Source organism: Delphinapterus leucas, chromosome 4, assembly GCF_059928025.1.
Source record: "Delphinapterus leucas isolate spDelLeu-1000000601 "Yukka" chromosome 4, BTC_Dleu_Yukka2, whole genome shotgun sequence".
Taxonomy (NCBI): Eukaryota; Metazoa; Chordata; class Mammalia; order Artiodactyla; family Monodontidae; genus Delphinapterus; species Delphinapterus leucas.
The window spans coordinates 21,532,504-21,676,682 of record NC_143132.1 but is presented as its reverse complement, the minus strand read 5'-3'; the positions used below and the strand labels follow the sequence as shown (position 1 = coordinate 21,676,682).

Sequence of the window (144,179 nt, the reverse complement as noted above, 5' to 3'; positions counted from 1 at the left end):
TTTTGAGATAGTTCACATTCTCTGCCACTTCATGGTCACAAAATTAATTGCTTGGCAGTGTCCTCTGAGGACTCTTCTCTATAAAAATGTATAGATTTATAGTGATTCAATCTAAAGAATTTGAGTGTAAAGGTTTTTGACTTACTGCCTTCTGAATAGATTCATATCTGTAAATGGTAAAATCTAGTTATATAGATCATTAATTTGTCTATGCTTGAGAAGTAGTTAATACCAGTAAGCCTAAATCATTTCACTGAGGCCTTGATCTAGCACAGACTTTTCACTGAAAGTGTTTTCTGTGATGTATTTTCAATGATAAATAACTTCAGTTCACCTGAATATGCTCACAAAATAACTAATGCACTTCTTTTGGAACAAAATTCCAAAGTATGATTCCACCTTTTTCTGTTTAAACACACATCTGCAAATAACAGCTTGAACTGTGTAGCACATTACAATAAACAGTTGCCACAGACATCTCTGACATCAGCATGGTAACACAAAGTACTTCCAATTCTGGCCCTGCAGCACTGAAAAAATCAAACCTTACTCATTTGCCTATTTTATTTTATTTTATTTTTTACACTACAGTCGGAGACGAATGAGTGTAGAGATGGGGCAAGTCAGTCAGATTCAAACCTTTTCTTCTGGACTAGTACTAACAACACAATGTTCTGGAAACCAAACTCTTCTGAACTGTGTCATTTTACCAAATAAGGCATTCTTTAGCTTCAAAATGTATTAACTTAGAGAAAACAACGATTGCTTTAGTTATTCATTGATTCCTTCCTCCAACATATATATTTTTTGGGGTCACAAACGTTCTGTGTCCAACAAATTACAAACTCTCTGAGAAACTTGATTACCATGGAACCGCAAGGCATTGTATTACTGTGCAATGTCACGTGTCAAAATAACATCAAATCAAATCAAATTTTCTTGATATACTTTGTTGTTTTATCATTAATATGGCATACATTACTTATTTCATTTGTTATGTTATTTTGTTACTGTCATAAAATTTAATGGATCATTTTTTATCAACTTTTACAAGTTTGTGAGACTCCTTTACACTACCTACGTTAATTCAATTGTGCATTATATCATATGTGCTTCTGCTGCTATTCTGTCATAATATGGGGGAATACAACTGAATTATTATAAAATAATTTAAACATTAAAATAGGTGGAAAAGCAGAAATACCTATGTGCCTTAAAGAAACAAGCCAAATTTAATGAATTAGAGAACATTAACATTGAACTTAATTTTCTAAACTACAATTTAAAAATACTCCCTTAATATCTTACGTGTAAAAAGGCTATATTTGGGCTTCCCTTGTGGCGCAGTGGTTGAGAGTCTGCCTGCAGATGCAGGAGACGCGGGTTCATGCCCCGGTCTGGGAAGATCCCACATGCTGCAGGGCGGCATGGGCCCGTGAGCCATGGCCGCTGAGCCTGCGTGTCTGGAGCATGTGCTCCGCAGCGGGAGAGGCCACAACAGTGAGAGGCCCGAGAACCGCAAAAAAAAAAAAAAAAAAAAAAAAGGCTATATTTGTCAAAGTACATATACAATATGGAGACATGTGCTTTATTTTCATCACTGGGGTTGACTGGATAAGCTGACAATGATTTGGATGATAATGAGCAGGGAATTTTAGATGAAGTGCAATCAGTCAACAATTCATATAACATTTCAGACCTTCCCTTCTCAGAATATTAAGCCAAACAATATGGTGGAGTTACTGAACATGCTCATATACGAAGTAAATTACTCTAATGACATAATTATGTAACATGAGAAGAACCTGAAATGAAAGTAATCACTTTGTGGTTACTTCAAAGGCACTTGTATGAGAAAACAATACATTGAGAACTAAGGCAGAGAACCCAGTAACTTTATTACTTTAAAATTATCTGACATTATTTATAGCTCCAGTAAATTTCTTAAAGGATAATATATAAAAACACAGACTTGTATCAAATATTATATTGATGTCCTGAAGGGAAACATATCTGAAAAGCCAGTAAGTTTTTGATGTACTCTTAAGTCTAAAATCCTTTCATGGATATTACTTTGCCATTAGAAGAGATGATTTTTGAAGTTATAAATACATACATGAGAGCAAACCATTTTTTATTTTCAATCTGTATACACAAATATATCACTGTTGTTTTTGTTTTCTTAAATCATCATTTATCATTCCTGCTTAAAGCACTTAATTATCTCCTAGGTATGACTAAATTTCTATTCTCCTGAAAATAAGTTGGTCTTGCTTGAGAAGTAATATTAAGAATGTTAAAATATAATGAAGGTCAGAAGCTGATAGAATCTGAAATTTAATACTGTTTTATAATCAAGAATTTATAGTAAAGTGGCAGTACACTATTTTGCAAGTTCATAGAGACTGAAAAGTGTATTAAATAGAATTGACCCTTGAACAATGTGGGGTTAGGGGCACTGAGGACCCCACATTAATTCATGTTTAACTTTACAATTGGCTTACTGCATCCTCAGTTCCGCATCCCCAGATTCAATCAACCTTGGATCAGGTAGTACATATTTATTGAAAAAAATCCATGCGTAAGTGGAGCCACACAGTTCAAACCTGTGTTTTCAAGGGTCAACTGTTATATTAAATAATCTCTCATTTTGACAGATTAACTTGAAATAAGTAAGCCAGTTCTACATATATTAAGTCATTCCTTCTTTCCACAAGTAAGACCACATATATTGTTCCCGACACTGTGCTTAGAGCTGTAGACTCCAAGAGGAATTCAATGAAGTACCTATTCTCAAGGAGCTTATTGTCTAATGGCAGAGACAGTTTTACACACAAATTATTATTAAACAAGTCAGTACTTCAGAGGTAGATAAAATTTAGGAATCTTCTGCATGGTCTGCACCAGAAGACAATGCATATTGTAAAATACAACGAAACCGTGAAGTAGGGAGAAGTTAAGTTGGCTGTTTGTTAACTGGATTATTTCCTGCTTGCCAATCATATTCAGGTTGAAGAAATTCTGAATAATTCACAAATTATATTCAGTCAGTAGTTGGAAACATGAGTGTAACTTCCAGAGACATGTCTGAACTGAGATATGGTTTTGGGAGAAAAAATGTACATGAATGACAAACCCAGTTCACAACTTGTTAGTTTTGCGAATTTATGAAAGATGTTTACTTAGCTAAGACTCAATACCTTAAACTAAAAATAATGATAATAAAAGTAGGCTGCAAATACATTAAGAGTCCCCTCATTGACCAGAGGGGATTTTTCCGTCACCTTGTATCTGGGCTGACTTTGACCAAAACAGTGCACGTGAAATGAATTGATGCCATGTTAGTTCCAATCCCAGAGAACTGGCAGCAGCAACTTGCTCCTTAGAAGCCCTGAGTGACTGTGTATAAACAGTGACTACCCTGCTGAGTCACCAGCAGTAGGAAGTTCAAATGTCCAGTCAGAGAGGCTCTGTAAATACATGAAGAGGGTTGGGGGTCAAGATGGGTCTGGCCTTCCCTCTACCCAATGACAGATCAGTCATGTGAATAAAGCCATTGGGACTCTCCACATAAGACTGGCCACCAGCTGAATATTACCTAGTTTTGTCAGGTAGAACAAAAGAATTGCTCAGCACAAATGTCTAACTCACAAAATCATAAGATATAAAAAGTAAAATTTGTTCACTGTGTTTTAATTTAAAAAAAAAAAAGAGCATCTTGGCTTATTTTCAGGGATATATAAGCTAATATATTTGAAAGTTTGGCATCATGATGGAATCCTCCGCAAATTTACTTCTTAATGAATTCATTGGTCAGTACAGTTGTGAATTCAGTAGAGTAGAAAGAGCACAGAGTTCTGAATGAAATCCTAATCAGCGCCAATATTATTAGGTTGTCAGCAAAATAAGAGACAGAAAGAGAGAGAGACAGAGAGAGAATAGGGATCATCAGAGGAATGAGCAGATTTACAGAAGTCTGATGTCTCTAAAGTAAAGAAGGGGCACAATTAGGTAAGCAGGGATAGAGGTAATTCCTAATACTATTGAAGAGCTTTGGCTATGAATGAAAAATAAATGGGAGGGGAGGAGGTAGAGATATTACATATAGAGAGTGCAGTCCTCTCTTTTTAAGAGTGGATGAGAAAGAAAATTTAGGGTAAATGGGTATAAATATACGTTTTTAAAGATAATACCAAATCTGTCTCCCAACAAAGTGAGAATGAGGATCTGAAATGAAGATGTAGTTCTACAGTAATCAAGTCAGTGTGGTATTGGCAAAAGAATAGAAAAACAGATCAATTGAAAAGAACAAAAAGTCCAGAAATAGACCCACATAAATATAATCAACTGATCTTTGACAAAGGAGAAAAGTGATGTAAGCAGCAAAGATAGTCTTTAAAAACTTCTGTTGTATTTAACACACCATTGTAAAGCAATTATACGCCAATAAAGATGTTAAAAAAAAAAAACACAGTGGGATGTAAAAAAAACCAAACAAACAAAAAACTGCTGTTGAACAAATGGACACCCACATGTAAAAAAGTGAATCTAGGTAGAGACCTTACACTCTTCACAAAAGTTAACTCAACATGGATTACAAACTGAATGTGAAACACAAAACTATAAATCTCCTGGAAGATAACATAGGGAAAAATCTAGATGTTCTTGTGCTAAGTAATGACTTATTAAATATAACACCAAAGGCATAATTCATGAAAAAAGAATTGATAAGCCTAACTTCATTATAAACCTAAAAATTTCTGCTCTATGTAAGAAACTGTCAAGAGAGTGAAAGGATAAGCCACAGATAGGGAGAAAATATTTGCAAAAGATCCTTGTGATAAAGGAATGTTGTCTAAAATATACAAAGAACTCTTAAAATGCAACAATAAGCAAACAAACAGCACAATTAAAAATTGGCCAAAGATCTTAACAGATACCTCACCAAAGAAAATATACAGATGGCAAATAAGTATATCAAAAATCATATGCCATAAGGGAAATGCAAGTTAAAACAACAGATAACACTATACATCTATGAAAATGGCCAAATATGCAACACTGATGACACCAAGCGTTGACAAGAATGTGAAGCAATAGGAACTCTCATTTTTTGCTGGTAAAAATACAGACTAGTAGAGCCACTTTGGAAAATAATTTGTCTTTTTCTTACTAACAAAACATATCTTTAGATATGTTTCAGCAGTCATGGCCCTTGCTATTTACTCAATGAAGTTAAAAACTTATGTGGAGAGAAAAACCTATACTTCGTTGTTTATAGCAGCTTATTTTGATTGCCAAAACTTGGAAGCAACTAAGATATCTTTCAGTAGGTGAATGGATAAATAAACTGTGCTATATTCAGACAATAGAATATGTTTCAGTACTAAAAAATGAGCTATCAGGCCAAGAAAAGAGACATGGAGGAAACTTATAAACTTATTACTAAGTGAAAGAAATCAATCTGAAAAGGCTACCTGCTGTGTGATTCCAATATATGACATTCTGGAAAAGGCAAAACTATGGAAATGTTATAAAGATCAGTGGTTACCAGGTATTAGGGGGAGGGAGGGATGAATAGGTGGAGCACTGAGAATTTTTAGGAGAGTGAAATTACCATGTACGATACTACAGTGATGAATAGATGTTATTATACATATGTCCAAACAGAATACAGAACACCAAGAGTGAACTCTAATGTAAGCAAACTGTGGACCCTGGGTATAGTGATGTCAACGTAAGTTCATCAGTTGCAGCAAATGTACTGTTCTGGCGGGAGATGTTGATAATGGGGGAGGTTATGCACGTGTGGAGGCAGGATGTATATGAGAAATTTCTTTACCTTCCTTTTAATTTTGCTGTGAACTTAAAACTGCTATTTTATAAAAACTATTTTTTAAAAAAGTAGTAGTTCTACATATAGTGTATCTGACCCATCTTGAGTCCTGCCTCATATTAACTTGGCTCATTTTTAAGTTGTAATTGTTGCTGGAGCAAGCAGTGGCATGCCTGAGTAAAGTGACAATACCTATGGCCTCTGCACTGAGTATCTCCTGCCTTCCTCCCCAGGGTCTCTACAGTATGGGTGATGATAAAACTTCTCTGGCATTCTGTGTCATGAGTAAACTTGAGAAGGAAATTAAAACTCCTTGAGTTAAAATTTGAGCATTAGGGTAAAACAGGCAATGGATAAATACTACCCCCTTTTTTTTTTTTTAACTAGGAAGATATTTCTAAAGTCTATTTTACTTGGTTCCTCACTATGTCCTCAAAAAGCTACAATAATATGGGATAAAACTTTTCAGGATGTCACGATGTTAGAGAATGATGAAATTAGAATTCCACAGAGTACAGAGGAAAGATCTTCAAGAAAAATCTGATTGGGAGGTGTCCAGTAAAAATGTAAAGCAGTAGGCTAATGGAGAAGATTAACTGTGGGTGAAGGCCTGCCTTCAGTTTTCAGACAAGTTTGCAGTTGATAGCCTTAAAGACCATTAAAGAAGAAAACATTTTAATGCCAGCATTGGATAAAGATCTGAGGCAGAATGTGACCAGTCTCAGGCTGAGAGAGTTGGGGTAGAGTTAGTTAGTAGAGAATGCAGGATACTCTTGTGTTCAGAGTTGCAATAAAAGCCTTGTGTAATCTGACAGGTTTTAGGACATTTGTAGACAGGTAGATGAGCTCTGATCTAGCTGAGGTTAGCAAGAAGTGTTGTGGGGTGAGATCTTGGGGATTTTAGTAAGGGAGAAATCAGGTTATCAGTAGACAAAATAATGTTCATCTAAAGATACATTTTACCTAATGATATATTCTCTGGTGTAGCCTAACAAATAAAAAAAGACATTTACTTTTCATAACAGTCAATATTATATGATTGTAATGCATCATGTAGATAAAATATTTGTAACCATGTTATTTTATAGTGATACCATGCATTTCATCCACAACTTGCAACAATGCATCTTTGTAGAAATACACTTGAGGTTCCAAGTCAAGACGGTGTCTCTCGCAATTCAAATTTTAAAAGGGTCTTCTACTCCAAGCATCCTTAAAGTGGTGTGTTATAATCTTCTCATACAACTCAAGTTTTACTTTTAAACTTAATTAGTCCAAATATATATATCGATGGAACATGTTTAAGAACTCAAGCTATCTAGTAATGAAGGCTTATTTCTCACTACCAGGCCAAATATATATATATCAAACAACCAACAACCCAAAACTCATATAGCTGTTAATGAAACAAAGGTTAAATAACAAAGAAGAAGAAAATGATGAAAAGTGGCCTTGCCTGCATAAATAGCTAAAGAAAAGACTTGTGTTCTAGCCATCAGACTAGAGTCTAGTCAATTTAAGTGCATTTTTTTTCTTTCTTCTCTTGCTATTTGTCTTCAAAAGTAGACTTTTCTACTCTTTTTGAAAATATACTGTAATATATATTATCGAATTTTTTCTCGTGTATTGAATAGAAGTTGTTTTGGGATAATTCAACTATTTCTCTAATAACTTGTAAAATGACAAGAAATATATTTGTATGAGATCAAAATTCATTTAGAGAATAGATAACACCTGAAATTTGTGAATTCTGAGACTAATATAGTTTGAAATAATGCTGAATACTAGTAGAGGCTGTGTAATTTGGACTTGTAATTGTGTGGTTCAGGAGATACGGTGCACCTAGCAGCTTCCCCATAGCTGTCTAAGGGTTTCTCCCCTATTATTTGCAGACAAATACAAACCTATATAAGGCCTCTCTCACAGTTGCCCATATACTGCCAATGCTTCTCCAAAATTAGTAAGTAACTGAAACAATGTCAGTCAGCATCAGGCCAGTCACTAACTCTGTGGTGGCTTTCAATGAGGACACTGCTCTAATAGGAATAATAGTTAATGAGTAAGTAGGTCACTGAAATTCTCCCATGGGACTGGAATTATAGACACTGTCATTAGCTGTGATAAAGTTAATTTATATACTGGAATCCACAAAATAGAGGCCACCCTAGTAACCTTGTCTACATCACAAATCTAAACCTAAGTCTCTATGTCACAAATCTAAACCTAAGTCAGCCAACACATACAGGAAACACCTGTCAACGAATCTTTTTTTTTTTAGATTTTTTTTTGATGTGGACCATTTTTTAATATAGACTTTTTAAATTTATTTATTTATTTTTGGCTGCATTGGGTCTTTGTTGCTGCGCACAAGCTTTCTCTAGTTGCTGCGAGTGGGGGCTACTCCTCATGGTGCGCAGGTTTCTCACTGTGGTGCCTTCTCTTGTTGCAGAGCATGGGCTCCAGGCATGAAGGCTTCAGTAGTCATGACTCACAGGCTCATTAGTTGTGGCTCACGGGCTCCAGAGGGTAGGCTCACTAGTTGTGGTGCATGGGCTTAGTTGCTCCGCGGCACGTGGGATCTTCCCGGACTAGGGCTCGAACCCGTGTCCCCTGCATTGGCAGGCAGAATCTTAACCACTATGCCACCAGGAAGCCCTGTCAAGGAATCTTAACATAAACCAATCACTAACCTCCAACTCAGCTTTAGCTAGCTTATCTTACCCTAGAATATAGTACCTGCCAGCCTCATAAGGAAACACTGACCTCCTAGCCAATCATGCCCTGTTTCCCAGTTTCCTCTTCTAACACTCTAGAAAATTTGCTCTTGTTCCAAATCCCTCAGGAATACTGCTCCACTGCTTGTGAGGCACTGTACTCATCAATACATGGATTGTTTTCCCTTAAATGAAAGATATCAAACTTGTTACTAAATTGTATTATTCTTGTCACTTGACTTCTGGTAGATAGAATAGAGACAAAAAGCAGCTGAGCCTCACTAATAGTAGATCTCCTGTTTACAGAGCTGGTTCCTTATTTAATTAGACTTCTGGTTCCAAATTCATCTCTTTCTATCCTTTGAGTCACCATTTCTCTCTTTTCCCCATTCTATCTTTCCTATCCTTTGACATTAGTAAGGTTCTGGGATCAGTTTCTAATATGTGTGGGTCTTTCCCCATACCACCAAGTAGTTCTCAGACACCAGTTCAGTGTACTACAATTCAACTCAATTCTGACACTATCTACCAGGAGATTATGCCAGATCTCACAGGTTAAAGGCTCAGTCCTACAAGAGTATCTTCCCCCAACCACCTCTTTAGACTCCAATCCCAAGTCCAGGTTGTTAACTGTACTTCTGACTGCCTAGTTATAAATCAGAGGTTCCAAAGCTAGAATGGCACACAGAACTCATGGAAACATTTCACTTACTAGATCACCAGCTTATCATAAAATAATAACTCAGGAAAGACCATATGGAAGATATGCATAGGATGAGGCATGGGGAAAGAGAGTGGAGCTTCCATGGCCTCTCTAGGCTCGACACTCTTCCCAGTCTCCAAATATTCACCAACCCTATTCTTTATGGGATTTTATGGAGGCTCCATTACACAGGCATGACTGATTAAATAATTAGCCATTGGTGATGGAACTCAAGTTAGAGCTCCCTTCTTTCCCTGGAGGTTAGGGGGAGAGACTGAAAGTTCCAACTCTGTAATTACATCATTGGCTCCACTGGAAAGCAGCCTCCATCTTCAAATGCCTTATTAAAGTCACCTCATTATCATAGCAAAAGGCACATTATGACTCTCATCACTTAAGGAAATTCCAAGAGTTTTAGGAGCAGTGTGCCAGAAACTGGGATGAAAACCAAATATACATTTCTTATTATATATCACATCAGGTATATTTTTCTCTCATTTCCTATCATCTGCAAAAACAGAATCATATTTTCTGTTGCCAATTAAAGAGTGTTGCTTGCCATCCAGTTCTACAAGGATGAAGTCACTAGCCAGTGCAGTTGCTGACCTTCAGCACACCCTGAAAGGAGTTCAGGATGGAGATCAGGAATGAGGCACTCTGTGCTCTGGGGAAACTGGCAGAACAGGCCTCCAGTTAGATATTTTCAGGAGAAAATTTAGTGAACCCCAATTCTTGCATCTTCCCATACTTAGAAAAGTACTAAAACCATTAACTAAGATATCTGTTCCTCTTGATTAACAAAACCTTCTACCAAGATACATGCTTGGTTGTATATAACCCCTTCACCACAATCACATATATACTGGCCTCCCCACCTTACCTCTTCAGAACAATTTCTCAGAGCTATGTCAGAGGTCTCCCAGGCTATACAGTCCCAGTAAGGCACTGAATAAACTGGTCACATACAATTGGTCACATACAATTGAATTTATGTGACATCTTATGCACATGATCAGAATGGTCATGGTCAGATTCTGGTCATTTTACGATTTTCTGATCCAGAAAAACTTTGTAATGGATTCAAGGAAAGCCAGAAGGATTATTAAAGTATTAATCAAATCAAAAGATTTTTAAGATGATTAAAATTTTTTAGGGGGATAAAAGTGAATTCTTCAATTTGATTTGAATATACAGCAACATAATGACAAAGAGTATTACCAGTTCATCTTCATCTTCCTGAAATAAGGAAAGAAGTTAAACTGGCCAATAACAAATTTTATTGAAACGTACTGAAAGGAAATTCTATTGAAATTGGATAACACAGACGATTTGGCATTTTTTCTTCTGTAGATCAATTGAACAAAAATATCTTTACTTAAAAGAACATAATTAGATGGCCTCAAAAGATCTCCTTCTAGTCCTTTGTCACTTTGTAGTGTAAATGATAAAAACAATAATAAAAACTTTTGTATCATCTTTTTATTAATAATAATCTTAAAATTATTTTTTAAATGTTGGAAAGTTGTTTAGAGCTCCTTAACAATTTTAGGCCCCGAGGGCATCATTTAACTAAGGCTTCAGTGTACTAAATGGTCCACAAGTGGCCTCAACACTGTAAACTAGGTTCCAGAATTGCCTAAGGGGTCTCTAGTGAATATCTGAGCTGTTTAGAGGACATGGCTCATTAGTGTTTTGATTTAAAAGTTTCCATAATCCTAAGCATGTAAATTTTCACACATAAATCACCTATAGAATTTTTGTATATATGTGTTTACATCTCTTTATTAAGGAAGCCAAAGGGTATATAATTCTGGTTTCTAATAAAGAGATGAATAATAATTGCATTACAAAGCTTAAAATAGCATTAGTAATAAAAAAGTAGTTAGGTTTAGATTTAACAATTGTAATGTTATCATCTACTTCTCTGATCATTTTTTCTCTACTGCAAAATATATATTCAAAATATTTCACATGTAATAAAATTATTAATAGCAATCCTTAATAAGAGAGTGTATAATCTCATCACTGGTAAAATTAAAGAGTATAAATATGTATTACAGAATGTTTTGTTAAATGTTTTATAGATAGAAAAAAATAATTAATAAGCTTAGCAAAAGCGACTTGGCAAAGGACCTGGGAAAAATATGCTATTGGATATTTTCCCCAAATATATGAATTATTAGTAGAATAAGATTAATTGTTCAACATTAACAAATATTATAATTTATTAAACTCACAAGAAAAGAGTTAAATAATTTCTAATTTTTTAATAAATAACTTTTATATAGGTTTAAGAAAAAGACAGTCCTCTACTATATTATCCAAGAAAAAGAGTTCAACACCACTAAAGTGGCTATACAAGAAATGTTAAAGGGACTTCTCAAATCAGACAACACCACATCCAGAAATATGAAAGTTACAAAATAAAAAAATCTCATTGGTAAAGTCAAGCATGCGGTAAAGGGAGAGGGTCAACCACTTATGATGCTATTAGGAAACTTAAAAGACAAAGTAGTGAAATCAACCATATCCTCCATAAATAGTTATGGGATATACAAAACAAAAATATGTAAAATATGGCAAGAAAAACATTAAAAGTGGGAAGGGGGAATAAAAATGTAGGATGGTTAGAACTGGTTTGAATTTAAGAGATCATCAACTTAAGATAATCATATATACATTGTTGCATATGAACCTCATGGTAACCACAAACCTAAAGCCTATAACAGATATACATAACATACATAAAGAGGAATCCAAACATAACACTGAAGATAGCCATCAAATCACAAGGGAAGAGATCAAAAGAAGAAGAAAGGAACACCAACACAACCACCACCACCAAAACTACAAAAGCAACTGGAAAATAATAAACAAAATGGCAGTTAAGTATATGCCTATGAATAATTATTTTAAATGTAAATGGAAAAAATGCTGCAATCAAAAGACATAGAGTAGCTGAATAAATAAAAGAAAAGAAGACCCATGTATATGATGCCTACAAGAGACTCACTTCAGATCTAAAGACACACTAAGAATGAAGGTGAGCAGATGGAAAAAGATATTCCATTCAAATGGAAACAAAAAGAAAGCTGGAGTACTTACTTACATCAGACAAAATAGACTTTAAAACAAATACTGTAACAAGAGACAAAGGAAAACATTACATAAAATAAAGGGATCAATCCAACAAGATATATAACAATTGGAAATATATATGCAATCAACAAATGAGCACTTAAATACATAAAGCAAATATTAATAAACATAGAGGGATAAATTTACAGTAACACAATAATAGTAGGGGACTTTAAAACCACACTTACATCAATGAATAAATCATCCAGACAGAAAATCAATAAGGAAACATTGGCCTTAACACTTTAGATTACATGGACTTAATTGATATACACACTGGACCCTTGAACAACACAGGTTTGAAATGTGCAGATCCATTTTTATTTATTTATTTCAGTAAATATACTAGAAATTGTTTTGGAGGTTTGTGACAATTAAAAAAAAACTTAAATATTAATATTTCTAAGAAATTTTGAAAAATTTAAGAAAAAGTAGATATGTCATGGGTACATAAAATATATGTAGATTCTAATCTATCTACATCTAAACCTATCCTATATAAGCATAATGTTTAATATAAATTTAATGATGTGTTAGTTTACTAATGTTTTAAAACTGGGCTTTCAAAGATTACATTACCATGATCTCAAAGTCAGAAAAACTGCATATTAGCCTATTATCACAGGTAACTTTTTTAAAGTAATAATGCTTCCAACATTGTATTATGAATATTAATGTAAAACTGTATGCCATAAAAATGTAACTATTCATCCATTGTGTATAGGCTAAGATACCATGAAGAAATTGTATTGATTACACTGGGCTATAATAAAGCAATCACATTGTTGCTTCTTCCTGATCAATGCATGAATCATTATACCTGTAAATAAATGTGAATTTCTTTCTCACATTATCTTTTCATTTTTGATGTTTAGTGTTAGCAATGCATATAACATCTATAGTGTCATATCTTATAAGACAATGATGTAGGTAATGAAGACAATTTATAATATCTTGTAAACAGGAAATGTAAACTTATGGCATTCATGAATATAGTACAATACTGTAAATGTATTTTCTCTACTTATGGTATTCATAAATATAGTACAGTACTGTAAATGTATTTTCTCTTTCTTATGATTTTCTTAATAACACTTTCTTTTCTCTAGCTTACCTTATGATAAGAATATAGTATATGATACATATAACATACAAAATATATGTTAATTGACTGTTGTCAGTAAGGCTTCAAGTCAACAGTAAGTTATAAGTAGTTACATTTTGGGAAGCCAAAAGTTATACATGATTTTTAACTGCATGGTAGGTTGACACCCCTAACTCCCAAGTTGTTCAAGGATCAACTCTACAGAACAATCTACCCAAAAGCAGCAGAATACACATTATTTTCAAGTGCACCTGTAAATTCTCTACAATAAATCATATTCTAGGCCAAAAAAACAAGTCTCAATAAATTTAAAAAGATTGAAATCATATCAAACATCTTTTCTGACCACAAGAGTATGAGGCTAGAAATAAACTACATGGGAAAAATCTGAAAAAGACAAACAAAATATGCTACTAATTAACCAATGAATCTCTGAAAAAATCAAAGAGGAAATCAAAAATTCCTGGACACAAATGAAAATGGAAACACAATGATCCAGAATCTATTGGACAGAGCAAAAGCAGTTATAAGAGCAAAGTTTATAGTGATACAAGCCAACCTCAGGAACCAAAAAAAAACAAAACAAAACTCAAATAAATAATCTAAACTTACACCAAAAGGAACTAGATAAAGAACAAACAAAACCCAAAGTTAGTAGAGGGAAAACAATCATAAAGATCAGAGCAGAAATAAATGAAAGAGACTAAAAACAATTGAAAAGATCAATGAAAGTAAGAGCTACATCTTTGAAAAAATGAACAAAATTGATAAAACTTTAGCCACACTCATTAAGAAAGAAAGAGTGCCCAAAAAAATAAAATCAGAAATGAAAGAGATGTTACAACCAATGCCACAGAAATGCAAACAATTGTAAGAGATTAATACAAACAATTATATGCCAATAAAATAAACAACATAGAAGAAACTGGATTAATTTCCAGAAACTGGATTAATTCATTCCCAAGACTGAATCAGTAAAAATGAAAAATATGAACAGAACAATTACCAGTAATGAAATTGAATCAATAATATAAACTCCCAATAAACAAAAGTCCAGGATTAAATGGATTCACAGGTAAATACTACCAAACATTTAAAGACAAATTAACACACATCCTTCTCAAGCTATACCAAAAAATTGAATAGGAAGGAATGCTTCTGAATTCATTTTGTAAGGCCATCACAATGCTGATACCAAAATAAGACAAAAACATGACACACACACAAATTGCAGGTAAATATTTCTGATAAATATAGATGCAAAAATCCTCAACAAAATATTAGCAAACAGAATTCAACAATACATTAAAAGGCTCATACACCATGATCAATTAGGATCTATCCCAGAGATGCAAAGATGATTCAACATCCACAAATCAGCCAATGTGATATACTACATTAACAAATTGAAGAACAAAAATTATATGATTAGCTCAATAGATGCAGAAAAAGCTTTTGACGAAATTCAACATCAATTTATGATAAAAATTCTCAACAAAGTGGGTATAGAAGGAACATACCTCAATATAATAAAGGCCACATGTGACAAACCTACAGCCAACATCAGACTCAGTGGTGAAAACATAAAAGCAATTTTTCTAAGATCAGGAACAAGACAAGAGTGCCAACTCTCACCACTGCTATGCAACATAGTATTGGCAGTTTTAGCCACAGTTATCAGACACGAGAAACAAATAATAGCAATCCAAAATTTGAAAGAGGTAAAACTGTCACTTTTTGCCAATGACATAATACTATATAGAGAAAATCCTAAAGGTACTACCACAAAACCATTAGAACTAATAAATGAATTCTGTAAAGTTGCAGGATATAAAATTACTATACAGAAATCTGTTGTATTTTATTCATAAACAATGAAAAATCAGAAAGATAAATTAAAACAATCCCATTTACAATTGCATCAAAAGGAATAAAGTACCTAGAAATAAATCTAAACAAGGAAGGAAAAATCTTGTACCTAAAAAACTGTAACACACTATTGCAAGTTTCAACAAAACAAGCAAGCAGAAAGATACACCATGCTCATGGATTGGAAGAATTAATATTTTTGAAATGAGTCTACTCTCCAAGACAACCTACGATTTAATGTAATTGCTATCAAAACACCCTAGTATTTTTCACAGAACTAGAACAAATACTTCTAAAATTTGTATGGAAACACAAAAGACCTCAGATAGCCAAAACATTCTTGAGAAAGAAGAGCAAAGCTGGAGGTATTATGCTTCCTGACTTCAAACTATACTATAAAGCTATAGTGATCAAAACATTATGGTACTGGAACAAAAACAGATGCATACATCAATGGAACAGAATATCAAGTCCAGAAATAACCCTACACTTATATGATCAAATATCTATGACAAAGGAGGCAAAAAATATATTACATAATAGGGAAAAGACTGCCTCTTCAATAAATGGTGTTTAAAACTGGACAGCTACATGCAAAATAATCAAATTGGACTTTCTCACACCATATAGAAGAATAAAGTTGAGATGGATCAAAGTCCTAAATGTAAGATCTGAAAACAGAAAATTTCTAAAAGAAAACATAGGCAGTATGCTCTTTGACATAGGTCAAATGACATAGGTGATTTGGGGGAATATTTCTCCTCAGACAAGGCAAACAAATGCAAAAATAAACAAATGTGACTACATCAAACTAAAAAGCTTTTGTACAGGGAAGAAAACTTTCAACAAAACAAAAAGACAGCCTATTGAATGGGAGAAGATATTTGCAAATGATATGTCTAATAAGGGGTTAATATCCAAAATGTACAAAGAACTCATACAACTCAACATTGCACATACAAACAACCTGAGTAAAAAATGCAACAGGATATGAACAGACATTTTCCAAAGAAAACATACAGATGGCAAAGGGAACATGAAAAAATGCTCAATATCACTAATTATCAGGGAAATGCAAATCAAAATCACAATGAGATATCACCTCACACCTGTCAGAATTTTTTATTATCTAAAAGACAGATAACAAGTGTTGGTGAGAATGTGGAGAAAAAGGAATACTTGTGCACTGTTGGTAGGAATATAAATTGGTGCAACCACTATGGAAAACCATGTGGAATCCCCCCAAAATTTAAAAATACAACTGTTATATGATCCAGCTGCTCCACTTCTGTATATTTATCTAAAGAAAACAAAATTTGAAATGATATATGTACTTCAATGTTCATTGCAGTATTATTTCCAATAATCAAGATACTGAAGCAAACTAAGTGTCAATCCATAGAGGAATGGGTAAAGAAGATGTGGTATTTGTATACAATGGAATACTATTCAGCCATAAAAAGTGAAATCTTGCCATTTGTAACAACATAGATAGATCTAGAGTGTATTATGCTAAGTGAAATAAGTCAGATAGAGAAAGAAAAATACTGCATAATCTCACTTATATGTAGAATCTAAAAAACAAAACAGACAAACAAAACAGGATGAAAACAGACTCATAGATACAGAGACCAAATGGGTGGTTGCCCAAAGGGAGGGGTTGGGAGAGTATGCAAAATAGGGAATGGGAATTAAGAGGTACAAAGTAGTTACATAGGTAATAAATAAATCACAGAAGTACAATACACACATAAGGAATATAGTCAATAATACTATAACAACTTTGTATGGAGACGGATGTTATTAGATTTATCATGGTGATCATTTCATAGTGTATGCAAATTAGACTATTTAGTACACCTGAAACTAACATAATATTGTACATCAGCTACATTTCTATTAAAGAAATAAAAATAAAGTATTGTTTAAGGAAAAAGAATGCTCTCCCTTGATTTATCTTTCTCTCCTAGCTGAGAGTCAATGACATTGGGTAGAGTTTCTCTTGACCACACCAATACCACATTTCCACAGGAGAAAACAACAGCAATTAATGAAACTTTTAATAGAACAAATATCTTATTCCCTGAAAAAGACACGATCATATATTTTAACAGATGGGAAGAGTGCTACTAAATATACATGAAAAACAATTCTAGTGGATATATATTTAAAAAAAAAGAAGTGGTGAGTTGCATATATCTAAGGAGCCAGGTAAAACTGATTTTAACTAGCATTTTTTTTATACATGCTATATTTCAAGCACTGTTTTTTGCATGTCACATGTACAAATTTATTTAGCTCTCACAAGAAAATGATGAGGCAAGTACTCTTCTTGTATGTAAATGTGTTCAAGGTACAGAGTTAGTAGGTTCTAGAGCAAGATTCCAACCTACATACTTTTGTTCAAGAACAAATGATTTTCACTAAACTCTATTTATTCCAAACAGCAAAATCTCCAAAGAAATTTAGAAACTCTTTTATTTTTCCCTTGCCTCTTAATTAGGTTGTGTGAGATATAATGTTCATGGGTTATTTTGATTCTGATATCTTTTATGCTGAATGGCTTTAAAAAAATAGAAGTAGGAACTTAAAAGGGAAAACGATATCATGTGAGGCCAGAGATAATTCAGAAAACAGAATATTTCTCCTCCAACAATTCATAACTTTGGGGAAAATGTCTAATAGCATATTTCTCCCAGGACATTTGCTAAAATTACTTTTGCTAAGCTTTTTTTTTTTAAACTAATTTAATCCTTGCATCACAGTTCTCAGTGAATGTTACTATCTGTGTTTTTTGTTTTGTTTTTTTGTTTTTTTTTCAGTACGCGGGCTTCTCACTGTTGTGGCCTCTCCCATTGCGAAGCACAGGCTCCGGATGCGCAGGCCCAGCGGCCATGGCTCACGGGCCCGGCCGCTCCATGGCATGCGAGATCCTCCCGGACTGGGGCACGAACCCGCGTCCCCTGCATTGGCAGGCAGGCTCTCAACCACTGCACCACCAGGGAAGCCCTAAGCTTCTTAATTTTTTAAAGTGTCTTTCTGCCTATAAAGCATAAAAAATATTGTTCTGTAATTTGTATTTATACTCTTTAATTTTGTCAGTGATAAGACTGTACACTGCTGTATTAAGGACCACTATTCAGATAGGGAAAACAAATTTATACATGAAATTCTGCGGGTGATATTTGGTGAGACCATATTTCATGCATGAATATACAATTAATGTTCCATCACTGAAGTTGGAATATGCTACTTCTCTCTGAAATATGAATATGTTTTAAAATAAATAACACAGATTAAGAAGAACAATGTTGAGATGGCAATATCAGTAGGTTTTTATCCAAAGGATATAAATCATGTTTCACCTAAATGTATTTAACATATTCCAGTGCTCCCATTATGTTTGAATAATGGAGCAAAATCACATATATCCACTGATTCATCACTCTTTTGGAAGGTGACAAATTTGAAAGATTACTCTGATGTGTAATACATACAATTTTATGCAAATATGTAACTTAGTCTTATAGGATATACTGTCAGCTGAAGCAAAAATAGCTCAATATAAAACATAAGTGGTGATGCTACACTGGAGAGATAGTCAAAGATGAGTGATGAGTGAAATATTTCATACTTTAATTCATCATGCTTATGAATTTAGACATGCTTAAATTTGCTTTTCACACACATTTAACCAAAACTATTACCTTTCAGATCACAAGTCAATCAAATTAAGTCACATTCTAAGCAATCTAATATTAATTATATTAAGAAATTTCCCCCTCAAATACCTAGTTTACTTTTTCTATGACCATGTAAAGTGGTGAAAAACCTAGAAAATGCAAGTGAAAATACCTATATCTAAAATATAAAAAAAAAAAGGCTGACAAAATTATCAGTTTCAAATATATTGAATTTTTACAACTATATATGTCTCCTTCCTAACAAATTTGTAGCATTATTCATAATAAATATCTTTAGTGTAAGACAAGTTACAAAATTATCCCAATTTATTCTATTTTTCTGAATATAATTTCAAAAATTTTGAATGGATTTCTATTTATTGGAATATTAAATATATTTTTACATATTATTATATGCATATCCAATCCAGAAGATTTTCACATACAGATACATTTAGGAGAGAGAGAGTGGGAGGGAGAGAAATGCATGGATAAATTTAGATACCAAGATATATAGAAAAACAGAACATTCCATAGATTTATAGATTCAAGATTAAGAAAGAGCTTTTGAACTGAATCCTCAATGTAACAGTCTGATATTGGAGCAGGATAGGAATCATTTGAGGCTCTTACTGAAAGATAAATGTGAGTTGTATTGGATCAGAATTTATGGGGCTGATCTTAACACAAGGATGCAACTAATGTGATTGAACCACAGTGAAGTGGGGTCTGAAAAAGAGCTCAAAGATTTATAATTATCTACTTAACATTAGCCAGAGCATCTGTTTATGCATTGATCTTCCATAAGATTTAGGCTTAAAATAACTTTCTTGTGCTTTAAAAACCAAGTTCAATGGAATTTCAGGTTTTTTGAAGTATTACACCAGTGTTTGGGAAATGAAACAATGAATTAGAAGTTTCTTAATTTTGAAAAACTGTCTCTTAATACCAAACAGGTAGAGAATAGTTAGTGCTGTAGTAAAATTACATTCAAAGTTCTCTAGGGGAGAAGATGGTAGAGCTATGGACAGAATTCGGGGAGGATTTATCATTTGACCAATGCTTTGGTTATGTGTATTAATAAGTAACCATTAAAAATAATTAAACTTGGGCTTCCCTGGTGGAGCAGTGGTTGAGAGTCCGCCTGCCAATGCAGGGGACACGGGTTCGTGCCCCAATCCGGGAGGATCCCACATGCCGCAGAGCGGCTGGGCCCGTGAGCCATGGCCGCTGAGCCTGCGCGTCCTGAGCCTGTGCTCCACAGCGGGAGAGGCCACAACAGTAAGAGGCCCATGTGCCGCAAAATAAATAAATAAATAAAAATAAAAGAATAAAATAGGGCTTCACTGGTGGCGCAGTGGTTGAGAGTCCGCCTGCCAATGCAGGGGACACGGGTTCGTGTCCCGGTCCGGGAAGATCCCACATGCCGCGGAGCGGCTGGGCCCGTGAGCCATGGCCTCTGAGCCTGCGCGTACGGAGCCTGTGCTCCACAACGGGAGAGGCCACAACAGTGAGAGGCCCGCGTATCACACATACACAAAAAAAAAAAATAAAAGTAGAACTAACGTATGATCCAGCAATTCCACTTCTGGGTATTTATCCGAATAAAATGAAAACACTTCTTGAAAAGACATATGCACCTCTATGTTCATTGCAGCATTATTTACAATAGCCAAGATATAGAAGTAAACTAAGTGCCCATCTATAAATGAAAGAATAAAGAAGATGTGCTATATCAATACAATTGAATATTACTTAGCCATAAAAAGAATACAATTTGTGACAACATAGATGGACCAAGAGGGTATTATGTTAAGTTTAATAAGTCAAAGAAAGAAAAATACTGTATGATTTCACTTATACATGAAGTCCAAAAAAGCAAAAAATGAACAAACATAACAAAACATCAACAGAGTCATAGATACAGAGAATAAACAGGTGGTTGCCAGAGGAAATGAGGGTAGAGGGAGGAGAGGAATAGGTAAGGGAGATTAAGAGGTACAAATTTAGAGTTAGAAAATACATGAGTCACAGGTATGAAATGTACAGCGTGGGAAATATACTTAATATTTATGTAACATCTTTGTATGGTGGCAGATGGCAACTAGATATCATGGTGATGATTTTGAAATGTACAGAAATATTGAATCACTGTTGTGATAGTCCAGGAAGGGAGATACAGTGATATCAGTAACCACCATGATGTTAATGCATGATTTAGTCCTCATCTTACTTCACCTCTTTGACACAATTAATCACTCATTCCTCCATGGAACTTAAAACATTTTTACTTAGCCTCTGGGCCACCACATTTGCCTGGTTTTTTCCTAAACATCTAGTGTATTGGTTCTCAACTTAGGGCTATTTTCCTGCCACATCCTTTCCCGGCTAGGGACATTGGCAATGTCTGGAGAAACCTTTGGTTGTCACACCTGGGGAAAGGGTGTGTTACTAGCATTTAGTGGGTAAAGGCTAATGGTACTGGTAAATATTCTATAGTGTACAGGACCATATTTCCATAAGAAAGAATTATCTGGCCTGAAATGTCAGTAGTGCTGAGACTGAGAAATTCTGGTCTGCCTTCTGTAGCTGATTTCTACCCACTTCTGGGACATTGAAATTTTGCTATGCCCCTGGGCTCAGTCATCAATTCTCTTCTCTCTCCATATCATCCCACTTCCCAGGTAATCTCATTCAATGTCATAGCTTTAAATATAATATATAGGCAAAAGACTCCCAAATTTATATCTCAATCCTGGACTTCTACTGTGGAATCAATCTATCTAACTACACATTCAACCGATCTGATATATAGATATTTCTCAGTTCTTTGCAAATGAACATGTCACAAATGAACTCTTGATTTTTTTTTCAGAAACCCTTCCACCGTGTTCTTTCCTATTTTGATGAATAACAATTCCATCTTTTAATTTATTAAAGCCAAACTTACTGGAGGCACCCTTGATTCTTTTCCTCACTCTTTACCTTGGGTCCTTCAGTAAATCCTGTCTGCTTTACCTTTGAAATATATCAACAATTCAAACACTTCTCACCATGCCTGCTAGTCTCACACTGGTTCAGCCTCAATCATTTTGAACTTGTAATATTGCAGTGGTTTCCTCATCTGAGATCTTCAGTGAGATATTTTCAAACTCCTCCAACATCTCCCCGGCTTACTAGTGATAAAATCTACTCTCAAAAAAAAAAAAAACATAACAGATATTGACTTTTGTTTCAAGTCAATTGATTCCAAGACCTGAGATGCAGAATATGGTCTCTAGAGATTATCAGCCCTGACAGTGATCCCCACTAGTCCCCAACAGTTTTGAGAAGTTGCTGATAAAAGAGTGTGAGGAGAACCCTGCCCCCCAAAAATGTATAAATATCTAGGTCCATAACATCTTGCCATAAAAAAGAGAGAAAGAAGACATTGGCAGGAATTTTAGCACACTCTGTCATTTCTTTTCTCTACTTTCAAGAAAAAAATATAAATTGCCAAATAAACTCAGTATCTGTAATATTTCTAATGGAATATCCCTCAAAGTTTTCTCCATATCTCTGTCTCTCAAAAAGCATCCTCTAACAACCTGTACTCTCACCTGTTCACATAAATCACTTTTTATTTAGAACACAATCACATTCTCCCAAACGACAAGAGCAATAGTTAAACTATCATATTAATAAACTATTTTTAATATAAATTTATTTATTTATTTATTTTTGGCCGTGCGGGGTCTTTGTTGCCGCACACAGGCTTTCTCTAGTTGCGGCAAGTGGGGGCCACTCTTCGTTGAGGTGCATGGACCTCTCACTGTGGTAGCCTCTCCTGTTGCAGAGCACGGGCTCCAGGTGCATGACCCTCAGCAGTTGCGGCATGCAGGCTCAGTAGTTGTGGCTTGCAGGCTTTAGAGCGCAGGCTCAGTAGTTGTGGTCCACGGGCTTAGTTGCTCCATGGCATGTGGTATCACCCTGGACCAGGGCTCGAACCCACATCCCCTGCACTGCAGGTGGATTACTAACAACTGCACCACCAGGGCAGTCCCATGCACAGGCTCCAGACGTGCAGGCTCAGTGGCCATGGCTCACGGGCCTAGCCGCTCCATGGCATGTGGGATCTTCCCAGACGGGGGCACGAACCCGTGTCCCCTGCATGGGCAGGCAGACTCTCAACCACTGTGCCACCAAGGAAGCACCCCCCATTAGTAAACTTTTGACAAATTATTGAAAGATAAAAACATGCTTTCACCCTGCCACAAAAAAAGGCCACTTTCTTTATGAGGGTTGGGTTGAAAACTTTCAAGTGTGCTGAAGAGCTGAAATTGGTTAGCATTTCTTTGCATAATTTGAAGTTCAGCAAAAACTTATGTTAACAAGATGACATTTCATATGAGAAAAATATTACAATATGCAAATATTTTAAGACAAGGAACACTCATTTTTATTATTAGTGAATGTATTGTTAGAAAATATCTGATTTCTTTCATGTGATGACATTATACTGCAAGTATGTATTTTATAAGGCAATCATCTTAATCCCAGGTGAAATAAATTTATGATCAACTGCATGATTACATTATATTTGCGAACAGTGAGAAGTCATGAGTCACAATGCAAATGTAGCCTAAATAAGCACATCTAACAAGCTTTCCTTAGCAATATCCTTCTTTTATATGTTGTACATAAATATACACATTTACTATGTATCCAAGAATCTCAGTACACAAATCTGTATTCCACAAGATTAATGTGTAAAACTAATTGTGGTTTCCAATAGCTTTGTATGGGAACTAATTCACAATAAAATAAGTCAAGGTAAGCACACTGTATGTCTCTTTCCTAGCACAGTGGATTAATTACCTTTGCACTGCACCCTATTTATAACAGCATTAGGAGGAATGAAATATTTTGAGAGAAATAAAAAGTGTCCCAAAGAAGGCAGTCATGTCAGTATTTAATTTCTCTAGGGTGTAAAAGTAGAACTCAAATAAAAAATAATCCATCTCCTTAAATAGCTTTAATATATTGTGCCCTTGATTATTAAGCCTTGAAACTTGTTCACATTTACTTAAGGCCGACTGGGTGGAAGCATTTTCTTTTCAACATCATGGCTTTTTTTATTTTTTTAACTACTCTGCTCCACATTATTTTAAATAAGAGCTGGTATAATTAACACCATTGTGTTTTGGAGACCTCAAGTATTTTAGCATAAAACATTTCATCAGCACTAAAGGCAAGACCATGTCCTCACAAACTGACAGGTTAACTTCTTTCAGAAATAATCCAAAAAGAAATTTCTTTATGAAATTAAATTAAGAAATATGTTGGGGTACAATTTAAAACACTCTGAAAGATGACTTTTTTCAAATTAAAAATAAAAAATTATATATATATTTTAGTTAAACCAGGTGAAGATTTCATATTTTATTTCATATTTCATCTAGCAATTTATAATTTCTAGATTAATTTTAATTGAGTACCCTGCATTCCTTTGTCATAAGAGATACTATGCATTCGTTTGTACAAATATTGTTACCAGAATAGCATTCTTACAAACATTCTTGCATTATTTTGGGTCAACTATGGCATAGCCAATTAGTTCTTCTCTAATATACAGAATAATGACATGTTATTTAATACCAATTTAAAATATAATTAAAATATTCAAAGTAGCTCTAAACTTAGATATTATCACCATACTAAATAATTACTGAAATGTGTAATACTGTAGTTAAAACTTACTGTTATCTTAGTTTGTATTTTAATATTGCCTCTTTAATCATGAATGATACAATTTGTTCATGACTATTCATATCTTACGTATTTCTAATTTATATCATTCATTTACAGTGGCTCATACCGAAGGAAACAACATTGGTTTTTCAGATTTTTTAAAATATCAGCATGATTTTTGCTGAAAATATGAGTATCTAGTAAGAGTAACTTACGTAATGAAGGTATTATCATCTCTCTTATTTCGGCCAGCACATTTCCTACCACAAGCACGTGCTGCACCCCACTCAGTACTGGGAATGCATTTTCATTGTGATTGACAGTAGTCACATATAGACTTTACTACGAATGTACTCACTAGGTTTTCACAGTGTCAAGATGCACAATCAAACACAGAAATTTTAATTAGTATTCTGGAACTAAACAGATGTAAATTTCAACTGCTCAAAAACAACAGGGCAAACTCAACCCCTTCTCATCTTTCTGGTCTAATACCATCCTCACTCTGTATCCTCTGTGGGTAGCTGAAGCAGATCTAATTATCTCACCACTCACTCCACCATAGCTGAAAGCAGAAAAGAAGGGCATGATACAGCTTATTTGTCCTCATGTGCTTCACTCTTTAAATCAGAGAACAAAATCTTCCGCCAAAGCACAGCTACAAAGTTCCACTTTTGTCTCATTGACCAGAAGTATTCATAACCTTTTCTAGCCCAATGATTAACAAAAGGGAACACAATTGTAATGATATGCCTGGAGTAGGCACTTGGCTGCAGAAACAAAATCATAGTTCTGAAAACTAAATGAGAATGGAGAAAGGACTGCTTGGTGGGGTTCTAAAAGGATCTGTCACATGCATCTCCATTAGTGATCAAATGGTGCCAGCCCAAATGTTGTACTGATTTAATTTGAAAACTGTTGTGAAATGTTGGACTCATTACTGAGAAATATTATTTTAAAGAAAGCTAAAAAAAAACTAGCTTCACATTTAGTAGCACTTATTTTAGACACTTATTAAATTTAAGTTTCTGGAAGAAAGTAAATATAGCCACTATGTGCAAATCAAATGGTTATTTGGAAAATCTAAACGCAAAAATATATGGTGAACACCATAAGCACTGATGGAAAAGAAAACCACAGATATTTCTTTATGTCTTTAGTTGTACAAACTACACATTTTCTCTGAATAATGAAGATAAAAAGGGAAATTATTTGAAGCTTAGGGCGTCATAGCTTAGCACCGCAGAAGGAAATGGCATTAATAGAACAGGTCAAAAGATGTGGCTGATGAAAGCAAATAAACTTCTCTTATCCAGACTGTGCCACGGTGGGATATTGACCTAAACAAATAGACTGCTAGTTTTTTCTCCAAAAAAAAAAAAAAAATCCAAGTAAAACCCCGTGGGTTTATTCAAGATCAGCAAAGAATTGCAATTCAGGGTCTGCAATGATGGTGCAACACTAGCAAATCCCCCTGCAACAAGGAAAGAAGAATTATTTGAAAGAAAGGGAAAGGAAGTTGGGAGTGCTAGAGTGAACTATTGGAGGAACTGAGAGTTTGAAGTGCAGTGGCTTTTCATTGGTGGAATTGAGTCAGTCTCTCATTGGCTGAGCTCTTGCCAGGCAATAAGAGGAAGTCATTCTTCTTCAGGATCTGCAGTCCTCATAGGGTGTGGGACCTTCCCCTTCTGGTCTCCCAACATTATTTATTTATTTGAATTTTTGAATTTTATTTTATTTTTTTAATACAGCATGTTCTTATTACTTATCCATTTTATACATATTAGTGTATATATGTCAATCCCAATCTCCCAATTCATCACACCACCACCCGATTTTATTTTAATTGAAGTTTGTTTATTGATTTTTTTACCAGGACAGGGCTAACCATTTTCAATTATTGCACAGCATCCCGCAGAGGCAGCAAGAGGGCATTTATTAGCCTTGAAGTGGATCATGTGTCAGTGAGGAAAAGAAGATTTTAATGACATTCCCACCAACATTATCTATTGTACAAAGAGGTCATTCTCACAGAAAAATTAGGCTTCTCTTAGAAAAAAGAAAGGGAAGAGATGAAGCACACAAAATAATATCATGTTCATTAAGAGAAATGTAATATTGCCTGCCATGTCAGTAAGCAAATGATGTCATGGTCATCAGAGATTGCAGCCACTGCCGCCATGGTGAGCTGGTGAGACCTGAGGGAACTCAGGAAGTAAACAAAGAATACCTGCCATCCAGCAACCATCAGACTGCAGCCACTTTCTACGGTGAGTCCTGAGGAAACTCAGGATGTGAAAACACAGGATACTTGCCCCAGATAGCTGAGGTGCATATCAAAGGAATGATTTCAGTGAGCCCAGACTCTTACATCTTCCCATACATAGAAAAGTGCTAAATTCCTTAACTGGAGATATCTACTTTTGTTTTATTAACAGTAATCTTTTATTCCACCTACCTGCCCTTTGTTGCAAAACTCCTATATATCCTGGCACCTCCCTCACCTCCTCAGAGCAGTTCTCTCAGGGTTACTTAAGATTCTGCCCCCTGGGATTGAAGTCCTAAAAATTTCTGCTGAATAAAACATAACTCTCAAATTTAGGTTGTGAATATTTTTTTAGTCAACAATGATATTCCAGTTTTTGTTGTCCTGAACCAAGGTTTTTTTTGTGTGTGCGTGTGGTACACGGGTCTCTCACTGTTGTGGCCTCTCCCGTTGCGGAGCACAGGCTCCGGACGTGCAGTCTCAGTGGCCATGGCTCACGGGCCTAGCCGCTCCACGGCATGTGGGATCTTCCTGGACCGGGGCACGAACCCGTGTCCCCTGCATCGGCAGGCGGACTCTCAACCACTGTGCCACCAGGGAAGCCCTGAACCAAGGTTTTAATTGTAGTTTTAGGATTTAGATTTAAGTCATCATACAGGCATTTTTTTTCTTAGTATTTTATAGGGATAAGATTATTTTTAATTATGGATAGCAAAAAAAAAGCAGAGGATATATTCAAAGTAGAGATGTTTAATTATATTTACTTGGGAAGACACTGACACATTGCTCAAATTAAATACAGACTACGGTGAAAACTGTTATTTCTGGCCCTTGAGAATTTCATAGCACTATAATGCTAAACTCCTAAGGTAAAGAATAAGAATCTAAATTCTGTTGAAAAAAAGAAAAAGAGTCCAAAGCAAGGGATAATGCAGGCAAACATACCTCTACATAAGCAATTAAAGCACTGTGTGGATTTCCTAGTCATGCGTCATTCCTCTGTGTGCTTGTAATGCCTAGACACGTAGAAGTTCCATTTATGAAACATTATATTTTTGTGTGTTTGCATTTGTTTACAAAAACTGGTATTTGCATAAAAGTTTTTTCCTTAGCAAGACCCACTATAAACTTTTATTTCAAGTATCCCTCTAACATTTATCATTTTGAAATTGGTTAATTGTTGCTTTTTATTCTAGGATGGCTTCCACTAATCTGGCACAGGACTTTTAAGAATTCCAGTAGTAAATGAATTACACTTCTTCATATGGAAAAGTCTTTGTTAAGGACAAGTCTACATGGGCTGAAAGAGCAACTTAAATCTGGGTTGGAAACATTAAATATTGCCCATTCACACCTGGAACAGTGAACAACCAACTAATGTAAGTGGGAAAGGTTAATGGTATCTCTAGCTCAGAGCTGTAACTTCTGGAGCCAGATTTCCTGATTTAGAATCCTTCCTGGCATCACAACTTGCAAGATCACTTGTGTGATCTTAGTTTGACCACTTAATCTCATTAATCCACAGCTGTCTTAACTCCAAAAGGGGGATAAAAATAACACCTGTGTTATGAGTTATGAAGGTTGTTATTTAATTCATGTAATGTTACTCAACGCAATGCAAGTAAGACAGTTCTAGCACTGTAAATTCTTAATAAATATTAGCTACTTTTATTATCTCTTAAAGAGGGCTCATTCTAAATATACCCAATTCTAAGGATTTTCTTTCCTTATTAATTTATTAAGGAGTGCAACAATAAAAATGACAGTTATAAATTAGGTGCTCTGGAGCTATACTTCCTGGGATCTGCCACTAACCAGGTATGTGACCTCACATTGGTTACTCAGCCTCTCTAAGCCTCAGTCTTCTTTTATGTAAAACAGGGTAAATAATAGGGAGTGCTTAACTTGCAGAGTTGTGTGAGGTATACAGAATCAATATATTTAAAGCACTTGGTAAGCAGTTTAGAGTATACATATTATCATCGTGGTACTATATTTTTAATGAAAACATATATCTATTTTGTAATTTTAAATAATTCATTGTCATTGTCAGAAAGTACTGTGCGTGTGTGTGTGTGTGTATATATATATATATATATATATATATATATATGCTTTTCATGAATTTTGAATTATTTTTTCTCCTGAGAGAAAAATAGTCATCTGAAAATATTTGTTGTATTCTTTCAAGAAAAAGAAAACAACATAGGTCTTTGTACAACTTTGACCTAACCTTGATTTTGGACTGTGTTGTACAGGAGAGTGGCGAGATTAAAATGAGTCAATTAACTTAAAAAAGATGACAACTTCTGGGGAAAATATCTTATCTCTCGACACAAAGTTCTGTAGAAACAAATTATACAAAAGAAAAATACTTATTAAAAATTAAAAGCTTCCAGCATAAACTACGATAATATATAAAAGCATGTAAGTTCATAGCACAGAAATAAAAATGAAGAATAGGGTTAAAATAAAAGTTATTAAAATTCCTTTCTCCAGAGAGATGCAACAAAATAACAGGCAGAAGCAAGTAAGAAGGGAAATAGCTGAAACAACAAATAATAGGCAGCCCGCAATTTACATGAGAAAGCTAGATGGAAAAGAGCCACAGTAGAGAAAATAAAAGAAATATTATAAAGGTGTGTATTTTAAATACAGAACATATTTAAACAACATCTTGAGAAATAATTCAAAATGATATTTAATGCTGTAACAAATTTTGGAAAGGCAATCATAGTACATTGCATGCCAGCTTATTAATATTTAATAAATATATTAGTTTGAATTAAATGTTTTACTTAAAATTTGGCAATATTTTGGATCTTTGACAAATATTGTAATGTTGGTGAACATTACATATGAAGGCCATAAGGCAATTATGTATGATTGCTACAGAAAGTTACAATTAGAAATGGAATTTTCCAACATTAGCCGAAGCTGCATTTCAGTTCCTATTCCTTATGAGATTCTTGATAGATGTGGGGAAGAGAGGGAAAGCATTTAGTTTTGTTGTATGTGGAGGTACACCAGCTCCCTTCATTATAATGAAATGTCAATCCTAGAGCTATTCCCACCAGGGAAATGGCTTCATACTCATTTATAATAGCAGCAGGGAACTCAAGTGCAGCCATTGAGACACATGCCACTGTTTCAGTGAGAAACAGAATACAACAATAAGATGTGCCATCCTGACAAAACAACTGCTCCCTACTGAATTTTTAAAGAAGGTATAGATTTAATTTCCTTGGGGAAGGACATTATCTCCCTAAGAGGGACATTCTAACCTGCAACAATGCAGAAATTTATGGAAAGACAAAATTTAAAATTCAAGACATGCTGTTTCAATGGGTTAAACCAGAAAATACACAATAGGCAGCTTGTTTTAAGCTGCTTCTACTTAGAGCTTGAATGATCAAGGAAATTTCAGCTAACTTTTAAAATTTCATAGCACATTTTTTTTTCAGTGTTGAAGATCTAAGTTCACATTCAACTGAGCAAAAATTTTTGAATAAAAATCACCTTTGAATTTTCCTAATTCATTCTTTTTACGATAACTTTTAGCTTTGCAAATTGTATAGTGTTTTTTAATGTCATATGGATTTTCTCGTGGGTCTCTTTGCTGTATGAGTATATTTTATTTCTTATTTCCAATGGTACATTTTTTTCTCCTGACAAATACATCCTATGCAACGTAACAAAGTTAAATTTCAATAGACACCCCCAACATTTAAGACATACACAGTTAAAAGTGGTTGAGGATGTTTTAAATAACTATTGATTGAAACAGCAGAAAAACAAGTTCTGATTTGAACTGTACTTTTTGATATTCATTGTCTATCTACCTATCCATCAAAATTAAAGACAATAACTTATATAACTATGTTAATTAGCAAGCAAAGGCAAATTTTCAGGCACTGATAGTATGTTAAATGACAGTTTCAAACACTGAGAATAAAACACCCATTGAAGAGCCTGTGGAAATTTTCTTTAGACAAAGTTTAGACTTTAGAGAAAGTTCTACATTCTATACATTCCAAGAAAGAAGAGGAGAAACAGATAGAGAGGAACAAAGAATGACAAACAAGGGAGAGACAGAAAAACAATCTTATTTTTCAGGTTATTAGAGATTTCCCTTAAGAAATACAGTGTACTTGTAATTATACAGATTTCCTCTGACACATGGTATCACACAGTGAAATAAAAGAGGCAACCAACTGATAGATTAAAGAGATGTTTATGTAAGAAGCCTTCTATATATTTGATATACTAGATCTTAATAGAAGGTATTAGATTATAGCTATTGATACCAATGACAGGAAAATGAGGAGAGAGGGGTGCAAGGCCAGCTGGTAAGTGGATGTGCTGGGCTGTCCCATGCAGCTAGGGATTAAAGTGGACTATCAGCTGCAGGGGACCTGGCACCGCACCAAGAGCAGAGTAGGCCTGGCTGCAAGGGGAGGAGCCAAACTTCAAGGGCAACAGGAACTAAGAGAACTGGCTTCCCTGAGATGCCGCCCAACTGTGTACTGTGGTGAGGGCTGTGAAGATCTGCGTCCCTACAGCGGGGCTGGGACAGGATCTTCCTGCCTGGAGAAAAGATGGTCTGCAGGACTGGAATAGTACTCTCTTCTGGAGGGCCTCTGATTGTTTTGTCTCTGTGCAATACAGACTAGATTGATTATTTGGGGGACGACAACTGCCAGAGAGAGATGCCCTAGCTGCACTTGGAGTGGAGGGCATCTGAATCTTCACCCGCTCAGTTACATTTTATCACAGAAACCATGAAAGATAGCTAGGAATGGCCATGGAGGAAATTCAATCCGTAATAAAGAGATGTCAAATCCCACAAGAGCAAGACATTAAAGGAGATTTTGGCCTTATTTCAGTTAGGAGGTCAATGATGCATAGATGAAGGCACATACACTGACTATTAGAAATCATTCAAAATGAAATGAAACTAATGAAACTGTGTACCATTGAGGCATTAAGGATAAAAGGTTTAGCTATTCTTCAGCCATATATTAACAAGTTGGATTCACAAGGCAAATATACATTATTTAGGTGCTTATTGAATAAAAGTAATGATTCAGGTGTGGAAGCCTTTATTATTCAAAATATCAAAATCTAATTGATGTTTTATTAAAGAGAACATATAAAAACAATGGTTGTTATTATATATATAATATATAACATATAATAACATAGGACCACAGTTGATTTCCTTTCTAGATTTGGTTCTCTTTCTTCCAGAGGGTATGGAAACAGATCTACTGCAAAACTCAGAGAAAACTATGGCTTCATTAAATGTATTGAGGTATTTGATTACCAAAAATGATGAAAATGAAAACCAAACTGGATTATAGACAGAACTCAGGAAAATTTGAGAATATTTTCTTAAAGTCACTCCAAATAGAACTTAATATGTTAAAAGCACATTATGAAGCAGAAATTAAAAACAGCAAAGAAAATAGCTAAGAAGTCCAGAAGTGTAATGATCTTTTTCTATAACCTTAGGTGGAGAGAAGATCTCTGCTATGACTCCTGAAATACAGTTTAAGGTCTTATGTTCAACTCTTTCACACTTGATTGAATTGAAAGTGTTCTGGCTTGAGTAGAAGACCAGATTAATATGAAAAACAAAATTTATCTCTGAAGAAAATATTGGGACAAAGTAGTTTCCACAGCCCAAATAAAAACCAGTAGAACACTATAAATTCCATTATGACTTATTTAACACCTTTATATATTTCTCTGTTACGCAGTTACTGCTAGAAAAATAAATGTGTTTTTAAATGTATTTAAATAAAATAAATGTATTTTTTAAATGAGAAAAAAAAATACAGCTGAGTCTTGAATATTGAACTATGTTACACATACCAAAAACATTCACTCTAGAGAAATAGGCTTGTGATTGGAAACTGCCAACTATAATACATGGATTAGTCTTTCAATCAATAATTGTACATTATGTTCAAGTAAATAATTTTGGTTATTTGCATGGGAATAAATCAATAAGTTCACATAGCTATTCAAACTGATAATAAGTAGTTAATAATCATATATGAACCTATTTTTAAAATAACAATTCTCACTTTAACAGGTTCTTCTCAATCATGCCCATTACTTTTCAAGCAATAGGACATTAGCCAAATATACATAACTGTTAGTACTATGAAGGGTAGCAGGATGTCCCACCCTGAAATATACCTCTTTGGTTTAAGGATTATTTTGAACTGATTGTTTTGAGAAACATCAGACACAAGATGGAGATGTGTACAGAGTAACAGTTATCCTTTTGTAAAGGAAATTTACGTTTATAGAAGATGTGTCCATTTCTAAGGGTGTGGCCCTCTCTGTACCAGGAAGAGAAAGAAAATCCTAAATCACAAGAGAATCTGATTAACAGAGAAGGAACAGACTTAAATCTCCATTACAAATCCTACCCTTGTTTAGCTTACTTTTCCTGGTAACACACCCCCCTCAGTAACTGGCCTCCCCCACGCCCTTCCCTCTTGTGTCTTTAGCTGAAGATGGTATTTAAACTGGTGACTTAGGTCACGTGAAATAGTTACTCATTTTGGGATATGACCATCCTCTTGAGCCCCAGTTTTCCTACAACAATTTGTGTATGTTGTTTTCTCCATAAGTGCAAGCTGACTTAGGTTTAGATTTGTGAACATGGGCCAGGCCACTGGGGTGGCCTCCTTTTTGGGGTCCTTATATACAAATTACATATATATATATATGAACCTTACTATGTTATCTATATCTAAGTCTATATCTATCTATCTATATCTATCTATCTATCTATCTATCTATATATATATATCTTACCATATAATGGTTACTTAGGTTTTAAGAAAAAATGAATGTTAATATGGCAGATAATTCTTTAGAGGAAATAATAGGACTTATTCATATATTTATTTTTTTCTTTTAAAAAGCAAATATAGTTTATATCACACCAAACAAATAATTGTGCTCATAGTTTAACTATATCTACTTTGTGAGGGACCCCTCATGAACTGTATCAAAATGAAATTTAAACATCTAACCACTCTTTTTTTCTCATGTTGGATATATATCAAGTAAAATTTTAAGTATGATGTTTCCTTTCCCTCTATGAATTTTTACACTATGTGCATGTGTATGTTTAAATCTTCTTCATTCAAGGGGGCTCTGCTTTTAGTGTAAAGGTCTTGTGAAGTGCAATTATAATGTATGGTTATATTGATGTGTATTATTTATAATGTAAGTTTTGTATCACACAATTGTGTCAGATTTACTTGAATACTAAAGAGACATGCATTGAAAATAATCGAAATGATAATATTTCCATTTAAAATTATGCTTTTCCATTGACTCCTCCACTCTATGTATTTACAAATCTTATAAGAAATAATATAAACTATTTAAAAATATCCAATAGCATTTTAAAATATGAAAATCTGTCTACAGTTACCTAACATCCTTCTTTTGCTTAACAATACTACACTAAAATTTTATGATATAATTCTCTATAATTATGTGTAAAGTTAAAAGCACTGTGTGGGTTGTTCAAGAATATATTACAAGCATATAATAAAATGTTGACACTGAATACAACCTATGCATTGTGTATTTTGAATTTTTAGTGCAACAGCATTTGCATATGAGCAATGAAAATAATCAACTTAATTTGCCCTCCTAGAGAGCATGGAAGTGGCTTTGATTAGCCTATTGAAAATTTGTGTTGTTCCCCTTGAGTTTAGATTCAGGGGGTAGAATTGCCAACATGATGCAACTCAGTAGGGATGCAGGGTGTCAAGGCAATGCTAAAGTTGACTATATTAAAAACAAAGGGGAAGGTCATTGACTAGGAATAAACAAGTTGTTTATGCCACAGCTGTCTCTGTCTTCTTTAAATAATGTGTCCATACTACTATGTTACAATCATAAATGCAAGCATACATTTCACCCCTCATTGTTTATTTAGTTTTTTTGCAAATGAGCTTCCAAAGAATTAATATAAACAATGTCCAGTGCTCAAATAGGGCTGCATCTGTTCTCACCAGCCAGGATGGAAAATCTCATAATTCATGGAACATTGGGTAGAATACTTAAGAAGTTCTTATCTAGGTAGTAGAGAATAATGAGCTTTAGAATGAGGACTGCACTGAATTGGTCTAAAAACAGAAAAAAATAATAATACCAACAAAAATCAACCTATTCCAAGTAAATTAATTGAATCTACTACCCCCACAAAAGCTCAGAAGTTCTTAAGATATTAAAAAATAGCCATCACACATCAAGATAAAATTCACAATGTCTTGCACCTAGTCAAAGATTACAGGGTAGGCAAAGAATCATGAAAACATAAACCTTAATGAGAATATTCAATTAATGAAAATACAACCATAGATACATATGTTGTAATTTGCAAAGACAGTAAAATGGTTATTATAACTGTGAGGGACAGAGTAAAGGGACAAATTAGGTAATTAAATAGTTAATCCCATTAGGGTATTGTAAGTAAAGAAAAAAAGTATGGGAGACCCCTGTAAATTAATGATTACTCAAGAAAGCAGGTTTACTTAACCACAAAACCAAGCAGGCTTGCCTAGCGACAAAACCATGTGACAGAAACACGAGACATGCCCCAAGACAATAAAACAATGGTGACATGAGACACACATCCTGCCCAGTGAGCTCAGTAAGTTAATGATTCCCTAGGATATGATCTCTGCACACATAAAAAACAATAATTTATGGAAAGGGGCTCATTGTACAGAGACCTGAAATAATTTTTACAGTCCTGGCTTGACCATGTAGGGACAATAAAACTCCCCTGCCCAGCCTGGAGGAGGAGCTGATGATGAAAGCATGACGTCTATTCAAGAATGAAGAAGAAAGTGGTCTTTTCCCCTTCCCCACTTTTCCTTTGATTATAAAACTGTAGCTCACTAAGTTCTTGGGTGCAGTACTCTCTTGCCCACCTGCTTGTAAGCCTCACAAGCATCCTATTCTAATAAATCACATCTCATCTATCACTTTGCCTCTCACTGAATTCTTTCTGCACTGAGACACAAAGGACCAGGCTCCTTGGAGCCCCCGACGAAATGACACTATCAGTTTCATAACTATTGTCCATGGGTTCAAAAATGTGTATAAATATATATGCACACATACATTATGTTTTAATACACAAACATACACACAGATAAATAAAAACTAATTACATATATGTTAGTATACATGTTTATTGCATAAACATGAACTTCCTGTCTTTGTCCACTGAATGGGTCTGGAAACAGTGATGACACAGTAACAATGAAGACACCCAAATCTTATAACTTAGTTTTTAAATACCATTCTATAATAAAAGCAATCAGGGCTCTGATTTTAGAGATTGGACAGGAATACACAAGATCAGTCTTGATCATCTGATGGTTCTAGAAAGAAAGGAAGTGCTCTCAAAATAAAATGAAAGGGACACATCAAAGGGATATGGTGTAAAACTGAAAGAGTTCTCAGTGGACAAAGTTAGAACAGTTTGTGCAATGATATTAATAACAGTATTGGATTATAATTCAAAGAATATAAAAAAATATACATGAATCCATATTGCTATAAATAAATAACTGAATAAAAATTTGGAAAAAGAAACAAATCATTACAGAAGATATCTGTATTAGTTTGCTAGAGTTGTCCTTATAAAGTACCACATACTGGGTAGCTTAAACAATAGAACTTTATTTTCTTACAATTTTGGAGGCTAAAAGACTGAGATCAAGGTGTGTTTGTTGTTGCCCAAATCATATAATCCTAGTGTAATCATAAGAAAACAGTTCATAAACACAAATTTAGGGATATTCTATAAAATACATGATGAGTCTTCAATTCTCTTAAAGTCATGAAAAATAAGAAAAGAGTGAATCCACAACAGATGAAAGAGACTGAGGAAACATGTACACCAAATACAGTATGGTATCATGAATTAGATCCAGAAACATAAACTACATTAATGAAAAAACTGGTGAAATATGAATAGATTCAGTACTTTAGATAATGCTATTAGCTATCTCAGTGTAAACACATAGATCATAGTTAATGTTAGTTTAGGGAAAGTTGAGTAACAGGCATATGAGAACACTGTGGATTGTCTTTGCAACTTGCAATAAATCTAAAATTATTCAAACAAATTCGTTTAAACATATTGTAATGAGATGCCTCACATAAACAGCAGAAAGTCTTAAAATGAAAGAATGATATTACTAAAGGTTGGCAAGCACGTAGAGCAACTGGAACTCCCCTTCACTATGGGTAGTAGTACATGCTGGTACAACCAGGTATTAAAACAATTTCTGCTCAAGCTCACTCTATGCACACACTCTACATTAGCAATTTCAACATGAGATTAGAATCCAATCAAAATGCATAATTATTTACATTAAGACATAAAACTGTTCATAGCATTTAGAAATGGCAGCACAAATTGGACACAAAATTGTTCATGAGAAAATGGAAGTAAACATGAAAATACCATAAATATAAGAAAATGGAAGTTAACATCAGCTTATCTTAAAGGGACAGAAAGGAAGAGAGTAATGATTTGATGGTGATATTCATGAGTCTTTTGGGGTACAGGAAATTTTCTATTTTTTGACTTGAATATCTTTATGTGAGTGTGTACATTTTGTCAAATATGTGTATGATTTTTGCATATTCTGTATTGTGCATGAATATAAGACCTTTATTTCCAAAGAAATGTATGAATAGAACTAATAGTGTCTCATCTGCCTTCCTGATATGTTTTTTAAATTGAGGTATGATTGACGTATAACATTATTTTAGTTTCAGGTTTACAACTTAATGATTCCATATCTGTATACACTGTGAAATGATCACTGTAATAAGTCTAGTTCCTCCATCACCATATAAAATTACAAAATATGCAACATATCATTATTGACTATAGTCACCATGCTATACATTACATTCTTATAACTTATTATTTTATGACTAGAACTTTATACCACTGACCCTCTTCACTCATTTTGCTTACCCCCCAACCCCCTCTTCTCTGATAAATGCAATCTGTTCTCTGTATCTGTGAGTTCTGTTCTGTTTGTTTGCTTTGATTTTTTTAGATTCCACATATAGTGAGATCATACAGTATTTGTCTTTTTCTTTCTGACTTATCTCACTTAGCAAAATACCCTCCAGGTCCATCCACATTGTCACAAATGGCAAGATTTCCTTCCCTTTTATGGATGAGTAGTATTCCTGTGTGTGTGTGTGTGTGTGTAAATATTCCTTGTTCTCTTGGTTGGAAGTTTTTGCTTTTGGCACTTAGGAGAGATCATGCCTTTCTGTTCTGTCCTTCAAAGTTTCTAAGCAGTACTGAAAAGTATACTTTTTGCCTCTTTAATGTTTCTTTTGTGTGTGTGTGTGTGTGTGTGTATGTGTGTGACTTAACTTCTTTCCTATTCGATATGTTTATGTGAATATTTTAATGAAGCAAACTGATTATATTGCTTTATTTCTGTCAGCATAAGTTTGAACAGAATATTCATTTTCATAAACTAAGGTATAATTTTTAAAAGTGATTTAACTAAATGATGATAACTTTAAGACTTCTGGATGTCAACATAAAGAAACGTTAGCATGACATTGGTAGCCATGGTTTTCAGAGTTAGACCCTGTCATTTTATGCCACAGTATTTGTTAAATATTTTAATAATTTTAATACTAAAATCTAAATTTTAAACTTCATTATATCAATGCAAATGTAGTTCTGCAAAAAGAAAAAAGACTTTTTGGAAAGTGATCTGAAATTGGAGATTAGTTTATTCTCTCAAAAATGATTGTTTCCCTCAGTGGAATATTTTAGCTAATTCCCTTTTTATAGCAATTTCAGATCATTAAGATTTGTGGGAACCTAAAACTACTACAAGCAAAGGTTGCTATATGTTTAATATAGTGAAAATGCATCAAAGAAAAACATATTCTTCAACTTTTGTGGCAATGCATATGTGTATAAAAATGTTGATGGTTTATGTACATATACATACACACATATATACATTCATATGCCAGATATATATTAGATACATCTGATATATATCTGATATGATAATTATATATATGTATGTGTCTATATATATATATATAATTGTATTTCAAGGAGATGTGAATATATATGAACAATTCATACCTCCTTGACATACATTTATAAAGATAAGTAGATGGATTTCAATTTATGTGTTAAATCTTTTTTTATGTTTTAAATCTTAATCAGTTCAGTGATGAGAACTCTGGAAAAATGTTAATAGTCCTTAGTAAATATGAGCAAAATAAAATATTTAAGTAAAAGAAAATTTAATTATGTTTTTAAATATGACTCAATCAGTCATGACAGAGAATAAATAAACCTCCCCCAAACTTCTTTAATCAAATTTTCTTAGATCACAAATATCACACAACATTGAAGACAGAATACTGAAATTAAAAAGTATAAATACTAATTTAGGTGGGGTGAATTAATAAAGACAGCTATGCATAAATAAAATTTAAAACTTTAATAAAGAGCTAAAACTTTCATTTTTAATCAATTTTTTTATACTTAACATTTTTTAAGCAAAGAGGCTATATTAAGTTTGCAGTTTTTACGACTGAAGAAGGGGGAGTTCCTGAATACATAGTTTAAATTTTGGAACTAATCATAGGCAGAAAACATTATGACTAATACTGACTCACAGAAAGGAAAGTCTTTGAAAAGATTGTAAATGTAGTGGTTATCACATTCTACATAATTTTCTAGAATAAACTTTTTAATTGCCTTATTTATAGGCCTAGCCATCTGGAGTGATGGTAAGAGAAGAGGGGGTACCCCAAGTTTCAGGTCACCTAGTTTATGGGTGATTAAACAGAATACTAGGTGAATATACATTCATCTTTTCCTAGTACAGGGCTCCTGACTACTGGGGTTTCATTGCAAGCAGAAATTTATACAGGTTGATTTGAAAAGAAAAAATGTGAATAAAAAGTGATATGATTTATTACAGGTATTAATTTGAATGGTCAGTAAGAGAAGCAACAAGTCAACTCTAACTAGTAGCAGTCCAGTTACACAGGCTCAATGTTAGTATGTCAGTAATTTAGAATTCTTCAGCATAATGGGGCATTACGTGTTAATTTGATATACAGCCCAGACAAAATATTTGCTGTATTCAGAAAGTTATACTCCAAAGATGGTCAGCTAGCATTCAATTAAAAAGTCACTTTCTTGGAGGTGGCTACCGAAGTGCTTCATCTATCTTATATATGACCAGCTCCATTAACTTACTAATTTATTAAATAAGATATTTATAAAACAAAAATGGGTTTCCATTAGTAACAAATGGCTTTAGTGGTTAGCCTTAAAGAGTAATACCTTCAGGTTGGTCCCTAAATTGTCTGATCTCTAAACGATGTTAAACCAAACTTGGTGCCTACAATCAATATGGTGACAGTCACCTGCAGTAAAATGGCTTGAGGTATTTTGGTTTTATAATTTTTCTTTTTCCGGGATATCCTAAAGGACAGAGAAAGAGAGATTCTCCAAGTACATAGAAAAAATTGGAGCATGCATGTCTAAAACCATGGCAGATTTGGGGTTATTTTAGCCTAGTAGCAAGATGTAACAGAATAGCTAATCTTCAGTATTTTCTAAATATTGGTGACTGCCAAGATCTAGCAAAGAAATATACTTGTGGAGAAATAAAAATAGTGACTTACTTACATTCAGAAAAGTCAACTCAATCCTTCTATACATATTAACCATTATTTTACGTTTTATATATATATATATTTAACATATTTATTGGAGTATAATTGCTTTACGATGGTGTGTTAGTTTCTGCTGTATAGCAAAGTGAATCAGCTATACATATACATATATCCCCATATCTCCTTCCTCTTGCATCTCCCTCCCACCCTCCCTATGCCACCTCTCTAGGTGGTCACAAAGCACTGAGCTGATCTCCCTGTGCTATGCAGCTGCTTCCCACTAGCTATCTATTTTACATTTGGTAGTATGTATAAGTCCATGCCACTCTCTCACTTCATCCCAACTTACCCTTCCCCCTCCCCGTGTCCTCAAGTCCATTCTCTACATCTACATCTTTATTCTTGTCCTGCCCCTCAGTTCTTCATAACCATTATTATTATTTTTAGATTCCATATACATGTGTTAGCATACGGTATTTATTTTTCTCTTTCTGACTTACTTCACTGTGTGTGTGTATGTACTTTTGTAACATTTCTTAGAACATTTCCCTGCTTTTATTATTGTTTACTTCAATGGATATTAGACATCTTTTATTTCATTAAATTGACATTGCCATAAAGTGAGAATCATTATTTTGATCGAAATAATGAAACCATTCCACAGTGACTCTATTTCTTCTTCTGATGACATTCTTTTTACCCAAGATTAGATCTCTCTACAATGCCCTGTGGATGGCTATTGATTCTCCTGTGCTACAAACTAAACCCATGGAAAAATTTCTCTCCTCCTACACAATTGCTCTTCTTTAAAGCAACACTTCCTACTCAATGTTCTCTTACCTCTCACATGTCTTTCTAAATGCTCAGGTCTCTACAAAAAAAAAACAAAAAATAAAGTTCATTTGTCATTCCTCTCCATAATGCTACAAAAGGAAATGATCCCTATTATTTAATTCTTCATTAATAAACTACATTAAAAAAAATGACCAACTCTTTCTTCTACTGGATCACTGCAATTATTAAGTCGGTGCTTGGGTGTTGGACACACCCAAAGCAAAATAACTAACCTGTATTTTCCTCAAGATGCAGAGACTGTCTTGTTGCATTTTGAATGACCGTCTATCATGTTCCATTTAAATTGTCCTAAAATCTCTCATTAAAGATCACTATTTCAACTTCTCTAAAAATGTTGGAACAGGATCTTAATCATACATTCTTCAAACCTGTAATCAGAATACTGTTGCATCTTTCCTTACATCCTCTTTGGGCTCTGTAATTCACTGGAGTTCCTTTTGCTCAGATATTCATATCCATATCCACACATTTAAAATATGTGATATTTCACAGCACTGTCAACCTCTGTTCAACTGGTGCTCCCAAATCTGATGCAGTTGTTCTCCAGGCAAAACCAAGCTAAGTCATACCAAGTCAGTTGAAAAAGCATTACAAAGCCAAATACAATGATCAGAAAATGTGTTATTCAACCTTACATATATAACTATATAAGATATAAGTATATAAGTATAAGTTATATATATATATATGTATATTTAGTTTGAAGCATTTAAAAATTTACTGTTGAGATAGGCATGCTGACACCTCTAATTTAATTTTTATTTTTTTTTTCAATTTGTCGCTGTAGTTTTTGATCAAACTATTGTGATGGTATTTTGTTTTATGCATGCAAATACTTGATTGCTTTTTGTGGATGATGACATTTATTATTGTCCCCTTTTAAGGCATTGGGCATTAAAATCTTATGTTGCTTCTGTTTTGAATATGTTCATATTTTATTTTTAAAAGTTTTCTCTATTTCATTGTTTAATTTTGGGTCACTTTTTTTTGTTTTATCCCTTATAATAACTACAGAGCTTATTTTTAAATACTAATCTGAGATTTAGTTTCCTTTATTATCTAAATATTACTATTGATATTTATTGGAATAGCATATATCTGGTCTTTTTTACCAACCTCTAACTTTGTGTTTTTATAGTTAGGCTCATCTGTTAAATTTCTGTTTTTGTTTGTATCACCTCTTTGCCACTAAATAAGATTAAATGGGTAAATCAAGTTGGTCAGATCATGGTGTCTTACTCTCCTTAGCTAAAGTGATTTTTTGCTCCTAAGGTTAAGACATATGAATCAAGTCATTCCAATTGCAGTTCTTAAAGGGACAATTTCACACTTGTTTTCTTATTTAAAAATATGTGCAAATGAACAGAAGGACTAGTAGATTTATAGTTTCATCCTTATGGAAACAGCTAATCTTAGGAAATTGAAGTGTCCATTCAAAGAGAAGCTGAGATGAGTATGAAGAAACGGGAAACTTATTCAGACTCAATCACTATCTCTCCTTCTCCTCTTTCTTCTTTTTCTCCTTTCAGTAGATTTCAACCTTGGCTGCACATGGAAATCACCAGGATCCCACTGTCAGAGATTCTGATTAAAATATCTGCTATAGCTTGGATATGGGAATCTTTTACAGCTTCACAGGTAATTCCATGTACAACCAAGGTTGACAGACACTATTTATGTGCACACTGAGTAAACATACTTGCTCCCTTTCCCCCATGTCATAAAAAACAAACAACAATAACAACAACAAAAAAGATTATCAGGCTTTTTTTTTCTCTTTCCTTGTTTTACCTACTGTGTTGGCTGAAATCATCTGAAGTGTCAGTTTCAGAATTTTTGTTATTATGTTTTTACTTTCTTAGTTCTAATTTTTCAACAAATAAATATAACCAGAAACTGTTTCTTCCATTATGTATTTATTATATTTTTAAATTAATTTGATTCATTTGTGTCTTATCATTCTAAATTGTGAGTTTTTATTTCAGAAGATTTCCGTTGAATTATAGAGTGGTCATCTTCTGTTTTTGGCTGCCCAATATCTCTATTTTTCCTGGCTAGGAAGACAGCAGTAATTTTCTTCTGGGGACTATTCTTCTTACATCACATACCTTCTTCCTTATCTTTCAATCCTCCCTAACCTAAAGGATAGGCATATAAACTAGACTTTTTCAATGAAACTACAACTAAAATTTGTATTTCAAGCAGAGTGAAGCTTGAAAAAAAAATTAGAAGAATTTCTTAGATAAACCTTCAGAAATACTTGGAGCATTTAGGAAGATTTTAGTTTTGAAATTGCCTGAAATGCAAGAAAACCCATATTCGTGTTACAGATTAAAAAAAACTTGCAGTCTCTTATAATCAAGAAACATCTAATTATGTGTCTACACAATGACCTATATATAAAAGTTCCTATATAGCAGCTTAATTTGTAATACCCAGAAAATAGAAATGCCCCCAAATACCTATCAACTGGAAATAGATAAACAAATGGGTATGTAATAGGATATTACTCAGCAAGAGAAAGGAATGAACTATTAATACATGTAACAACATAGTTGAATTCCAAAAGCATTAAGTTAAGTAAGCTATACACAAAAGAGTACATATTGTATGGCCCTATTTAATTGAAATACTAGAAAAGGCAAAAATAAAGTCATAAAGATACAGATCAGAGTTGCTAGAGTCCAAGGGTTGGGGAAGAGGGTACTGACTGCAGCAAGAGGGATTGAGAAATCATTGAGGTGTGCAGTAGGAAAACATACAGGTTATAATACTTAAAAGATCATGGTAGGGCTTCCCTGGTGGCACAGTGGTTGAGTGTCTGCCTGCCGATGCAGGGGGCATGGGTTCATGTCCCGGTCCGGGAAGATCCCACATGCCACAGAGCGGCTGGGCCCGTAAGCCATGGCCGCTGAGCCTGCGCGTCCGGAGCCTGTGCTCCACAACGAGAGAGGCCACAACAGTGAGAGGCCCATGTACCGCAAACAAAACAAAAAGATCATGGTGAATAAATGCTTCTGAAGATACTGGAAAAGTTGAAAGAAAAGAGTATCAACTCAAATAATTAATATGCTTGCTTCAAGGCATTGAATATAATGAAGTATCTTTCTATGCCTGAGCTGAATTATTGTCTCACTGCTTTTTAATGAATGGTAAGATGGAGATGATGATGATGATAATCAGAAATTAACTATGTTTGTTGATAAACTTCATCAACTGAATTTAGAACCTAATAAATTCTTGTAAGTGAAAAGTATCCCCTTAAATGTGAAAGAGTAACATCTGAACCATTGATTTGGCCATATCTCAGAGGTTGTGAAATACACGGATGGATCACCTACTGTCCATGGCCAGATTAGGCCTACAGCCTGTTTTTGTGTGGTCAGTGAGCTAATAATTGTACATTTTTAAAAAGTCATAAAAAGAAATATTGAAGAATATGAGACAGGAACTATATGTAGCCCACAACATATAAAATAGTTACCACTTGACAATTTACAAAAACTTTGCCTATCCAAGTACTAACAGCAGCCCTGGAAACAATTTCTATTGAGTCTTCCTTGCCAAGGTGAGATAGATTCTCCTCATTCTAACACACTTAAGTACCAAGCCTGTAACCACAGTCTGAACTCAACATTACTCATGGGGTAGAAGGCAGACAGAGTCAAAATAACAAAATATGTATCCAGAAAGAATTGGTAGAATTTGTTGATTTATATCATCACAATTATTAGGAATTTTTTTTGACTTCTTGTCAAGGAAGAAAATGCTAACTGTGGATACAGATATTAAATACATAGCCACATAAATGTATTGGGGCTGGCCAAAAAGTTTGTTCGGGTCTGGCCATACGATCTTATGGACAAACCCGAACGAACTTTTTGGCCAACCCTACACACACACACACACACACACACACACACACACACACACACACACAGCACGCACGCGCACGCACACACGCACGCACGCACGCACACACATGCACACACATTAAACATAGTATATACCTGTGTTTGGTGTACTAGCTGGTGCAAGGAGTGAAAATACTAAAAAATCTGCAGTTTGCCAAGGTCCATAAACAGTCATTTAAGCCAGGAAAACATGTTGAAGTTATGGTAAATGAAATGGAGTCTCTGATCTTAAACAGGAGTGGGAGGGAGTTTGCGGAACCAAAGTGATAGCATTATTTAACTCACAGCTTCTGCAAGAAAAAGTCTTAAATTCCACAATGATCTATGTTGACTTGACTTCCCTTGTTAGGCTCTAGAAAGGTGTTAGTAAGGGAAATGGCTCTACATGCTATCATCGTCAGTTGAAGTAAAGAACTCAAGGATTTACTATTAATTCCATCAAATCACAAAAATCACAGCACCAGTATGTTGATGTAATAGTTATTACTATTAGGTAAATTAGTTGAGTCAATGTGTGTCAAAACATTGGATTCACTTATACTTCACTGCAACAACATCTTCAAAGGCATATGCTTTTCTTCTTTTATTTTTGAATTTTATTTTTTTATACAGCAGGTTCTTATTAGTTATTTATTTTATACACATTAGAGTATAGATGTCAATCCCAATCTCCCAATTCATCCCACCACCACCCCCACTCTCGCTTTCCCCCCTTGGTGTCCATACATTTGTTCTCTACATCTGTGTCTCTATCTGTCTTGAAAACTGGTTCATGTGTATCATTTTTTTGATTCCACATATATGCATTAATATATGATATGTGTTTTCTCCTGATTCACTTCACTCTGTATGACAGTCTCTAGGTCCATCCACATCTCTACAAATGACCCAATTTTGTTCCTTTTTATGGCTGAGTAATATTCCATTGTATATATGTATCACATCTTCTTTACCCATTCATCTGTTGAAGGGCATTTAGGTTGATTCCATACCCTGGCTATTGTAAATAGTACTGCAATGAACATTGGGGTGCCTGTGTCTTTCTGAATTTTGCTTTTCTCTGGGTATATGCTCAGTAGTGGGACTGTTGGGTCATACGGTAATTCTATTTTTAGTTTTTTAAGGAACCTCCATACTGTTCTCTATATTGGCTGTATCAATTTACATTCCCACCAACAGTGCAAGAGGGTTCCCTTTTCTCCATACCCTCTCCAGGATTTGTTGTTTGTAGATTTTCTGATGATGGCCATTTGGACCGGTGTGAGTTAATACCTTATTGTAGGTTTGATTTGCATTTCTCTAATAATTAGTGATGTTGAGCAGCTTTCCATGTGCCTCTTGGCCAACTGTATGTCTTCTTTGGAGAAATGTCTACTTAGATCGTCAGCCCATTTTTCGATTGGGTTGTTTGTTTTTTTAATACTGTGCTGCATGAGCTGTATATATTTTGGAGATTAATCCTTTGTCCATTGATTTGTTTGCAAATATATTCTCCCATTCTGAGGGTTGTTTTTTAATCTTGTTTATAGTCTCCTTTGCTGTGCAAAAGCTTGTAAGTTTCATTAGGTCCCATTGGCTTAGTTTTGTTTCTATTTCCATTACTCTATGAGGTAGGTCAAAAAAGATCTTGCTGGGCTTCCCTGATGGTGCAGTGGTTGAGAGTCCGCCTGCCGATGCAGGGGACATTTGTTCGTGCCCCGGTCCAGTAAGATCCCACATGCCATGGAGCAGCTGGGCCCATAAGCCATGGCCACTGAGACTGCACGTCCGGAGCCTGTGCTCTGCAATGGGAGAGGCCACAACAGTGAGAGGCCCATGTACCACAAAAAAAAAAAAAAAAAAAAGGTCTTGCTGTGATTTATGTCAAACGGTATTCTTCCTACGTTTTCCTTTAAGAGTTGTTTAGTGTCCAGTCTTACATTTAAGTCTTTCATCCATTTAGAGTTTATTTTTGTGTACGGTGTTAAGGAGTGTTCTAGTTTCATTTTTTACATGTAGCTATCCAGTTTTTCCAGCACCACTGATTGAAGAGACTGTCTTTTCTCCACTGAATATCCTTGCCTCCATTGTCATAGATTAGTTGACCATAGGTGTATGAGTTTATCTCTGGGCTTTCTGTTTTGTTCCATTGATCTATACTATATTTCTGTTTTTGTGCCTGTACCACATTGTCTTGATTACTGTAGCTTTGTAGTATAGTCTGAAGCCACAGAATCTGATTCCTCCAGCTCCATTTTTTTCCCTCAAGATCACTTTGGCTATTTGGGGTCTTTTCTGTCTCCATACAAATTTTAAGATTGCTTTATCTACTTCTGTAAAAAATTCCATTGGTAATTTGATCGGCATTGCATTGAAGCTGTAGACTGCATTGGGTAGAATAGTCATTTTCACAATATTGATTCTTCCAATCCAAGAACATGGTATATCTCTCCATCTGTTTGTGCCACATTTGATTTCTTTCATCAGTGTCTTAGAGTTGTCTGAGTACAGGTCTTTTACCTCCTTAGGTAGGTTTATTCCTAGGTATTTTATTCCATTTGTTGCAATGGTGAATGGGATTGTTTCCCTAATTTCTCTTCCTGATCTGTCATTATTAGTGTATAGGAATGTAAGAGCTTTCTGTGCATTCATTTTTTATACTGCAACTTTACTAAATTCATTGATTAGCTCTAGTAGTTTTCTGGTGGCATCTTTAGGATTCTCTATGTATAGTATCATGTCACCTGCAAACAGTGACAGTTTTACTTCTTCTTTTCAAATTTGTATTCCTTTTATTTCTTTCTCTTCTCTGATTGCTGTGGCTAGGACTTCCCAAACTATGTTGAATAAGAGTGGTGAGAGTGGACAACCTTGTCTTGTTCTTGATCTTAGAGGAAATGCTTTCAGTTTTTCACCATAGAAAATGATGTTTGCTGTGTGTTTTTCATATATGGCCTTTATTATGTTGAGGTAGACACCCTCTATGCCCACTTTCTGGAGAGTTTTTATCATAAAGTGGTGTTGAATTTTGTCAAAAGCTTTTTCTGCTTCTATTGAGATGATCATATGGTTTTTATCCTTCAATTTTTAATATGGTTCATCACATTGATTGATTCACATATATTGAAGAATCCTTGCGTTCCTGGGATAAACCCCGCTTGATCATGGTATATGATCCTTTTAATATGTTGTTTGATTCTGTTTGCTATTGTTTTGTTGAGGATTTTTGTATCTATGCTCATCAGTGATATTGGCCTGTAGTTTTCTTTCTTTGTGACATATTTGTCTGGTTTGGGTATCAGAGTGATGGTGGCCTCATAGAATGAGTTTGGGAGTGCTCCTCCCTCTGCTGTATTCTGGAAGAGTTTGAGAAGGATAGGTGTTAGCTCTTCTCTAATTGTTTGATAGAATTTGCCTGTGAAGCCACCTGGTCCTGGGCTTTGGCTTGTTGGAAGATTTTTAATCACAGTCTCAATTTCAGTGCTTGTGATTGGTCTGTTTATATTTTCTATTTCTTCCTGGTTCAGTCTCAGAAGGTTGTGCTTTTCTAAGAATTTGTCCATTTCTTCCAGGTTGTTCATCTTATTGGCATAGAGTTGCTTGTAGTAGTCTCATGATGCTTTGTATTTTTGTGGCGCCTGCTGTAATTTGTCAATTCTAATTTTATTGATTTGAGTTTTCTCCCTCTTTTTCTTGATGAGTCTGTCTAAAGGTTTATAAATTTTGTTTGTCTTCTCAGAGAACCAGCTTTTAATTTTATTGATCTTTAGTATTGATTTCTTTGTTTCTGGTTCATTTATTTCTGCTGTGATCTTTATGATTTCTTTCCTTCTACTGACTTTGGGTTTTGTTTGTTCTTCTTTCTGGTTCCTTTAGGTGAAGGTTACATTGTTTATTTGAGATTTTTCTTGTTTCTTGAGGTAGGATTGCAGTGCTGTAAACTTCCCTCTTAGAACTGCTTTTGCTGCATCCCATAGATTTTGGATCATCATGTTTTCATTGTCATTTGTTTCTAAGTAATTTTTAATTTCCTCTTTATTTCTTCAGTGATCTCTTGGTTATTTCCTAATGTATTCTTTAGCCCTCAGGTGTTTGTGTTTTTTATGTTTTTTTCCCTGTAATTGATTTCTAATTTCATAGTGTTGTGGTCAGAAAAGATGCTTGATATGATTTCAGTTTTCTTAAATTTATGAAGCTTGATTTGTGACCCAAGATGTGATATCCTGGAGAATGTTCCTTGTGCACTTGAGAAGAAGTGTAATCTGTTGTTTTTGGATGCAATGTCCTATAATTATCAATTAAATCTATCTGATCTATTGTGTCATTTAAAGCCTGAGTTTCCTTATTAATTTGCTGTCTGGATGATCTGTCCATTGGTGTATGTGAGGTGTTAACATCCCCCATTATTACTGTGTTACTATCGATTTCATCTCTTATAGCTCTTAGCATTTGCCTTATGTATTGTGGTGCTCCTATTTTGGGTGCATATATATGTATAATTGTTATATTTTCTTCTTGGATTGATCTCTTGATCATTACGTAGTGTCCTTCCTTGTCTCTTGTAACATTCTTTATTTGAAAGTCTATTTTATCTGATATGAGTATTGTTACTCCAGCTTTCTTTTGATTTCCTTTTGCATGGAATATCATTTTTCATCCCCTCACTTTCAGTCTGAATGTGTCCCTAGTTCTGAAGTGGGTCTCTTGTAGACAGCATACATATGGGTCTTGTTTTTGTATCCATTCACTGAGCCTGTGTCTTTTGGTTGGAGCACTTAATCCATTCACGTTTAAGGTGATTATCGATATGTATGTTCCTATGACCATTTTCTTAATTGTTCTGTGTTTGTTTTTGTAGGTCCTTTTCTTCTCTTCTGTTTCCCACTTAAAGAAGTTCCTTTATCTTTTGTTGTAGAGCTGGTTTGGTGGGTGGTGCTGAATTCTCTTAGCTTCTGCTTGTCTGTAAAGCTTTTGATTTCTCCATCAAATCTGAATGAGATCACTGCTGGGTAGAGTAATCTTGGTTGTAGATTCTTCCCTTTCATCACTTTAAATATATCCTACCACTCCCTTCTGGCTTGTAGAGTTTCTGCTGAGAAATCAGCTGTTAACCTTATGGTAGTTCACTTGTTTTTTTTGTTTGTTTGTTTTGTTTTTTTTGTGGTACATGGGCCTGCCACTGTTGTGGCCTCTCCCATTGTGGAGCACAGGCTCCGGATGCGCAGGCTCAGCAGCCATGACTCACGGGTACAGCCACTCCACGGCATGTGGGATCTTCTTGGACTGGGGCACAAACCCGTGTCCCCTGCATCGGCAGGTGGACTCTCAACCACTGCACCACCAAGGAAGCCCTCCCTTGTTGCTTTTAGTAAGTCTTGTCTTTAATTTTTGTCATTTTGATTGCTATGTTTCTTGGTGTGTTTCTCCTTGGGTTTATCCTGCCTGGGACTCTCTGTGTTTCCTGGACTTGGGTGGATCTTTCCTTTGCCATAACAGGGAAGTTTTTGACTATAATCTCTTCAAATATTTTCTCTAGTCCTTTCTCTCTCTCTTCTTCTGGGACCCCTATAATGTGAATGTTGGTGCATTTAATGTTGTCTCAGAGGTCTCTTAGGTGGTCTTTATTTCTTTTCATTCTTTTTTTCTTTATTTTGTTCCATGGCAGTGAATTCCACCATTCTGTCTTCCAGGTCACTTATCCGTTTTTCTGTCTCAGTTTTTCTGCTATTGATTCCTTCTAGTGTAGTTTTCATTTCAGTTATTGTATTTTTCATCTCTGTTTGTTTGTTCTTTAATTCTTCTAGGTCTTTGTAAACATTTCTTGCATCTTCTCAATCTTTGCCTCCATTCTTTTTCCGAGGTCTTGAATCATCTTCACTATCATTATTCTGAATCCTTTTTCTGGAAGGTTGCCTATCTCCACTTCATTTAGTTGTTTTTCTGGGGTTTTATCTTGTTCCTTCATCTGGTACACAGTCCTCTGCCTTTTCATGTTGTCTATCTATCTGTGAATGTGTTTTTTGTTCCACAGCCTGCAGGACTTAGTTCTTCTTGCTTGTGCTGTCTGCCCTCTCATGGATGAGGCTATCTAAGAGAATGTGCAAGCTTCCTGAAGGGAGGGAGTGGTGGTGGGTTGAGCTGGGTATTTCTATGGTGGGCAGAGCTCAGTAAAACTTTAATTCTCTTGTCTACTGATGGGTAGGGTTGAGTTCCCTCCCTGTTGGTTGTTTGGCCTGAGGCAACCCGGTGCTGGAGGCTACAGGCTCTTTGGTGGAGTTAATGGCAGACTCCAGAAGGGCTCATGCCAAGGAGTACTTCCCAGAACTTCTGCTGCCAGTGTCCTTGCCCCCTCAGTGAGCCACAGCCACCCCCTGCCTCTGCAGGAGACCCTTCAACACTAGCAGGTAGGTCTGATTCAGTCTCCCTGGGGTCACTGTTACCTATGCGCACACTACTTTGTGTGTGCCCTCCAAGATTGGAGTCTCTGTTTCCCCCAGTCCTGTGGAAGTCCTGCAATCAAATCCCACTAGCCTTCAAAGTCTGATTCTCTGGGAATTCCTCCTCCTGTTGCTGGACCCCCAGGTTGGGAAGCCTGACATGGGGCTCAGAACCTTTACTCCAGTGGGTGGACTTCTGTGGTATAATTTTCTCCAGTTTGTGAGTCACCCACCCAGCAATTATGGTATTTGATTTTATTGTGATTGTGCCCCTCCTACCATCTAATTGTGGATCCTCCCTTGTCTTTGTATGTGAGGTATCTTTTTTGGTGAGTTCCAGTGTCTTCCTGTGACTGATTGTTCAGCAGTTAGTTGTGATTCCAGTGCTCTCACAAGAGGGAGTCTGTATTTATTCTAATATATGTTTCTGAACACTAAGGTTCAGTATATTTGTCTTAATTTTTGACCCAAGGCTATGTGCTCATGAGATATTTTTATCCATTATTCAAACTTCCTAAATTATTTCAGAACATTTACTCAGTGGTAATTAAATATATAATGATGTTCACTTGACCTTTTATATTTGATTTCATTTGCATGTGGCTTTTAAAAAACATATTGTCCCTAACACGGAAGTGGAATAAAACAGCAGCTTCATTCCTAATATTTGAATGTCCTAGAGCAAGATTAAAAATGGAGGTCTACATATATGTCTATTATTTAAGCAGAGGTAAATAATTTAAACAAAGCTAATACTCTATTAAATAATAGAGTTTATATCCTCTACCCAAGTTGACCTTCAAAATTACATAAATGGTCAGATGTAAACTTAGAATTGTTGGCTCTTTTAGAGTTATAGGCCAGAACCAGGCCTCATGGATGGCTTTGAAGTGTTCAAGACTTCAGTGGAAGAAGTAACAGTAGATGTGGTAGAAATAGCAAGAGAACTAGAATGAGAAGTTAAGCCTTAAGATGTGATTTAATTGCTGCAATCTCATGATAAAACTTTAACAGACGAGGAGTTGCTTCTTATGGATGAGCAAAGAAAGTGGTTTATTGAGAAAGAACGTACACCTGGTGAAGATGCTTTGAAGATTGTTGAAATGACAATAAATTATTTAGAATATTACACACATTTTGTGATAAAACAGCAGCAGTGTTTGAGAGCATTGAATCCAATTTTGAAAGAAGTCTTACTGTGGATAAAATGCTGTCAAAGAATTGTATACTACAGGGAAATGCTATGCTAGTCTTTCTTTGTTCATGAGTTAATCAATATGGCAAACTTCACTGTTGTCTTATTTTAAGAAGTTGCCATAGCCATTACAACCTTCTACAAACACCACCCTGATCACTCAGCAGCCATCAACTTTTAGACAAGAACCCCACTAGCAAAAGGATTATGACTTCCTAAAGGCTGAGGTGATGGTTAGCATTTTTGTGGGGGAATAAAGTATTTTTTAATTAAGATATATCCATTGTTTTATTAGACATAATGATATTGCACACTTAGTAGACTACAATATAGTGTAAACATAACTTTTGTATGCACTGGGAAACCAAAACTTTTCTATGATTCACTTTATTGCAGTATTTGCTTTATTGTGGCGGTCTGGAAACAAACCCACAATATCTCTGAGGTGTGCCTGTAGTTTCTTAGTGTTGATAGCAAAATACCACATGTCAGGTGGCTGAAAGCAGCAGGAATTTATTATCTCATAATTCTAGAGGTTAAAAATCAGAAATCAAGGGGTTGACAGGACTATGCTCTCTCTGAAAGCTCTTGGGAAGAATACTACATGGTCTCTTTTTAGCTTTTGGCTTCTCCTAGTAATCCTTGGCATCCTGAGCCTTGTAGTTACATCACTCCCATCTCTGTCTCTACTGTTCTACAACCTTCTTCCCAGTGTGTCTCTTCTCCTCTTATGTGGACACCAGGTATTGACTTTAGGGCTCACCTTAATCTAGTATGACCCCACCTTAATATAACTAATTACATCTGTGAAGTCTCTATTTCCAAATAAGGTCACTTTGAGTTTCTGGGTAGATGTAAATTTTGAGGTGATACTATTCAACCCAATATATCTGTCTAAGATGCTTCATTTACTTTCTCACACATTTCCTCTAAGAATATGTCCTTAACAAATTCTTAGGGACCACTTCTAAGAAATCTGAAATCTATGCTTATACACTAGTATATAATATACAGTAGCAAAGTATTTGGCACATAACAAAATATGTATATTTAATGCTAAAAAGTACACTTTATCAGGAACATGGGTAACATGTATGTATGGGAAATTGATAAATAGGTGTGAATAGGAATTGGTAAGTATAAGAAGAAAGTACACATTACATTAGGAAGAGTTTTGGAAATTGCTCTCCTATTCTGTTTGGGGAATTATTTTGCAAAAATATAATAATTCCTGGAGGGAAATTTGGCTTCATTAACTATTTCAAGCTATTTATTAAGCACCTGTTGTCTTCTAAGTGGTCAAGACACATTAGTGGAACAAAACTGACAGAAATCTCTACCCTTAGGAAGCCTACATTTTGGTGGAAAAGTATACGAATTTATTATATATATATATATATAATAAACTATATATATTCTATTGGTTCTATAAATAACACTTTACAGCTGTTCAAAGACTTATATTTCAAATATGGCATTACACCAGAATTTGGTTGCCCTTATAATTGCTTCCAGGTATATATGTGGCCTGGAAGAGAAATTTTGAAGTATGTATTACTTGCAATAGAGGTGAAGATGGAAAGAGCAGAAAGCAAGTGTAAAGCTAATAAGTAGAGGGCTGAGATTTGATTAATTATAACCAAGTTACATTGTTCAATTCAAGTAGAACTCCTATAGGCTTAAGCAATTTCCAAGACAGTAAGGAACTCAAAAATAAAATAATATCATATTAAAAACCAGGACAAATTTTCAGTAGATCTATCTTAATTCTTGAAAATTATTTTGTTTATGATTTTGTTTACATTGTTTATAATTGTGTTCCATTATGCTCACTAAAACATTTTCTGTTATGTTTACAAACAATAACGCTAAGTGAAGTTGAGTAAAATGCTGAAATTTTGCCCAAGACAAAACAACCAAAGTCTCTCCAACTCATAAAAAAATGGAATTAAGGAAACAAATCTTAACTGATCATTTGTAAGAATAAAGCTGTAACTAGCAGAATATGTAGGACAAACAAAAGGACTCTCCACTCTGGTGACTATAGATATACAATTAGGTATAAAAAGACAAATCAAATCTTCTCTTACACTAGTTACTGCCATAATTGTAAACAGCAATTTTGAAATGTTGAGTTTAGGCTTTTCTCTACAAATCTTTCTGTAACATATATCCTATTCCTAAGTCTGCTCCTCAAATTCTTTATGTTTTTTATTCTACAACTCATTTTTCCAACAGTTCATTCCTTTAAAGAATATCAATAGTATTTCTAAATGAAGAAAGAAACTATTATCTGTTATTTTATGTTCAACTCCACCTCATCTGTGTCATGGCAATACAATAATGGGCAACGAGAAAGATAGTATCACTCTTGCAAGTTATTTTTAGCATTTTCAAATTATGACTAAGATAAATTATTCACAGACCCACAAAGACTCATGCTAAACAATTGTGGCAATCTTAGATAACACACCATCTTGTCATTGTGATACTCTGTCAAATAAATGCTTGAAGTTAAACCCTTGACCCTGAGAAGAAGATTTAGGGCAAGGATTATGGAGGAAGGGGCAGTGACTTCAAATGCACTTACTGCTGTGATGTTGGTTTTTATTTTATTTTTTTCTTTATCTTTTTTCCTACTTTATGTCAAAGAAGCAGTACAATGTTAAAACTGTTCTCAATTTCCAAATGGAAAATACTACTCCTTTATGGTAAGAAAACAAACAAAAATGCATTGGTTTTTTATGTTATTGATGTCAAAGATTTTTTTATAAACATCACTGGAATGTTTCAAAAACTTTTGGTCTTACAAAAAATTTGGAAGGTCTGTAACACAAAGAAAACTCAAACAGACCTTCATTTAAATAATATTTTAGTTTCACATTTTAAACAAGTTGCATTATCACAGAAGTCCTCAGGCTAGTAGCTGTTCCTTCATGTCAAAATGTGTATGACTAAAATCAGAAATGGAAAGCAATAAACTCTTTTCTATTTACCTTATTTTATCTGCTCAGTCCTATGCCATTTCAATTCTAGAAGACTGTAGAAGTGTGGAGACAGCACTTTCAGGTACATATATGACTACAAGTTTTATTCTAGTACATCAGCTATATTCCTTTACAAGACCAGATAAATCAGAGCCCGTGGATCTATGATAATCATACTATAACACAGAAACCCTCTGAATGCTTAGTCCCTTATTGCCTATCACCTTCTGAGCCTGTCCCTGAATCTTCCACTAGGAGAGAAGAAACATAGGTTGTAGCAAATTGTGAAGTATGTATAATCAACACATTACCTGACCGGAGCATGAAAAGTCATAGACTATCACTGCCTATTCAGCCAGGAGAGTTTTTTGAGATCTTAGGAAGAAGTGGAAAGAGGCTGTTTTTGCTAACCAAACATGAGGGTACACTGATCGTGTACTCATGGTTCTTAAGGAAAGCAGACAAGAAAAATAGAAAGCAAAAGCAAAAAAAAAAAAAAAAATTAAGAATGAATTAAAAATCTTTAATTCCAAATGACAGAAAAAGAAGTAAATTCTATACTATTAACTACTATCATTTTGGCTAAATGGTAGGCATTTAGGCTTGAGAAAGTAGTCAGCTTAATTGAGGGCAGGTAAAACAAATGGTCCTTGGTAATTCTGTAAAAATGTCATCAGACTGAACAAGTGGTCAATTTTCAGAGGTGACCAATGGCACACCTTTCACTGTGGATAAATGGTTATTGATGACAATAGTACGAAAAGCAAACATCAAACAGAAGGCTTGGCTTTGCTTTAAATTACTTTGACTTAAAATTAGGGTGGCATGATTCCATTTCTGCTTTTATTTAAATCCATGTTTGAATAGCTTAATAGCAATACAGAGTGCTTTTTAGAAACATAAAACAATATAATGTAGTTGATACATAATCTACTTTTATATTGATATAAATAGATCTAAATACTTGTTTGTGTGTGAACATTTACATAATATGGACATTAAAGGCAAATGCTCATCACCAAATTGTTGAAGGATTATATAAAAGTATATGAATTGCACTGTACAATATGAAACATAATAACTGACTTTTATTCATTTGTTACATTATCTTTCTTTTGGTAAGATATGGAATATTATGATTCCCTGGAGATAAATGCACATGAATAAATGCACATGAATAAATAAATAAATAAATATGAAGAAACTCTCAAGATCAAAGTTAAAAGTAGCACTGCATGTAGACATTTTGAGTATTTAAGAAAATAAAACATTATTACTTGATTATTTCAGGCACATGAAACTGAGTGGAATATGCAAATTAATATGTTGATTTTTTAAAGACTAGTAATGATTTTCATAATATATTTTCTTTTGAAAGCAAATAAATATTAAATTTAAAAATTTTAACATTAAGAGGAAATATTGTAATCTGTGTTGGTGGCACATGGGAGCATTTGCACAATCAGATTAAAGGATGATGGAGTGGTATAATTTTTGCAACACTGAAGCATGAATGCAGCCTAATTAACAGAATTGAAACTGTTACACTCGTATTGTATTGCATTTATCTTTTTTCACTTTAGTTTCTTATGCTGTTGTGGTCACTAAAGGGCTGTCTCTCCCTGGCATGCTGTAGTATTTCCTGTCCACCTGCTGCATCTTGACTGCTATGTCAGGATGTTGTGAATGCAATTCTCTTTTTTCTCAGAAGCATTCTAATTAAAGTTTATTGTCTAACTGAGATTCTGCTACAAAGAGCAATTGAAAATGCTCTAACCTTCTTGCTCTGAAGAATAGGTGAAAACAGTTATAAAAATGCATTTGTCAGTTGCCTTTGAGTTATGCATCTGACAATGTTACATACATGGGATTTTAATTTGCTTCATTTATTTTCTGGCTTAATTATTTGCTACCATTTTTCAATATCCATAGAAAATAAACTTATAAGAGGGAGAAATAAATGGAGATTAAGATCAATGTTCTTTCCTGCCTTGGTCGTGGCCGATGCTTTATCTCTTTAAATATATCAATTTTTTTTTCAAGATATCAGCTCAAGTTTGCTTATGTCTTTTACTCCCTTTTTAAAGGATAAAGCAACTGTTTTGTTGTGTGGAAATAATATTTTAAGATATTATAACAAAATTATTTGTTTGGGGTTATGAAGCAGCACCAGAGGTACTAAGTTGTAACTGTTGTTAAAAGTTTGACTAGGACAGGCCACATAATTCTAGACCTTCATTTTTTACATGAATTAGGAGATAGAATGAATACATGACTTTTAAAAACACATTAATTCTGACATTTCTGTGGTTCCATTCATGTTTTACTCCTTGGCCAGCTGCAATTGCACATGTAGGTTCCTATTGGAACCAAACATATTTCTTTATACCAGTAATTAATGATATGATAAAGATACTCTAACAAATACAAATAGGGTTTTTTCCCTATGCCACTAATTTTATACTAATAAATGTTCTTGAGCCCTAATAAGTGTAAACAATAGTGCTAGCACTTTAGATACTGTGTTTTAATGTGACAATAAAAAGAAAGTCCTTCTTACTCCACAGTATTTTCTTCAAATCCTAAAATGATGAGAAAAATTCAACCTTATATATTTATCTTTCCTGTCTGTATTTGTTCTGGGATAATTTGTTTTATATATGATAAAAATATAAATATTTTTGTGGAAGGTCACCTTCGAATAAGGGTGGACATAGTTTATTTGCATTATCCTCCATCTACTTGTAAAGCCAAATAAGTTTATTTCAACACCTCTCCAGCATGTATACTCTATACCAACATTCTCCTCTTGCCTCTTGGTCATCTCATTACTTCATATTCTTGCCACTTGCTCACCATAGAGGAAAGACATACAAATATTTGAAGTTATTTTGAACTGTGTCATTGAATCAAAAAGACATGGACTCTGGCACAACTAAACTGGTTTGAATCTCTAATCTAAGACACTATCTTGATCAATTTAATTATTAAACTTTTAATTTGCTTATCTAGCAAATGGGTAATACTGCCTGCTTCAAAATGTTGTTATGATAATAAAATATTATTTGAAGTAGATGCAGTAAAAGACACCTAAAATTCACTTGAATTTCATAAAATAATTTTGTATACTAGCAATAATATAGTGTGCTATCCTTCTGAATATATTTGTTTCTATTAACTATTGGTACACTGATCTAATGGAATAAAGCACCAGTGGTCACCATTTTCAGTCCAAAGTCACTCATAAATATTTCTTGATTCTTCCTCTTTTCTCAATACCTACTGCCACTGACTTTTATCAGGTTGTTACTATCCTGTACCACAACTATTTTAATAGACCCCTAAAAGGTATCTCTTCATTCTTTTCTGGTCTATGCTCTCTTTTAATTTTATAATACTCCATTAGATTTTGATTCTAGTCAGACCTTTCTCAATTTTTGCACTTTGTAATATAGCTGCTACTGACTGAAGGATAAAGAGTGAATCTCTTTGAAAACATCCTAATCCCATTTTCTGTCACTGTCATGATTCATGTTTCCTATGATTTATTTGTATTAAACTTCTTCTATTTTATCAAACTTAAGATTCATGAAATAAAAGTGCTAGAGGAGAAATATATGAACAGTAAATAAAAAATGATTAAAATAGAGATCTGAGTGGAATACAAAATCAAACTTTGATTTGTACCTTAACAACACGACTTTGAAGTTTAATATATATATATATATATATATATATATATATATATATATATATATATATGTTAGAGTTGGTTTCCAGTTCTGCTTATATGGAGCTTGGAAGTCACCATTTCATCCTAACAATAAGTAAAAGTCTGAACAGAATGAAAAACCAACCATTCTTCTTGGATCCACAAGATAAGGGAGCACAGAGGACAAATCACTGCCCCCTGGATTGAAGAGACAGGCAATACCGGGAGTCAAAACTTACCAGAGCAGAGACTCAGGACTGGAACTTCTGGGGGAACCAGTGCTGTGGCAGGAAAATCGGGACTGGAATTGACAAATCGCTGGAGGCTCAGGACAGACAGCTTTGAAAGTTAAAAATTACAGGGAGACTCAGTCATGGGGAGTGGAGGAGGCCCACATTATTGTGAAATTTACCACTACGAGCTCAACCAGGTTCCCATAGTAAACATAAGAGAGAAATCTCCTCCTGTTTCCAGCAGGAGAAAAGGAAAAGGAGACATTTTGAAATATCCCGGAGCAGCGTGTTCTTAATAAGACTTGCCCTCAGGGGAAACTAGTTAACCAGAGTCTAACCGGCTGGGGTTTAATCAGAGCAGGGGTTTCATTAGGGAAAGAGTAATACCCAACACCAGCATACTCTAGTAATCCTGTCCCACTTAAGGAAGAGGAAAAATACCTGAGAAACACCTGTGAAGTTCAGGATCCAAAGGCACAGGCTCGCTTAAATACCTAGACCTAATTGTAAGACTATACAATACCCCCTTCCTCCACTTCTCACTGCCAATTCACTAAAGGTCTATTTGCAGCAGCTCCTGTTACCCAATACATCATGTCCAGCTATCAAGAATAAATTATAAGGCATACATACCAAAGGCAAAAAGAACGCAATTTGAGAAGACAGAGCAAGCATCAGAACCAAACATAGCAGAGAAGTTAGAATTATCAGAAAGTTATCAAGGATGAAAAGGGCATTACATAATGATAAAGGGGTCAATTCTCCAAGAAGACATAATTCTTAATGTGTATCTACTTAACAATAGAGTGTCAAACTCCATGAGTCAAAAACTGATGGATCTGCAAGGAAAAACAGGTGAATTCACTATCATATTTGGAGGCTTCAATATCCCTCTCTCAGAAATGGACAGCTACAACAGGAAGAAAATTAGTAAGGATATAGGTGAACTCAACAACACTATCAGTCAAATAGATATAAGAATGTTACAAACCTATGTGTGCTATTAAGAGAGTAGAATAATGAAATGACTATTGAGAGAAACAGAAATAGAGAAAACTCTTCAAATCATCAAGAAGAAATTAAAATAAATATACATTTTGTAAAGTTATCAAAAAACTGGTCAATTTAGGGAAAATATAATCTCAACTTAGTAGTAAGCATATAATAATACCATACAAAAGAATGAAAATTGGATATAGCATTTATTGCATTTAATAAAAGTCTAAAAGGCAGAAGTTATAAAATCAGGTTAAAATGCAGAACAGGTTATATTTTTACAATGAATAAGTTTGAAACAAAGTGTCTAAGAAAGCCTGGAAAGTAAGGAATGACACAAATAATCAGAAACTATGAAACAGAGAGTAGAAACATTAAGAGCAGACTAAATTGGATAAAAGATTAAAGAAATTAAATGTAAAGAAGAAGTTCATATAATGTTAAAAGGTACAATTAATGGAAGAAGTATAATTTCAGTATGCAACAAAAACATCCCATTAAATAAATAAATTGAAAATTTGACAAAAAGTAATTATAGTTGGAAATATTAACCTATCTTCCCCAGAATGAGACATATATATATATATATCAAAATAAAAATACGCATTGTAAATCAACTACTTCAATAACATAATTTTTTTAATTTTAAAAAATAAAAATGAAGAAAACAATGAACAATTTAATATATAGTAATATTATAAACTTTACATTCCATAAGGAGAAAGCTTATATTTTGTCATTTGTCAACAGTACATTTACAAAATCTAACACAGACTTGATCATAAATAAAATCTTAATAATTTCCACAAATAGGAGAACTTACAAAACATACTGTCTCATTATAGCAATCAAATTAGAAATAAGTAATATCTATGTGGTCAAAAATTCAAAGATACTTGGAAGAATACAATTCTAAAAAAAAAAAACAAAAAAAACCCTTGATTTTATTATATTGGAAATTACTAACTATTAAAAAAAAGAAAATTTCATACCAGTATTTATAATGAACTACAAAAGTTGTATTTCCATGAAAATTAAATATTCATTATATCCATATCTTACAGCATTCCTAAGTTATTAAAAACAATAAGGAATTCTTAAAAAAGTACTTAAGGATTTGAAAGGATCTCAGTAAGGAGTGGACAATTATTATAATGTTAGAAATAAGGAGACAGAAAAGAAAAATTGTATTAAGTGACCATATATCCCAAAGCTAATGCTTTCAAAAGACTATGCAATAGATTTTCCTGTTCAAGGAAAATAAAAAGTGAAAACAGAAAAATTGTCCAAGGAACCAGAATTGCAGATACAGAAAATATAAATAGAATAATAAAATATTAATATTTTCAAGTTTTGGCAGAAATATTTAAATACTTTGAGAGAAATAATTATATATGACTAATTTAAAACTACCACAATTGAACCTGGAGAAACAATATACAAAATTTGAATTGATTAATTACCACAGAAGTGATTGGAAATATGTTTAGAGAGGTATCACTGAAAATGAATTACACAGCTGAGTTTTATCTTACTAGAACATATAATCAATAATCCTTACACTTCTAGGCACTGAAAAACATGGAAGTATTTTAATACAGTTTTATCATTCCATGAAAATTTAAAAAAATTAAATATAAAAACCAAATAAAAATAGTCCATAAAAGGAAAGTATAGATCAATTTTACATATATATAATTTTCATATAGTATACAGAAAAATATCAAAAGGATAACTCTTAATGAACAAGCTAATAAAATTAATATGGTATTAGGAAGAGAAATGGAAAGATAAAAAAGAATGGAAAATCTAGGACCAGATTAATTGCATATCAGAGCAAATATATACAGCTGGTAATTCCATTCAGCTGTAAAAGGATAGATTATATAATTAACTAGATATTTATCTGGAGAAATAAACAAATGGATAACATGGATATCTGCATTAAAATCCTTTTCAAAGGGTACAGTTATATATAAAATACAGAATAAAAATACTACAAATATCTAAGATATTTCATCTCACTATAGTGGTATAGGGGTTGGGGGAAAGTTCTTAAATAGAAATCTACAAAGTTAAAAATAAAAAGAATAAAGAAATAAAACTTCTTTGTAGGAAAAATACACCAAAATTAATAGATAAATGTTAATTCTGGGGAAAAAACATGTGTAACAATCTTTAGTTCTTCTAATATATACCTATTTTTAATTGAAAAGTAAAAGATAATCACTTCAAAACAAAAGTGGTCCAAGGAAATGAATAGAAAATGGCCAAAAGCTTGTGAAAAAAGTGTTCAAATATTTGCTTATCAGAAAAATGGATATTAAAGTGACTAAGAGATGTTTATGACTAACAGAAAGGCAAAACATTATGTTTCATTGCTGGCAGGGATATGGGGAACTTGTGCTTCCTTATATTACTGGTGCAGAAAAGGTGATGATTTCTTCCTCCAATAATGTTACAGTGTAAAGAACAAATGCTTTAGGGTCACTACTTGTGACTTTAGAAAATAACTTTACCTCTCTAAATCTCTCTTTTTGCATGTATATAGGGATGATATGAATAGATTGTTCACTCTATTTCTTTAAGGACTTAAAGACTTATTTCATTTATGCAAATTGTTGGCATAGAGCAGACCAAGCATGTTAAATCAATAAAAGCATAACTGCAACTAAAATTCTGTTTTAAATCAAAGCACTCTGGAAAGGGTTAAAGTCTTCCTTATGAGAATCAGACTCAAAAAGACTTAAACATGTTCCCCTGATAGTTTTATAGGGCTATAAAATCTATAATTGGCTGTATCTAGCCCACCAGTCTATAGCAGATTGGACAGGCAATGCAGTTAGAGGCAAGGAGATTAAGATTAAGGTGGTTACCAAGAGCAAAGGGTACAGATAGAGGAAAGTCAGTCCATTCATACTGCTATAATAAAATACTTCAGACTGGGTGGCTTGTGAACCACAGAAATTTCTCATAGTTCTGGATTCAAGGAAGCCCATTTCCTAGACAGCTGTCTTTTCATTGTAACCTCACATGGCAGAAATGGCAATGGAACTCTCTTGATCTTCTTTTATAAGAGCACTAATCCCATTTACGAGGGGCCCACCCTCATGACCTAATCACCTCCAAGGCCCAGACTCCTAATACCATCACCTTGGGGGTTAGGTTTCAACATATGAAATTTGGGGTGACACAAACAGGGAAGGAAAAGATTTCTAAGTTTGCCAGAAATCCACTTGGAAAAAGAGAACAAAACAAAACTACTTTATGGCCAAAGTATATTTAAATAATCACTAGTCAAATACATTTTAAAATTCATTCATATTTATTGAATTCCTACCTTATAGTATACATTTTTATCTCATACTCTGCATTTACTTTCTAAATTAATGTCATTTCAATTTCTAATAATGAAAATGCATATCATCAATAATTGAGAAGAAATCTAAAAAGAAAATATATTAAACCTGACTTTTACAACATCTCATTGTTTTTTGTCTATATTTATTGTCATTGGTTCACATGCATTTTTGGAATAAGGTACTCAATCTTTTTTCCATTGAACTTCAAGTGCCATCTAAACTTTTTACCATGAAAAAGGCATAATGCTTGAAGACACTGAACATTTTGATACCATGATCTCAAGAGCATTCAATATGACACTGTCATTAAGACATAAAGACATAATTAAAAACAACTACTAAATCTTTGGCAAAGAAAGAAAAGTATTCACTTCATCTTTCTAGCATGCTTCAGTAATTCTAGAGAAACAGGACAGATAAACTCATCATTACTACATACAAAGTTGAATTTTCATATATATATATATATATATATAAATGACTATATTTGATGATATATATAAAATCTACCTTCAATAACCGATATTGGAAAACTATAGTCACATGTTTTCACTCAAAGTATGGCATTTTAAATATAATGTTTTAAATGTGAAAGATATGTCATGTACTAGTAAAGACACACAGACTAAAAATCTAACAATATAGAGAAAATTAGAATATCTCTTGTGATATTATTTGTATCACTCTAGTACAGATTTTTACAAACTAGTAAGCTTTAATAAAATTTTGAGTCAACCCTATTTTACCATAAGTTTGCATATTTGCAATTCACATATCAAGTTTAAGTATAAAGTAGTTTAAATAACTGACTGAATGCTGTACATTAATTTAACTATTTATTTTCCAAAAAATAAAGCTTTGTTCATAAATACATTCACATCATATTTATTTTCTAAATTTATGTATTTCCATTTAGTAGCATCAAATTATTACTTTTAAAATAATGAATAAAAATAAGCATTATTCAGTTACATCTTTAAGGTAAATATATAATTTGACTGAATTTCTCCCTAATTTTTTCTATCCTTATTGGGCAAAATTTGCATTAGCAAATAGTGATATGAATAGAATTATTAACATTTATTGGTCTCTCAGTTCTGCCATTTTCTACTGGATTATGCTGCATAAGGATTTAAGTTAGCATTTTTCTCAGAATACTTCTGCTATAGTTCCTGAAAATATCTGTGTAGCTGCTCTCTTTTATAGCTCTCATTTATAGCATTAGGACATTGACTTTTGCCTAAGGAAACTTCTTATAATTATAAAATTTGGATTCATGAATTATTTAGTTTTAATTAAATCATTACATTTTTCTCAATGGTCAGCTACAGAATTAGAATCTGCAAAATATTGACTATAGCTCAGAAGTACTTCCAATAAGGTTTCCATGATGGCACACACTGTTGATTCTATGGAGGAAAATGAACTATTAATTATTGGCAGCCTAGGTGTTAATTTTCTTTTTTTTTTTTTAAAGAATTTTGAAGATGAAAGACATAAATTAATTCAAATCACCTGGACTAAATTTTGTGATTTTTGTATGGCTGCTAAGGAACCACAACTTTATAGCACTACAAATTATACCTGCATATATATTCTCCTTAAGTTCTCTCACACCTTTGGTTTCTCCAGATTGAAAAGTATGTAATGATTTAGTGAATATAACAATAATAATAATAATTGCTGCCAGTTAATTAGAACTTCTTCTGGAACTTTAACTCTGATAACTATTTTATAATTGTATTTTTACTATTAATACAACAATGCTATAAAGTAGATTTAGTGCTAATTGTACAGATGAGATGATGACTCTGCAAATCATTAATCTTGAGAAACCAGGTTTTGAATCCAGAATTTAATTTAATATAGTTTTTAGGAAAAGAGTGTGGTCTTTCAAAAAAAATAATTTCTATATAACATGTGGTAGGTTTTCTAGCACATAAAAAGGGCTAGGAATGCTCATTACAATTCCAGTTATTAATAATACCTTAAGAAAAGACAGAAAATAAATTGTTGAAATTGTTACTGTGTCCATAGGGGAGAGGAAATGACAAAGGTAGTGTTCATGAAAATGTACAAAATAGTACTATTGGAAAATTGTACCCTCCTGAGAGAAAGTGGGCAGGTCTATTCCTGTGAAATTAGGGCAACACTTAAAGGACATGTTGAGGAGAATGGCTCTTATTAAATATTAAAGTTTTGGAATATGTTTGAAGGAATAAGACCTGATCAGTTTGTCTTTTTAACAAAACCTCCTGAGGTGCTGTATGGGTTGGTCAGAGTTGGTGAAGCAGTGTTTCATAAAGCAGGCAGAAGAGAACAAAAATTTTCTGCATCGTAATCTTGCATTAGTCCTACACATCAAACAATATTAAAATATACAACAATATATAGAGAAACACATTTCTCTTCATGGCCTTAATTGATAACATATTAGTTATAACTGGTTTTAATGACAAAAGAGGGAACTGGTATTTGTCACCTTTTATATACTAAGACCTGCAACAGATCCATAAATGGTGGCCTTTCATTCTAATTTTGAGGGTGCTATTGCTATTCTAATTTTAAGATGAGAGAACTAAAAATCAGAGAGGGGTAGGAAATTTCACCAAGTCCAACATTGAAGGATCAAAAAAACAAACCCAGGTAGTACCAGAGTAATTCTCTTTCTAATATGATTCAAACACTGAAGAATAAAGAGTCCCAGTTAACACATAAAACTGATTTCTTGAATATATATTCATGGACATGACAAGAAATGCACTGAAATTGTTCTCAAATGGCACTCAAACAGGTACTCTACGTAAATGGCATGTATGAGTTGGTGTGCATGTACAAGAGGGTGGGTGCATGAGCAGTGGGACATCATATGCATATGAATATTATACTTTTTTCTAGCACATATGAATAGTTTTAATCCAATTCAGAAATGTTATATATGCTATAAGTACACCAGATTTGTATAATTCAAATATCATAATATGTCATTATGCAGTATTATAACATACTGCATAATATCATTAACACTACATTTATATGTGCAAAATACTCTACTTCATGAATGCATACAGAATTTTCTCAAACGTTTCTCACTGTTTCAAAGAATGTCTGTTATCACTAAAGTGCAAAAAACAAAACAAAAAAACAACAGTAATTCAGTACCCTCATGCTAAACACTCCAGGTACTTAAAAATTTAACAGCTTAGAATTAATGCCTCTAACATAACATGGTCAGCACATAAATATTTAATCCCATTTCTGTAAACTTTCAGAATTAGCATATATTGTGGTAAGAGTTCAATAGCACTGACACATACAGAAGTAAAACCCACTTAGTTCGTTTTAGCCAGTGCTTTGAGCCTCCAAAACTCTTACCAGAACTACTTTATGGGGGGATACCTACCTAGTCATCCTCTTCCTTTAAAATTTTCCTACTCAACTGCTAATGGATGCAACAAGACATTTTTGTTTGTTTATTTGTTTTTTTAAGTCAAGAAAGTGAGCAAAGAAAAATGAGAAGGGGCAGGAATAATTCCTAAAATGCTTACTCACTCCTTGAACAATCTATCAACTGCATGTACACTTGGACTCCATGCATGTGCTATAGAGATGGATAGGAAGTCGTAATAAGAAATGAGGTTGTCTTCCACTGAATGTTGCTTAGCTAAGTCAGTTCAAATGTCAGTAGACACTGTGCCATGACAATAACCTTACAGATGTCACTGTCTCTTCAGCTCGCTGCAGGCTTTTGGCACTTCAAAATCAGCAGACTCATTTTTCATCTTTGGTTGAGTTTGATTTCACATGAATCTTCAAGAAGTCATTTTAAAGTCCTTTAAATTCCCAGAGTAGAATTAAACATTAGAACTTGGATGATGCCCCAAATATCTTTTACACAGACAAGTGTCAAATATCTAAAACAACACAAGATGCTCATTTGAGCATGAGTAATTTAACAACAAAGGAGAAGTGGAACTAGGATATTATTTTGTGTTCTTTCCTCTGGCTCTTTTGAAACAGAGCATTAAATGCTTGTGCTGATGATATGGGTTTTTGTTGTAACACTTATCAGTCATCTATACTTTGCATTGGAAAAAAAGTCAAGCAAACACTATTAGGGAAAGCTATTTCTTTAAATCATGTAAGAGTAATTTATGCCCCTGAGAAGATAGTGTGTCAGCAAAATTGTTACATTTTTTATTAAAAGATGTGTGCAATTGAATAAAGTTTGTAGGTCAGTGAACTGGCTTCAGGATTTCAGGCAGGAAAGAAAACATATTTGAAACAGCTGAGCATAAAAACTGCAATAACGAAAAGAGGACAACCATAAGAAAAAAAATTAGAAGACTAAAATCAAATTGTTTCCTCAAAAATGAAACCTAATGTCAGATGATTATCACACACGCTATATTTCCAATAAAATATGAAATAGCAAATGAGGATTTACATTATAATTGCCACACAGCACTTATTAAGTTGTACCTGGTTCTAGTTCCTAGAAGATCAGAAAAAATATGGGTCTATAATTCTGATTTATTAGCCTGCTTTTAATGAGATGTTCTGAAGTTTATGCAACTATCAGTCCACAGGAAAAGCAGAAGTAATCAAATTCATGATTTTGTTTGTTTGTTAGTGAATACATTTTAAACTGTTCATAAAAACAATATAAAAATAATTTAGCAATAATAGTTGCAATTTATTGTGTGCTAGACACATTGTTCAATTGTCCCAGCGTAAATGCTGACATAAGAGAGAGAAACTTAACATCAACCAATGTATAGAGAAATTTTAGGTGAACAAATAGGCATTCACTCTGTAGATAAAATAAGTGTAATCAAAATGAGCATTCAAATCTAATATTTTTCTGAGTGTTTTTAATTTGATGAACCTAAATTTAACTCTAAATTTCTACTTTCCCATCCTGGAATTATGATTATGTCTCAAGGTTTTCCAGTGTGAAAACAAAACAAAACAAAAAAGCCCACTTGTACTCTGTCACCTAAACCCTCTGCTTATCTCTATTTGTATAAATGGCCTTCAAGTTTGAAGTTTAATGACTCTGCTCATTTCAATGCCACTCTCAGAATAGAGAAAGTGTGCTAACCCACGGTACTCACATATTAAGTCTTGACCCACCCTAAGGACCTTTTTTTGTGTTTTACTTATGACTATTTTCTTCGTGGAAAATAATGTTGCTTTCTAATTTGAAAGATTCTTCAGAATTCCCCTCAATGGCTCATGAAAAAATTTCTCCTCACTTATAACAATACTCTGCTATTTGCTTTCCCTTATTATGTGTTAGAATAAAATCTCTAAAGAGTTTAAGATGTTATAAGAGATATTAGTGCTTTTGACTTTAAAGAACATTTTCTATGGCAAACAATAAAAATAATAATGCAAAGAACAATACTAACCTCCTAAACTATCTTGGAGATATTGGAAGTATAGCCGCTTTAATTCAATGTCATCTGTCAAGAATTATTTTGCCATATATGTTGTATGAAAATCATAGGATTGAGTAAAAATCTTTATGAGAAAGGGATTGAGGGAAAAAATTGAGCTGATTTGCTTTCATGTCAGCAGGGCAAAATTGAAGACACTCCAGCCCTTAAATAAGACATTGTCATGATTCTAATAAATAAATATTTGCCAAGTGTCAGCACTGCCTGAAGTTACATATTTATTAGACAACTCTTAATTAGGCAGTTTTTTAATTTGTACCTTTATGTACTATTCTTACAAATACATTTCACTTACACAATTTATATGCTGGTATTCTTGTTATGTTAGGGCCTGTTATGTGTTTATTTCCACAGAGCTTCCAAAATCACTTACAAAATTTAACTCAGAATAAAATAGAAGGAATTATACATTAAAACATCCTCCCACCCAAACAACAAATTGGTCATAAGAAGCAAATAAATTGTCATTCTCAGTTACCTTAAATGAGCTTTCTGCCATTTTATAATCTTCCTAATAGAAAATCATGTACGCTTTCAAAAATTGTGGCAAATTATAGATGTAAGTGGGCCCTGGACATTGTTTTCCCTCTTATGAGCTGACAAAAATTTCATTAACAATGATATTGGCTATTTTAAGTAATTATTGCCTTTCCAATTCGGTTTACACCGAAATTCATGTTACTAGAATCCTCTTTTTCTCCATTACCATAGCAACAGACTACTGAACATGTAATATGATATACACATTTAATTTGTTCTTGGTCTACAGGTAGTTAACAAAGCAAGATGTACCTACTGAGATTAGCCCACTTTGTTGTTCAATTCATCTCACCAAATAAAATGACAGATTATGGTATTGCTGGGTGAGTAATAATAATTTCATTCCTTTACCTATTCTCATATCGTGTTTAATGAATTCTAATGTGTATTTTCATGTTAGAAGTATTTAAGGGACAAGAAGTTCACTATGAGGTGACTTTACTTGTAAACTTCATTTACTTGTTTGAATCATTTTACATTAAATAATTTTCTGTATTTTATTTGCTCTCAGATTATGTCATATACATTTATCTCATCAATTCAACTGATCATAAGTATGTTAAGCACATAATAATTCTTCCAATCATAGAAGGACCGTTAAAGAGAAAGAATATGAAACAAGGAGGCTTGGTTTCAATACTGACTCCAACACTTATTAGCTGGATGATTTTCGCAAGTCGCATAACCGCTCTGAGCTGCATCAAGTGTATCACATGTAAAAGAGGGACAATAACACGACTCACCTTAGTGGATTGTTGTGATAATTAAATAAGATTTTTAAAGAGGTTTAAAAAAAACTGCCTAATACAGAGATATCTGTATGTGTATTTATTACCAAAATCAGTAGCTATGAAAAATATTCTCCTAGAGTGCCTAGATTGGAATTTGGCTGTACTTTTTTAGATTTTGCAGGACACAAACATCTCTATCACATTTTTGTTTGTTTGTTTTTATACTCCGTTACAATTTTTAAAACATTCATAGCTCACAGGCATAAAAATGCAGGCCAGATCTGGCCCATGGGCTGTAGTTTGCCAACCCATGGCCTGGATGATAGGAATCCTTGTGAACTACAATATAAAGTAACAGATAGAAGGAAAATTCACATAGACCTAGAGGATAAAGTGCCCTGTTGTTTTCATGTGTTTTTGATTCTTTTTACTGATGAGGACTGAACAGAAAACATTTGCCATACCAGTTGCTGCATATTGAGTGCCAGATGTTGTGTTAGTTAGTGCTAGTAAAAACCCCATAACTGGAAGTAAACTAAGATCAAAGCTTAACTAAATGGTTATATTTGGGGTAGTCCATATCATTCAGCTTCATCTGCATAGTTTTGATTGAGGATATGATGGCGACCACCATCCTTCCATCCTCTCAGTCACCGAGGGTAGACCCAGTATATGAAATGGATTATGATTTCTTTTCCTGATGATACTTCCTCACATCAGGGAACAAATATGAGGGTTCTGTTTTTTACTTAATACATCTATCCTAATTAAGCATTTGAGAACAGAAAACGAACAACATTGGGGACTCAAATATTGGACCAACTGTAAGAGAGTCCTGGGCTAGGACTCCATTCATATCTTCAGCCATAAGACCACACTCTCACTGGGGGTCCATAATAGAATTCATGTTCCTTAGTATCAAGACCCTATACGAATAACCATCAAATGCCCTAGGTATTCAGTTTTCCCCCGTATACAGTTGCTAAGGTGAATGGTTGCCGATTTCTCTGGGAAAGAACTGGGGGATACTTATATAGTGGTGGTTTGTGGTATTTCTGGGTCTTTTTAAAGGGTATTCTGTCTTCCTTTCAATATATGGGCTATGGATCTTAAAATCTGATCAGACCTAGAAACAGGTAAGGACTTGTAATTTTCCATTGTCACAACTGACCTGTTTCTCACTAACTCCTTTTACTTTCCTGTTTGTAAAGTCATTGCCTAGCTTCCTACCCATTTTTCACGGTTAAGACATAATTTATTAACCAATGCCATAGATTTGTGTATTGAGTTTCATCATATTAAGGTCACATGGTTCCCACGGTTGTTTTGCTGTCCATGCTGATGTTTGTGCCCACCTCACCTCTAATGGTTAAGGGTCAACACTGCATTTCTGCTTTTCAAAAATCACTCATAACATCACTCAACCTTAATGAGCCTAGTTCTATGGAGATATCTCCCATCATAATCCCTGAGGTAGAGAGGAAATTCACCATGTAGCTGCCCAGTGATGGAGGTTCCATTTCTTACTGTCTTAATGAAGTGTCTGTTGTCTGGGATTTTCTGGTAAACATAACATGTCCAATTCTCTGAGCTTTCAAATCTTTCTGCAAAGGAGTTCTGTTATCTCTATCTCATAACATTAGGGCATCATTGAGTGCAACTTTCAAGGAACTATTCAAGAAGTGCATCCAAAAACTGGCTCTATATCAATGTATCATTGATAGACTATTAAATCCTGAATTATAGGAGTTTCCACAACCCCGTGTCAGTTAACTTTCCCTTATATAGCCTTATAATCTACTCCCTCTGGGTCAGCATACTTAAAATACATTCTCACATGTTTTTCATTGTTCTTATCAGGACATATTATCCTTGGTCTAACAACTCATTTAGGGAGTAAATTATATTCTCCTGACAGAGAGAGATTATATTCTCAGAACAGACTTCTCATCTGTTTATACTGAGACCTGACCATAGTTATTGGTCTAGATACAATGAAGACAAGCTGGGGAAGACCTTGAGTAGTACAACCATCATCTAGGGGTATCTACTTCAGTGAGGTCTGCACTGTATCCAGGTAGGTTTAGTAGATGCTGCAAAATAGTTTTTTGAAGTGATTGTAGCAATTTAAACCCCAACCAACAAGCTATGAAGGTATAAAAATTCCGTTTATTCCACAACATCACTAACACTTTAATATTTCAAGCATATTGTCAAACATTTCACCCATTATGTTTTGGGACTTGTTGGTTGTATCATGTGTTTGTTTAATTTGAATTTTTCTGATGACTAATGATGTTCTACAAAGTTTAAATACTAATTGGTCACTAAAGTACCTTCTTGTTAAGTAACCATTCAAGATTTGTGTCCATTTATGTGTCATTTTCTAATTGATTGGTAGGCATTCTTTACACAGGATGAGTCTGTTGCCTGATATGATACATACAAGGTCACACTTTTTATCTATCTATCTTCTGCAATATATCTTCTCCAATCATATTCTCTCAATGGTGTCTTTTAATGCATGTAAGTTATTAATTTTAATACAGCTAATTAATTATGCTGTTCCTTTTATGACTAATAAACTTTACTTCTTGTTTAAGAGATGTTTGCCTACTCTGAGGTCAAGAAGTTCTATATTTTTTACTAAAAGCTTTACTGTTTTACTTTAAACATTTAGATCTGCAATTTATCTGGAATTATGAGCTTGTGTGTCTGTGTGTCTGTGTGTGCACACAAATGTGTGCATGCTTGTGTGCAGTTGAAAAGGACAGCCTTTTTTCCATGGTACTGCTTTCGCCATTTTCACAAATCATGTAACCATATATGTTTACATTTTTTTGAACTCTTCATTGTGTTGAACCCTCCAGTTAGTTTATCCTTGTGCCAATATTACATGTTTTCCAGGAAGAACAGGGCCACACCCTCAGCTTTGGAAAGAATAAGAAAATAAAAGATTGCAGATATACTGAATGATTGACTACATGCTATTTGTATCAAGAGAAAGATTGTACCCACATTATTCTGTTAATTCTCTGTTCTTTGGAAAGAGAGTATGTTTGATGTTGGAGTAGTTAATACGTGAGAATACCACAGATAAAGCAAAACCAAACAAACAAAATTAGAGAGGAATCTGGAACAACAAAGAACTCTGAGACAAGAAAGTACCAATCTTTCAAGGGCATCTGAAAAGGAATTTTTTTTTTCTATGTCTAAACTTTTGGCACCTAAACTTCAGTACCTATACCAATTGAAGTTTGATACTCCCTCTATGAAAAGTACCTCAGTTATATACAACACAATGTAAGACTGTATCACTCTGGATTAGGCATTTTGCTATCAAACATGCATATGATATATTTGTGTGTTTGTGTGTGTGTGTGTGTGTTTGTGTAGAGAAAGAGAATGAGAAAGGGGAAGAGAGAAGAACAGAAAGGGAGAGAGGGAGAATGTATTCCAATTTTTAAAGAAACATTTAGCTTTTCATTAAATAAATATTTCACCTTCAAAAGGCAAATTATTTATTAGCTGTTTTGACTAAACAATATACAGAACCTACCATAGGTTCAAAACTTTTATGAAGATCTTACAAACATAAAAGTCTCTTAAGGTATGGTCCTTATTTTAAGAGACTAAAATAGTTTTGGGAATAAGACTAAGGCATATTTTAATATTAGGAAGCAAATCATTTTGGTGTAAAATAGAATGCTAAGCATAATCTTGCATAGTGTAAGTACAGCAGGACTTGGGGGAGAGAGAGGTCACAGGAGGTTAGAATAAATTAATTTTTCTGACAATTTGACATGTGTATTTGAATGTAAGTACTTTATCTGTTAATAGTTTGCCTGCCCTCTCTTTTTTTGTTTTCTTAAGAACTACATTTTGGAAAATGTACTGTATTTAATACAGACTTACTTTAATTTCCTTTTCTTTATAACGTGAGTGAGAGGGACAATAAAAAATGATCTTAAGTATTTGAAAATTTTAAATGGCCTAAAAATTTGGAAATCTCCCACTTTACTTTTTATATTCCTCCAAAACCACTCAAAGGCTTGTCTTTTATCTTTTATTTCAGGATTTTAATTCCTGGATGAATGAAGTAGGAAAATGAATACAATTGAAGTTTAATTATGTCTTTGTATGTGTAATGGTAATCATGGTTAGAAAAATTATTACCTCTTAGATCAGAGTTGGAAAGAAACTAAAGCATCTTTCTCCTTAATTCAAGTGTAGACTAACGACTAACTGGACCCCAAAGCATACTTATCAGATGTTGTATGGCTATATAAAGGCAAATAAAATTCCTGCCTGATTGATGATACAGAACAACCATTTTCATATAATTTGTAACTAAGAAGTTGCTAACTCACTCTTAATTGATCTATTTACAGAGTTAATGTAGAAAATTTGTGTTATTAGTATTTATTTTAAAATTATACTGATTGTTCATATTATACTCTTAAAATGTTATCCTTCTTTCTTAAAATATTAAATATTTTGCTATTTAAAACAATAAAAGGGAAAGAAGTCTAGTCTTTTGTCCTGTAGCCCTACATATCTTTTTAGTACACACTGACAATCCTGGTAGGCCAACAATCAAAATCTCCTACAGAAGAAGTGTGTTTTATTCATTACAACCACCCGTCACATATATCACTATGTTTCCTCCTTTTGCTGATGGCTTGAATCAAAATATATATCCTTTCAGAGAAGCAATAACCTATCTTTAAATATAATGTCTGCCCATGCAATTCTTTCTCCTTTCACGTTAATAAACTGAGTAAGAACAACATCTTGTTAAATACCATTGGCTGTAACCTCAAAGCCACGTCCTGTTACCCTTCGGTATGTAATAAAAGTTTTAAGATGAAATCTACTGTTTAAGTGATCATACCTCCAAAAACAGTCTTACATGAATACATATTCACCTGGAATTCTCAAAATTACAGAGGAGGTGAAAAACAAATGGTCATTTAACCTCATTATGTCTTTTTCTCTCTTTATACCATGAAGGATATTCGTGAAATTTACAAATAAGTTTAAGCTGGTTTTACCTCATTTAAACTATTTTCAGTCAGTGTTGCTTAGTGTTTCTTCAGAAACATCACATTCTAATACAGTTTTCATTGATCTGAATACACTTTAATGTTTTGAAATATAGAGTAAACATATTAGGAAACATTGTTCTGAGGCTCCATTTATTTCATTAATTCTAAAATCAGTGTTTCTTTAAGGAATTAGAGATACACAGAGAGTACTGAGAATGTACCGCAATGTTGAAACAAATTAAGAACTAGGCCAAATAATTTAGAAAAACACAGACACACAGACAAGAGTAGCTGCCTTTTCCTAAGATGGATACAGAGTCAGTTCCACTGGCTTTCAGTCTCTAGTCATAGATGACTATTGAGCAAAATTTTAAAATAGGAGCATTTCTACCTATTATCATTTGTATGGAAGTTAGAATATGCCTAGTTTTTTTTTTCATATATGATCCATAAAGGTAATTCATTGTGCTTTAGGTAACTAAAACTTCAGGTAATTAAACTATATGGTTTTTCTTTAGCAATGGCATTTATATACACCTTAATTAAGCATTTAGAAACAAAGATAAAGCAAAATTTCAGTTAAAAATGAATGTATTCTACATTATAAAATACTATTATCATATCTAAACTATGATTGCTTTTCCAGTTGGAAATGTGTAGTGATTCTAGTGCTCTCGGTCTCCAGGGGTAAGGAGAGAAGGTGGCTGTTTCAGAAATGACATTGGTGCAATTGAAGCATATTCTTTCCAATATGAGAACAATGATGACTTTAAAATTATGTCTCAACCTCAATAACTCATGTCAATAAGCACAAATGTGAAAATAAGTACCATAAACTCATATATCACACTATTTCTTCTTACTACTCCCATAACAGAGATACCTTCAGTATGAACCCTGTTTCATATGCTTTGGAGGAGGCTAGTTTTTCTCGGTCCACGTTTTGAACAAATGACTCCTTTATAGGAATTGTTAGTAAATCATAATCGTCGCAAGTTCCTCACTGAACCTACTGAAAAAGACAATTCCGTTTCCTCTGATAGTGCTAGATAAAAATATGATATGCATAAAATTCAGTGCTAGCCTTGTCCAGATATATCAAGACAGCACTGGACAGTAGGTGATTCCAAGGCAAAGAGAAGCAGATTTAACATGAGAGACCAATGATGGCAAAGAGGCTTAGTTACAATCTTGGATCTACCTACACTTGAAAGTAAGAAGACCCATGGATTATTTTTTCTCTCATTTGCAAACTTATTTAAGATTTATTTATGTAATTTGCATTTTAGTTTGAGTTAGGATTACATGGCTTGTAACCCAAAGAGAGCCATTTACTACAGATAGTGCTGTATGACAAAGGATAGTGCAAGTAACAAACCTTAAAGTACAGAATAAGCTGCGTTAAAGTGGGATCAAGGACATGGACTGCACACTGCCACCCTTCATTCCCAGAGCAGATATTTAGATTCTTGTTACATGCAATCAAAACAATTTTATAAATTGTGCAACTGCCATACCTTGGCATTCAGACTCACTCAACTAAGACTTTAAAGGATATGGTAGAAAACTGTCCAGGTATTTGTGTGTTACAGCTACTTTTTGTGGCTTTCCACACAATGAGAAGGATAACCTATAGCTGTACAAAGCAGCATTTGGTCAACCAAACAATTACAACAGAGAATGATAAGTGCCATGATAGATGCACACACCTGGTGGGAAATGTTCTTCTCACCATGCCATGGCTATCACTTGTACCAGCCACTTTACTCTTCAACATGGTAGGACAGACACTAATGTAATTATTGTATCAGAGCCTAGGAAATAAAGACTCAAAGAATCTCTACCTCTTTAAGTAAAAAAAAAAAAGAAACCATTAATTATTTCTTTACCTCACAGGGAGAATACAGTTAAATAACTATATAACAATAACCATGAATACTTAAGTTGAATTTCTTCAGTTAAAAAGTAAAATGGTATTGGACTAAGTTCAACCAGAATGAAGGAAGTGCCTTTTTTGGGACATATGTATAACTTAACACTTTTGTGAGAATTTTTCAGTGATGTCTTCTCATTGACTGCTGACAGAATGTAGCAGTATTAATGGACATAAGAGCTTAGGTCCTTTTGTGAGGAAGTGATGGATGGTCTTATTTCTTTCTGTTTCATTGTTCAGTATATCTCTTTGAGTAAATGCTGAAGACTATAATAAATTCTCATCACATTTCCAGAACCTCTCCTTTATACTGAAGGTTGTTTGCATATAAGCTTGCCAACACTTTCCAATAAAACTCTACTGTTAATGCCAATTAAAGTAAAATTTGCCAAACAGCTTGTCTAGAAGTCAGATTAATGTTAACTATGTCCAGAAATAGATGCTTACTTTGATGCTTAGTTTTTAAAAAGTTAAGAATTACTTTATTAGAAGGAATGCATTCACTGCTTTCATGCTTTGTTTTCTCTAAGAGCTTTCAACATCGCAAAAAACGTACTTTGTTTACTTTTAATGTTAAACGTTCTTTCAGTATCAACTGTGAAAAATGATAAAAGATATCTCATTCTGTTAAAAAACAGAAACAAAACTGTGTACCACTTTATCACTGCCTCAATATAGATAGATGATAGATAGCTGATAGATAGAAATAGATATAGATGATATAGATATAAATAAAAAAGGATAGATACAGAGATAGATATAAAGGATTGAACAAATTGCAAGCTTTCCAAATTGTTACTCCAGAAATGCTTTTCCTGTTATAATTTTGTCTGTCAGCAAACCTCAAATCATAAGTCCTTATTACAATAGTAAGTTCTGAGGTCACAGTAGGTTTTGAAACTTGACACTGCAAAACCATATTGTTCTGTGATATTGGACAAGTTGTAGAACTTCTGTAAACCTCATTTTCTTCATCAAAATAATAGAAATGTAATGGTTTAATGTGAGGAATAATTGAGATAAATTATTCAAAGCTATTGGAAGAACACTGATTACACAATTTATGTTTGTAGGTTATGTTATTACCATTGTGATTATTTTTGTTGTTATTATTGAATATCTATTAGCCTTTCAACCAAAAATCTATATATTCCAAAGATGTGGCTAGTGATTCTCAGTTACTGTAAAACTATTTGTTTACAAATTGATAGATTATTAAAGTCCTATATTGTTAATGGGTTGCACATTCATGTTGCTCTGTGAAATTAAGGTTTAATGTCCATTTGAAGCTTCAATAGTTCAGGATACACCTTTATATATAGGCAGTGTAGGATAATATTGAAGACCAGAGATTTGGAGTTTTATAGAATGTAATGGGAGTTCTGGCCCTGCTACTGCCTGGTCTTGAGACCTTTGACATGCATTTATCTTTTCTAAATCAAAACTTCCTCAGTATAATTCAAATGTGTCTTTGTGGCATACAACTCCTCACAGAATCTATTAATTTCTAAATACATTTATAATTTTTAAACAAACCTAAAAATTCCTACTAATGAAACAACTTGAAAAATTGGAAATTATAAATGCTTAAAAGTAAAGAACACTAATCCCTCACTAGAGATAACCCTAGCTAAAATTATAATTACTTTCTTTTCAGTCCTTCTGTGGATCCTGTGATTCAGACTCAGAGGCACAGGGCACTTAGGAAAGTTAATGTTTGTATCACACTCTTTTAGAAATGTTATAAATATTTCACGATAATTAGAACTAATTGTGACAACAGTTATTTTTAAGGAAGAGCAAATACAAAAATGCATGTTTGATTTTAATTATACAATTCCTATGTTTGTCTTTCATTTGCCATTAAATATCATATCTAATCTTCTGAGGACTTAAAATGTGTTTATATGAAGAAATTTCATATTGGAATATCATGATAATAAGAAAAATTCTCCAGGTCTAACAAAACATATATTAGGGTCTAGTACAGCCACAAAATAAAAGTTTGATTCTATAAAAACTTAGAAAATGTTGAGAATTATTACCACTTTTTTTCATAAGATCCCAATTTCAGCATAAATGCACTTTCATATTTATTTCATTGATTTTTATGTAATGGATCAGAAGATTTAGGTAAGATTATTATGCTATAGTGTTAGATGTTTCAGTTTGTTTCCGTGTCATGAGTAATAAGCTGTGATAAGCACCTGGGTTTTTTCCATACTTATTGTCGCAGAAGTTATTTTTACTCAAATGCTTAATAAATATGTTCTTTAAATTATGTCCTTGTCTTCCTCTTGCTCTCCCTGCCCAGCAGTCTCCAGGATGACTTTAGGGTCCAAGTGAGTCTGGAATGCTGAAAAAAATCTACTATTGTTACACACCCATAATCTGAAAGATGTAGCAGGTTAAGGTGAGTATAAATTCACTTATTCTCCATCTTTGGAATATTTTAATTTAAAATGTTCTGAGTTTTCTATATTTTGGAATTTTTACTTAAATTATTCTGTCTTATTTAATTTTAATAACTCAAGCCAGTAAAATAATTGTTGGTACTTATTTATAACAATTTTGTTGCAAATGGGACCACACTATTCATATTGGTAGATAGACTAAACAAATAGGTAGATAAACATAGATATATACATACTTTAAAGAATTTCTGCAAATCCCTCACAGGTTAATTTCCCAAAACACTTTGTTTTAAATACTCCAATTTTTAGTGGAAAAATTATAAAAATATAAATTTTGTATATATATATATGCTGAAATAAATTGTACAAATAGATAGATATAGATTTATATATCTGGTTTTGGTCAATATTTATGGGTGAAAAACTCATATTTAACATACACTTTTGTTAAAATGATGTATAAGAAAAATATCTAGTTATTTTATATATATATATATATATATATATATATATATAAAACCTCTTGAGCGTGAGGGACAGCTTGAATTCGTTTTGGCGGCATCTTTGAGCTCGTCGAGTAGACATTATGAGCAAAGCTCACCCTCCCGATTTGAATAAATTTATGGACAAGAAGTTATCATTAATATTAAATGGTGGCAGACATGTCCAAGGAATATTGAGGGGGTTTGATCCCTTTTTGAATCTTGTGATAGATGAATGTGTGGAGATGGCAACTAGTGAGCAACAGAACAATATTGGAATTGTGGTGATACAAGGAAATAGTATCATCATGTTAGAAGCCTTGGAAGGAGTATGAACAATGGCTGTCTTCACCAGAGAAATCAACTGCTTCCACGTGACCCCTCTCCACATTTTACTACGATGGGTCATGTACATTTTCTTACTGAACTTTTTTGTTACATAAACTTCTGTAATAGTCAAAAAAAAAAAGAAGAATTTCTGTAGATACCTTGGAAATCAAGGACACATATAGTTCAAAGAACCTTGATTAAAAATAGAGGAAATAGTTTGCCAACTGAAAGAGGTATCACGGAAGTTCAAAAAGTTCAACTTTGAGGAAGTTTACCAAATGAGTTGCAAGGTGTTACATAGAGACATGTATTATTTTGCCAAGGCTGGATTGTGTTGTATTCAGAGTGGAAATACAGTTTCTTAACATAAACAGGTAGAGCACAGGTGTTTAGGAAAAAAAATACTCTTAATGACATAATAAATGGTAATTATGTTTCAGCCATTAGGGGTTATTATTATTTTTTATTTTTCTTGTTGCAAGGGTTCCAGAAGTTGGAATCTAGATTAATTCAAGTAATTTTCTGTGCTCTGGAAAACTGTTCATGGAGCTGGCATTTAGCTTTTTCTCACCAATTAAATATTATATGTCTCAAATACAGTTGATTGTGTATATTTGAATTTCAGTTCATTGGTCAATTCTTGCTAGAGGTTTTGCATCTTTTAGTTATTCAGAAGAATAAATTTTCCACAAAGCAGTGCCATAATATATTATATAACTCTTTTACAACTTAACACATTATTTTATATAATTTTTAAAATATTTAAAACAACTCGAATTCATGGGAATTCTTGTAAATGTTGTTTAAAACTTACTATGTTAAGTGAATATACTTATGTTGACTCTGAGCAAGTGGATATTATTTTTATTATGATCTACAGAGTCCACATCTCTCTTTACAAAATTTCTTAGGATAGTCCCCTAGTTATTTATGAAAGGTACAGAAGTTTGTTTTTTAATGATTAAAAAACTTACTGAAAAGATGAAATATATTCATGTACATATTATATACAATAATAAAACTTCTTGTCCTTCAACAATATATACGATAAACCCAAATACCTACCATTGGATTTACTACAGTGGTATGCTGGTGCTGGTTATTATTAGCCCTCAAGAGTTTATTATTCAATTTCAGCAAAATTTTACAAGCAGGTTACTAGCTGGAAATAAATCATGGTGGGACTATAACACATACACACAGAAATATGCAAATCCTACAAATCAAGATTCTATTTTTCCCAGACTGCCAGTTTTTAAACATTTACCACCTCACCAATGGGTTGTATTCTCAACTTCTAGTACTTTCTACTTCAGAAACTGTTCAAGAAGAGTCTCTCTCTTTAGTCCTGTTTTTTTTTATTATTATTATCCTTTCAAATGTCCTATTCAAATATTCCTCTTTGTGAGTCCCATTTTTATCATTTTGTTAAAAATTTCATAGTTTGAACCATGTTATCATTTGCAGACTATTCTCAATTCCTGCTCATACATTTTCTCAAAGTTCCTTAGAAGTACACTTTTTAGTCATTTATTTGCAAAATTATGAGTAATTTCAAACTAGTCTAAAAAAAAATTTCAACACAACCGACATTGATTTATCTTAAAAATTGGTCCTCCATAAATTCCTGCCCTCTTTGTGCATGTACCACACCACCCACTGAGAGATGGAGTTGAATCCTCTATGTTACTGAAACAGTGCTTCTTTGATCAGTAAAATATAGCAGCAGTAACCTGGGGCCTATCCTTTTAGAGGATTGGTGGTTACAGTGTCCTATTCATATTGCCCTGGGCTGCCATGTCTGAGGTCTGTGCTGTGGACAGAGGACCCTGGTGGGGGAGCATAGAAGTGCAAGCAATTTTTTTAAAAAAGAAGTGATCTAGTTTTATTGAGCTTCCATATTATCTGTCCTGCACCCACCACCACTGGTTTATCCTAATAGTCTGCTAGAGGACGTGGCCCTGGGACAGGGTTGAATGAGTAAATGGTGGTTGGGACTGAAAAAATATTTGCTGCTAAGAAAGCTGTATTTTAAGCTAAACTGATGTCAGTTTCTAAAATCCACATATAATTAAATACATCAGATAAATGTTCTGTTCCTGTGGCAGAGATTATCTTCTGTTCTTCGATAGGTATTGCAAAACATCATTTCTCTCCTCACTGACCCTAAATAGCACCTCTTTTCATCGACTCTCCTCCTCCCCACCTTTACCTTTAGCCTAATTCATGAAGATAATATCACTCAGGTGCAACTTTTCTTGTTAATGATCATCCCCTTGCCTATGAAAATGTTGGTTGCATATATTCTCTTTTAAATAAGTCTAGCTCCCAGAATGATTGTTCAAGAAACTACTTCCTTTCTCCATTGTACTTTCCGTATTTCCCCTCCTCTGAATCAAGTATTTCTGTCCTTAACAAATGAGCAAACTTGTCACGAATCTAACTTACTCTCAGAATTTACATCTATTTAAAAAAAATTATTTATAGGCAATTATCTTTATTTAATTTTTTAGTACCTATTATAGATGGTTATGTTATCTCTACTTGATTCAAATAACTCAAAATATTGACAATTGCATGCAACCTCTTTAACTAAAGAGGTTGTGTTGTCTAAAAATTTCTTTATCAAAATGATAAAGGAACATGATATAAAATACAATACAGAAAACTGAGAATTAAAAGTAACAGAAAATGCCATCTTCTGTATGTAATTCCTTTACCCATTGATTGATCTGTTGAGCCCACTTTTCAACACTTCCAGTTTATTTTTTTTTAGTACTTACCTCTATTTTCTCTATAGCATGCTTCATGTTTTTTGCTTTCTTACTTATATCTACTGATTTTCTATGAAAGATGATGATTGCTTATATATTTACCCCCACTTACTCTCAGGGTTTCTTTCCAAAATTCTTTTAATATATTTCAAACATCTGTGGTAAATTATATTTCAATTGGAGACCTCTTATGACTATGTAAATATTATTCAATGATAAGTAGTATATTTTAGTAACATATATGTTTTCCTGCAGCCTTTTTTTTTCCCAAGTATTAATTAGCAATCTTCTTATTTTTAAAATTTGCAGGGCTTTTTTGTTCTAATCTAATTGTTTTGTAAAACCTCCAACATAACATCCAACAACTTAGTAAAACACTTCTCAAACTGATTTTGCAACAATCAAATCTACCAAATAATCTATTATATATGTATATATTTTTTTGTTCCTTTGAAACGTCTTTTCTGGAACCTTCCATCCTCTCATTCCAAACTGGACTTGTGACTTTGTAGGAAAATTGCATAGCTGTTGTCCTTTGAATTCTTCCTGTCATCATCCTATGAATTTCCCTCTACCATATCCTAAATTAAGTTCACTTTTTCCAGGATCCTGTGTATTTTTAATTGCTGTTGGACATTGTTCATTTATTCCCTTAGGAAGGATTTCTCAGTCACTTCTGCATGCACAGGGATGGGGGTACAAGCAGGTGGGCAGATACCACATCGGGAATGGTACCAAGCTACACATGCCCAATTCCTTGTCACAAATTAACTAATCAGATTGAGCACTTCATCTTTCAAAGAGAGGAATAAATGAGGGTTGGAAAGAAAATATGATCTTTATGTTAAGGGAGGGCCTTTCCCATGGAAGGAATCACCAGAAATAGTGAATATTCATTTCCCCTAATCTTCTTTATTTCTTGCCTTGAGTACATCATGTATTCAGTATTCATCTGACTGGGGATGTTATTACCAAAAATATGCTGTATTTTATACTCTTGGAAAATGAAAGAGTTAATAATTTTGTCAGTCATCACATACCTCTGCTATCTATATAGCCAAACATGTCAATAACACCTTTCTTCATTAAACATTTGGGAAATATACTATACATATAGCTTTCCTTCATAGTTCATCTTCTTCCTTCCTCCCTCCTCTCCCCTTCTCCCTCACCCTCCTCCATCTTTTTCTTCCTCTTTCTTCTTCTCCTTCTCCTCATCCTCCTTCTTCCTCTTCCTCTTCTCTCTCTATTTTTCACTTTATAATTTCCAACTCTAGTTATATAACCCATTACTAGACATTTGTTTAAAATCTCTGCATGGATGATTGCTACTTCAGCTCCAGCATTTATTCTGAATCTATAAATTCCTATTTCAAATTGCCTGCCAAAAATTAGTGTGAATATCCTGCTAGACTATAATTCAACCTGTTAAAAGTTAAACCTATCTCTAAATAAGTTTGTTCTTTCATTTTTTTTAATATCCTTAATTTTCCAACGAGACATCAACTTGGCTCATCATGTCACCATTTTCCAGGGCATTCAAGACAAAAAAACCTTGATATCATTGCCTAGCCATTTCTCCTCTTCAACCTTCTTATTTTCTCAGCTACAAGGATATATTATTGTATCTCTGATAAGTCACATTAATTCCAAGCTACTTACTGCCTCTATTACAAATGTTGCAAATTCTACATACGTCTTCAGCATTCCTCATTTGGGTAATTGCAATAATGTCCTGTTTTCCCAATATTCCTGAAAAATGGCCTTGCTATCTAATTCTTAATACTGCTGGAAAAACTAAATTAGCCCATTTGCATATTTGAACTCTCTATTGCCTATGGAGTATAGCTTATATTTCCAATACAAGTCATTCCACTGTTGGGCTAAATTGCTACTGCCTATACATGAAATATATTCCTCAATAGCTTACAAATATATGTTCTTTTTATTTTTAATATTTGCACTCAAAGTCATGTGAAAGTACTTGTTTATATAAGAAAAATGTTGATTTTCACTTATGTTATGGACTGAATGCTTATGCCTCCTCAAATGCATATATTGAAACATAATCCCCAGTAGTATTTTGAGGTGAGTATTTGGGAATGATGAAGTCATGAGAGTGCAGCACACGTGAATGGGATTAGTGCCTTTATAAGAGAGACCCCCAGAGAGCTCTTGCATCTTTTCTGCCATGTGAGGACTCAATGAACAAGGAAACAGGCTCTTACCAGACACTGAATCTGTGTGCCTTGTTCTTAAACTTCCCAGCCTCAATAACTCTGAGAAATAAATTTCCTTTGTTTATAATTCACCCAACCTATGATTTCTGTTATAACAACCTGAACAGACTAAGACAACATATCACACTTTCTTATATTTAGGCAAATCCTCAAGTTTTCTAAATCACATTGTAAAGTTTAAATCAGAATTTCTAAAATCAGTTTATAGTTCAATGTTTTAATGGATTTTACTCAATTAAAAACATCACATCTGATCTTTTTCAACTTAAAAAAATACTCTTTTCATGTTTAAAATGGACATGGGGCACCTTCATTCTGAGTTTGTGTGAGCTCAAATAAATTTTATTGTAGATCTAGGCTACAAACTTACAGGAATGTTGCAACAAGATTGCTATAACTCGTGAGGAACTCTGGGAGTTTTAATCCTGGTTCTGTTATAAACCTGCTGTATGACCTTGGCAAGTTAATCTATATCTGTGTATTTTTATGGAAAAGATCATTGTTGTACCTAAGCACTTTGATAAACATGTCACCACTGTATAGTGTAATATACAAGGAAAACCAGAGAGTTACAGAATGTATGACCTGAAAGAGAACATGAGGGAGTGTCCTGTTTATAGTTTGAATCTCAAACAGTACTGTCTATAAACAACTAGTCACATCACAGAAGATTCAAAGTCAACTGTAGTTGGAGTGCCAGGCAAGTGACATTTATTTTAAAATTAAAAATTTGATAAAAATTATTTCCTGCATATTTTGATCATTGATTATAAAATCAAGTAACAGTGGTCAATTATATATATGATATAGTTTGCCCATTTTTCCTTATATTTCTAAACACTATCTTACATTCATCTAGTACATTGTTTGTTACATGTTTGAAGATGGATTCATAGCTCTTCACTTTTTCTTTAAAAGCCTGATTTCATATCTTTTCTGTCTTTGTATTTTTTCTACAATATCTGAGATCTTGCTTCCACTTACACTAGAATCCCAACCACAAGCACATTGACTTATAAGTTCAGGAAAACTTATATTTTGCTCTCAGACATGGAGGTGTTGAAGAAATGAAATCTTAGGGCAATCTTATTTAACTTAGATTTGTAGAACCTTATTCAGCACACACTATTCTTAAAAGCGTGGCTTTAATTAACTAATGTGTTCTTTTATTAACTTCCACACGCATATGTTCTTTATAATTCTACGTTATATATCCTTATGTTAAATATTTTAAACATCCACTTGATTATAAGAAATATTATGGTATAGCAGAATTTGCTAATTTTGAGAAGAGTGTTAAGCCAACATGGGGAAAAATCTGTTCTAGGCAATAAATTCACTAGATATTTTAGGCATGTGAAATCAAAGATTGAACAATTTGGATTGAAAAAAGAATGACAGTATCTGTAATAATTCTGGCTTAAAAGCTGCCTTCACTTGTTTGTAAACTGTATATACATTTTGAGTAGGAGAATTTAGAGAAATATACTAAATCACCGAGCCTTAGCTATGAAGAAGGTGCATTAATGAAATTCTTGGTATAGTATTATTTTGGGTATTTCATATTACTACTTACTGATCCATTCACACACCTTTTTTAAAATCAACTTTATTGAGGTATAACACATATGTAATAAGATGCAGCTATTTTAAGTAATCAGTTCATTAAGTTTTGAAACATATACTTACTTGCATGAATATTACTAAAGTTTCAGATTATTTTCATTGATTTGAAAATTCCCTCTTGCTGCATTTACAGGCAATGTTTCACCCACCCCTTGCTCTAGGCAACCACTGATCTGTTTTCTGACAGTCTAGATTAATTTTGTCTCTGTTAGCATTTGTTTAGCTTGTTGAATCTGTGAGTTTATGATTTTCACCTAATAAGGAATTTTAGTTGACAACTGTGCCAGTAATCATTTGTTTCATCATCACTTTCATTTTACAGTTGAGGATATTAAGCCGCCAAATGAGTAGGTGGCTTGGCTTCGATTGTATGACTGGTTAGAATCAAAGTCAATCTCAAAAACTAATTCTTCTAACTCCTTGGCCAAGGGTTTCTCATCTTTATTACTCTGTAAACACCACAAATAACGAAAAACACAATACGATGAATATTTTAAAGTAGTGATTTATCCTTATATTGTGCTGAATATTTATAAAATAGAGCAAGTTATCTCTTCACATTTTTAAAAAAAATTTCTTCATATACTGAACTTACAATTCAATGGGGTTGAACTTTTAGATATTAATCATAAATATTTTAATTCTACCAACTTGGACTGTATTTGGAGCTAGTCATGGTTAACATGAAACTTTTCTTCAGTGTTGCTATGAGAACAGCCACTAATCTACTTTCATAAAAAATAAGTGACATATTTTAAACCAGACAGAGGATAACTGCCTTTTGTTTATGCTTTAAAATGTTAAAAATGTTAACATTTGGCTTATTTGTCAAATGTTACTCTTTTTAAGTAACTAAGTTACTAAGCTCTCTTAGTTACCAAAATAACAACCAAAGACAAGACAATTTTGTGTAAATTGAACTTAATTTTAAAAATGTATTTATCTCTTAACATCAGAATACACCCTGACAATAAAGTATTTTAAAATATATTTAAACTAAAAATAATAAATAGTAAAGGAAATTCGGAATGTGACAGTGTGCAATATATATATTAACTCATACTTACACTACTGTGTATCAAGTAAATAACAGTGAAATAGTAGAGAAAAAGTTTTTGAGTCTGTATGTTGCAACACTGTATTAAGAAGCATGATGCATTTTTCTCTTCACTGATTTATAATACTTTTATTTACATGGCTAAATATTCCCCACCTACTGTTCCCCCATCTGAGCAATAGAATTGAGCTTACAGTAAAAAAAATATTAACTTTATTTTAAGAGTATTTACTGAGACCCTAATCTGTCCCATGACATATGCTAGGCTTGAGCATGTACACAAGGGATAGGTCTTGTGAAGGAAACACACAGAATACTGGCAGAAATCAAATAATCAAATTACATTTCTTGATGGGAGGAGTAGAAAGCTGAGACCTAAAAGTTGAGTGAATTAGGCAGGTGAAGAATGGAGACAAGTATTGAATACATTCCAGGTAGTAGCTTTCCCCAAACCTACATCTTCAGAAGTCAAGGCCACCACTCTCTTCTCAGAAAAATGTGCATCCACGTGGAAATAACAATCACAAATAAATATACTTATCTGGGACTCACAGATGAGATTCATGGGAAAAAGACAGGAATTTGGGAATTAACTTCTAATTTGTATGGAGAACAACAGAAATGGTGGGACTGCTTGAAACATGAGATTTTAGCATTTGAACAAAGAATGCCCAGTCTTGATTCCTAAGGAACTTTACCAGTTAGAGGACAGATAGAGTAGGAGAGGCCAGTAAAGTCTTCTGAGAAGGGGTGGCAGAGTTGAGAGAAGAAGTAGCAGTGTGAAAGGGGGAAAAAAGAATAAAAATTTATTTTTAAAGGGTTATGAAATAATGTCATTCGCAGCAACATGGATCGAACTAGAGATTATCGTATTAAGTGAAGTCAGAGAAAGACAAATATCATTATCACTTATATGTTCAATCTAAGAAAGTGATACACATGAACTTAACAGAACAGAACTAGAGTCACAGACATAGAAAACAATCTAACAGTTACCAATGGGGAAAGCAGGGGTGGGGTGAGGGATAAATTAGGAATTCAGAATTAACAAATACACACTAGTAGATATAAATAGATAAACAACAAGGACCTACTGTATAGCACAGGGAAATATATTCAATATCTTATAATAAACCATAATGGAAAAGATTCTGAAAAAGAATACGTATGTATATAAAAAAAATAACTGAATCACTCTGCTGTACACCTGCAACTAACAAAGAATTGTAAACTAACTACAATTTTTAAAAAAAAAGGATTGATCATCTCTGTAGAATTCTGTGGGAGGTAAAGTGAGATAAGAAGAGAAAAACACATATGAGACTCAGGAACTTGGAATGCCAGAAAAAGTTAATAAGAACAGCTTTTTCAGGGGCTATGTATATATCAAAACATGATTGGAATTGACTGAGAGGTAGAAGCAAGGTGTTGAAGTAGAGAAGTCACAGGACACCATTCTCTGAGGAAGTTTACATGTTCTAGGGAATAAACTTACTGACAGGACCTGGAAATAGGGTCAGGACAACTTTAGTTTGCTTTATAAGGAGAGACAGTATCACTTATCCACAAACTGATAGAATGATCCCATAGAAAGGAGGGTTCGATGTGCAAGAGCAGGAGGGAATAATTAATGAAAGCCATTCCTGAAAAGGGAGAAAGAGCACAAGGGGAGCTTTTGATCTTCTGTTAAGAGGAGGAAAAAAGTAGTGAAGAATAGCAAATTTGTAGATTTGGGGGTGCGGTAAGTAGTGATTATTGTTTGATGAATGATATTTATGAAATGTGAGATAAGGTCATTAACTGAGGTTAAAGTAAAATTGACAATTTCTGTAGACTGCAAAAGTAATTTGTTTTTTTTTCTTCAACTAAGCTAAAGCCTGGGACTTTACATTTCAAACACTAATTGCAGCCCATTATTATTTTGGCCTTGAATATGGTATATGAAGAGGAAGGAACCGAAGAGAATGTTGGGGATAACTTTAGTGGTGTACTGTCTGTTATGAAGCCAAATCATGCTGGAACTATTGAATCCAATCTAGTACCTTCTTTCTGATTCTATCATTTTTCCACTTCCTTTGTCATTCTTTTTCAAAGAAAGTGTGTTTGGGTGCGCACATGCACACACACACAGTATAGGACCATGGCATATAATGAAGAGAGTTTCCATAATACTAGTGAGTTATGCAAAGTTGGACAGTCAGCTATTCCCCACCAACAGGGACAATAATAAAGATAATGTTATGTTAAATAATTTATACCCATGTAATCATTATTCTTAAAGTGATCTTTGGGTGCTACAATTTTTCACGTGCACATTTTTGTGCCTTTTCAATAGATACAGTCACTTTTTTAAAAGCAGGACAGCATGTTGTACTTTGTAATATCCCATTGGCACCCAGTGTTACTTTGTCAGCTGTTCACTATTGGCCTTTTTCATGGATAATTTTGGCCTAAAAATAATGAACAGGTGGTGCAGAGGTAAGAAGCCATGTGGGTGTTAATGTGGCATCACTTTCTGCAGAACAAGAGGAAGTGTTTCCAGAATCTCAGGCTGCCAGTCTACTCATTTGGCACCTGTAGTCTAAACTGGAACACCATTCTGAGAGCAGGCATGTTGCCATCGTAACAGATGGTTGTGAGTATTGATGGCCAAGTGATCATGTATGTACATCAGTTGTGGATGTTGAAAGCAAGCTGCTCATTTGAGAAGGTCAAACAGCAGTCTGTCCGGAGCTCCCACAAATAACATTAGAGTGATAGCTGTCTATTTCTCATATTCTATTATTTACCTTCTTATTTACACTCTCATACAATTACTTAGATTGTGTTCAGCCTGAGAAATCTCATATTGCAATCAATAGAACTCAGTGGCATAGCAGATGCACTGAATGTGGAATAAGTAAAATAATTAATTTTGATAGACAAAAAAAAAGTGGGGAGGCTTAAATGTCACATAAAATGAAGGGAAGTTGACAGTTAATTACATGAAATATATTCTTTTTAAATAAGATTTTTTTGTCTAGTAAATTTATTTTCAAACAGCCCTCAAGGTTCCACTAAATTGACTAGGCTTATTATTTATTAATTTTGTAAAATCAGCACATTATAGACCCTGTGAAAGGTTCATAGAGCATTGTTTCTAGTAGGTGTTCTTCCCTAAATAAGCTAAATTCAAATACTACCAATGTACAATGGCATAATTAGTCATCCAATTTCAAATGAATAATCAAAGATATCACAAGGCATACTAAAATATATATGTCTTCCAATAACTTACATTCAAGTTTGTTCAACCAACAATATTTTTATGAAAGAATAAATAAATTCAAACCAGTATGTGTGGCAGATTCTAAGAAGCCTCCTCCTCCAATTATTCCCAAATCCTGGTACCCAGGACCTTGTGGAATTCCCTCTCTTGAGTACTGGCAGGACCTGTGACCAATGGAAAATTACAAAGGTGATGTCATCATATTACTACCATTATTGTATTACATAATCTGTAACTTCTATCTTGCTAGTGGACTCGCTTCATTGCCTTTATGTTTTATATGCTTTGAGGAAGCAAATGGCCATAGTGGAGAGGCCCATGTGGTAAGGAATTGAAGGTCACCTCTGCCTAAAAAGCCAGCTAGGAGATGAGGGGGACCTCTGACTGATAAACTAGCCAAAAAAAATTAGTCTCCAGAATTTTGCAAGGAGCTGAGTCTTACCAACAACGATGTGAGACTGGAGCCTGATCTTGCTCCAGTCAAGCCTTAGATGCACTCCCAACTCTGATTGATACCTGGATTGCAGATTTCTCAGAAATCTTGAAGCATAGTACCAAACTAATTAATGACTGGATTTCTGACTCTAAGAAACTGAAATTAAAAATCTGTGTTGATTTAAACCACTTAGTTTGTGTTAATTCAGTAAGAAGAAATTCATAACTAGTATAATATGTTTATTCATAGATTAATGAAAAATTCAGGTAATAAAGGAATCTGTAGGACTACAATGGCAAGGAGAGTTTCATAGAGGAGATTTTCTTTAAAATGATAGAATAAGTGTTGTCTGCATTCCTAGAAGACAGAGGAAGTATGATCCATAAAGAGAATATCATGAATGCTAGGAAGAATGTTAAAAGATATGGAGATAAAAATTAAAATTTCTGCCCAGATGACTCCACACTTTTGCCAACCTTCTTTACCTTTGAATATCATCAATCTTGGAGTTATTGGTATGTAGTAGATTCTCAGTAAGTTTTCTAAATAATTACAAAATTATGGAAAATTGGAGGAATAGTGCATGTATGATAAAAATAATAATACTGACATGCTAGATGAGAGATCATTTGGTGAATAATTGATTAAATGACTGAATATTTTGTGATAAGAATTATCACAAGAATAACTGACATTTACTTTGTATTACCTATGGATGAGCAATAAGCAAGTTTTCTATATGCATTATTATATTTAAGACTGGTTACAAGCCTGTGAGTTAGCCACTATTTTTTGACAATATACATACCAGCATGGTAAGGCTTTTTTGGCAATATATATACCAGCATGGTAAGGCATAGAGATGTTAAACTGATTGTGCAGAATCTCTCACTCTTGAAAGAAGATGAGCTGGAGTTTAATTACAGGGTTTCTGATCTCAAAAAACAATGTTCTCTACCAATACAAAAAGCTAGGCAAATGATGAAAGAATGGAAAATTAGGAAAGAATAGAAAAGCTGGATAATATAGTTTTGAATTAACAATGGAGTAAAAATAAAAAGAATGAAAAAGCACACACACATTATAATTGTAGCTCTATCGCTACAGAATAATGTGATTAGAAAACACTTTCATCTCTAAAATAATAATTATTTACTAAATAACCTAAACCTTACATTGTAAAATTCCATAATTCTAGGAAAGCATGAGAGGCTCATTTTGAGATCTGAGAGTTAGAAATTTAAACATAGTGTAACTATTATATATATATTTATATATATATATATATAATGTGTATATATATATATATATATATACACAATTTCTACCTTTTTAAGATTTTGAATTAAAGTTTAATGAAGGTAACAATGTTTTATATTTCACCTTATTATTTCATTTGACAGAAGGGTTTTTTTTTTAGAATAATTTCTTAAAAGGTACAGTAAGAATGAAGGATTTTATGTTCTAAAAAAGCAGGGGAAAATTACAGTAAATGGTCCCTAAAGGGAGATGGGAAAGGTAAATCATAGTGCAAGGGGAAGTATTGTGTTTTAATCACAGGGAAACCTGTTTTCTTGTGAAAGAGAAGGGAAGAGAGATGAAATTATGAATTCAAGTGTCAGAAATTACTATAGTAGTTTTTTTAGTAGTTTTTTAGTAGTTTTTATAGTAGTAGTTACTATATTATGGCTTTGATTTGCTCTTTTCCATATGGATTAAGTATATTAGTTTATAAGAAGAAAAGGAAAGAGAAAAAACATAGTCTGAAATGACTTGAAGTAATCACGGGCAGTGGACAAAGAACCAAGTTCCTTGAGGATCATCAAAGAAAAATCAGAGATTAAGAACTAGTTGCTACTAGTGACTATGAATATATGGAATAGTGACACCTATTTGATTTTATCCATCAGCATTTAGTTGTATAAGGGCAGGTTTAGAGAAATTACATGGAGAGATTTTAAACATGAAGAGATATTGCTTAGAAAGTTACAAAAATGATAAAAGGAAAAAGAAGTCAAAAACTAAAGAGAAATGTTCCTTGGATCTCAGTTGTATATAAAAAATATATAGCCTGTGATGATAAAAATCTATGGTTAGAGATTAGGATATTTAACACAATAACTTCAAGGATGTTTTAGTTCCCAAAGATCTAGTATGTGATCATGGGATGGGTGACAAAAATGTAATACAGAAAGTTATTTATAGGAGATAATAATTTTTTATCAATGAGATGAAGCCATTCTAATAGATTAGACAGATCAGATAGGAAGATATTAGATTAATGAAGATAGTATCCATAAAAGAGTATGATTACACAATGAAGAACTGTAAAGAGAAGTATACCAAGGTGGTACAATCAACAAAGAATAGTGAATTTTGCAAGGATGGAGGAGAAATAGTTTGGGAATAAGGAACAGTGATCTTGAATCCCAGCATGAAGTCTATGGAACATGAAAAAATAAAGAGCTTCTTTTTACATGAACTGAAAAGAAAACAGCATGCTCAGTTAAAAATAGAGTTAAAAAAAAATAGAGTTAGAAGGAACTTCGAGACAAGAAAAGTTAAGAGTACAGCTTAAGATATCGACATTGGAACTGAAGATTTAGTACTGATAGCAGCATTAAAGGAGTGAGGGAATGGAGAGGAAACCGCATCATGAAAAAGGAAATTTAGAGGGTTACTAGAGATATAAGAATAAAGTACAAGACTGATGCTCCAAGAAGCCTATATGTTGAGCATAGACCAAAACCAATAGGGATAAGTGGTTAGTCTTGATGTTTTCTTGCAGAACAGAGAAAACCTTTAGGTCTAATTAAATACACCAGAAGCCTGGAAGGGACAGTCTAGTAGTTATGGTATGAAGCTGGGCATTACTTTTCCTGAGTTAGTACAGCCGAGGCTGTCACAAGACTCGAATATCTTGCAGGTATAAGAAGACAGTGGCTCCATCTGGCCATTACTCAGCTCATCCTTGCTGGGGCAACTTTCTGCTGGGTTGGATATATTGGTTCACCTTGTTTGCAATTTTTCAAGGTTCTGCCTTATTGACAATAGATTGGCAGTGATTACAAAATTTTCATTCCATAAAATAATCACCATAGTAGTTATCTCAGTGAGTCAGAGAGAATGGTAACAATGTATAGGAAAATGCTAAGGCTGAGGGAAGATTTGTGTACCATATGCTTCCACTGCAGGAGTAGTGCTGCAAATTCAGTTTTAACAGCCAAACTAAAAATGGACACATAATCAGTTAAATGATTCATGGCATGCCGAAGGGAAACAGAAATGTTAAATAAAAAAAAAAAATACACAAACTTCATTTTTTTATTATTAGTAGTATTTTTTATTGAAGAATAATTGATTTACAATACTTTGTTAGTTTCAGGTGTACAGCAGAGCGATTTGCATATATATATATATATATACACTCTTTTCCATTATAGTTTATTACAAGATATTGAATGTAGTTCCCTGTGCTATACAGTAGGTCCTTGTTGTAGGGCATCCTATTTTTATGTCCATTTTACAGATGAGCAAAATGAGTCTCAGAGAGATTGGGTAACTTCTCCAGAATTCCAGAGCTAAGGCCTAATCTGTCTCTGATCCTAATACAGTTCTATTATATACCTATGTTATTAACGTCTACATTTTACCATTTTCCTTGAGATAGTAGTCACAATAATCATGGGGTTTATATCTATAAAGCTGTGCAAAGAGGACCTGAATTTGAACAGGAGAAAAAAAACCTCATTTTAAATGAAAATTATATTTTCTGATATTAAGAACTGAGAAAAATTTCTTTCCTTAAAATATAAGCTCTCTTTTAAAAAAGCTGATAGAAAAAGTAAAAAAATATATTATTTAATGTATCCCCACAAATGTCAGGAAAAATGTTTTGAAGTTTTAAAAAATAATTTATAATATTCCTCTCTTTTCTTCTCATGCATCAATTTATTCATCAGTAAAAATGGAATTACAAATAATACATACTTCATGAGATAATTAAATGAGGCATTTTAAACTGGCTTAGCATTGAGCAATATACATGCTTTGGTAATCAGCGAGGCACAGGGAAGGGTTAAGTCTTTTCAGAAAAAAAAATAAGATCCAAACAAAAGACCTAGTACAGTTATTAGGGCAGAATGGAAGTATACCTAAGTGTAAGATCTTACCTTCTTCAGGAACAGATCTCGGGGCATCTATTCCAATAAAATAATTAATAAGTAGTCATGGTCCCAAAATTCTATGCCATGGAGACTGCATGTAAGATTTTAGTTTGGAAAATATTCAAATAATGACGTGGTGTGATTTTTAAAAAGTCCGCTAAATCGCGCAGTGTCTCATTTAAGAAATACGGTTATGTTGAAACCTCAAAATGAAGCTTGTAAATTGGACCCTTTTATAACTATTGGATTGTTGGTAGATGTATCATGAAATGCTTGAAAACCATTGGTGAAGAGAGTGGTTTTGTTTTTAGAGTAATTAGTGATAATCTTGGTTTCAGACAATGATTAGAGAAAAAGAACAAGAGTCTGTTGAAGTCACTCTGTCATAGTGCAGGAAATAATCATTTTAATATAAGGGTGTTTGAATTTGGCATTTTCAGAATTAGAATTACTTTGAAATAATTTTTTTACAATTTAGAATGCAGAGATATAAAATTTAAAACTTCATTCTTGGGTATTGTTAGTGAAAATTTTGTCTGATTTTTTAAAAGACAGCATTTTATATGATGATTTGGAGAATGGAGGTTCTGATCAAAGAGACAGGCTATATAACCATTACAACCATTCAACAGTGAGATAAGAGGCTTGAACAGGTGTGATGGAACTGGCATAGAGAAAAATGGGTGAGGCTGATATATATATATATATATATATATATATATATGCCACAGAAACACAGAACAGACATTTGTAACCTACTGAAATCAGAAATTCTGGTTTAGGAGAACTACACAGTGCCAGGTTATAGCTCTAAATTTTAATGCACATATATATCTTTACTGGTATTAGCAATGGCATTCACTGCATGCAATTGAGTGTGTATACAGGATATAAGCTTTAAACCACCGTTTAACTGAATTTACAACACTGTTGCACTGAAGTTGAAATGTCCTAAGATATCTTTGAAGTAAAAAGTCGTATGTATCAATATTCTTATTTTTGAAAAAAAAAAAACAAAAAAACGTTTCCTTGAACAGGAAATGGACGTATATGTGGCAGTGAGACTCTCCTCTCCTGAGATGCTCACACACTATCTGTCTCTGGCAGCTTTCCATTTGGAACAGTGTTTTTCCACTCTCTTTAGATTCACAAGATGCTTTTGCTTGTTCCTGTGAGATTCCTGCCCACACTTAATTGAGAATGGATTTTGAACAACTACTCCTCTTGGAGCTACTTATTTCTTGAGAGATACTACATCAGCAATCTGGGCAATATTTACTAGGTGAATGGGTAATATTTTCATGGATTTACAAGCTTAGCCCCCTAAATACCATGATAATTAAGACAACAGATGCACAGTGCATCCCCTAGTCGATGATACTATTACAAATATGGAAAGAAACTCAACACAAATACAAGAGCTGATTAGTCATTTAGTACTAATGATGTCATACATATTTGTTGAGCAATAACACATACAGCAAAGCTTTCAGAAATACAGAATTATATTAATATTGTGGTAACTACCTTGTTAGGTTTAAACATTAAATGACTTTTACCAAATGTAGACCTCATTGCTTTGCTTTATTGCTTCAGTTCTATTTTTTTTAATATATAACACTTCAAGAATTAATGTTAATATTTGACTTAAAGTGTATTCTTGTACTATGTTGTGCTCAAATGATCTAATTAAGAGTATCCTGGTGGTGTGAGTTTGCATTAAGTGACAAAAAGCACTCAGCATTCACTAAATAGCATTTTGTCCACTGAAGAATGGTTTCCATTTTTCTATCTTGATTTTTCTTATTTTTTATCCTTATGACTAGTTGCTTAAATAACATTCCATGATGAACACACAATATTTTTTTCTCATAGGTTTCTCTATTTCTGTTTTTTTTATCAGAATAAATCTATCCATCTCTAATTATTATGAAAGATCAGGAGTCCTACTTCAGTGAAGCAAGATAGAGTATAGCAGGATAAAGGTAAGGAAACTAGCAACATTCATAATACTTGACAAAACAGACATTCACCAGGATAAAGTCATAGAGATTTGTCTTTGCAATGGATAATCAAGTCCACATGATGTGCAGGAAAAATACTCAGCATCACATGATTCAGAATGCTATTTGATCAGCACTTTTCAATAATAGAGCTAAATTTCAAACTATAATAATATTTCAGATATTAATGACATAACAATTAGGTAAATTTATGGAGTACTTATGGCTAGAAACATTTTGTTTACATTATGTTCTACAATTATGTCCATTTTTAATATTAATAAAATGAGTCACAGAATATTAAGTGACTTGCTCATCCTCAGACATCAAATGTTTTCATTTCTAAATAAATGTGTTTTATAAACCTTATGAATGCCAAAAAAATGATAAATGATGATATAAAATGGTATAACCTCTTGTGCAGCCTTTAATTCAAACTCTAAGAAAAAAATAGAACTCTTATACATATTAATTCTTAAGATATTTCTCTCAAAACTGTTCTCAGATGATCTTTTAGAATAGTAGGATTTTACAGTGGAAAGATTAGGTGATTTAGTAAACAACCTTTATTTTAGAGATGGAAAAATTTATGATAGAAAATAAAATCTACATACTTAGTTATTAGCATATCTAAGATTCAAATGCCTGTCATAATCTGTACTAATTTTTACATATTTATTTGTGTGATTAGTTATATGCACAAATGTTTAATTTATCCAGGGAGATTTCCAATGGTTGCAAATAAGAACCCTGACTGACAGGCTTAAAAAAAGAAAAAGAAAAAGAAAGCTTTTGACCCCCACATTTACCTGAAGCTTTTATCTCATTTGTAATAAAACAACTCAAAAATGTAATCTATATTTCCACTCAATTTTATTGATTTATAGTCTCTAATTTAACCAAATTTAGACTCCTCTCTTCAAATGTCAGACATATTTTCCCCTTAGATACCTACAAGGCAATTCAAAGCAGAGTTTGTGACACCACCCAATCCAATTCACCCTACTTCTCTTTCTCCATTTTTTTTCTTAGTAATTGGTGCCACTAATTACTCAGGTGATCAGGTAAACCTCACAGATATATCATTTTTGTTCCTGTTTCCCTTTAATGAACAACCAACAACCAATTCATTATTAAGTCTGTAGGCAATTCTTCCAAACCTATTTAAGAATATTAACCACTTTTTTGCCAGCTACATTGCTATCAGCTACTCCAAGCAATCATCTCCTCTGACCTCTATTGTATTATTACAACAGTCTGGTGACTGATCTTCCTGATTGCATCCTTTGTTTTCTATTGGACATGGTGATATTGTTACAGCTAATTTGGAGTCATCAATTTATAAAGAATATTTAAAGCCATGGGATGAGACCAAGAGCTCAAAAGAAATAATGGTAATGTAAGTGAAGAGGAACAAGTATTAACTCTAAGTCACGCCAACATTCAGAGGACAAGAAGAGGATGAGAGACAGAAAAAAGTTAAGAAATAACCAGTGACACTTCAGGAAAACCAGGATATTATAACATCCAAGAAGCCTTGACAAAGTTTTTCTAAAATCAGACAGTGTTCATTTTTGTCAAGTGGTATTGCAAATTCCAAGAAGATAGCTGATACAACTGGATTTGAGAAAAAAAAAAATCAAGTTTGTTGGTAACTTGACAAAAGTTGCATCAGTGAAATACTAAGGACAAGAGTGTATTAGATATTTGTGCTGAGGAATTGTTGACAACAAATAGAAACAATCTCTTTGAGAAGTTTTTTGTTGTTGTTGTAGTTTGTTTGTTTGCTTTTTTCTCTTTGAAGGGATCACAGAATTGTGGTGGCAGCTGAAGAGAGAGTAGGTTCCTGGGGGGATTTTTGTTTGACTGTCTTTTAAGAAAGGTGCTAATCCAGTATATTTGTATGCTAATCAAAATTATCAAGTAGGGAGAAAGGAATCCGTGATTTAGGAGAGAGAAAGCATGTTTTTTTATCAGTTGAGATAAGCTATTAGTTCTTTCTTTTTAAAAAATATCTTTTAAAATTAATGTATTCATTTTTTTTGGCTGCGTTGAGTCTTGGTTGCTGTGCGTGGGCTTTCTCTAGTTGAGGTGAGCGGAGGCTACTTTTCATTGCGGTGCACAGGCTTCACACTGCGGAGCACGGGCTCTAGGCAGGTGGGCTTCAGTAGAGCTGTGGCACGTGGGCTCAGTAGTTGTGATTTGCGGGCTCTAAAGCGTAGGCTTAGTAGTTGTGGTGCACAGGATTATTTGCTATGCAGCATGTGGGATCTTCTGGACCAGGGCTCGAACCTGTGTCCCCTGCTTTGGCAGGTGGATTCTTAACCACTGCACCACCAGGGAAGCCCGCTGTTTGTTCTTTATTAGAGACATAAGCTATTGTTATAAGTGGGATTTGTCATCTTTTATAGCAGGAGTAAATATTTGGGCAGAGATCATGTGTTTTTTGAGAAACAGAAGAAGAAATAGTGTCATCAGGTGAAACAAGGTTTCAATTAGAGTAAGAAAGGGAACACAAGGTGGAGAGAAGAGATGGAGTAGATACATAGATTTTTCTGAAGACAGGCTATAAATTCTTATGGATACAATGAAGTATGTCTGGCAGTGCACCAGGAGGAGGCATTCAGGAAGGAACTGGGAGAATCCTAATAGCTAGCTAACTGTGTGTGTGCCCAACAGACACTTAGCACAAGAAAAGCAAAGAAATTAAAATTCTGAGTAGAACATTAGGTAGCTTTCTTCACAATGTTTCTGTCTCTGGATTGAAATTTTAAGAGCAAAAAATGAAACAATAAAAATTGGAAACCATAAAGAAAAGGTGAACAGAGGTAGACTTCTAAAAATTTAAATTTACTAAGTATACTAAAAAAAGAAAAAACTCAAAAAGAAAAAAATTATGCTTGTAATAATTTGCCAAACATTGAAATATATTTCCATATTTCCAATTTTAAATGCATATAATATAAAAATATATTTATATTTAATATATTTTAATATGTATGACACAGTACAAAAATTCTTACAAATGAATAAAATATTAAAAGAAAATTCAATAGAAAAGTGAAAAGAAGTCATGAGGTTATAATGTAGATAACCAGCATCAACCCTGGGGGAGTGGAGCTTGCTAAAACCAGATGTATACAGAATTTACTTCAGCTCTAGTGAATCTACATCTTTAGAATTAGGTAAGCTATCTACATGTTTAACTATCCCCAGATAATTTTATAGATGACATACTTGAACAACTACTGGGGTAAAAAAAGTTAAGTACTATTTATAAGAATTGCTGTGGGAATAGCTTAAAGTTGCTAAAGAATGAAGTATTAATTGAACTTTTTTTTGGAAGCCATCTTTATTTTATTTATTTATTTTTAACATATTTATTGGGGTATAACTGCTTTACAATCGTGTGTTAGTTTCAGCTTTATAACAAAATGATTCAGTTATACATATACATATGTCCCCATATCTCTTCCCTCTTGCATCTCCCTCCCTCCCACACTCTAGGTGGTCACAGAGCACTGAGCTGATCTCCCTGTGCTATGTGGCTGCTTCCCACTAGCTATCTATTTACGTTAGGTAGTGTATATATGTCCATGCCACTCTCTCACTTTGTCCCAGCTTACACTACCCCTTCCCCATATCCTCAAGTCCATTCTCTAGTAGGTCTGCATCTTTATTCCCATCTTGCCCCTAGGTTCTTCTGACCATTTTCTTCTTCTTTCTTTCTTTTTTTTTTCGATTCCAGATATATGTGTTAGAATACAGTATTTCTTTTTCTCTTTCTGACTTGCTTCACTCTGTATGACAGACTCTAAGTCAATCCACCTCACTACAAAAAACTCAGGTTCATTCTTTTTATGGCTGAGTAATATTCCATTGTATACACGAGCCACATCTTCTTGATCCATTCATCTGTTGATGGACACTTAGGTTGCTTCCATGTCCTGGCTATTGTAAAGAGAGCTGCAATGAACATTCTGGTACATGACTCTTTTTGAATTATGGTTTTCTCAGGGTATATGGCCAGTAGTGGAACTGCTGGGTCGTATGGTAGTTCTATTTTTAGTTTTTTTAAGGAACCTCCATACTGTTCTCCATAGTGGCTGTATCAATTTACATTTCCAACAACAGTGCAAGAGAGTTCCCTTTCCTCTACACCCTATCCAGCATTTATTGTTTGTAGATTTTTTGATGATGGCCATTCTGATTTGTGTGACATGATAGCTCATTGTAGATTTGACTTGCATTTCTATAATGATTAATGATGTTGAGCATTCTTTCATGTGTTTGTTGGCAACCTGTATATTGTCTTTGGAGAAATGTCTATTTAGGTATTCTGCCCATTTTTGGATTGGATTGTTTGTTTTTTGGATATTGAGCTGCATGTGTTGCTTATATGTTTTGGAGATTAATCCTTTGTCAATTGCTTCATTTGTACATATATTCTCCAATTCTGAGGGTTGTCTTTTCGTCTTGTTTATGGTCTCCTTTCCTCTGCAAAAGCTTTGAAGTTTCATTTGGTCCCATTTTTTTATTTTTGTTTTTATTGCCATTTCTCTAGGAGGTGGGTCAAAAAGGATCTTGTGAGTGTTCTGCCTATGTTTTCCTCTAAGAGTCTGATAGTTTCTAGCCTTACATTTAGGTCTTTAACCCATTTTGAGTTTATTTTTGCGAATGGTGTTAGTGAGTATTCTAATTTAATTCTTTTACATGTAGTTGTCCAATTTTCCCAACAGCACTTACTGAAGAGGCTGTCTTTTCTCCACTGTATATTCTTGCCTCCTTTATCAAAGATAAGGTGACCATATGTGTGTGGGTTTATCTCTAGGCTTTTTATCCTGTTCCATTGAACTATATTTCTGTTTTTGTGTCAGTACCACACTGTCTTGATTACTGTAGTTTTGTAGTAGAGTCTGAAGTCAGGGAGCCTGAATCTTCCAGCTCCATTTATATTTCTCAAGATTGATTTCTCTATTCCGGGTCTTTTGTGTTTCCATACAAATTTTGAATTTTTTTGTTCTAGTTCTGGAAAAATGCCAGTGGTAGTTTGATAGGGATTGTATTGAATTTGTAGATTGCTTTGGGGAGTAGAGTCATTTTCACAATGTTGATTCTTCCAATCCAAGTACATGGTATATCTCTCCATCTGTTTGTATCATTTTTAATTACTTTCATCAGTGTCTTATAATTTTCTGCATACAGGTCTTTTGTCTCCTTAGGTAGGTTTATTCCTAGATATTTTATTATTTTTGTTTTAATGGTAAATGGGAGTGTTTTCTTAATTTCATTTTCAGATTTTTTATCCTTAGTGTAGAGGAATGCAAGAGATTTTTGTGCATTAATTTTGTATCCTGCTACTTTACCAAATTCATTGATTAGCTCTAGTAGTTTTCTGGTAGCATCTTTAGGATTCTCTATGTATAGTATTATGTCATCTGCAAAGAGTGACAGTTTTACATCTTCATTTCCAATTTGGATTCCTTTTATTTCTTTTTCTTCTCTGATTGCTATGGTTAAAACTTCCATAACTGTCTTGAATAAGAGTGGTGAGAGTGGGTAACCTTGTTTTGCTCCTGATCTTAGTGAAAATGCTTTAAGTTTTTCACCATTGAGGATGATGTTGGATGTGGGTTTGTCATATATGGCCTTTAATATGTTGAGGAAAGTTCCTTCTATGCCTACTTTCTGCAGGGTTTTTATCATAAATGGGTGTTGAAATTTTTTGAAAGCTTTCTCTGTACCTTTTGGAATGACCATAGGTATTTTCTCCTTCAATTTAATATGGTGTATCACATTGATTGATTTGTGTATATTGAAGAATCCTTGCATTCCTGGGATAAATAACACTTGATCATGGTGTATGATCATTTTAATGTGCTGTTGGATTCTGTTTGCTAGTATTTTGTTGAGGATTTTTGCATCTATGTTCATCAGTGTTATTGGCCTGTAGTTTTCTTTCTTTGTGACATCTTTGTCTGGGTTTGGTATCAAGGTGATTGTGGTCTCACAGAATGAGTTTTGGTGTGTTCCTCCCTATGCTATACTTTGCAAGAGTTTGAGAAGGATAGGTGTTAGCTCTTCTCTAAATGTTTGTCAGAATTCACCTGTGAAATCATCTGGTCCAGGGCTTTTGTTTCTTGGAAGATTTTAAATCACAGTTTCAATTTCAGTGCTTGTGATTGGTCTTTCATATTTTCTATTTCTTCCTGGTTTAGTCTTGAAACGTTGTGCATTTCTAAGAATTTGTCCATTTCTTCCAGGTTGTCCATTTTATTGTCATATATTTGCTTGTAGTAATCTCTCATGATCCTTTGTATTTCTGCAGTGTCAGTTGTTACTTCTCCTTTTTCATTTCTAATTCTATTGATTTGAGTCTTCTCCCTTTTTTCCTTGTTAAGTCTGGCTAATGGTTTATCAATTTTCTTTATCTTCTCAAAGAACCAGCTTTTAATTTTATTGATCTTTGCTTTCGTTTCCTTCATTTGTTTTTCATTTATTTCTTATCTTATCTTTATGATTTCTTTCCTTCTGCTAACTTTGGGGTTTCTTTGTTCTTCTTTCTCTAATTGCTTTAGGTGTAAGGTTTGGTTGTTTATTTGAGATGTTTCTTGTTTCTTGAGGTAGGATTGTGTTGCTATAAACTTCCCTCTTAGAACTGCTTTTGCTGCATCCCATAGGTTTTGGACCTTTTTGTTTTCATTGTCATTTTTTTCTAAGTATTTTTTGATTTCCTTTTTGATTTCTTCAGTGATCTCTTGGTTATTAAGTAATGTGTTCTTTAGGCTCCATGTGTTTGCATTTCTTACAGATTTTCTCCTGTAATTGATATCTAGTCTCATAGCATTGTGGTAGGAAAAGGTACTTGATATGGTTTCAATTTTTCTTAAATTTACCAAGACTTGATTTGTGACCCAAGATATGATGTATCCTGGAAAATGTTCCACAAGCATTTGAGAAGAATGTGTATTATGTTGTTTTTGGATGGAATGTCCTATAAATATCAGTTAAATCCATCTTGTTTAATGTGTCATTTAAAGCTTGTGTTTCCTTATTTATTTTCATTTTGGATGATCTGTCCAGTGGTGAAAGTTGGGTGTTAAAGTCCCCTACTATGATTGTGTTACTGTCAGTTTCCCCTTTTATGGCTGTTAATGTTTACCTTATGTATTGAGGTGCTCCTATGTTGGGTGCATACATATTTACAATTGTTATATCTTCTTCTTGGATCAATCCATTGATCATTATGTATTGTCCTTCTTTGTCTCTTGTAATAGTCTTTGTTTTAAAGTCTATTTTGTCTGATATGAGAGTTGCTACTCCAGCTTTCTTTGGGTTTCCATTTGCAAAGAATATCTTTTTCCATCCCCTCACTTTCAGTCTGTATGTGTCCCTAGGTCTGAAGTGGGTCTCTTGTAGACAGCATATATATGGGTCATGTTTTTGTATCCATTCAGCCAGTCTATGCCTTTTGGTTGGAGCATTTAATCCATTTACATTTAAGGTAATTATCAATATGTATGTTCCTATTCCCACTTTCAATTGTTTTGGATTTATTATTGAAGGTCTTTTCCTTCTCTTGTGTTTCCTGCCTAGAGAAGTTTCTTTAGCTTTTGTTGTAAAGTTGGTTTGGTGGTGCTGAATTCTCTTACTTTTTGCTTGTCTGTAAAACTTACTTTCTCTGTCAAATCTGAATGAGATCCTTGCTGGGTTTAATTTTTGATAGTTTGATTAATATGTGTCTTGGCATGTTTCTCCTTGGATTTAACCTGTATGGGACTCTCTTTGCTTCTGGGACTTGATTAACTATTTCCTTTCCCATATTAAGGAAGTTTCAACTCTAATCTCTTCAAATATTTTCTCAGTCCCTTTCTTTTTCTGTTCTTCTTCTGGGACCCCTATAATTTGAATATTGGTGCATTTAGTGTTGTCCCAATGGTCTCTGAGACTGTCCTCAGTTCTTTGCATTATTCTTTTCTTTATTCTGCTCTACAGTAGTTATTTCCACTATTTTATCTTCCAGATCATTTATCTTTTCTTCTGCCTCACTTATTCCACTATTGATCCTTTCTAGAAAATTTTTAATTTCATTTATTGTGTTGTTCATCACTGTTTGTCTGCTCTTTAGTTCTTCTAGGTCCTTGTTAAATGTTTCTTGTATCTTCTTCATTCTATTTTGAAGATTTTGGATCATCTTTACTATCATTATTCTGAATTCATTTTCAGGTAGACTGCCTATTTCCTCTTCATTTGTTAAGCCTGGTGATTTTTTGCCTTGCTCTTTCATCTGCTGTGTGTTTCTCTGTCTTCTCATTTTGCTTAACTTACTGTGTTTGTGGTCTCCTTTTCGCAGGCTGCAGGTTCGTAGTTTCCATTGTTTTTGGTGTCTGTCCCCAGTGGCTAAGGTTGGTTCAGTGGGTTGTGTAGCCTTCGTAGCCTTCGTGCTGGAGGTACTAGTGCCTGTGTCCTGGTGGATGAGGCTGGATAGTATCTTTCTGATGGGCAGGTCCATGTCTGGTGGTATATTTTGGGGTGTCTGTGGCCTTATTATGACTTTAGTCAGCCTCTGTGCTAATGAATGGGGTTGTGTTCCTGTCGTATTAGTTGTTTGGCATAGGGTGTCCTGCACTGTAGCTTGCTGGTCCTTGAGTGGAGGTGGTTCTTGGTGTTGAGATGGAGAGCTCTGAGAGATTTTCACCATTTGATATTATGTGGAGCTAGAAGGTCTCTTGTGGACCAGTGTCATGAACTTGTCTCTCCCACCTCAGTGGCACAGCCCTGATGCCTGGCTGGAGCACCAAGAGCCTGTTCTCCACACGGCTCAGAATAAAAGGGAGAAAAGAAAGAAAGAAAGAAAGAAAGAAAGAAAGAAAGAAAGAAAGAAAGAAAGAAAGAAAGAAAGAAAGAAAGAAAGAAAGAAAGAAAGAAAGAAAGAAGTTAAAATAAAATAAAATAAAATAAAAAAGTAAAATAAATTAAAGTTATTAAAATAAAAATTATTATTATGAAAAAAAATTTTTAAGTAAAAAAAAAGAAAAGGGACAGACAGAACCCTAGGACAAATGGTAAAATCAAAGCTATACAGACAAAATCACACACAGAAGCATACACATACACACTCACAAAAAGAAATAGGGATATATATATATATATATATATATATCATTGCTCCCAAAGTCCAACTCAATTTGGGATGATTTCTTGTCTATTCAGGTATTGCACAGATGCAGGGTACATCAAGTTTATTGTGGAGATTTAATCCACTGCTCCTGAGGCTTCTGGGAGAGATTTCCCTTTCTCTTCTTTGTTTGAACAGCTCCCAGGGTTCAGCTTTGGATTTGGCCCCGCCTCTGCGTGTAGGTTGCCTGAGGGCGTCTGTTCTTGGCTCAGACAGGACGGTGTTGAAGGAGCCACTGATTCGGGGGCTCTGGCTCACTCAGGCCAGGGGGAGGGGGGGTACGGATGCAGGGTGAGGCTGTGGTGGCAGAGTCCGTCATGACGTTGCACCAGCCTGAGGCACGCCATGCATTCTCCCGAGGAAGTTGTCCCTGGATCACGGGACCCTGACAGTGGTGGGCAGCACAGGCTCCTGGGAGGGGAGGTGTGGATAGTGACCTGTGCTCGCACACAGGCTTCTTGATGGCGGCAGCAGCAGCCTTAGCATCTTATGTCCAGCTCTGGTGTCCATGCTGATAGCCGTGGTTCGTGCCCGTCTCTGGAACTCCTTTAAGTGGCACACTTAATACCCTCTCCTCGCTCACCGGGAAACAAAGAGGCAAGAAAAAAATCTCTTGTCTCTTCGGCAGCTCCGGAATTTTTCCCGGATTCCCTCCCGGCTAGCTGTGGCACACTAAACCCTTCAGGCTGTGTTCACACAGCCAACCCCAGTCCATTCCCTGCTCTCCGACTGAAGCCCGAGGCTCAGCTCCCAGCCCGACCCACCCCGGCCTTTGAGCAGACAAGCCTCTCTGGCTGGTGAGTGCCAGTCAGCACCGATCCTCTGTGTAGGAATGTCACCGCTTTGCCGTCTGCACCCGTTTCTGCACTCTCCTCCGTGGCTCCAAAGCTTCCCCTCCGCCTCACCCGCAGTCTCCACCCACGAAGGGGCTTCCTAGTGTGTGGAAACCTTTCCTCCTTCACAGCTCCCTCCCACTGGTGAAGGTCCCGTCCCTATTCTTTTGTCTCTGTTTTTCTTTTTTCTTTTACCCTACCCAGGTACGTGGAGAGTTTCTTGCCTTTTGGGAGGTCTGAGGTCTTGTGCCAGTGTTTAGTAAGTGTTCTGTAGGAGTTGTTCCACGTGTAGATGTATTTCTGATGTATTTGTGGGGAGGAAGGTAATCTCTGCGTCTTACTCTTCCGCCATCTTGAAGCTCCCTTGAGCTTTTTTTTTTTTTCCCTTGAGCTTATTTTAAACTAACTTATTTTATCATTACCAGAAGCATTGTAGTTATCATCTTAATATTAATGATTTGACTTTAGTTATATAGTTAGAATATCCTAGAGGATAACTGTCCAGTTGGTAAGTGGGATTATGAGTCATCATAGTCATCAGTTTATCTTTTATTCATTAAAATACAGTGCTTCAGCCTAATTATAGAAAACAGAAAGCCAACCTCTCAGCAGGATCTAAGATGGTTTCCAAAAATCTGCCTATAACATTTTGAATATAATTTATGTAAGAGCAAACATAAATTTTATATTTATCTTATTTCAAACTAGCATACATTCACTTCTTTAGTTTATGCTAGGTGAGTTAACCGATTTTCTATTTTCTTTTGTAAGTATAAAAATATTTCAAAAGTATTTTCTAAAAAATAAAATGATTCCTAAGGTCATTTAATGATATTTCAGAATATATGTTTATATTACCATATTCAAGTTCACCTTTGGTAAAGTGAGACCATTTTAATAGGTAATATTAACCCATCTATCCTCTCAATCCCACAAGGTAGGTAATGCTACTATCAGCAATTTAGAGGGAGAGAGTGACTTGCTGAAATCACACTTATTGTTATCAGACCAGCTGGGATTTGAATCAAGGTAGTTTGATGTCAGGGTCCCTGTGCCTAAACACCACACTCTGAATGCTTTGAAAAATTAAAGACAACACTTTCAGCAAATCTATGTCATTGAGTGTGTCAAGAATGAAACTTTACATGTACTCAAAGTGAAAATATGGTAGGAATAAGAATCACTGTATTTTTTTTTTAAGTTAGGGAATCTATATGTAAAGCACAAAACTATAATACTCATAGGAGATAATGAGCTAAGTAGTGATAAGCTAACTTGAATTATGGTCATAACTTTTTAAATACACCACCAAAGGCATAATTCATGAAAGAAATAATTGATAAGCTGAGCTTCATTAAAATTAAACACATGTACTCTGAGAAAACGTCAAGAAAATGTTAAGAGAATGAGAGGACAAGCCACAGACAGGGAGAAAATATCTGCAAAAGACACATCTGATAAAGGACTGTTATCCAAAATATACAAAGAATACTTAAAACTCAACAATAAGAAATCAAACAATCCAACTGAAAAATGGGCCAAAGAGCTTTACAGACTCCTCACCAAAGAAGAAATACAGATGGAAAATAAGCATATGAAAAAATATTCCACATCTAGGTCATTGGAAAACGCAAAGTAATATAATAATGAAATACAACTGTATACCTGTTAGAATGACAAAAGTCCAGAACACTGATAACACAAAATACTGACAAAAATATGAAGCAAAAGGAGCTCTCATTCATTGCTAGTGGAAGTGCAAAGTGGTATGGCTAATTTAGAGGCATTTAGAAGTTTCTTGTAAAACTAACATGCTTTTGCCAGATGATCCAGCAATAGTGCTCCTGGTATCTACCCAAAAGAGTTGAAAACATATGTCAGCTGAAGAACCCATACACGGATTTATGGATGATGTATTCATAATTTCCAAAACCTGGAAACAACTAAGGTTCCCTTCAGTAGGTGAATGGTACATCTAGACAATGAAATATTATTCAGCACCTAAAAGAAATGTGCTATGAAATTATGAGCTATCAAGTTTTTTATCAAGCCAAATGAGATGGAGTAAACTTAAATGCATATAACTAAGTGAAAGAAGCCAATCTGAAAAGGGTACATTCTGTGTAATTTCGACTATATAATATTTGGGGACGGGAAAACTATGGCGACAGTAAAAAGATAAATAGTTGTCAGGTGTTGAGACAGGGGATAGCAGAAATGAATAAGCAGAGCACAGAAGATTTTTAGGCAGTGAAACTACTCTGTATGATAATGTAATGGTGGATCCATGTGATTACATGTTTGTCCAAACCCATAGAATGTACAACACCAACAGTAAGCTGTAATGTAAATTATGGACTTCGGGTGATTATGATGTGTCAGTGTAGGCTCATCGACTGTAACACATGTACCACTTTGGCAGAGGATGTTGATAATGGGGGAGGTTATGCATTTGTGGGGGCAAAGGACATATGGGAAATCTCTCTACCTGCAGCTTAATTTTGCTGTGTCTTAAACGTGCTCCAAAAGAAAAAAAGTCTTAAAAAAAAAGGTGAGACATCATACATAAAAATAGTCCATACATTCTAAAACTCAATAAATAATTAAATATTATGAGTCACTTATTTTACTGTAATTTTGAAAGCATTAGCAGTATTTTAATGAAATACCAGAAATTATAATTTGTTTAAACAGGGATGATTTAGAGTAACATCATTGAGATTTTCAAAGCACTTTTATATGTTTCTCTACAGTTAGGATAATGGAAGGATAATCAAATGTACATAACTAATTATAATGTATGAATTATAATCTGTTTCAAATTCAAACTTATATATTATTTTTAGAATCTATGGCTATTGGGAGATATGACCAGACTTAAGCAAATGAATGAAGTTAAAGTGTTTTTTTTTTTTTTGGTTTCTTTGTTTGTTTTTTTGGCTGCACTGCACGGCATGTGGGATCTTAGTTCCCTGGCCAGGGATCCAACCCGTGCCCCCTGCAGTGGAAGCACAGAGCCTTAACCACTGGGCTGCCAGGGAGGTCCCTAAAGTGTTTTGAATTTAACATAATTACTGGATATTTCTAGTAATCCTGATACAGGTTTTTAATACAAAAATTATTGCAGAGTAGTCATAAATAAATGAAAACCCATTACCATAATCCTATATAAAAAAAAGAAAGACCAAACTAATTTCATTTCTGCATAAGTTGACCTATACATATTGTACATAGTGAAATTTTGTTAACAATACTTTAATGTGAGAGGGGCAGAATTAATCATTTTAGCTTAGGTTGATACAAAAGCTTAACAGTTAATTTAAAAATACAATATCAAAAATATGTGCAGTATGATTCAAATTGTTACAAATATAGATTTACATATCTTTCACAAAATATAACCACATGAGTATATGTATATGCAAATATGTACCTGTAACTATATATCTGTATTTATAAACACAATCTTTATCAATGTCTATAGTAATAATTATAACTATATATTTGCAACTATGTGTATTTATATAACCATATGAATATATATAAGCCTATAATTAACATATACTTTAGTATATATATACTAATATATAGTGTATAAAATAATACATATATTATAGGTACAGATATATTTATATCTTAAGTAAATTAACCAACATTTTAATGTGTTTATCTTTGTAGAATGAAATTTCAGGTAAATGTTATTGCCTTCCTTATACATGCCTGATTTTCCTAAATTTTCTACAATAATTATGTACTACTTTTATTACTCAAAATGTTCTTTGTGGTTTTGCTAAGCACGATTTTCAAAGATCAACACATGTGAAGATGACGACTTTGACCACGTGATGGTGGAGAGGAAACATTTTTGATATATATGAGTTATCATTAAGATTCATTCAGCAAGTATTATCTTTTAATTTTAGAAAGGAGGAGAGAGAGACAGAGAGGCATATGGGGACAAGAGACATAGTGCTAGAAACAAAATGTAAATCATGGATCTCAACACTAGGAGAAAATTGTTAATCTATCCTATTTACATGCCTAATTCTAGCATCATAAAACTTAAAACTACTTTCATTAATTGAATTTTAAACTTCTGTGAAATCAACAGGGATTTTTTACCCTGCAACTATAAGGGTAAATACAAATTGAAAAAAAAAATTATCCCCATTAAAATAAAGGAAGATATTTGCCCCATTCCCTTTTCCTTGAGCATTTACATTAGAAAACCTGTAATTGTAAATTATTTCCAGGCTTCTTGAAAATGCATGTAAATCATTCCCAAAGCTGAATAACGCTATTGCCCATTTATAGCTCAGGAATGTCTTTCTCAAGAAAATGGGAACCATCTCTTTGAAATGTAAGGAAGATAGAGCTCCCATCTCCTTGTTTCTGTGGGAGGTTAGGAGCCTAACTTCTGCAGGTGTCTTGCTCAGACTTGAGAAATACTTTTTTTTCTTTTAAATAAAGCCAATTGGCTAGCACAGGTGGTCACTCTAAATATGAAGTGAGCTTAGAATAAGCTCTGTGTCACAAACAGTGTCACCACCTCCTCCACTTGAGAGTTAGTCACTGTTTTTCTCGACAGCATGTCTGTAGTGGGTTGTATCTGGTTGGCTATGAAAAGGGTGATATTTTTCTCTGCCTTTGCAATTTCTTAGTGGATTGCCTGCAAAGCTAATCACCTTCTAGTTCAGTGCTTATTCAGTAATAAAACCGTTTCATTTTTCTTGTACATTTGTGGAAAGGAATTCTCCTTTGGGAGGAGATTTTGTTTTTAATTATATTTCCCACAACACTTCCTATTGTTAATGAATTTCAGTTATTTGTCTTATGATATAATAATGGTGAGGTTTTTTTTTTTAATTTCTTGAATTTACTCTTTATGGAAACCTCCATAGTGTCAAATATTTCCAAAAAATGCATTGTAAACCTTGAACTGTCAGAATTTGTATATGTATCATCTTAACTAAGTCTGCTTTCATTTTTAATTACATCGGCTCATGGAAATAAGACAGTATCATGGAAGAAAAAATAAAGTATCTTAACAACAAAAGTGTAATAGTTCACAGGGCCTAAAATACAATATAATTTTTCCTTTTTCTTATTAGCTAGACAATAGCGATTTGTTACAGTATTTTTTCTCTGAATTTACTTTTATTTTTTGTATCACTATTAATAATCAGTGTATGCAGTTAACCAAGGCAGCAGATGTGATGTCCTCCTAAGAGACAGTGAAATCACTTGAGACATGACTTTCCATTGCCATTATTTGTCATTTTTCATTATGTTTGAGACAATATTATGGTGTTTAAAATTAATATTCACAGATAAAGGAACCATAGTGACAATAACAGAGTTCTTTAAAACAGATTTAAAAAGATTGAAGTCACAGAACTCTGTATATTAATTATTTGATTAGAATGTACATTCCCATCAAAACCTACTCAGGCAGCAGGGTCAAGAGTTGTGGAGTCTCTAATGTGGAAACGTGCCTAGACCCTGATTTGAGTAGCAGCAAGAATGGTAACCAGTGTGTCTGGAGCAGGTCTGCAAGGAGGGTAGCAGGTGATGTGTTTGGGATGAGATTAAGAGACCACGTGATACTGGGAATGTGGTTTGCTATTGCAATAACTTGTTTCTTTGGAGGAAAAATAAACTACTGGAACATTCTGATCAGAGGATTGGTAACAGCTGATTTCAAACATGCTTTCTGGCTATTGAAGATAGACTGAAGAGGACCATGGATAAAAGTAGGAAGACCAATTAGACAGATATGTTAGTAATTCCAGGTGATGTGGGCCAGGTTGGTGGACTCAGTGGAGGTAGGAAGGATTCTGAATGTATTCAAAGGGATTAATGAAATGATAATTGTCTCTAACAGAGTTCTCGTGAGTATCAAATGAAATAATATGATTAGAGCATTTAGCACAGTGTTTGACAAATAACAAGATATTGGAGAATATTGGTGAATGGTGGTAAATAATAACAGACAAGGGTGAATTTATGGTGAAACTAAGGAAGCATATGCTTCAGAACTCCTCACTTATGAAGGTCACTTCTAAGGCACTCTTATGTTTACAAATTTTATGATTTTTCTTAAAGAGTCCCCCAAAATGGTATAAGATTCAGGCCACAAAATTTCCTTTGCCTCAGGAAAAGTTATGATGATAATAATAATAGAGGGAGAAAAAGAAAAGGAGAAGGAGGAAAAGAATAATAGTTACAAAACTAAGGACTGGGAAGATGAGCTGGAAAACTGTGCACCAGAGCAAAGTTTTTAAAAGGCTCAAGTGAGATATTTTAATTATAAATGTAAACATACATATTTGCAGCTTCTCAAGCTTATAAAGCATAGCTGAGTAATGTTTAAATTTTATCAATCATCTTATGAAGATGAGAGGTCTCTGATGAATTTTGCTGAAAATCAGTAACTAACCTTTTTCAAATTTAATGATATATAACGATTTTTAAAGCCTATTAGTTTTCAAGAATTAATGGGAGTGCTTATGGTGGAATCAGCATGATCGCCTAGTGTAAATACTGGGTTGAACATCTGGAATCTCTTCAAAATGTTAAAATTTCTCAGGACTGCTTGGTTGGTGGATATGCCTATTATCAAATACTTTTTCATTATGTGAAATAGTATTTCATCCACAGATGGTCACCATTACTCGCAAAGATTAGCATTAATATGTGAAGAAGGTATTCTGATTAATTTTTAAGTGTATTGAGAATGTTTATGTATAATATTATATTCCAATTGATAAATAAAATTGAATTCATGAGTACAAAGGAAATTATATAACATTTTATAAAATGCTCTTATTTTGTTTGCTTTTCATAAAAACTGAAGGGGTAGCTATACTCTTCAATCTCTTTTATAAATAAGGCACTTGAGTTCATTAAATGACTTTCCCAAGCTCTTGAGAAAGAACATGGACAAGCCAGGAAAAGACAATTGCAAAAATTATAATCTTGTATCCTTTCTAACAGTTGTCTTTAAACTCATTTTATCTCCTTTTTCTTTCTGTCTTTAAGATGCTTCTTTTTAAGTGTATTTAGTCATTTTGCTCTGTTTTAAATGACACAGCCATCTGTACTTTTCCTGAGGGGTTATTTTATACCAGAGTATGACAGCTCCTCTCAAAAAATGTTTAATCAAATCGTGACAGTCATTAATAACTATTTAGCACCTGTGTCTGTCTGGGAATCTAGTGACTTCATAGAATGTATATAAATTCCTTCAAGTTTTTGCATCATTTAACATTCTAATGAGAAAAGGGCTCATTAAGTCACTTCTAAAGGTAGACTTTGTGGAGTCCCCCTTTACTCTTTTGGATATAGAAAACATAGGGTTAAACCTACAGGAATTTAACATTTCTTCTTTCTAGTATTTTCTGCATTTTGGTTTCTTTGTGTCTGCTGAATTAGGGATCAGGGATATAAACATTATCACTGGGAGTTAAATAACTTCTGAAAAATCAATATTACAGATAATCAAAATTATTTACATTTTTGAGGTTGAGAAAATAGTTCTGCCTGAAGTTGTAGGTTGCTGTCTTCTCTCGATTGTATTTGTAGTGAAACACATAAGTGTTTGTGTATTGACAATTGAAAAATTTGAATTTTTGGAAAAAAATAATGTTTTGTGCATACATAAACATAAATATTTCATATAATTCTATTACAATTTATCACAGTGTAATAGCTATATATAGTAAATCAAATAATTATTCAAGTATTTAAATAAAATAAAAATGGATAATAATGGTAACCAGCACTTGTAGCATTTATTGGTGCAAGTAGTACTTTAAGTGTTTAATATATGTTAACTCATTTAAACTTCTCAACAATCTGTGGAAGTAAGCAGTATTACCATCTCAATCTGCAGATGAGAATTTAGGTGTAGAGAATTTAACTGCCTGGCCAAAAGTTCCATCACAGCCAAGTGGCAGAGGCAGGATTCACCCCAGGCTATTTGGTTCCAGAGTCAACACATTATCCAGCTGTGTCCTATTGTTCGCTAAAGTGCCTTTCACAGCAGATCTCAGATGAAAGGAAAGTGACAGGTGAAAGTAGAAGATATATCAGTAAGTAAAAAAAAAAAAAAATGTTGATTGTTGGATGGAATCAACTGTATCATCACTTAGATGAGAATAAAATAAATATTTGAATGTCAACAAGATTGAAGTTATCGTAGTTGTTAAAACACCATTGTATAACATTATGGGGTAGAATCCAATAACATAATACTGGGTGATATAAACTCAAAAACATATCCTCCCTTACTGTCTTAGTAAAGCTGTGTCCATTTTGAATAATAAGAAAAGAAAAATAGCTTTGTATGAATAACTTTTTTTTTTTCCCTGAATGGTTCTACTCCTTGAAGTGTGTTCTACATAAGCCTAGACTAGAAAGATTGATAAGAATATTCATGGATATATATACCTATCAAATATTTTCTATATGTCACAGTTTTCTTTGCAGTTTTCTAAACATGGTCAATATTTCCTTATCCTTTTGAAATGTCTTGATCTTTGTCTCAACAGGCACACAGATTCTGTTATACTTGTTTCTGTCTATTCAGAATAATCCGAGACCAGACTGAAATTCCATTTCCACTCTCTCTTTTTTTAGGGAACTATTATGTGGCCTCAAAACCAATATCTGTGAAATAAAGTTATTTGATAGTAGCACAATACTATTAAGAAGAGCAATATTGTGTGGGATAGAATATGAAATTAGTGTATATGAGGGGCAGACACATTTTTAAGATTGACAAACGTACAGCAATAGATTCTATAAGGAGCCTGCATATAAGCTAGCACCAGTATAGACAGGTGCTCTGTTCTCTCTTCACACTACCACCTCTCATACTTGGCACTCACTCTATTAGGCCTGGTACTTCTCCTGGTATTTGCATTTTAGACTTACCAAGATAATTTTGCGTTTTTCCCCAAACTTCACTATGTCATTTTCAATTGATTTTTTTTTTTTTTTGGCCGCAATGTGTGGCTTGTGGGACCAGGAATTGAAGCCAAGCACTTGGCAGTGAAAGCAAGGAGTCCTAACCACTGAACTGACAGGGAATTCCCCTCAATTGATATTTTAATTACATAATTTAGCCAAATACCACATCATCAAACGAAATATGAACATGAATGTTATTTTCCCTATGGAAACTAAGTTTAATAGACAAGAAAGACTAAAAGAATGCAGGTAGATTAAAATCTTAAAGTTTTAAAATGAGGCATAGGCAATAAAAATGTAGATAAGCAAATAAGTTGTAAACTTTTGAAGGAATCTTGCCTTCAGATAACTGGGACACTGACACAGTTTTCAGGCTACTTTTAAAAAATGGAAGATTATGGATCTATATAAAATGTGTTACTGGTGAGGAGTGTTTGAACCCCAATCAGTTGAATTCATATTTAAAAAAGGATTCCTTTAGACAAATAAATGTCTCTGTACTAGAAAAGACGTTAACTTTTAAAAATAAAGCAGAAATGAACACGCCATTGTAAAGCATTATACTCCAATAAACATGGTAAAAAGATACATAAATAAATAAAAATAACTGTAGCACTCAGTAGATATACATAAAAAATAACATTTTATGTTCAAGTCTGAACATCAGGATTAATTAGCAAAATAGCATACATTCAAATTTTAAATTAAAATAAGTAAAATCAAATGCTTGAGGTAAGTTTATATTGTTGTGTATGATTCCTTTCTTTAACTTCCCTAATTATTTTAGCTAAGAAATCTTCTGTTCTTCGATATTAATTTTGTATACCAGACATTCTCTGAGTGACTTGAGTTTGATTAAGAGGCAGGGCATTTTTCACTGACTAAAGGGTAAAAGTGATTTTTTTTAAAAAATGTGTTTATGTGTATACTGAGATAACTGACCCCTGAAGGGAGAGTTCTAAATGTGTACATGTTTAAAAGATTGACCACCCCATCAACAAAATGATACTTGGATTCACTTCTCATTCCTGTTCAGGATGAAGAATTTGCATACAGAAATAAACATCATACTATACACAAATTAAGAAAATCCCTAAATAGAAAATATGACAAGGAATGCAAAATCACTCCACATTCTCTAGTGTGACACAGCTATCTTTTGAAATTTATTTTAAAGCCTTGAACTATTTTAATAAGTTCTCAAGTTTAGGAAATTTTCTATGAATTTGTATCAGATTGGTAATTTTACTAGATCTCTGAGTTTTTGCTGACTGTAAATTTAATGTATTTTACAGCTTCCTTGATCCATCAATTGTACATAGTTTAGCAGGTTTATAGTGAACAATAGCACAGAATTTTTTAAACTCAGTTTCTATCAAAGAGAAAACGATAGAATTTGAGAACAAATGCATGTACAATTTTTAGCCTTTATAATTCTTCCAAGTTTGTAATACTGCTTCCTGTAACAAGTTGAAGTAAAAAACCCAGCTTCCCATCCATGATTGGAATTAGAATTCGGCATGATTTAACTATGGTGATGCTTTTATACAATTTGACAAATCTATCTCCTGTATCATATAGCTTGAAAAAATGTACTAGGAAAGAACACTGGGAACTTTGCTTGGTTCTTTCAAAGATAATGTAAATAATCTTTAAAAAGTTAAGGTTACCCAGATTCAGATGACTTGAAATTGGGTCAAACCTTATTCAGGCAACTATCACTCTGAGTTATAAGTACAATCAAATATTCATTGTCACTAACCATGTTTTTTTAAAGTACACCTGTTACTATGTTGAGCTTTCAAAATTTGCCACACAAAGTTTAATGAAAGGAAATATTCAATTAAATTATACAATATTACCATAAACTTTTTCTGAAGATAATGAAAAAAAATACTATGACATGGTCTACAGGTGTCAATTTGCTACACCATTTAATAAATTCGATATGATTTTATAACAATATGATCAGAGATATCCACTCTCATGCACGACTTAATGTAGAATATAGAAGAGGCAAAAGCAAAGTAATTATTTTAGTAATTGCTTTTTTCCTTTCTTAACTGTAGTTGTATCTTATGGAGAAAATAGGAGCAAAATTTTACTATATATTATTTTTAAACATCATTATTGGAGTATAATTGCTTTATAAAGGCGTGTTAGTTTCTGCTTTACAACAAAGTGAATCAGCTACACAATACTTATATCCCCATATTTCCTCCCTCTTGAATCTCCCTCCCACCCTCCCTATTCCTCTCTTCTAGGTGGTACAAATCACCGAGCTGATCTCCCTGTGCTATGTGGCTGCTTCCCACTAGCTATCTATTTTACATTTAGTAGTATATATAAGTCCATGCCACTCTCTCACTTTGTCCCAGCTTACCCTTCCCCCTCCCCGTGTCCTCAAGTCTATTCTCTACGTATGTGTTTAAATTTCTGTCCCACTCCTAGGTTCTTCATAACCATATATATATTTTTTCTTTAGATTCCATATATATGTGGAATAGAATATGGTGTTTGCTTTTCTCTTTCTGACTTACTTAACTCTGTATGACAGACTCTAGGTCCATCTACCTCACTAGAAATAAATCAGTTTCGTTTCTTTTTATGGCTGAGTAACATTCCATTGTATATATGTTCCACATCTTTATCCATTCATCTGTTGATGGACACTTAGGTGGCTTCCATGTCCTGGCTATTGTAAATAGAGCTACAGTGAATATTGTGGTACATGACTCTTTTTGAATTATGGTTTTCTCAGGGTATATGCTCAGTAGTGGGATTGCTGGATCATATGGTAGTTCTATTTTTAGTTTTTTAAAGAACATCCATACTGTTCTCCATAGTGGCTGTATCAATTTACATTCCCACCACAGTGCAAGAGAGTTCCTTTTCTCCACACCCTACAGCATTTATTGTCTGTAGATTTTTTGATGATGGCCATACTGACGGGTGTGAGGTGATACCTCATTGTAGTTTTGATTTGCATTTCTCTAATGAATAGTGATGTTGAGCATTCTTTCATGTGTTTGTTGGCTATCTATATATTCTTTGGAGAAATGTCTGTTTAGATCTTCTGCCCGTTTTTGGATTGGGTTGTTTGCTTTTTGGATACTAACCTGCATGAGCTGCTTGCAAATTTTGGAGATTAATCTTTGTCAGTTACTTCATTTGCAAATATTTTCTCCCATTCTGAGGGTTGTCTTTTTGTCTTTTTTATGGTTTCCTTTTGTGCGCAAAAGTTTTTAAGTTTCATTAGGTCCCATTTGTTTATTTTTGTTTTTATTTCTATTTCTCTAGGGGGTGTCAAAAAGGATCTTGCTGTGATTTATATCATAGAGTGTTCTGCCTATGTTTTCCTCTAAGACTTTTATAGTATCTGGACTTACATTTAGGTCTTTAACCCATTTTGAGTTAATTTTGTGTATGGTGTTAAGGAATGTTCTAATTTCATTCTTTTACATGTAGCTGTCTAGTTTTCACAGCACCACTTGTTGAAGAGACTTTCTTTCCTCCATTGTATATTCTTGCCTCCTTTATCAAAGATAAGGTAACCATATGTGCATGGGTTTAATTCTGGGCTTTCTATCCTGTTCCATTGATCTATATTTCTTTGTTTTGTGCCAGTACCACACTGTCTTGGTTACTGTAGCTTTGTAGTATAGACTAAATTCAGGGAGCCTGATTCCTCCAGCTCCGTTTTTCTTTCTCAAGATTGCTTTGGCTATTCGGGGTCTTTTGTGTTTCCATACAAATTGTGAAAATTTTTCTTCTAGTAATGTGAAAAATGCCATTGGTAGTTTGATAGGGATTGCATTGAATCTGTAGATTGCTTTGGGTAATATAGTCATTTTCACAACGTTGATTCTTCCAATCCAAGGAAATGGTATAACTCTCCATCTGTTTGTATCATCTTTAATTTCCTTCATCAGTGTCTTATAATTTTCTGCATACAGGTCTTTTGTCTCCTTAGGTAGGTTTATTCCTAGGTATTTTATTATTTTTGTTGCAATGGTAAATGGGACTGTCTCCTTAATTTCTCTTTCAGATTTTCTTATTTAGTGTATAGGAATGTAAGAGATTTCTGCATTAATTTTTGCATTAATTTTGTATCCTGCTACTTTACCAAATTCATTGATTAGCTCTAGTAGTTTTCTGGTAGCATCTTAGGGATTCTCTATGTATAGTATCATGTGATCTGCAAACCGTGACAGCTTTCCATCTTAGAACTGCATCCCATAAGTTTTGGATCATCGTGTTTTCATTATCATTTGTCTCTAGGTATTTTTTGTTTTCCCCTTTGATTTCTTCAGTGATCTCTTGGGTATTTAGTAGTGTATTGTTTAGCCTCCATGTGTTTGTAGTTTTTACAGATTCTTTCCTGTAATTGATAGCTAGTCTCATAACATTGTAGTCTGAAAAGATACTTGATACAATTTCAATTTTCTTAATTTACCAAGGCTTGATTTGTGACCCAAGACATGATCTATCCTAGAGAATGTTCCATGAGCAGTTGAGAAAAAGTGTATTCTGTTGTTTTTGGATGGAATGTCCTATAAATATCAATTAAGTCCGTCTTGTTTAATGTATCATTTAAAGCTTGTGTTTTCTTATTCATTTTCACTTTGGATGATCTGTCCATTGGTGAAAGTGAGGTGTTAAAGTTCCATACTCTTATTGTGTTACTGTCGATTTTCCCTTTTATGGCTGTTAGCATTTCCCTTATGTATTGTGGTGCTCCTATGTTGGGTGCATATACACTTATAATTGTTATATCTTCTTCTTGTATTGAGCCCTTGATCATTATGTAGTGTCCTTCTTTGTCTCTTGTAATATTCTTTATTTTAAAGTCTATTTTGTCTGATATGAGAATTGCTACTCCAGATTTCTTTTGGTTTCCATTTGCATGGAATATCTTTTTCCATCCCCTCACTTTCAGTCTGTATGTGTCCTTAGGTCTGAAGTGGGTCTCTTGTAGACAACATATATACGGGTCTTGTTTTTGTATCCATTCAGCCAGTCTAAGTGTTTTGGTTGGAGCATTTAATGCAATTACATTTAAGGTAATTATCGACATGTATGTTCCTATTACCATTTTCTTAATTGTTTTAGGTTTGTTATTGTAGGTCTTTTCCTTCTCTTATGTTTCCTGCCTAGAAAAGTTAGTTTAGCATTCATTTTAAGGCTGGTTTGGTGGTGCCAATTTCTCTTAGCTTTTGTTTGTCTGTAAAGGTTTTAATTTCTCTGTTGAATCTGCATGAGATCCTTGCTGGGTAGAGTAATCTTGGTTGTAGGTTTTTCCCTTTCAGCACTTTAAATGTCCTGCCACTCTCTTCTGGCTTGCAGAGTTTCTGCTGAAAGATCAGCTGTTATCCTTATGGGGATTCACTTGTATGTTATTTTTTGTTTTACCCTTGCTGATTTTAATAATTTTTCTTTGTATTTAATTTTTGATTGTTTGATTAATATGTGTCTTGGTGTGTTTCTCTGTAGATTTCTCCTGTATGGGACTCTCTGCAGTCCCTGGACTTGATTAACTATTTCCTTTCCCATATTAGGGAAGTTTTCAACTATAATCTCTTCAAATATTTTCTCAGAACCTTTATTTTCCTCTTCTTCTTCTGGGACCCCTATAGTTCGATTGTTGGTGTGTTTAATGTTGTTCCAGAAGTCCCTGAGACTGTCCTCAATTCTTTTCATTCTTTTTTTTTTTTTTATTCTGATTTGCAGCCGTTATTTCCACTATCTTCCAGGTCTCTTATACTTTCTTCTGCCTCAGTTATTGTGCTATTGTGCTATTGATTACTTCTAGAGAATTTTAAATTTCATTTGTGGTGTTGTTCATCATTGTTTGTCTGCTCTTTATTTCTTATAAGTCCTTGTTAAATGTTTCTTGTATTTTCTCCATTGTATTTCCAAGATTTTAGGTCATCTTTACTATTGTCACTCTGAATTCCTTTTCAGGTAGTCTGCCTATTTCTTCTTCTTTTGTTTGGTCTGGTGGAGTTTTGCCTTGCTCCTTCATTTTCTGTGTGTTTCTCTGTCTTCTCATTTTGCTTAACTCACTGTATTTGGGGTCTCCTTTTTGCAGGCTACAGGTTTGTAATTTCCATTGTTTTTGGTCTTTGCCCCCAGTAGCTAAGGTTGGTTCAATGGTTTGTGTCGGTTTCCTGGTGGAGGGGACTAGTGCCTATGTTCTGGTGGATGAGGCTGGATCTTGTCTTTCTGGTGGGCATGACCATGTCCGTTGGTGTGTTTTGGGGTTTGTGTGACCTTATTATGATTTTAGGCAGCGTCTCTTCTACTGGGTCGGGTTGTGTTCCTGTCTTGCTAGTTGTTTGGCATAGGGTGCCCAGCACTGTAGCTTGCTGGTCATTGAATAGAGCTGGGACTTAGCCTTGAGACGGAAATCTCTGGGAGAGCTTTTGCCATTTGATATTACTTGGAGCTGGGAGGTCTCTGGTGGACCCATGTCCTGACCTCAGCTCTCCCATCTCAGAGGCAGTGGCCTGATACCCAGCTGGAGCACCAAGACACTGTCAGCCACACAGCTCAGAAGAAAAGGGGGAAAAAAAGAAAGAAAAATAAATAAAATAAAATAATTAAAAATAAAAAATGATTATTAAAAAAAAAAGAATGAAAGAAGAGAGCAACCAAAGCAAAAAACAAATCCAACAATGATAACAAGCGCTAAAAACTGTATTAAAAAAATACAAAAAATGGACAGACAGAACCCAGGACAAATGGTAAAAGCAAAGCTATATAGACAAAATCACATGAAGAAGCATACACATACACACGCACAAAAAGAGAAAAAGTAAAAAAAAAAAATATATATATATATATATATATATATATATATATTATATATATATATATCTTTGCTCCCAAATCCACTGCCTCAATTTTGGGGTGATTCTTTGTCTGTTCAGGTATTCCACAGATGCAGGATACATCTAGCTGACTGTAGAAATTTAATCCTCTGCTCCCGAGGCAGGTGGGAGAAATTTCCCTTTCTCTTGTGTATTTTCACAGCTTCTGGGGTTTAGCTTTATATTTAGCCCAGCCTCTGCTTGTAGGTTGCCTGAGGACGTCTGTTCCCGCCCAGACAGGAGGGGGTTAAAGGAGCAGCTGATTCGGGGACTCTGGCTCACTCAGGCTGAGGGGAGGGAGGGGTATGGAGTGCGGGGTGAGCCTGCGGTGGCAGAGGCTGGCGTGACGTTGCACCAGCCTGAGGTGCGCCATGCGTTCTCCTGGGGAAGTTGTCCCTGGATCCAGTGGCAGGCTGCACAGGCTCCCGGGAGGGGAAGTGTGGATAGTGGCCTGTGCTCACACACAGGTTTCTTGGTGGCTGCAGCAGCAACCTTAGCATCTCATGCCCGTCTCTGGGGTCTGCGCTGTTATCCATGGCTTGTGCCCATCTCTGGAGCTCGTTTAGGCAGTGCTCTGAATCCCCTCTTCTCATGCACCCCGAAACAATGATCTCTTGCCTCTTCGGCAGGTCCAGACTTTTTCCTGGACTCCCTCCCGGCTATCTGTGGTGCAAGAGCCCCCTTCAGGCTGTGTTCACGCAGCCAACCCCAGTCTTCTCCCTGGGGTCTGACCTCCGAAGCCCGAGCCTCAGTTCCCAGCCCCTGCCCTCCCCGGCGGGTGATCAGAGAAGCCTCCCGGGCTGGTGAGTGCTGGTCGGCACCGATCCTCTGTGCAGGAATCTCTCCGCTTTGCCCTCTGCACCCCTGTTGCTGCACTCTCCTCCGTGACTCCGAAGCTCCCCCTCCACCACCCGCAGTCTCCGCCCGCGAAGGGGCTTCCTAGTGTGTGGAAACACTTCCTCCTTCACAGCTCCCTCCCAGAGGTGAAGGTCCCGTCCCTATTCTTTTGTCTCTGTTTTTTCTTTTTTCTTTTGCCCTACCCAGGTACGTGGGGAGTTTCTTGCCTTTTGAGAGGTCTGAGGTCTTCTGCCAGCGTTCTGTAGGTGTTTTGTAAGAGTTGTTCCACATGTGGATGTATTTCTGATGTATTTGTGGGGAGGAAGGCAATCTCCATGACTCACTCCTCCGACATCTTGAAGGTCTCTTATTATTGTACATATGTTTATGTTAAGGTTTATGCTATGAATGGAAGTGCGTAATAAATTGTTATTGTGATTGATTGTTCTAATTAAATTTCTTATTTAGAGGAATTAAAAATAAAAGTAGAGCTATATGTAATTAATCCATTAAATATTCACTTTATCTTATTTAAAAAAAATCATAGGGACTTCCCTTGTTGTCCAGTGGGTCAGACTCTGTGCTCCCAATGCATGGGGCACAGGTTTGATCCCTGGTCGGGGCCTAGATCCTGCATGCATGCTGCAACTAAGAGTTCACATGCTGCATCTAAGAGTCTGCATGCCACAACTAAGAGCCCTGCATGAAACAACTAAAGATCATGCATGCTGCAACTAAGACCCAGTGCAGCCAAAGTAAATAAATAAATAAAAAGTAAACTTAAAACAGCAAGAACAACACAGCTTATGAGACCTTAATGTGTAAAACTACTTCACCTTATTTATGTGCATACTATTTTTGTTTGGATCTTGTCTAGGCAGCTTTCTGAATCAAGGAGAAAACATATATATACATCTAAGTAAATAAGCATAGACTGTTTTGGACTTCTGTTGTTTATACTCTCTGGCATTCTTGCATATTTACTGTGACGTTTTGGAAAACTGTCCATAATTTGGTAGGAGAGACCTTACCTCTATATAGACTTAGTAACTGGCTTACCTCAGTTTAATCATAAACCCTGTGGTTCAGGAAGAGTCAAATTTTGAACCACTGAAAATCGTGTTCAGGGCTTCAGCTTAGCTGCTCAGACAGAGCAGCACTGTCTCCCTCAATGTGTCAACGATGTAAGCAAGTTGGTCTTTCTGTGTGATCCCAAGAACACCTGATGCTGCTGGAGGGTATCTCATGGGGACCCAGAGGATTGGGTCTGTGAGAAATAAAAAAGAAGGCTGGAGACATAAGCTGGGCCTTTGGTGATATTGGTAAAGAGACTAAGGCAAACTTTATCTTTTGCTTTAACTATTGGGTTAGCAAAATGTACCAAACATTTTTTGTTGTTTAAAGCAGTTTGAGTTTTCTTTTTTTTTTTTTTTGGTCACTTGGAACACAGATTTCTATCACAGACAGATAAGCATGGAATTACATTGTTGGTCTCTCACTTTTCACTCTAGAGCTACTTTCTCATGTTGAGTGGAAAGTGATATGACTTATAGGCAGAGAGCCCTTCATCTTAAAGTGTTCTCTTTATGAAGTCTTACATTCATATGCCATGCCCAAAACAAAACAAACAAAACCAAAAAGATTCAGATGCTCCTCTTCTGTACAGCTACTTTCTCTTTTTCTAATGGAATACAAATTTTGAATTGATAGGGTTTTCCTCTTCACTTTAACTGATAGGAATCTCAGAATCAAATTTACGACATAACCTCTGTCAGCTACAAGAAAGATGGTGATGTTCCCTTCAGTGAACTCACTTTACTTTGTGTTCAATGTGTAAATAATACCTTTATGTCTCCTGATTCTTACTTAGCCTTATTTTTAATTGTATTTAATTGTATGCATTTGTGTTAGGAAACAACTATTCTTGGTACTGAATTAGAACAACAATAGGTAAGTAAAATAAGAAAATATCACCACAAAAATAACGCAAATACCTGTCAATCTCTTAGGATTCTGTGGATTGTAAATGACAAAAATCAGATTCAATTATTTTCAGAAATAAGGAAAATGTACTGTTTTCCTCAGGAATTCCAAGGTTAAGGTAACTTCCAGGTTGGTTTAGTCATCAATTTAACAATATTTTCAAGGATGTAGGTTCTTTAAGTATCTTTTTTTCTTCTTCTTCTTCTTTTTTTGCCTGCCCCACAGAGGATCTTTAGTTCCCCAACCAGGGACTGAACCCATGCCCCTACAGTGGAAGCACAGAGTCTTAACTACTAGACTACAAGGGAAGTCCCCTTTAAATATCTTAATTGTGCCGTTCTTAGATTTGATTTCACTCTAATATAGACAACAAGATGGCAGCAGCAATTTTGGTTAGCTCAACCTATTATGACAAATCCCGACAAAGGAAAAGAACAGTCCTTTCTGCTAGTTATCTCACTGGAAAAATAAAACATCTTTCCAAAAGCCACCTCATCTTTCACAGAGAGTTTTAACATTCACAATTCTGAAACAGCCCCATTCGAGGGAAATTAAATTATTACAATTTCCCTAGAATTCAACTAAGGTTCTGTACAACTTGAAGCATTAGTCACAGTGTTCATCACTATGTGTCTCTCATTTTCAAATTCATTTTCAAATTCATTTTCATGTTATTGTTTTATATACCTAAACTCTATTCTAGATATTAAAGATTTGATGTTCTAAAAATAAGAGTTGCCCTTAAAGTAGAGACACATTTAAAATATTACAGTTATTTTACACTTTAGAGTGAATCTCCAATGTTTTCACAGTTGTTAATTCAAATAATATTTTGAAAACTTACAATATATCAAGCACTGTTTTCTCTTTTTGTTAGTAGGAAATTATAAGTGATAAGCTGTGTCTTCAAGGAGATATATTTTCTTAATTAATTATTCAATTCAACAGATACTTTTGCACACCCCACTTATGCCAGGAACTGTGTTAAAAATTGGACAATGAACATTTAACAAAATAAATATGGCCTTTGAGAAGTATATATTAATTCAAATTTCCTTCCCCCCCAAATCCTAAACTCCTTTCCATGTTTTATAAGATTATGGCAAGTGGTAAATTTTGTTAAAAAGCTAACTTTGATGATAGTGTGGGAGTTGACTGGATAGGAATGAAGGTGGAGTCAGGAAAAGAGTTTAGAAAGTAAACCAGTCAAAGAAAAATAAGTACTACGTTATTCCACACATATGAGGTATCAAAAACAGTCAGATTAATAGAATCAAAGAGTGGAATTGTGGCTTCCAGGGGATGGGGAGAGGGAGGAATGGGGGCTACTAATTAATTGATATAAAGTTTCAATTAAGCAAGATGAATAACCTCTGGATATCTACACTACAACTTTGTAACTAAAGTCAACAATTCTGTATCATATCCTTAAACTTTATTAAGAATGTAGATCTCATGCTAAGTGTTCTTATCAAAAAAATAAAAAAGTCAGCAAAGTTAAGAAAAAACTCCAATATAGATGCCAGGTTAATATATTGCACATTCTATCAAATTGATTTATAATTCACAACCTATTATTTCTATGGTGAAAAAAGGCACCCAGCACATGGGTATGTAAATACACATGCATGTGCATACTCACAAACTCATATGCACCCTGTCACACATTTTCACGAGCATGCACATGCACAATCACCCACAAAGAGTCTTGTGCACACATACACACATAGTTGCACATGCATTCATAAACACTATGCACTAACAACCACATGCATACTCATACACGCTCACACATGTAAAGCACATACATACACATTTACACACATTCAAACATACGTTCACAAATACAGATATACATATCTCTCAAGTGCTATGCATAAATTAACCACTTTTACTGAATCTGCACAACAGCACTGTAAGTTAGGTATTAACTAATTGTACATTGTACATATGAAGATATTGAAGCTCATGGAAGTAAAAGAACTTCTTCAAAGTTATGTAGTTAGTACCTGGGAAGGTATGTCTGATTGCAAAATGTGTACCGATGTCTGTAGAATTAGAAACAAACCAACTTACTGTGTTGGTGTCCTCTAAAAGATGTCACTAATTATACTATAATTTTAGTTAATAAAACTCAAAGCACATTTCTTTGAAACATTTCCCACTTAATTTTTAAATTTTGCATTCATTTGTGGAAAATTTAATCCACATGTTTCTGATTCACTTACACCAAATCCTTCAAATATTTTCTCTTAAAGATATTTGATGTTAATAAAAGGTTTTTGAATTTTTTAGGGAGATTTTCCATTATTTATACATATGAAAAACAGACAAAACCATTGTCCCAAACTCAGGGAGATTTAGAGTTATGTTTGAGATGGTTTTTCTGTTCTTTTATTTTGAAGATCATTTGCTATTCATACTCAGTTATTTGAAGAAATAATCACTTGATTTTTGTAAAAACAATAACTAATTATGATAGACTCTAAGAACTATGATGCTGATCTAAAATAGTAACAATAAATATGTATCAAATATTTGCCAGAGAGAAGTTTTGATCAGAAGAGAACATTAAGTCCCCAGTGTATGAGAGGAAGGAGATGGAATTCAGTATTTATTCGGGTATGAGAGGAAGGTACTTTTATAATAGTTGCATGTGTGAAGGATTTTTGGTTTCCAGGAAGCTGTCCCATGAGGATTCACTTCCTCCAGTTTGTGTATCTGGTCCCATATGGCTGAATACCCTGGTCCCTAATACTCATTCCCCTTTGAGTTTTCCCTGTACTTTGAGTCACCTGTAATGGTGTTGATCTTGTTGCTTTTACATAAGAATAAAATCTTAAAGTGTAACAAGTCTGATGTGGAGAAGGTGTGATCTTGAAGCAAGAATGTTAATGTACCTGGTGACACCAAGTTCAAGAGTTTTTCCTCCACCTTTTCTTCAGAAGGACATATATATTTTACTAAAATGCTATTTCCAAGACACTTGTTGAGGAGGGGTGCACTCCTTCCTGGGATACCCTTCTACCCTTCAACACTTAAAAATCCTGTTTTCTTAGGCTTGTAAAAGACAGGAACAAGGCACCTGGTTCCTGGAATCTAAGTAGCAGTGACATGTAGACAATCTAATCAGGATAGTAGGGTTCAGGAAAGGGATGGAGTAAAGTAAGATCTTATGAGTATTCACATCATCTATATAATTTGATTGCTATCCTTAAGTTACAGTGTAATTAAATGTTTTAATACAGTACACTGGATTTTCAAAACAATAAATTAAAAAAAATGAAAGTAACTGATAAGTCTAGGAAGAGGTACAGTAGCAATTGTTTTTATTCTTAGAAAAATATCTGGATTTCTGTAGTCTCAAAATTCTGCTCTCCAGGGGAATTGTTAATTTTACTATTGCATGTCTACTACATATAGGTCACCATACTACATATGTCTACTACATATAGGCCACCATATCTTGCACAAAGTTATAGCAATTTTGGTAAATAAACAAAATCCTATGTTTAACCAGTGAGTCATTGAGTCCAACATCCTGGTCACATGTGACAGTCCACATAATCTTCTCATGCAGCAACCTCATTTCACTAAAACAAACAAAACTGTAGAAAGTACAGTTCTACATATACTGAAAAAATCAGGCTCTTCATGACACACACAATTTATTTTCAGCAAGAAAGCATTTGACAATTTTGTACCTATAAAAAGTCCAGTGGAAGAAATTAAATTTTGACCCTGAGGTACTTACTTTTAAATGGAAGAGTAGATTTACATTCTTAACCATTAGTCATAGAGGAGTGGGTGGAACTTGAAAAAAAATTTTCCAAAACAAACCTGAAGATTGAAGTCTTCCCTCCTCTGCACTATGATGTTAAAGTAAAGATGGCTTTGCATGTATATAGTTTGTCTTAGACATGACCTCCAGTAAACTATTTTGGCAAGGCCATCATCATAAACAGTGACAGCAGGAAATGTGATTCTTCATCTTCTCTCCAGATTATTTTGCTGCAACAATCTAGTATCACCTGTAGGCATATTTCATCATCGGCTGAAGAATAAATTAGAAATATGTCTCTCTCTTGCCCACATCAGAGCTTCTTTAAAATAATGAGAGAGAGACAGAGACAGAGAACATGAGAGAGGGAGAGGAAGGAAGAGGGAAAGGGAGAAGGAGAAGGTGAAAAGAGAAGTAAAGAATTTGAGAGGAAAAACTAAAAAGTGAACAAAAAGGCAGAGAACTGGGGTATCTAGAAATAAATTCATATATAAAAATAATTAATAATTTTCAATGGATAGATCATGTTTCTAAATATTAAACTATATTAAATAATATCAAATGATAAAATGTTGAGCAGTAAAATGTTAAATGAAGTGGGTCAAAAATATCTGCAAGCTGAAGAAAAAACAAAAGAAACAAATATGATGGAAAATAACTTGTCATATAAAACAATTAATTAGGGGACTGATAAAATTCTTAGTTTTATTAGTTCTGGAATTCACGGTCAATTTGCCAGAAAGTTCTGATGTCTACAAGGAAGAGATCTGATTCCTAATAGAAATATCCCTAATCATCCTCATTCTATTGCTAATTTAAATAAGGGAAATGTTTCATTATCTCTAATCATTCTCTCTCCTGCCTTTTTCTCATTCTTTACCTAGTTCTTGATTTTGTTATAGCTCTTTCTCTTTAAATCTGCTTTGATTAAATTATTCCCTTTTCCAATAAATAGAAGAACCAACATCAGATTCGGTCAATGAGAAAGCCTAGAACTGATGGCATACTGAGGTTGTGGTGACCAATCATGTCAAAGACACAGACTAGACAAGACTGGTCTAGTGTATGCTGATGTGATGGATTATTAAGAGATTGGGAGATTAGGGTGCTATATTCCAAAACAAAAGTTAGGGAAGTTATAATTTAGTTACAGTATTGTACTGTAAACATTGAATGATGTGATTAAATATATCAGTAAATAGGAATTGTTAAAGTATTGACACTAAAATGAGAGAATGATATCCATCAAGCACACACAAATACACTTCAGCATATTCAACTACATGCCATAAATATTTGCAAGTGAATAAATATTGAAATTCTATTGACAGAGACCCAATTCTTGACATTGTGCTTAAGAATTTAGGTTTGCCCATTAGGATCTAAAATAGTACTATACACCTTGTTTAGTAAATGTGATGAGTAGAATGAGGGAAGAGAGATGAGAACAAGATCATATGTATTTTTGATTAGTTGTTTTGAAAGAATGAGTTAACTCCAAGATATTTAGAATAACATATTACCATTGAGTAAAGAATATAATAGAGGAGGACATAAAGATAAATACAACATTGAAAACATTACATTTCACTGATTCTCCTCACCATAATCCACCAGTGATGGCTTCTTCATAATGTATAATATGTATAAAGGTAAAATGATGCAGCTTAATTCCAGTTTTAATCTCAAAACTATCTTTCATTGTTTTTAATTTTCACAACCTTTGAGCTAATGAGGTGTTAGGGTGCAGGGGGCTTAACTGGAAGAAGAATGAAACAGGACTCCACTGTTTTTACAGTCCCTATGAAAAATACAAGTGTGTTGAGTCATTCATTTAGGTAAATCCTCCTATCTTTGTTTTCTAGGGAGACTGTCCATTGATTTATAATAAACTACAGGGTTTCTCCTGTTTCAGACCTGCTCAAGAATTGCTAACTATAGCCTTTGCTTTGATTCTATGGGCTATCCCATATCTTTCCCATCAATTACTTTATTTGGCTAAAGATAGCCTGATCTGTTTCTATAGCTTGTAAACAAATAGGTCAAAAAGACACTGACACAATGATAACTATTAGTTATCATTGATCTAAGCACTGCCAGAAGAGTTGTCATCATAGCTCTGTATAAGCAATTTGCTTGCAGAAATTAATGTACTGCTTTGCCTCGGACATAAAATCAGATTCAAAAAGAGAGCTTGTGGGAAAGTGAAAGATCTTTTTATCCTCTCTAAAATTATGATGGTAACCAAACAATTAATTTTCTTATCAACTGATTATATGACATTTCTTATAAATCTATCCTTTTTATTGATATGAATTATCTTGTAGAATATCACAGTAAGCCACAACTATGAATACAATTTGTGCCTTAACTGTAAGATAAAAACACAACATTTTTACCTAATACCTTGAATTGCTCTTCTATTTCCTCTTTTCTTTCACAGCTTTACCCAAAAATCATTCTGATCATATTAAAGATTATGACCATGCAGCTTTAACTTTCCCCTATCATGTTTTATTTCTCTGCATGCACATACACACACACACACATTACTTGTGAGCTGTCTTCTTATTAAACTAGAGTATAAACTCTAGAAGAGCACATGCATACATTCTTTTGTTTTTCTTTTCTGGCCTTTCACCCTAAGATCTTTGCTGTCTTCTCTTTGTAGCTGCCAGCATCTAAAGAGTGACCGGGATAAGGGGCTTTCCTATACCTGCTCATGACTGTAGCCACGTTTAACCCCCCCAGTTCTTGGTGCTTCCAGACTTCACTGTACCTAGTGCCCCCTCCATTATGGCATCACATACAAAAGGATGGTAACATGTGCACCTGTACAAAACATGTTAAATGTTTTCTTGTGTGTATGTATGTTCATTCATGTATTTTCATTTTTAAATTGAAGTATTGTTGAATTATAATATTATATTAGTTTTAGGTGTACAGCATAGTGATTGACTTCTGGATTTGTTTGTTTGTTTATTTCTTTTCCTCAATACCCAGTCACTGCAAAAGTGACTAGCACCAAGTCATTATTCAATAATATTTGTTAAATGAATGAATAAAAACTTAAAAAAACTAATCTAAAATATCTAAAGGAAATATGAAATGAAATTTTCCAAATCCTCCTGTAGAAACTCATCTTGTTCCACCAGTTCATTTAGCTGAACTAATTTGTCTGGTATATTAAACTGTTGATAGCCTTTGCAATTTTATTAGAAAAATATCAGAAATTAATTCAATGGCAACATTAGAAACATTCATACTATGACCAAGTTACTTTGCAAGACTCTAGGAAGAGGGGTTATTATTGCCTATCATGATGTCTTTTTATCACCAGTGGTTGTATTTGCATTAAGATGGGCAAAAAGCTTATGTCATAAGTTTACAATATTGAGAAGTGTGTTAATAAAGATGTAGGCTAACATTTATAAATGTATGCATGAAAAGATGATGGCAACATAGATGGATAGATAGATGATAGATTAATAGGTAGATAGATAGATAGATAGATAATAAAAAGCAAAATAGAAAGATATGTCTGATAAAAAAGTTTTCCATCCAAGTTTTCAACATGAAATGAATTATTAGATTTTCATGGTCCTCCAAAGTGAAAAATAAATCCTTTATTCCTTGAAATCAGTGAATGAATAGTGGTTGAATATTGAAGTCCAATGATTATGATTTCTACAAAACTTTAAAAATCTAACTTTATATTTAAAGACTGATCATGTTTATGGTTAGATTATGTAACTAAGATGTCTGGTTATAAATGGCAATTACTATTAGTATCTAGCAAACACTATTCCAATAACTATAAAATGTATATGAATACATGAAATATGGGGAAAGCTCATAACACACACACATGCACACAAACACAAACTAAAGTTTGCAAGTGATCTACACTCAGATTCTAGGATACAGTCTAACTAACTCTAAGATCCACTGAACTTGAAAAAAACAATTTTAAGTTCACCACAGCTAAGCTTTTAAAAACAGAGCTAATCAACAAACTTGCAGGATGTAGCAAATATCATTGCCTCTCTCCCCAAGTGTCTATATTTGAATTAGGAACTCTGGGGCTGTAGTATTCAGAAAATAATTATACAGCCAACACTCAGCTATGTGGGAGTTTCTTTTTGAAGGAGCTAGAAAATGTTGAGCTCACTTCCTATGACACACGGCTATGTAGTGGCTCTTGCATCTCTGGTATTGGTAAAGAAAATTGTGTGGCTCTGTGTTGAATGGGTAAATATTATATATAGTGATGTAAGAATGGTCTTGCTGTGGAGCAAGGTGAGCTGGATAATCACACTTAAGAAGGACAAGCAATCATCAAAATCACTCTTATCCCATAGACTAAATATGTTGCATACTAAATTATGATTAATTATACATTTGCACTTTTTAATTGACCTCAGCAAAGCAAAGCTAACCAGAATCTCCATTAGAAATCGCACATTTTTCTTATGTTTCCTTTATTTTATGGCTAAAACTTGGTTGGGGGTAAGGTAGAAGAATACAGCAAGGGAAAGGAGTTAAGGTGTATTGATCAATATCATGGGGTCTAGAGTAAGGTATCTTGTTCTAAATCTTGACTGCATCTCTCACTCATATGAATTTTGGAAAACAAGTTTGCATCCTTGCACCTCAGATTCCTCATCTGTGATATATGTATATTAATTACATTTAACACTTTGAGATATCAAGAAGATTAAAGATCTTAATAAAGGTGAAGTGCTTTGAACAGTTTGTAGTAATTCATAAGTCTCATCAGATGTTGATGTTTCAAATGTAAGATACCTTAGGAATGAAAAAGCTTCCTTCTCAGTTAAGTGGAACCCTATGAGGAAATGGGATAAATCTCACAATGATCGTGTTCCATCTTGAGAAACAAGATGGAAATTGGAGAAGCATTCATATAGATGAGAATCGGAGGTCACAGTGGAGAAAATGAGTCACTAATTGATAGAACTGGGAGCAGAGGGGGAGAATGTGAGAATTTCAAGATGCTTAGCATTTTTGCTTGAGTGACATTAACAGAGATGACAGGCATATGCAAGAAGCAAGGAAGAGAGTGGTAGGACACACGGTTGGAGAAGTTAGCAGGGGCCAGATCAGAGCACAGTAATGCAGGGCTTAATTGTCTCTTTTTCTCTCTATCAACAAATAATCCATCTTACCAGTAGCCAGCCACATTCGTTTTCCTCAGTATCTTTGAACTTTCCAAGCTTATTTCTGCCCCTGGTATTGGTACTGGTACTTGCTTTTGCCACTCCCTACAAACCCCGCCCTCAAGTCCTAGAAGGGCTACTTACTGTCACTCAGGTCTCAACTCAAACTCTATCCCTAGCTGTGGCTGTTCCTGACATTTTTGTTTTGTTTTTAACTCTTTAACATTTTTATTGGAGTATAGTTGCTTTACAATGTTGTGTTAGTTTCTTCTGTACAACAAAGTGAATCAGCTATATGTATACATATATCCCCATATCCCTTACCTTTTAAGTCTCCCTCCCACCCTCCCTATCCCACCCCTCCAGGTGGTCACAAAGCACCGAGCTGATCTCCCTGTGCTATGCGGCTGCTTCCCACTAGTTATCTATTTTACATTTGGTAGTGTATATATGTCCATGCCACTCTCTCACTTTGTCTCAGCTTAACCTTCCCCTTCCACTTGTCCTCAAGTTCATTCTCTATGTCTGCATCTAAATCTTGTCCTGCTCCTAGTTTCTCCATAACCTTTTTTTTATTTTTAATTTTTTTTTTAGATTCCATATATATGTGTTAGCATATGGTATTTGTTTTTCTCTTTCTGAGTTACTTCACTCTGTATGACAGATCTAGGTCCATCCACCTCACTAGAAATAACTCAATTTCATTCATTTTTATGGCTGAGTAATATTCCACTGTATATATTTGTCACATCTTCTTTATCCATTCATCTGTCAATGGACAATTAAGTTGCTTCCATGTCCTGGCTATTGTAAATAGTGCTGCAATGAACATTGTGGTACATGACTTTTTTGAATTGTGGTTTTCTCAAGGTATAAGCCCAGTAGTGGGGTTGCAAGGTGATATGGTAGTTCTATTTTTAGTATTTTAAAGAACATCCATACTATTCTCCATATTGGCTGTATCAATTTACATTCCCACCAACTGTGAGAGGCTTCCCTTTTCTCCATGCCCTCTCCAGCATTTATTGTTTGTATATTTTTGATGATGACCATACTGACTGGTGTGAGGTGATACTGCATTATAGTTTTGATTTTCATTTCTCTAATGATTAGTGATGTTGAGCATCCTTCCATGTATTTGTTGGCAATCTATATTTTCTTTGGAAAAATGTCTATTTAGGTCTTCTGCCCATTTTTGGATTGGGTTGTTTGTTCTTTTGATATTGAGCTGCATGAGCTGTTTGTATATTGAGGAGATTAATACTTTGCCAGTTGCTTTGTTTACAAATATATTCTCCCATTCTGATGGTTGTCTTTTCATCTTGTTTATTGTTTCTTTGCTGTGCAAAAGCTTTTAAGTTTCATTAGGTCCCATTTGTTTATTTTTGTTTCTATTTCCATTTCTCTAGGAGGTGGGTCAAAAATGATTTTGCTGTGATTTATGTCATAGAGTGTTCTGCCTATGTTTTCCTCTAAGACTTTTATAGTGTCTGGCCTTACATTTAGGTCTTTAATCCATTTTGATTTTATTTTTGTGTATGGTGTTAAGGAGTGTTCTAATTTCATTCTTTTACATGTAACTGCCCAGTTTTCCCAGCACCACTTATTGAAAGGCTGTCTTTTCTCCCTTGTAAATCTTGCCTCCTTTATCAAAGATAAGGTGACCATACGTGCGTGGATTTATCTCTGGGCTTTCTATCCTGTTCCATTGATCTATATTTCTATTTTTGTGCCGGTATCATACTTTGTTGACTACTGTAGCTTTGTAGTATAGTCTGAAGTCAGGGAGCCTGTTTCCTCCAGCTCCATCTTTCTTTCTCAAAATTGCTTTGGCCATTCGGGGTCTTTTGTGTTTCCACACAAATTATGAATTTTTTTGTTCTAGTTCTGTGAAAAATGTCATTGGTAGTTTAATAGAGATTGAATTGAACCTGTAGATTGCTTTGGGTAGTATAGTCATTTTCACAATGTTGATTCTTCCAATCCAAGCACATGTTATATCTCTCCATCTGTTTATATCATCTTTGATTGATATCTTATCATTTTCTGCATAGAGGTCTTTTGTCTCCTTAGGTAGGTTTATTCATAGGTATTTTATTCTTTTTGTTGCAATGGTAAATGGAAGTGATTCCTTAATTTATCTTTTAGAATTTTTGTCGTTAATGTATAGGCATGTAAGAGATTTCTGTGCATTAGTTTTGAACCCTGATACTTTACCAAATTCATTGCTTAGCTCTAGTAGTTTTCTGGTAGCTTCTTTAGGATTCTCTATTTATAGTATCATGTCATCTGAAGAGAGTGACAGTTTTACTTCTTCTTTTCTGATTTGATTCCTTTCATTTATTTTTCTTTTCTGATTTCCAGGGCTAAAACTTCCAAAACTATGTTGAATAATATTGGTGAGAGTGGGCAACCTTGTCTTGTTCATGATCTTAGAGGAAGTGGTTTCAGTTTTTCACCATTGAGAAAGATGTGGGCTGCGGGTTTGTATATATATGGGCTTTATTATGTTGAGGTTGCTTCCCTCTATGCCTACCTTCTGAAGAGTTTTTATCATAAATGGTTGCTGAATTTTGTCAAAAGCTTTTTCTGCATCAACTGAGTTAATCCTATGGATTTTCTCCTTTAGTGTGTTAATATGGTTTATCACATTGATTGATTTGCGTATATTGAAGAATCCTTGCATTCCTGGGATAAACCCCACTTGAACATGTTTTATGATCCTTTGACTGTGCTGTTGTATTCCATTTGCTAGTATTTTCTTGAGGATTTTTACATCTATGTTCATCAGTGATATTGGCCTGTAGTTTTCTTTTTTTGTGACATCTTTGTATCAGGATGATGGTGGTCTCGTAGAATGAGTTTGAGTGTGTCCCTCCCTCTGTTATATTTTGTAAGAGTTTGAGAAGGATAGGTGTTAGCTCCTCTCTAAATGTTTGATAGAATTCACCTGTGAAGACATCTGGTCCTGGGCTTTTTTTTTTTTGGAAGATTTTTATTCACAGTTTCAATTTCATTGTTTGTGATTGGTCTATTTATTTTATATTTCTTCCTGGTTCAGTCTTGAAATGTTGTGCTTTTCTAAGAATTTGTCCATTTCTTCCAGGTTGTCCATTTTTTTGTCATATAAATGCTTCTAGTAATATCTCATGATCCTTTGTATTTCTGCAGTGTCAGTTGTTAACTTCTCTTTTTTCATTTCTAATTCTCTTGATTTGAGTCTTTTCTCCTTTTTTCCTGATGAGTCTGGCTAATGGTTTATCAATTTTGTTTATCTTCTCAAAGAACCAACTTTTAGTTTTACTGATCTTTGTGATTGTTTCCTTCTTTTCTTTTTCATTTATTTCTGATCTGATTTTTATGATTTCTTTCCTTCTGCTAACTTTGGGGTTTCTTTTTTTCTTGTTTCTGTAATTGCTTTAGGTGAAAGGTTAGGTTGTTTATTTGAGCTTTTTCTTTTTTCTTGAGGTAGGATTGTGTTGCTATAAACTTCCATCTTAGAACTGCCTCTGCTGCATCCCATAGGTTTTGGGTCACTGTGTTTTCAATGTCATTTGTTTTTAGGTTGTTTTTGATTTCTTCAGTGATCTCTTGGTTATTTAGTAGTGTATTGTTTAGCCTCCATGTGTTTCTACTTTTTAGTTTTTTCCCCTGTAATTGATATATAGTCTCTAGCATTGTGGTCAGAAAAGATACTTGATAAGATTTTAACTTTCTTAAATTTACCAAGGCTTGATTTGTGACCCAAGATATGATCTATCCTAGAGAATGTTCCATGAGCAGTTGAGAAAAAGTGTATTCTGTTGTTTTTGGATGGAATGTCCTATAAATATCAATGAAGTCCATCTTCTCTAATGTGTCATTTAAAATTTGTGTTTCCTTATTTATTTTCATTTTGGAGGATCTGTCCATTGGTGAAAGTTGACAAAATACCCTATTATGATTGTGTTATTGTTGATTTCCCCTTTTTATGGCTGTTAGCATTTCCCTTATGTATTGAGGTGCTCCTATGCTGGGTGCATAAACATTTACAATTGTTATATATTCTTCATAGATTGAACCCTGGATCATTATGTAGTGTCCTTCTTTGTCTCTTGTAATAGTCTTTTTTTTTAAGTCTATTTTGTCTGATATGAGAATTGCTACTCCAGCTTTCTTTTGGTTTCCATTTGCATGGAATATCTTTTTCCATCCCCTCACTTTCACTCTGTGTGCATTCATAGGTCTCTTGTAGAGAGCATATATATGGGTCTTGTTTTTGTATCCATTCAGCCAGTCTATGACTTTTGGTTGGGGCATTTAATCCATTTACATTTAAGGTAATTATCAATATGTATGTTCCTATTACCATTTTCTTAATTGTTTTGTGTTTGTTTTTGTAGTCTTCCTTCTCTTGTGTTTCCTGCCTAGAGAAGTTCCATTAGCATTTGTTATAAAGCTGGTTTGGTGGTGCTGAATTCTCTTAACTTTTGCTTGTCTGTAAAGGTTTTAATTTCTCCATCATATCTGAAGAGATCCTTTCTGGGTAGAGTAATCTTGGTTGTAGGTTTTTCCCTTCATCACTTTAAATATGTCCTGCCACTCCCTTCTGTTGAAAGGGAGAGTTTTTGCTGAAAGATCAGCTGTTAATCTTATGGGGATACCCTTGTATGTTATTTGTTGCTTTTCCCTTGCTGCTTTTAATATTTTTTCTTTGTATTCAATGTTTGATTAATATGTGTCTTGACATGTTTCTCCTTGGATTTATCCTGTATGGGACTCTCTGCACTTCCTGGACTTCATTGGTATTTCCTTTTCCATGTTAGGAAAATTTTCAACTATAATTCTCTTCAAATATTTTCTCAGACCCGTTCTTTTTCTCTTTTTCTTCTTGGACCCCTACAATTTGCATGTTGGTACATTTAGTGTTGTCCCAGAAGTCTCTGAGACTGTCCTCAATTCTTTTCATTCTTTTTTGTTTGTTCTGCTCTGTCATAGTTATTTCTACTATTTTTTCTTCCAGGTCCCTTATCCATTCTTCTGCCTCAGTTATTCTGCTGTTGATTCTTTCTAGAGAATTTTTATTTCATTTATTGTGTTTTTCATCATTGTTTGTTTGCTCTTTAGTTCTTCTAGGTCCATGTTAAACCTTTCTTGTATCTTCTCCATTCTATTTCCAAGATTTTGGATCACCTTTACTATCATTACTATGAATTCTTTTTCAGGTAGACTGCCTATTTCCTCTTCATTTGTTTGGTCTGGTAGGTTTTTACTTTGCTCCTTCCTCTGCTGCATATTTCTCTGTCTTCTCATTTTGTTAACTTACTGTGTTTGGGGTCTCCTTTTCTCAGGCTGCAGGTTGTAGTTCACATTATTTTTGGTGTCTTCCCCCTGTGGGTGAGGTGTGTTGAGTGGCTTATGTAGGCTTCCTGGGGGAGAGGACTGGTGCCTGTGTTCTGGTGAGTGGGGCTGGATTTTGTCTTTTTGGTGGGTTGGGCCATGTCTGACATTGTTTTTTGGGGTGTCTGTAAACTTAGTATGATTTTAGGCAGCCTCTCTACTAATGGGTGGAGTTATGTTCCTGTCTGACTAGCAGTTTGGCATGGGTCATCCAGCACTGGAGCTGGCTGTTTGTTCAGTAGAGCTGGATCTTAGCATTGAGGTGGAGATCACTGGGAGATCTCTTGCCAATTGATATTACATGGGGCTGGGAGGTCTCTGGTGTTCCAATGTTCTGAACATGCTCTCTCACCTCAGAGGCTCTGGCCTGACACCAGGTAGGAGCACCAAGACCCTCTCAGCCACATGGCTGCAGTCTAGCCCAAACTCTGCTTGAAAGAAGAGTTATCTGGATCATGTCTGTTGAAGATGGAGACCCCAGGCTAGCCATGCTTCCACACTGGTGAAATCTGGTTATATCCTCCAGGCATGCAATATGAAGGATCTGTGGTTTGGCTCTCTGCAGTTTTGGTTACCCACAGTCAACCACGGTCAGATTGTGAAGACTGGCATCTCAGGCTGTCATGTTGCAGACTCAAGGAAGAGTTGACGCTGCAGTTTAAATACAAAGGGCATTTGCTAACATAATTCCCTCTGTCTCTTTCTTTGTTGATGGAGGTGGGTGGGAGAAGGTCAGCTTTTTTTCTGTGAAGAACTTCAACTGATTGGATAAAGTCCACCTTTTTCTTTTCTTTTGTGCTTAGTCTGGCTTTATTGGCTCACGGGGGGTTGCACCTGGCACCTCAGACCAGAGTTTCTGGTGTGAAAAATCTATGCCAATGCCTTAGCTGGCATGCTGTGAGGAGACACACCACACACAACACTGCATGCCTGACTTTGCTACCTAATGTTGCCTGTCTGCTGCTGTCATCCCATCCTGTTGGATTTTCTGTTTTTAATTTATCATTTTTGAATTGATTTAATAACTGTGGGGGAATATATATATATATATATATATAATCTGTAGCCTATTACTATGTGTAATTGGAATGTTACAGAATACTTCAATGTGTCAGTGGCTTGAAAAAATAGTGTGTCATCTTTATGTAACTATCTTTCTAGGTCTTTTTTTTTTTGACTGATTAAAAGTGACCTTTAAAAAATACTTCTTTAAAGGAAGAAAAAACAATGATATGTTTTTGCTATTCTTATTTTGAAACAAACTTGTGAGGAGTGTAGCATACTGGTTTTTAATGACCTTGCACAGGTTATAAAAAACTTCCTTTATGTTTCAGAATAAAGATTTACCAATTTAAAATTTGTTTCCCTGATATCTGTGAAAGTGCTCTTCAATAACCTCATGCATTTTAAATAGGTATTTATCCCTAAAATGTTATGTGAGAACATAAAATTTTTATTTTTGCAGTGCCTGTTCTTTGCCCCTAGAATGAAGCTTTACTAGTGAAAGAACCATATTTTATTTAACACTGTTTCCAATAAAATAGGAAATCCCCATACATATTTTTTGAATGAAATAGTATATGCGACAAAAAAGTATGGTTAGTATACTAAAAATAAAATGAAAGAAAATGATAAGCCAGATAATTCTAAAGTAAGCCAGAAGGCAAAATAAATTATATAACAAATAAAACAAATGATATGAGAAATAATGGCAAGTAAAATGTAAATTGTGCTAGATTTTAAATCATGTTCCAAGACCCCTGCTTGCAAACATGCTGGAATAATTCATAGCATAACAAGAGTTTCATTTAAAAAAATAGAAAAAATGCAACTCCCTTAAAGAGTGACATTTATAAAAGCAACCAAAATACTTAAAAGGATGTCCAGAATGGTTAAACTACTTGGGAGCAAATAACCTTGAAAAAGTGAGCTGAGGATATTCAGAAGATTTACACTGTTGGGAACTTGGATGCAAATCTGGTCACAGAGTGTTTCTGTCTGCTTGTTTCTCTCTAGCCAGTTCCCAGCTGAATTCTCCCATAATTTCCTCCAAAGCATGTTTGCTAGTCTGTGGAGGTCGGTAGGTATCTATGTTATACTGACAATGACTTCGTTGTAGGTTGCATGTCCCTGGATTTTGAGAGTGTGATCTCTGTTTTCCTATGGTTTCCTGGTTCTAGTTGTGGATTCAGT

General features: G+C 34.2%; 1 pseudogene; it reads left to right on the top strand.

The window, feature by feature from the left end:
• Positions 1-81,159: 81,159 nt before the first annotated feature.
• Positions 81,160-82,540, top strand: LOC149749287 (small nuclear ribonucleoprotein G pseudogene; annotated as a pseudogene).
• The last annotated feature ends 61,639 nt before the right edge of the window (positions 82,541-144,179 follow it).